The sequence below is a fragment of the Toxorhynchites rutilus genome, chromosome 3 (genome assembly GCF_029784135.1).
Source record: "Toxorhynchites rutilus septentrionalis strain SRP chromosome 3, ASM2978413v1, whole genome shotgun sequence".
In the NCBI taxonomy this organism is placed as follows: domain Eukaryota; kingdom Metazoa; phylum Arthropoda; class Insecta; order Diptera; family Culicidae; genus Toxorhynchites; species Toxorhynchites rutilus.
Window position 1 is genome coordinate 13,728,293 of NC_073746.1, and position 144,179 is coordinate 13,872,471.

The following is a 144,179-nucleotide window of genomic DNA, read 5'->3' on the forward strand; positions in this document are numbered from 1 at the left end:
CCTCCAACTACAAAAGCGACTTCAAAGCTCGTAAAACTGCCGCGGAGACTACAGAGTTTCCCTCGGACTCAGGGGAACCTCATATTTACAATATCAGGTTCTCTATAAAAGAAATGTTGTGGTCCATAAGTAAGTCCAAAGGCAAATCAGCCGGACCAGACGAAATAGAATACAGCATGTTAAAACATTTACCTTTCCACGTCAAAACGTCGCTGCTCCAAATTTATAATAACCTTTGGGCTAGCAAATGTTTCCCCGACTCATGGAAGGAAGGGCTAGTCATCCCCATCCCTAAACCGATGGAGAAAAAACCACTAGCCACTAGTTTTCGTCCCATCACCCTTCTCAATTGCCTAGGTAAGGTCTTCGAGAGAATGATCAAACGGAGATTGATGACGAACCTTGAAGAACGTCATCTCCTGGATCCTCGACAACATGCTTTTCGTCAAGGCAATGGTACCAACACGTATTTCAGCCAACTTGATCAACACCTTCACGTGATCACGCGAGACCACCTCCACGGGGAACTCGCTCTGTTGGACATATCCAAAGCCTACGATACAACCTGGAGATATAATATCTTGGACCAACTCCATCAATGGGGTATCGAAGGTAATTTGTTCGAGATAATTCGCAGTTTTCTACAAAATCGTAGCTTCAAAGTTCTTCTCGAAGGAGTCACCTCCACCAGTAAACTGCAAGAAAATGGAGTGCCACAGGGTTCTGTGCTATCGGTTGCTCTTTTCCTGATAGCGATGCAATCATTATTTGATGCCATACCCCAAAATATTGACGCTTTGCTATACGCAGATGATATTCTGCTAATTTCAAAAAACCCATTCCCAGTACTAGCAAGAAGAAGACTTCAGGAGGGAATCTCGTCTGTTAATAACTGGGCGAATTCCGTGGGATTTAGGATCTCAGCTGAAAAATCTCAAGTTCTTCATTGCTGCAACAATAAGCGTCACAGGAAAAAACTACGTTCTTATCTTCTGAACGGTAGTTCCATTAAACGAGTCAATTCTGCACGAATTCTCGGTGTAATGGTGGACAAAAAACTCACGTTCAATAAACATATAAAGAGTACAATATCGGACATTAAAAACCGCCTTAACTTAGTTAGCGTTATAAGCGGTCGAAGCCGAACAGGATCCCGCAAAACTATCTTCAACATTGGAAGAAGCTTAGTCTATTCCAAACTTACTTACGGTATTGAACTCTTCAGCCGTGCCACCTGGAAAACGCTTGAAGAACTGAGGCCTAGCTATCAAAAGATAATAAGACTAGCTTCAGGGGCCTTTAGAACTAGCCCAAGTAAAGCGTTACTCGCTGAGTCAGGCAATTTACCTTTCAAACTGTTCCTCACGAGATTCTACAGCACGCGCGCGATACGAACGCTCGAGAAACATCCAACATTTGAATCCTCTCTTGTGAGAGTGAATAACTGGTTGCAGGATACATGCCGAACCACTCTTCCAACGATTGCACCAATTCCCATTATTAACCTTCGACCATGGTATAAACGGGAACCTCAGATTGATTGGTCAATTAAAAATTCTGTGCGAGCTGGTGAAAACAGCAGCATAGTTTTGGCCATTTTCAACAACCACATCCACAGTAAATACCTTTTTCACCACAAGATCTTTACAGATGGATCCTTTGATGGTTTACAAGTAGGTATCGGCATTTTTTGCTAATAACCTGCAAGTTAAGTTCCAACTCCCAAATATCTGTTCGGTATTTTCAGCTGAATTAGCGGCACTTCTTATCGCTACATCAAAGTGTGAACACAACAGAAAGACGGTTATTTTCACCGATTCTGCTAGCGCGCTTCTTGCTCTTGAGAGCGGAAGTAGCAAACATCCATGGGTACTCGCAATTGAAGAGAAAACTGCCCAAAATGATATCACCTTCTGCTGGATCCCAGGTCACTGTGGAATCCGCGGTAACGAAGAGGCTGATCGCCTAGCCAAAGAAGGGAGAACATCCGAACTATGGAGCACAAGCGTCCCATCTGATGATATAATCAGATGGGTTAACTCATCTCTGATGACGTGCTGGGAGAACGAATGGAACATCTGCAGAGATACTTTTTTGAGAAAAATTAAAAACACTACCCATCCTTGGATGGATAGAAACCAAAGATCTTTTCAAGTATGTCTATCACGTCTTCGTATTGGACATACTAAATTAACGCACAGGTTCTTGGTTGAAAAAACCGAACCACCCATTTGTAATACCTGTAACGTCAGGCTGACCGTAGAACATTTTCTACTTGTCTGCCCACGTTACAACCTTATGAGAACTAAGTTTCAGATAGCTGACAACCCAAGGACAGCCCTAGCAAGAGATAACTTGGAGGAGGACAAATTACTGCATTTCCTGAAGGAGACGGATCTTTTGGAGCTTATTTAACCATTATACAATTATTTACTATATGTTACAGACTTAACCACATCATTCATACTAACACCTAATGCTTGTGAGCTAATATATGTGTTACCAACGTATTACATATGTTAGGTCACACACATTTTATTTATAAAAAAAAAATTAATAAATATATATAAAAAAAAAACAAAAAACAAAAAAAAAATTAGTTAGATATGTAGTTAGATATCACAAACCAAACACACCCACACACACTTAGACACACACTCACAACAAAATACACAGATTTTGATTTTTTGTAAAAAAAAGGCTCTTTTCCGACATACGAATTCAAATTTTGCGTGGATGGCACACAAGTCAATTAACATCTTTTAATTACCATATAATTCACTTTCAGCTTCCTGGGCTAGACATCATTTCTCATTTTATTTTCTTTCAGCGTGTTTGATATAATTATTTCTTATTTCTACTACCAGGTGACCAAATATGCCTCCCATTACTAACGTACTTCTCTTCCAGCATATGTTATACAATTATTACACTATATACATGATTTACCGGAAACGAGAGCAGAGGAAGCATGCGCGAAATTTGATTTAAAAAAAAAAACCCAAGGCCTTTCTCAAGGCTAGAGGCGAATGAACTGAAAAGTTTAAAGCCTCTTTAATTCAACATCATCATCATCATTTTGCAATTACATGCCTGTCGGGGGTATTTTTTGGTGTTGATTACTTTGTACTCGCTTATCGTTGTGCAGACCAAAATGTTTCCCTAAAACGTACTTTTAAACTGAGAAGCCTGGGAAAATCGTCATTTCAGGTACCAGAGATGAATTAACTTTCACGGTTCGAGAACTACGTAAACATGAGGTGTGCAATAATTTCAGAGGGAAATGTAAAATACAACGATCGTTTGACAATTTTTCCGTTCACATATTTTGTAGTCCTAGGCATCATTTCACACGTACAAGGACGTTCATCAAATTTATTTGTAACAAAGAACATAATCTATTACAAAAATTTCGACGCATTCTAAAATAATATTCGAAGTGGAAAACAAGTGGATTGCATAAAATAATTGCTTAGTTCTACGTCGGAAACATGCGGTCGTGTCCTAGATACAACCCCTTACATTTTTTAATTTTTATTTTTATTATAGTGGGAAATTTGATATTTTTAATTTTGCTGTCGGAAAATCGTTTGGTCGTCAAGGATTAAATGAATTGCTTATCGTTGGTGTTGGACAGGTAAACGATAATGGCTTTAGTGTTTTTAACCTTTCCACAATCATCATCGCCATGTTTCGAGCCATACGAGCAATACAAATTAAAATTGGTAATGATTGCTTAGTGGAATTTCAACATGCTGAAATTGAAACTGCATAGATGATTTTCAATTTTTATCCTAAACTGTTAAATCCTTTCCAAGTACCATGTTTTATGCGTCTTGATTATGAAATGATATTCTCGGTTCACGGTACGTTCATCGGTTCTCCATATTTTCATACCAATTCGTCTAACTTTTCAATTCCATTATCCATAGGTAGCATTAGTTTCTATTCATGTTTTTTAAAAGAAAACTGCTTTATGGCTATTTTTTCGTAATGAAATTTATTCTGAAGTCAATCCTCATCTAACGAGAATAACGAACCGAGGTGGTCTCAAGCCACTACTACAGTGGACCAACTTCTCGACCGGGCCCAACGCCAGGCTGAACTCCGGGTTGGACCGGGTTTTTAATGGTAGAGCAAGACATTTGGAACGCATTTTACATATCAGTGACGGTAAATGTTCTATAAACACGTACTGATCGAAAGTAGTTTCAGCTGATACGCTCGCGTTGACCATCGTTGGATTTCTGCAATATATCATTATGATTTTCAATAACCGCAAAGGGAATAGATTAATACAAACTGAACATACCTCAATTTTCATCCATCATCGGATTCCAACTGTATTCCACTTTTACTTTCGTCACCACTCATCACAATCGTTTCGTTGCATTTATATTGCGCCATGATTTGATTAAACTGCGATAATTTTGTAGACAGCGACTTCATTGTTTACTGCATTTTGACAATTCATCTTCTTGGTTTGGGTTTGAAATTTCGAAATACATCAGGTAACACCAACAGTGTTTACATTCGAATGTGTTTTCGTTCGGCCGGGTTCGAACGAAACCAATGACACCTTCTCCGAACGTATTCGGATCAGAGCGTTCGAACGAAAGCAGATATGGCCGTTAACAGGGTGAATATCTCTTTACTGGTTGAAGGAAGTGTTATGAATACGGTAAGGAAGAGAGAGCTTCACGTAAATCGAAGCTCTCTGACCGGGATAACAGGAAAATAGCAAGAATAACTTCGAATACTTCAAAATCGCTTATGCAAATAAAGCCACAATTCAATTCAAATGTTACTCGGGTGACAATTCGTCATGTTTGGTAAACAAAGTATCATGTTGAAATTCTAACTGTTTGTGTTGCAACGAAATATAATCAGGTAGAAGTTGGACAAAGTGTATCATAATTGTTCAATATGCCAATTATGTTAGGTCTGGCCAATCCTGTTTCTATTTTGCTACAGTGTTGAACAGATGTGCAAAATTTTACACCTCATAATTCATCCGCAGAACATGCACGAAAGAAGCTCTATGCTTGTACTTACCTGAACCTCGGAAGTTATTCCAAACATTCATTCATTGAGCATTGATTCAAATACAACTAGAAACAAATGATTACTAAGCCACTGGTAGTCCTACGTCAACTTTGCGGGTGCATCACAGATAAAACCTACCCCTGGTTCTATAAATCGGGCTTTCGGTGATATCTAATTCCGGTTTCATTCAACTCAATGAAGAACTTGGTTGACAATGCTGTTTTATTCCTATAACGCATCTCATCGCTCACGGGAGTTCGGATAACGGATCGAAGCAATGGTAATTTTTATGTTTTATTCACTTTTGTAAAAATCATACGCATTTTGAAATGTACAAACTAACCTTCGAAATAAAAAATAATAATATTCGAGAAAAAAATCCAAATCGAATAGAATAAATAAAGAAACTTAACTGTAATAAATAGTCAATCTCGTTTCTATAATATTTGTTATTCTCTGCTTAAAAATAAAACCGCGGAAAAGATTTGCATCGTGTAATTTGCCTCGTTTCCATATTTTTTGTTTGTTTGTTTGTTTTTTTTCCTACTTATAAACTTACATTAAGCAACGATTGCCATTGCTATTCTACATAAACAGAATGAGAAGTCGAGGTTTCCTGTTTTCTTGTCGAATCTTACAAAAGATTGCCCGGGTATTTATGATACCGAAAAATGATCCTCTCGGAAACAATATTTGTCGCCTTGCGCTGTTGTTTACACTTTCCCCGAGTTCGCATGTTGCATTTTCCTTCGGAAATTCGACTCGAACCCTTTTTCTTACTTTCGTACTTTTTATGTGGTTTATTTGTTTTTTTTTCATTTCTAATTCTTACTCGATACAAACTAGAAGCTAATGGAATGTCTCCCTCTCTGTGTGTTTTCACTTTCATTTTTCTTTTGTTTCTGTGTTTTATTTTATTTGTTTGTGTTTGCTCTAGAGATAGAGTAAGAGAAAGTGTTTGCTTGTTTGCTTCAGAGAAATAATTGAAATCGGAACAAAAACTATTTACATTGTTTTTTTTGCGTCGTCTTGTGACTCGAGACTACGGTTTTTTTCTTGAGTTTCAGATTTACGTGTGTTCTAGAATTTCGCATTATTTTGGTTGATTTTTTTTTCTGTATTTTGTTTCCCCAAATACTATAGCTTGCGTGGGAGTGTGTGGTTTTGTGTGAGTAGCACTACTTGTCTTACGTTAATAGGGAATTTTGTTGCTGCTGTTTCGATCGTTTCTCCTTTTTTTGGATTTTTCTAGTCATCATTACTGAAACCAGTTTGCACCGCTTGCTCGTACGGCAATCGGTTAGTGTGTGTAAATTTGGTGGAAATGGGACGAGAAAAGAAATGAAGAAAGTGGATGTGTATATCTACTGTAATTAACAATCGAGCGAAAACAATTCCACACAAACCAAAATCAAATGCCTCGTGTGGAACTTTAGTTTTTTGTTCAATTGTGACAGCATGACTTTTGTGGTTGATTTCTGTATTGTTGTGTTGCTTTTTTATTTGTCTGAATGTGTGCTTACTTATTTAGCATTCAATTGTGACAATCTTTCTCATTACCTTCAATCTCAATAAGATTTTGATAAGAATTATAAGATTAATTATAACTACCAACAGGATTTATATACTTATATATTCGAAAATTTGTTCTAGTTTTCTTGTGAACGATTCAAGAAAGTTACTGAACGTGAGTTGTCTGTTAGAAATAGTGAATTTATATATACTAAAACAATCTTTGGAATGTACCTTCGCACACACAATAATAAGAGATTCAATAATCAGACTTTATCTGCGCAGAATAATCTATCTTACAAGATTATATGTACGGAACCGAATATAACTTCCACACTAAAGGAAAAAAATGTATTGTTAATCAAAAATTAACAAGCATAAATGACATTCCAAATGAATGTATATAAACGGAAGATAACAAAAAGAAAACATACTCTTCGTCAATTGTATTTTACAGCGAAACAAAAAAATGCTAATCTCATTGATTTTCGTTTTTTTCTTGTTTTGTTTTCTTCCTTAGATCGTCTATTCTCTACTAGAGTTTACTGCTTTTTCATTTACTTATCAACTACGTCGCTTATGATAAGATCTGATCTCAAGTAAAATAATCATTAAACTATAATTCATTCTTGCGTTATTCCACACAGTGTGAATATTCGCGGTGCGGTTTCTATTTTCTGCACCAGAAAATTACTATACCTAATCACTTCGTTTTTCTTCTTCTTGAATTTTCGTTCTTAGTGTTTATTTCTTTTAGTACTTACTTATAATTTATTAATGTATTCAATATCGAATTTTTGTTTTCTCCTTTTCTTGGGTTCCATGTTTATCTGTTTCGTGCCTTCGCCTAATTTAGAATGAATGTGTTTCACCGCCGATGGAAAGCAGAGAGAGAGAGGGGGATACCATGCTTGATCCGAAGCTGTGCGTTAGTCATTTCAACCAATGGAATCCCTCTCCCAGTCACCCCCCACTCCCACCACTGCGGGAAATTGGTTTGAATTTTATTAAAATTATCTTACTTCTTCAATTATTATTATGTGTTTTTTTCTTTCCTTGTTGTATATATTTGTGTTGTGAATATTGTTGGTTTTCAAGAACATTAAATATTGATATTATGCCTACTTATTTTACGTTTTTTACGTGTTGCTTGTGTTGATCTCGTAAGATTCACTCATTTCAGATTTGATCGCGCTGTTTCTGTTCTGAGGGCGGCGTGTGTGTATGTTTGGTTCTGTGAACAGCGAACGGAGTGCGGAAGAATGAAATTCCGGCAGCCGCAGTGAAGCTGGGTGCCGTGTTTTAGTGATTCCTAGAGACAGAACGTACGAGTCAGGTCCACTGAAAGAGTTCACTTGCTCACTTCCGCCTTAATTCTTGATTCATTTGAGGTTCTGTGTACGGAGAATGGAAGTGACGGAAAGATGTTTCTTGTCGCTTTCGCACGGTGCTCCCTAGATCATCATTTTTGAAAGAAAGCTCCCCTTGAATTCGGTGTGTACCAATCGATTCGTTGAACCATCCTGCAACCCTGGCCGCAATCTCTAAAGGATCGTGGGAACAATTTTTGAATTACGTTCATTCGAAAGTCAACCAATATCAATTGAAATATGTACAAATCGGTTGGTTATCACTTTGCTGCTTTGGCGTGTTTTCGTTCTAAAATGTGAAAGGTGAAAAATCTTCAATTGGAACTGTCTCTGGAGATCACAAACTGAGAATGTCAGAATATATTGGCTCTTTTCAATTCAATAGGGATGTAGCGTCTTTATTTATTGACCTTGGCTCCAAATCTGCTTGAAAATATGAATCTATTTTCCTCATTTTAAATGTCCATTTTAAATTAAGTCAATTTTATACAATCACGGGAATTGAATACATTCATTCGTCTCTTCTCATAAAATCGAGACTATAAACTTGCCCAAACCCCTACTCTTATTTCAAATTCGCCGATCTAAGCAAATGTGCCTATCTGTACTTATTTTACATTATTGTAGATGGGTTTTCAAGAAATGTCCAGATTGATTTGCATATAACAAGTTTTATTAAAAAATCTCCATTTTATAAAACACTAATGGAATAAATAAACAACACTTGACGGGTTTCGGATTTATAGGATGAACATGTTCCGTGATATGATAAATAACACTTCTACGTGATTTAATTCAGTTTTTCAACATTCGAAATGAATTCAGGACATCGCTGAAATAATCGCGATAGATAAACTTCTACGCCTCGCGTATTATTTTACCAGTCCATATTCTTCCCATCATGTGTCCGTTATACCTTCGCCTCAAGAAAAAGCCCAGCTTCTCGGTCTGTTTTCATTTCAGTGAAAAAAATGGAAAACACATTTTTATGAAACCTTTCACCGATTCATTCGAAAAACAGTATATTGAACTGCAAATACTCCAGTTAAGTTTTGAAAAACATAAGTTTTTAATGATATAATCGAAATTTCAAACCTGTCCGTCTTACCCCTACTTCCCCTACCCTTCGCTATTTATTCCGTCTCGAATTCCCTACCGGATCTCATAACGTTAACAGAAAACGTTTGAATTTACAGCTCGTGACTGTCTGCGAATTACCGTTACCATATTGATTTCACTAGTTTTTTTTATAGAAATTTATATACTTAAAACTTTGAAAGAACCTAATTCAAAAAGGTCTTCATTTTTTTCTCAATGTTTTGACCAAAATTGCAAGATGGTCCAATAAATCGACTGGTATACTTATATGTACTGGATAATTTCTGATTGATTGTTTCTATTATAGAGGCTTTAAGCTTCAGTGTTTGGTCGCCTTAATTTTTGGGAAATTACGGTCTGAGTCACGCCATGACTTGCGAACGTTGAAAGAACTTTCCATCAATTTGAGAAGTAAATTACGTGATGGCGAAGGAATTGTGTTGGAGTTATTCTGACGTGGTGATTATTACATGCCGTTCCAACTACGGATTGGAGTGGAATCACTTAGTTGAGATACTTGATTTGTTTTATTTCTATTAATATAATGTCTCCAATTGGCTGATGTTGCGTTTATCCCAGGCAGGAAGAAATTAGTAAACTGCCAAAATGAATCCATTGTTTCTGTCATTATCTTAAGGAGTGAAATAAATTCAGTCGAATCAATCGAATCCCACTGTAGATTCCGACTGTATGGTTACCATTTCAAAAAAATTTCCCACAGAAATTTTAGTAAAAAGTAATCAAACCAAACATACAAAAAAATCGTTATATTTTGCCTTCGAACCAAAAGTAACGTTACTACAGTAATCGAAACGCTACCTGCCGACATCGTAACAATACCTCCATCAATCGGAAAGATCTCTTGTGTCTACTTAGTCTAACGAGGAATGCGTGCGTGAGGCCAAGTACCCTTCCTTATTCTTCCTTCCCCTTCGATTTCCGATAAAACCATGAGAACAGAGTTCCTCCCGTCCTTCCGTCTGGGCTCCCCTCATCAATGTGCTCTCCACCTCTTTTTTTCCAGGTTTTCCATTTTCGTGAGAAACAATTTGCTAAGATTACCGACTTTCAAGTGTGTTTTTTGTGTCTGTGTCTGTTTTACTTTTGCTGCAAGTATTCGATTATGGCGTGCATGATTCATTGTTATTTCCTAGATTGGTTTTTATCATAACGCTGCTTCTTTTACACCAGTTCCTTCCCTTTTTATTTCGCTTCTTACGAAATTCGACCTATCATTCACAGCTATTTTTTTTGTTTTGTTTTGTTTGTTCAATGTCTACTTAAATCACAATCATTCAATTTTTTTTACATAACTATTATAAAATTCTTTAACACGTGTGTTTAATTCTTTGCCTCGAGTCGACCTTTGCGTGCGCGCGTTGCTGCTCTCATCACTGGTAATCGTAATTAATTATAATCTGCGCGCTCTTCCAGGAAATCGCACTCAGTTAATTAGATATTGCTATAGTTATTGGATAAGTCGAGTCTTGTATTTAAGCACACAATCAGCGCGATTGATTTGGGAAATAGGACACCCTAAAATGCCTTTGCGGAGTCCTTCCTCTTATTAACTTACTATGTTCCCCCTCCCCTTCTTGTCAGCAAGAACTTTCCAGCTCGATGATCCTGCCATGATGCTGCTGCTGTCGTTTCCTCCACTCGTAGAATTCCTCCTTCATGGACTGGACCCTTTCGTCGATATTATCGTAACGGGACTGGCCACGCTTTCGACCAACACCACCACCACCCAAAGTCATCGCACCAGGATTGGTTCCTGTTAGCGACAATCCGGCTGCGTTCCACAGTAGATCATTCGAGGTCGATGGAAGTGTCATCAGGAAGTCGTCCCTCATGATTCCCGTCGGTGTAGAAGCCGTCGGAGTGGGTGTCGAAGGATCGAACTCGTAATGACCATCGACGCTGCCCACATCCGCCGCATTATTGATATTGGCCTTCTCCGAGGCGATGTTCAGCCTTGTGATGAGCTCCAACCAGTGGGACATCGAGTAGGGTGGATGATCGAACCGCCCTCCTGCAAATGACAGTGGCGCGGCGTGATGCAAGCTCGGAGGGGGAGGTGGTGGTCGATATGGCGGCAGATAGCGCCATTCTCTCAGCAGATTGTTGCTCACTTGGAAGCTAGTGTTATGCTGGGTGTTGTTGGAAGTGTTTTTACTGCCGAAACCACTGGAACTGGAGTAACTCTGCGGAGAGACTTCCAGTGCTGCGCTCAGAGGGGTTGTACTCAGGTTGAGGTTCAAAATTGGAGATCGTAGTTCTGGTATTGCCCTCGTCAAGCTCCTTGGCATCAGCCGTGGATGGTATCGTGAGAACTTCGGCCTATTGCCGTACGTGTGATTATGAAAAGGTACATTTTGATAAATGTTCTGTTGATAGTGCCTCGAAGAGGGCACGTGAACTGGGATAAAACTGTGCGACAGCTGTCGCGAACTGTTCTGTAAACCACTCAGGATTGGTAGTTCACTGTTATAATGGTAACGGGGCATAGATGCAGCGCTCTGTGGTGTCGGATACGATCGATCCGCTGAACTGAGATGATGTACGGAACTGAGATCACTAAAATAAAGCGGTGACCATGGCGAGTTAACGACTTGTGGGCTTGAGGTTGCTGGTGAGCTGGCTATCACCTTGGAAACTCTAGAAGGAGTCGTATAGAGCGACTGCGTCACCATTGTGGCAGGTACACTGGAACTAATTGTATTGAGATGCAAATTATCCAGCATCGTATTGGTGTATAAAGATTGTGGTGGCTGATGTGGCTCAGCCACTGCGAAACCATCCTCAGTACGTAAACTTAACTGACTTGGGCAGGTCACCAGTGGTTTCCTCCACGACGCTCTCGTCAACGACAACCTCTTCGGTAGAAAACCCCCGTCATCACTACTGCTATAGTATGAAACAATACTATTTCTCAACGATACGATCCCATCGACAGCATCCTGGGGTAGCACAAATCGTCCGTCCGGTGAACGATGGATCTGGTCGAGATTTTTCCCACTGTCTCCGGAAAATTTATTCGAATAGATGCTGTCACAGTTCTGACATCTCCCTGGTGGCCAAATCCAGTGAAGAATGGCAATCAGGATACTCAAGCCGGGTAGTCTGCTAACTTTGCTTTCTCTTTGTAAATATCTGCGGGGGTTTCAGAAATACAAAAATTAGACCACGTTTTATTTAGAGATTTCATTTGTTTCAAAGCAAATAGATGTGTTGTTACCTTTAGCTCTAACTTTTTCAACGAATCATTTGGATTTTTTATTCGAGAGGGAGCATAATAAGAAAAGAGGAATAAATGTTAGCTAGGGCGGTCGAAATGGTTAGTCATACTAGAGAGTAAAATAGCAGTTGGCATCATAGCTAGAAACTCACCTCCTCAAAGGCACCGGCTGGCTTAGGGCATTCCGGTCCGTGATTCGCGCTGTTACCATGTTGAGTTCTGTAATCGGATAATTTCTACACGTTAACGGTGGTGGTAATACCGAGCCATTCTTTTCTCGTTGCGATGAGCGGAAGCCGCATTCGCAACGAGCCAAGATATGATCATTGCTCGCTTCACAAGAGTGGAATCGGTGAGACGGCACTCATCAAGGCGTATACCCATTTTTTGAACTGCGCATGTCAATATTCTTTTTTTGGCGTTTTTGCTTTGGCTTTTGCAATCAAATTTCAATCTTTGGAACTAAATGTGCAGATCGTGGGAATGAACTTACCGGGGTATACGATATGTGAAATGTGATGTGTACAAGATAACATTCAAAGTATAATACAAACTAAGAATAATGAATTCAAGTTAAACTAACAAAACTAATGAGAAATAAAAACTACAATCAAGCGTTAAAATGTTTTGCTCAAAAACGAATAGAAAATAACATTTTTGTTAAAGGGTGTGTTGGGCGATATTTCGCGGTGTATTGTAATAAAAGCACCGAGCATCTTATCCTACGACGGATCAAATCAATCGTTCCTTGATCAACGAAATTTTTAACATCTTTTTCTTAGCGTAAAACAGACTTCCCAAGAAAGTAATAACACTCTTTGAATTCTCTACCTTTCGCATGAAAATATTCGCGCAAAAGGACCAGGGCACCCTAATTTTATCGAAAAATTAGCAAGGTTTTGCCAAACGAAAAATGATTTAGAATCCACTTGGAAGAAAGCATTTATATCTCGCTCGGGTATGTAATAATCTGAAAATCGTTAAACTGTTTTGATTGATTAACGTTTTTAAGATCATTCCATACCCGAGATATAAGTGCTATATATTTTATTGCATTTAAAAAAAATAAAATTATTCTCTTCATTCCTTATACAACTGCGCACTACCCTTATGACCCGCTATGCAACGTTGCACACCTGTACTATCAACTCTTTGGCACCTTTTTCTCAGAATCTGGACATAAATGCAGTGTCCGAGCTATTTTACCAAGAAGACTGGCAAACAACTTTTTTTCTACTGGGCAAAATTAGGGCAATTGCTTAAGTAGTGGAACGATACCACTGAACAACCTCCCGACACGCTTTTCCTGATGCATTCATTTTTGTCGATGGGAATACAAGAACAAATGCCTCAGAAAATGAACCGTTCGTTGTGAAAACCTTGGCAAACCTCATCAGATTACAGTATGTCCCATAAAAAAATCTTTGAACATCATCTGTCAACATACGCTCTATCGGTAAAATGTACGCAAAGAAGAAATGGGGACGAATGACCTTCGAGTTAAAGTCCCTTCAAAATAAGAACTGAACTGCAAAGAGGAAATGGGCTAGTTTGCTTCTCGCGAGAAAATATCCAAAGCAGATCGCGTTGATGGTAAGATGCCATTCGACTACCGTTTAAATCGTGAAACGTTCTCTTTTTGTTGGATCATGTTCACGAAAACCGGGTAGTTATCGACCGAGGTCCGCACGCATTGCAAAAATGGTAAATATCTCCTTCACCATACCGTAGAACTCCGATTATCTACAGAATAGTTCGACAGGGTCACCACGAATAACGAAAATCGCGGATAACACAACAAAGGACTTAAAATGAGGTACAAGCACGAAAAACTAGATATTTCAGCGTGGAGACTATGCAATATCAAAATATGAATCATTAAACCATTCTTCTGTAAGGTCGTGTACACCATTTCTCAGATAATGTGAAAACCAAGACCATAACGAAAGATGCTACCCTTCATTGACAAATTTTGGGATGGTCTACAGCGGTGGTGGCCAGGTATAGGCATAATGCGGGCCGAATCAGATTTTCCATCATAACCGCGGGCCAATTAGAGAAGCAATAAGGAGCGCATGTTTTCATATGAGGTTTGTTCAAAAAGTATCGCAACTTTCGAATTTACGCGGATTACGTATATTCGATTTTAGATTTTTTTTGTGGCATTATGTTGGTACTCATGTCTGTGACTGACTGAGACTGAGACATGAGACATGAGTACCAATATAATGCCACAAAAAATCTAGAATCGAATATACGTAACCAACGTAATTTAGAAAGTCGCGATACTTTTTGAACAGACCTCGTAGTTCTGGAACAAATTTAGAGAAGAAATCCAAAATATCATGGTTATCAAATTTGTCACGCAGTTCTAAATCACACTGCATTTCAATGAGGTTCATCTGCATTTTTTAAGAGGGCATATTCGTCAAGGAAACTGAATGAAATAGAAAAAGTTTGGAGAATTCTGCTTTGTTCTCAAATCTGCTAGAAAAATCACCCTTCATCGCCTGACGTACGTCAACGTATTTTCTAGTTGGCGATACTTAGGAAATTCTCAGTGTCATAAAATGGGCAAAATTAAATTTTTTCATTTGTTGTTCGAACAACATGAGTTTATTTCCATTTTTTTATCTGGTTGAGTTGTGAACTGATTTACCTTGCAGGCCCAAGTTCAAATGGTTCAGATGGCTTGTGATGTACGTTAGGAAAGCTAAATCTGCTATACATTCCACGTTTTTGGAATTCTAACCCGGTTTTGAGTGAAAGATGGAATGTCGCCATACTGTGCGTCCACTTGAACCCTACCTATTGCACAGAAATTCTCCTGAGCAATAACACCTTCGTTCTTTGCTAAGGTACACAGTCAATATTAATATGGAATGTGGAAAGCGAAATCAAAACTAAACTTGCCACACAAATCAGTAGCTCCATCTCAAACTGCACCAAATCTTCTTCAACGGAGGATAGCATTTCTGCTAACGCGGTGCGTTAAGGATATCGGTGCTTTCTGTCATTACTTTCTTAGAAAATTCTTCCTGTTAACTCATTTTTTTCAGCACAGACTCTGCCAAAAGTACTTGTCCATTTTTGACGAATGTTTCGACCCATAATAACGTTCAGATTGAACTCTTCAGGTCGGTAGAAAAAGCAAATTTCGAACCATTTGGTTTTTTCGTCATTGAGTTTTTGTTTTTTGCTAGTGCCGTCTTCCATTTCGCTTCAATAGACAACTGCAAGCAAAACTAGATACGCAACTGCAAGCAAAAAGAAGTAATTGTCAATCGACACTGGAATGGAAATAAATCGGTGAATCACAGGTTTGATTGTGAAAGGCCGCCGCTTCAGATGGCACGATTGCGTCACATCCGCGGCTTGAGACCACCTCGGTTCCTTATCCTCGCCCCATTACTTTGATCTCAGAATAAATTTTGTTACGAAAAACTACAAAAAAAAAGCGCTACAGTGGAGTTAATACGTAAGTACCAACATTGGCAGCAGCTACTGCAGTTACCCGCATGAATTGACGTGGGTGCAGAACAGCACCAAAAGCGTGAAAAAGTGCCTTGAGTACTAAGAAAAACAACTGTCAAGGTGCTCATACACTGTTTGATCGAAGCCAAATATTTGATTGTTTATCTATATATTATATATAAAAATGGATTTCTGTCTGTCTGTCTGATTCTTATGGACTCAGAAACTACTGAACCGATCGACATGAAAATTGGTATGTAGGGGTTTTTGGGGGCCGGGGAAGGTTTTCGTGATATTTTGAGACCCCTCACCCCTCTCTGAGGGGGGGGGGCTGCCATACAAATAAAACACAAATTTCTTCATTGCTCGAGAATTAATCAAGCAATTGAAACCAAATTAGGCATATGGAGGTTTTAGGGTGCAATAAATATTTCTATGGTGGTTAGACACTCCTCCCCTCTCTCTGAGGGGGGGCTGCCATACAAATGAAACACAAATTTCTGTATTACTCGAGAATTAAGCAAGCAAATGCAACCAAATTAGTTATATGGAGGTTTTAGAGTGCAATAAATGGTGGTTAGACACTCCGCCCGTCTCTGTGAGGGGGGCTGCCACACAAATGAAACACGAATTTCTGCATTACTTGAGAATTAATCATGAAAATGAAACCAAATTAGACATATGGATGTTTTAGGGTGCAAAAAAGGTTTCTATGGTGGTTAGACACTCCTCCCCTCTCTCTGAGGGGGGGCTGCCATACAAATGATACACAAATTTCTGCATTACTCAAGAGTTAATCATGAAAATGAAACCAAATTTGGCATGTAGGTGTTTTAGGCTGCAATAAATGTTTCTATGGTGGTTAGACACTCCTCCCCTCTCTCTAAGAGGGGGGGGGGGGCTGCCATACAAATGAAACACAAATTTCTGTATTACTCGAGAATTAAGCAAGCAAATGCAACCAAATTAGTTATATGGAGGTTTTAGAGTGCAATAAATGGTGGTTAGACACTCCGCCCGTCTCTGTGAGGGGGGCTGCCACACAAATGAAACACGAATTTCTGCATTACTTGAGAATTAATCATGAAAATGAAACCAAATTAGACATATGGATGTTTTAGGGTGCAAAAAAGGTTTCTATGGTGGTTAGACACTCCTCCCCTCTCTCTGGGGGGGGGGCTGCCATACAAATGATACACAAATTTCTGCATTACTCAAGAGTTAATCATGAAAATGAAACCAAATTTGGCATGTAGGTGTTTTAGGCTGCAATAAATGTTTCTATGGTGGTTAGACACTCCTCCCCTCTCTCTAAGAGGGGGGGGGGGCTGCCATACAAATGAAACACCAGTTTCTGCATAACTCGAGAACTAATCAAGCACAATTTGGGATGTGAGGGTTATTTGGGTTTGAGTTTGGAAATGTTTCTGTGATGTTATGACACCCCTCCCTCCTCTGGAATGGAGAGGGGGTCCCATAAAAATATTACACATATTTGAACCAAAAATATTCCAATCAAACATGACAATTGAAAATTTTCGAAAAAGTCTGTAGAAAAAAGGCAAAATTCGGAAAATTAAATTCCCATATGTTCTACAATTACATAATGGCATTGTTAGTCCATTTGATGTTTGCGCTAACGAAATATCTTTATCTTCTTCTATCTATACCAATAAAAATGGATTGCCGAATATGTTGATATAAGCAAAACTCGAGGAAGGAATTGTCTGATTTAGGGCTGTCTTTATTCTATCATATTTTCTGTATCAAACATTTATTCCATGTAACGGAGAAACATGTTATTTGCAAGTGGTTGAAAAATTTTTAACGAAAATTGTGTCAGAAAATAATCTGATATTATAATGATAAGTTTTAGTAGAAGTACTAGGAATTTTATAATAAAAGATAAATTCAAAGGGGGTCGACTAGAAGATCAATCAATGAACAGTTTTGCGATTTGACCCATGAACTTGCCCTTAGTAAAAAACATGAATGAAGGTATTGATAACTATAAACAAATTTTGGGCGGGACGAAGTTTGCCGGGTCAGCTAGTGACAGATAAAATTTGCTCAACTTGTACTGATGCAATATATTCAACACAAAAGACGACAAGCAAAAATTCAGTTATTGGATGCCTAAAATATTTCGAACCTGTCGATACATGGTGAGGTTACCCCATGTTTTTTCCAGAGTAGCAAACAAAATAGCGTTTGTATGGATTTTAATCCAAACTTTATCTGTCAAAAAGCGTCAAATATTTGACCTCCAGACAAACAGTGTAGGCCAAAGTGGATCTTTCTGTCACTATCTGGGAAATTCTTCGAACTGTAGGTCCACAATATGTCGTTTTGATCATTATGAGACTGTGGCAAGACAGATAACCTTTCATCCGTGCAATGATAGTAGGAAAGTTGCTCTTTCAAACTGTTTCTTTTTCTAAGCTTTCGAAATTTCATGAACTTTACGTTTCATAAAAATTTGACATCCCAAGTCATGCTTGAGCACATTATGCATTGCTGATTTCGATATATTCAGAACAGCGGCCATTTTACGTACAGAACGTTGTGATTTTCATCGAACTCGATCCCCGAAGTATTGAACACCACTCGCCACTACTTTTTCCATCTTTTGACAATTCACGGATTCCATCGCAAAAAAGTGTTCATCTTTTAAAGCCAAGAAAGAATTCACCCAATTTTTGATATCATCGTCTGAAGTAAAACGAATTCCACTCGCGTTTTTCGTGGATCGAAACAAATGTTGCCCAGAAGGGGCAAAGTATTGGTTATAAGGCGATTAAACCAGAATCTCCATCCGCTATTTTTCAACTCGAACAGCAACATGAGGCAGAGCGTTATCATGATGGAATATTATCGGCTAATGTCTGGTCGCATAATTTGGACGGTTTTCGCCAATAGCTCGCTTTGAACTGATCAACGTCAACTTGCCTGTAGACGCCTCCATTGATCGTTTGATCAGGTTTCAGTAGATCACATTGATCCCAAGAAATGCTCAGTATTTCATTTCTTTGGCGTTATGGACATTCGGCTTCGACGCTGACGTTCCTGGTTGGCCGGGCTTTACATAAGGGGCTGTCCACATACCACGTGGACAATTTTAGGGGGGGTAGGGGGTATGAAAATGTCCACGCTTGTCCACGGAGAGGGGGCAGGGGGTATAGGCTATGTCCACGTGGACACGAAAAATGAATATTTTTTCTAATATAATCACAACTTTCCGCCTAACTTAAGTATTCAGTATTTATGAAGAAACGAATTGAGCTGCCTGAGAGTGCTTCATATATCATTGAACTTCTGTAATATCATTGTAATATCATCCTTCACTGAAATCCATATTCTAAGATAACTCGCGTAAACTGTGAGCGACCGAGATATTGTGTATGATCCTATAACTATTATAGTTGCGGGCTATACATAGACGTTCCTAGCTCAAACCTACAAAAAATAAACGATTCCATAATGGTTAAGTTTCCATGATATTACACATATGGTTTTTTTTTATCAAATACAATTTTCTATAGAGCATGTATAGAGCTCTCGAGAACAATTAGTCTTAGGATAATAATGTCTGTATAGTTTGTCATGCAGAATTTCGTGTAAAATCATTTTTTCTCGAAAAGTTAGAATTTTTCAAAGTACAGCGCGGACTCGATTATATACAGTTTTTGATTTCTTTTCGTATATAATCGAATCCTGTATATAATCGAGTCAAAAAAAAATTGTTTTTATTCGTTTTTTTACGAATGTATTTTTCATTTTTTGAATATTTTTATTCAATTTGGTTTTTGATTCATCTCCTTTTAAGGTAAGTGAAAAACTTAAAAGTAATTTTTATAATTTGTAATATTTTATTATTAATTTCATCGTAAAAATTTATATTGAACTAGATTGTTTCTATCGATTAAATTGAAGCTCTTCAACCACCTTACAATTTTTTCTTTGACACCCAACTTCTATCTTTCTTAATTAGACTGCAATATCGATATAAACTATTCTTGGTGAAAATTCAAGCAAAATCTTCAAAAAACACGATTTTTACCCCACTGTTTACACCACATGTAATAGCCACTTAAATTGCATTTTAACGTTGAAAGGTTACATTTCTTCTTGAAATAAGTCATATTTGAAATATAAAAAAAAATATTTTTTTCCAAACTGTATATAATCAGGTCTATAATTGTATATAATCGAATCACATATAATCGAGTCCGTATATAATCGAGTCTGTATATAATCGAGTCCTACCTGTATTAGAATCCCGTCAATTTCTAGGAATTAATATTTCATTTGCTTGAAACGATCCATGCACCACTAGTCGTCAAACTTGAATCAATTGACCCAGTATTATATTTTTTTCAAAAAATTTCGCACAGATTGCAGTTGTAAAACATTTGAATTGATTGATTGAAGTGCCTTTTAGAAGTCGAAAAATACTTAAAATTTTTCGTTTTTTAAGGGTTTTATTATTTTTTGATGATAAACTCGATTGTTTCTATCAACAAAATTAAAGCTCTCCAATCCTTCTACAATTCCTTCCTCGACACCACAATGTTATTCCTATTGTTATCTTTCACTATTTAAAATGTTTTACAACAGAATATTATGGAAAATTTTCTCATCTTTCAAATGAATTCAATTAAATTTTTTGTTATCTGTATTATAGTGACTTTCAACTCATTTGGCTGGTTCGTCACTTTTACTTCCATTTTTGGAAGAATGTCGGGAGTGAGAATTGATTGTTCTATGTAGCGTACTTTTGAATTGGGATCAATTTCATGCAAAAACTGGTCTCAAGAAATGTTCAACTTTCATAGTTGAGATTTGAGCTCGATTTCATAGTTGGGAATCTATGAATCGTGAGTTTTCTGATGTAATGCTTCCACGCGAGCACTTTGGATGCCATCTAGACACTCAATGCAGAATGGTCTATAAGGATTTGAAAAATAATAAAATATCTTAATACGCTATTAATACCCTCTGAAAATTCTCCGAACTATGGCGGAAAAGATTTTGAATTGCGCTACCGAGTAAAGGTGAATCGGAAATCCAGAGATTAGCAGTGATCGATCATATTCCGGAGTGGGCAAAGATTTTTTTCATCTAAAATTTTGAGTAACACTGTAACTCTGCCATAAAACAATGCAAAACAATGCATCTCTGTAGTAAAATGTTCTACTGGAATTACATGTGAATCAAATGGAAGCAAATTAATCAAGTTGATTGGATTATTACTGGCGTCTATGTGATATCAACGTATTTTTTTTGCAAGTGTTTAGAAAATCGTTTCCATTTATCCATTTATTTTTATTCGATTGGCGATTGGCAATTCAGATGCGAATTGTTCCTCATCTAGTCAACTGTAAATTGCGTGTTTCCGTGTTAGCAAAACCAGATAGCCTTTATATATTCGCTTATAATGGAAAAACAAAAAATATCATATACTCACAAGTATTTCCAAATTAACCTTATATGAAGCATGTGCTTTGTTGTTCTACCCATTTCTCTACCATACAAAAACAATGGGCCACAACTGGTACAGGGTACAACTAGTGAAATTTGAAATAAAAACAACCTAAGGGGGGACCCCGGTCTGGAAAATCAAAAAAATCGAATTTTTGTTTGTTTTTGCATTTTTGGGAAGCTTCTGCCCCTTTTAGATATTTGATTTCGTTGGAAAGTTACAGCTAAATGTATGACCTCACCTGTACGAATTTTGAAACGCGTTTTTCTCGATACCGTGTTTTTTCAACTGGTGGTATCAATATCTTAGCATCTATTCGCCCGATTAAGTTGAAATTTTTTATCAGCCTTTAAAAATGGATTATATAAAGCGTTACATAGCCGTTTTTTGATTTTTTTATCTCATTTTTTCGATTTTTTATGAGCTTCTAAACAACGATTTTTTATAAAAAATAACTCATTTTTAACAAAAATGGCCGCCATTTCGGCAATTTTTCGACTTTTTGAAAAACCCCTATGTAACGCTTTAGGTATTGTCCTAATGTTACAAAATATTCATTGAAATTTGTTCTACGACACCCCGTTGCTTCGGAACCGATACCACCAGCAAGGTACCAATTTTCAGACAGCATCTACGCATCCAGCTGTCAACAGCGTAATAATCATTATTCGTGCACTTAAAAAATGAAAAATACATCTACACATATACCTTAAACAATAACTAAAATACCCGAGCTCTTCACTTTATTCGTAACATTCGAAAAAAATCCAAGAAAATTAATTATTTTCCGACCTTCCAGACAGGAAAAAAATGGAATTTAGGTGCAAATCAGTTCTTTCCTTAATGATTTTGATTATAAAAGGAAAAATGTCCACGTGGACAAAGGGGGGTAGGGGTATGAAAATGTCCACGCTTGTCCACGGAGGGGGAGGGGGGAGTCTAAAACCGTGCTTTTTCTGTCCACGTGGTATGTGGACAGCCCCTAAGATCTTGAGCGTTCTGAATTGTATTGAATTTATTTTTGTCCATTCATTCTCCTCGTTCAAAATAATTCAGTATTCATCGTCAAACTTTTCGATCCGTTGGGCCCTTTATCGTCGAGTCTCTGTTTTGCTATTTTAGATATACTCTAGTATTTTTTTCATCTATCCCTGGTAACGCCACCTTAAGCCACTGTGCTTAAGTTGTGTTTATAATGTGATTTTGTGTTATCATTACTTGATAAGTGAGATGCAAGGTCCAGATCACCCTCGAAATGTTCAGAATATTACCCTGTCGCAATTAGGATTACTGTGGTGACAAATCCATGTGCGTGTGAGTAACTTATCAAACCCCCTTGCCAAAAACTTAATTTTTGTGAATATTTCTTGGATGTACTTTGTGTGATTTTTCGCATTCAAAAATATAATTAAAAGTTATAATTAGTTTCACAAGCTAGGATAAAGATCAACAAAAATATACAAAACGCAATATTAGTACAGAAAACAAACCAATGTGTTAATCAACTGCCACCGAATAGCGAAAGTATACACCCTGACTACGGCACACCAGTAGACGTGGGCACCCAACGCACTCACCTTTTTCCTGTTTTCTGCGCTTGCGCTTATTGCAGATCTTGACGGCGCAGATCGACAGAATGATGGCTACGATGAAGAACAGTATTCCCCCGACGACACCGGCCGTGATGGCTTTATGCTTAACCCGGGCCGGCACGGGGAACTTAATCTCCTCACTCGTTTCGTAGCTCTTGAGCGAATTGGCCAACACCCGGAAGTAGTACGTCCGACCACCGACCAGATTCTTCACCAGGTAGGACGTCTCCTCGGGTCGAATCTGGCCCCGGTTCAGGGTCTTCCACTGGGCGTCCGTGCGGTACTTGATCGTGTAAAACTGCACCAAATGGGCCCGCTCGAGTGGAACCTGCCACTGGATGAGGAAGCCGTTTGAGATCTCCAGCACGGTAACGTTGCGTGGCTGACCAGGCTTTGGGCCTAAGAGCGGGAAAATGGTGTTATCATCATCACATATAAAAGTAGTTTCAGCAACATATACGAAGCACATGCAACAAGCGCGTTTTTGTGAGTGGGTTTAGTTCAAAATAGAGTACGGTGTGCTATGCTGCGTGTATGTGTATGCGTGTTAGATATGATAACAAAAACGTAAAATAAATACCTGTCGGTCTAAAAACAGGAGGAAAAAATGTTGACCCAGATGAATCGGTTGGGAATAAAATATTGTGATAATTTAGAATGTCTGCAAACATAATAAATGAAACAAGCCAAAGATGAATGTGGTGAAATGGATGGATTTGGTATCACGTGTTTTCATAGATGTGTTGAAAGGAAACGGAAACTAAACTCTGAGCTGCAAGCATCGGTATTATCACTTATAGCAAAACAACAACGGGGAGTGACTTCTTACCCAAGTCATCGGAAGCGTGCTTGAATTCTTTTTCGTTAGGTGCAGCAGTCGTAGTTGACGTTTTCTTCGGTTTTTGGACATCTTTTCGATATTAAGTTATAAATTTTCAATTGTCAGAATTTTCACAAGAATTTTACTTTTACTTACCAAGCGTCCGTATCGTTATCACCTTACTCATCATTCCATCACCGAGAGCATTCTTCCCGATCACCTGGAACTCGTACGTCGTCCCCGGCGATAGTCGATTGATCGTTACCTGTGTGCTCCCCGAGGGCGTAACGGGAATCGTGGACCAATCGGAAACACCGGCCTCACGATACCAGATGGTATAATCTTGCTTGTAATCCGGACCTCCGCTGTAGCCTGGCATCCAGGCAAGAGTTACCGAGAACTCTGTCGCCGTTCCAGTGAGATTATACGGAGCATGGGGCTGAGTACCCTCTATCACTAGCTGCGTGGCCGAAACGATTGTGGCTACCTCGTTGGATGCTACACACTGGTAGTAGCCAAAGTCCGACCGTCGGAGGTTCTCTATCGTAATGTTACCGTTCATAATTCGAACCCGGTTCTTCTGCAGAGGTTGACCATCTCGTCGCTGCCAGGTGATGGTTGGCTTGGATGTACCCTCTGCTTCCTGTGCGTCACAGTGCATTTCTACCGACTCACCAACCTTCCGCTGGTACAGCGGATCTGGTTCGATCGTGAATGCTGGCGGTTTCCGTACTAAAACTTCCATCGCGCCGGACGAACCCTGGGTCCCCTGCGCGTTGTACGGCGTACAGGTGTATCGACCCTGATGGTTCTGGTTGACCCGGGTGAACAGTAACGAGCCGTTGTTCATTATAACTATGTCTTTTGTTTGATAAGGTTCCAGTAATCTTTTATCTTTGGTCCATGTTACATATTGTAGAGGAGGATTTGCTTTTATATAGCATTGTACAACACCAGCTAAACGAAACGGTAAGTATTGTATTGTTGGGGTGAAGGTCACTTTGGCAGGATCTGGAAGGAAAGGAAATCATGGTGAAGTGTCCATTTGTTTGCCACACGAAACCGCCAACTTACACTCTATATTTAAAAAAGCCGAAGCACTTTGTGGTTCTCCGATGCCGTTTGACACCTCACACGTGTACATGCCGGAGTCGTCGGCACTGACCGGATTGATGATGAGGGACCCATCCTTTCTGATCGTGACGCGCGTCTCGAGTGCGGCCACCTCCCGTACCGGTGAACCCTCGCGGAACCACCTCACAGTGACGTTCCCGGGCATTGCTTTCGCTTCGCATGTAAACTGCACCTTCTCGCCTTCCAGTTTCGTTTGGTTAGTGGGCGGCACCTGAACGATTAGCGGCGATAACATGTGGGTAGACGCGGGTGCAATTTGTTTCGTTTTTTTGTGAGAGATAAAAAGGGGAAAGTGATCTCGTTAGTGTATTTTTATAATTTCGGTCACAGGAAGGGAATCTGAGCAGCGAAAGTCAGCGAGGAGTTCGGTTGTAATAATATTGCCCAAAAACGGGTATGTGAATTAATGAGTGGGGAGTTTTTTGAAATTTAAATTGCAAATTATCTTTAGGATAGATGTATGGATTATCTAACTGAAAAAGTGATACAGGAAGAAGCAACGTCAGCAGGTTTTCGGTCTTTATAACAACATTAGCGAAGAAAGAGCACATAGCAAAACTAATTGTCTCCGGTTGGACGACTATTGTTTATGTCTCTTGTAGCATTATATCGAAGCTGTTTTTTCATTTTCTTCAATTGTTTATTTTTTACATTTTGCCTTCTAGGGAAGTACATCCAAAGCTACTCGAACAGCAAGGAAGCGGCACCTCTCAGACGAGCCTGGATCGGTGGTCTGATTATCCGTTCCATTGATCGCCTTTATCACAACAAACAGAGAAGTACAACACAATAGATTGTGATTGAGATTGTGTTTAAATCGTAGCGCGCGACGATAATATTAGTTTTTAGTTTATGTTAGTTCTTACAAACCCAAGTTCTATGTATTTGTGTCTTTTTTGTTTTTATTTCATAGACGATTGCGCCTCGTTTGCGCCACAGTGAATACATTTACTGTGGCGAGAATCCTCACCCTTTACAGGAGTTCCCAAGATACAAACAGGACTCTGATAAGGTGAAAACTCTCTTCCCCAGTGGCGTCTCGTGAGTAAATTGACTAGTGCACCTACACGGTGAACGAGAGCAACCCAAAATTTGGTAAATTTCTACTCAAAATTGCCAAAGGGGGGTTAATTAGTGCTCGAATATTGTTTTCTTTATCTAAGAAATTTAATGGATTGACTGAACTATCTCGTGTTTAAAATCGAATTTAAAACATTTCTGAGAGTAATTCTATATTTGAGCCATTTTTCATAGTCGTGCGTAATTGATATATATTGTATATAAATTAAATATAACATTGCATAAATTTAGATGCGTTATGAAATGTGATAAAATGTTTCTTAACTCTCCTGTACTCGCACGCAAAATCGTAACTCGTATACTCACAGACTGTGCGTGTCTCTGTAATATTGCTAGGCGTTATTGGTATTTATTTTAAAAAAGATATAATTGAATGAAAAAACTCTAAAATATATTTTTTCTTTAACTCAATTCAGTTTTAATCGCAAATGAATTCAGCCGCCTCATTGATTCTCGTCCTTCCAGACCTTATGCTCGATATAGAAGGGTTAAACATAATATAAGAGTTATGTTTTCGGGGACAAATTATCTTTTTAATTAAATTTCTTCTGGTGATACAGTAATGAAATTTAAATCGCAAATCGGTCAAATAGGTTTTCCAAAAAAATGCTCCGATGTTGGAACTCAAGAAGCATTTTGTTTTCAATAGCTTTTAATAAAAATAAGCTTTTTCAGTCGCTCCTCTCCCATCGTTGATCTTAAGTAGGTTTCCAGTCTACGAAGAACCAAAAAAACTTTTTTCGATCGATGCTGTGGTTAGAAGAAGCGTTAGCTTTGCGGATACTACCGGTGAGTGTTTTTATAATCTCCGGTATTCTCGGCAAGTTCTGGCTTCGTATAGAACAATCGCAGTTCATTTCCTAATTTAACTTTGTCAAAATTAGAGTTCTAGTTGTTGTAGTGTATGGTACAGAATGTCGGCAAATGAGAAATTTGAAGCGATTGAAAAGAATCGTATCAAAATCCAGCATGTATCCTTACAGCCCTGGTGCGAGTGAAATCGTATCTCCATCCCACTTGGTGTCACCAAGAAATATTTCTCCCAGACAAGTACACATTTCTTTATTATATCTTTCAACTATGTTGATCATCCTTAAGCTGTAGGCCCACTTGACTCTGCAGAAGTTCGGGATCTTCTGCTACATAAATTTCTTCAACTCGTAATCGCACTCTTAATTGGATTAAGAATGATACCATCGAAAAGAGGGAAGAAAAACATTTCCATGTTTTTGAATTATTCATGCAAAATTGCAGAAACCCAATATTGAGAACATGCGCCATACAATGAATGTAATCAGCATTTGAAAACGACTTCTTTGCGATCGCCTGGATTCCTCCTTTATCTCCTGACACCTATCGAGCTCCATCATATATATACACGCAACCAGCTCAGCAGGTGACACGCCAAACTAAACTAACGACATGGTTAGCTAAAGCTATACCGGATTTATCAATACTAACATCTCTCAATGACACAAATCTTTCGAGTTTAATTCATGAAGAATGTCAAAGGGTCATGCCTTTTTGAATTTATATTTAATCATTACTACTCACCGTCGTTCAAGCAATATTGTAGTGTTGTAGCCAACTTAGATTTCCTGAAAACCTTAGTGATTTACGACGATCATAACAGCAACGAAATCAGCTTATTTCACTCCGCGCGCGATCTGCTCTAGCATGGTGGATTCAACAATTTCCACCAACTCATTCTGAATTTATTCTGATGTTTCAGAAAATATTGCCGTGGTATTTATGGAGACGGAAAACGACATATCTCTCGTAGCCGAAAAGTTACACATTTCCTTATACAGGTGAACTTCGATATAACGTACCCTTGACATTTTCAAAGTGTAAAGGAATATTTTTTTGAATATTGTTTTTCTGAAAGAATAATAAATTATCTGTATTTTGATACTAGAACATGTTTGTACCTTTAACCAATCCCCAAATACAACTGGTTTTGTGATTCCGGATTCTAAATGAATCAATCTTTAATCAACACTACGAAAGGAAGCATCATGAGAAAGACTGGCTTCGTCTTCTAGTTGAATTTAATGAGTTAATGACTTACTCAAACAGCAACACAATAAAGTAATATAAGTTACGTTTCTGAGTTGTTTATTATTCTTCGATACAACGTACAACTTCGAAAGTGAAGTGTACGTTATATCGAAGTTACCCAGTAGTTTCCTCTATTTAAAGACGTTATGCTTTCATCGTAACCTCGGAAGCTCAACCCATGTGAACTGAGAAGACAAACTAATTCAATGAGGATTTTCATGCCTTCATGTTCTCAGTTATTCTTTACAATTGAATTATGCTTGTTTCTTACGACTTCATTAGCATGATCTACTGCATCTTCGATGCAAGTTTCCTCAAACGTGCGGCATGTAATGCTGTTGTTGGTGTGCTGTTTGGTAGCTGAATTAACTTTTGATTTGTGATGAGTTACCGCGAATCTCAATCGGTATACCGAATAAACTGGATGACATTTAGTCATCTGGACTGCGAATCTAAAGCGTGGATCTCTCCACGTGCAAAGCAAAATATGCATGATACATACACTAATACATTGGCAATTTACTAGAGCGTGTGAGCGCCGCTCTATCTGTTCACTGAAAAAGTGCACAGAGACTGATGTCGATGACGTGATCAGTGTCTTAGAATATCAAGAAATATTCACGAGTAACGAACATGATTTTATTTCAGTGTAGATGACTTTTTTTCAGCTTGAAACACACTGCCCTCATTATATTGATGACAATAACAAACGAGTTCATTTTGTTCATATCGCTGTTGCTTGAACAAATTTGCTATAATGAATGAATGCGACATTGAGTGGGGTTCATAACTTCGCTGTTATTTATACTTTGGATATCAAAAGCAACAAATTGATATTCATCACATCCGAAACGATATTCGTTCTGGCAGTGAATTTAAGTTCAAAATAAATTTTATTTGGCGGGACGGTAGCAACGACATATGCAGAATGGATACAACGTGTGGTTGTAGCTACCGTCAAGTCATTTGCGACATCGGGAATTTCATAAGGTATTTCCGAATACGGCATCCGGCAGCTGCAAAACCCAACCGCACACAGCAGCCTCAGGTTAGAAGTTAACAACAGCTGATATTCATTTGGTTGAAATGAAATTCAGTTCTGATAAGTTTCGATAATCCAGATGAAAATGACACTGGGTGGAAAAAATAAACATCAAAACATATTGAAGGACAAAAGTTCATTTGCTCATATTCACTGGTTGCACTGGTTGTTTGGAATATATAGGTTTTCGATGCAACCTAGCCACTGCTAAATGACCTTCAAAAGAGTATCTAATTCCAAGGCTAATACTAAAAAACGAATCAGAAGGCTCCTTCTCAGCCAGTTCGTGGCTCCAGTAAGGAATTTACGCCATTACCCAGCCAACATTAAACCGTATAACTTTTGCACATGCTAGGTCGCATATAAATTCGTATCAAATTACAATCGTATAAAATATCATTTTTTTCTATTTAAGAAAGAAAGTGTATTCAAATTTTAGTAACAGTTTATAATAAATATTTAGGGTTCTGTTTGACTAATTACCAGTCCTTTTTTGTATTTTAGTACAGGTCGATATGACATATTGGACGATCCTCATACCGGAGAATTAATGAATTGTGAAACAAATTATTTAAAGAGAGTACAGTGTCTAATCCGCTTTAGGTGACACAGTGTCTGCAGAAGAAGGTGTAGGACGAAATATAATTCTTGCTTTAGGTGATCACACGATTGCATCGCCGCATGTAGAGATAGGTCCAAACTAAACGTTCCACGCTCAGATGTGTAAAAAGCATCGCTAGCGTTTGCTTGAAGAGCGCAGTGGTGAGCATGGATGTCCGAAATCGAAGCAAAGTAATCACGGTACTTTAAGTAAGAGGAAGGTCGACTGATGTCTGGCTTCCTATACTTAGTTGGATATCCTGATTTTTGTTTTTCAAAGCTAATATCTATGTTCATTCCTGGCGGCACAGAGCTCAATAGAATATGGCCAAAAATTTTGAATGTATACTGTTAATGAACTCCGAAAAAATCGAAAAAAAACTCAATGATTACAAACTCCTCCGCCAACGTAGGCACTCCTGACTGTGCTGACTTTCGTTAGCAATGACAATTCGTTGTTGTTCATCGCAACTCAAATTTCCTTGCCTGAAGCACACCCGCACAAGAACTGACTGGCTGGGGCTGTGCCTTGAACATAAGACGGTCCCCACCAATCCCAACTTGGAGTGTGGTGCCTGTGCGTGAGCATATATCGAAATAGGTTGAGCGATACACTTGAAGCAGCGGTAGTACTCCAGATAGTGATTGTTGGGGCTCTCTTTTTTCCTTAAACAATAGCACTCAACACAAAAAAGGCGGTGAGTGGGTGGGTGGGTGTTTCGTTGGATTCACAGTCTTAAATGAGCTATCGCAGAAAAAGGAAACACATACACACATTGGGTATGGGTGAGGAGAGAGAGGGAGAGAAGGGACACACTCTTCCTTTAGGCAGGGGAGCTACCAATTAAATCACGGAGGGATATTTGGATGGAATAATAAAAAACAGAATAAAATAAGCTGACTACAGGAAAACGAGCTGTGAACATGTACCGATAATTTGATACATTTCTATCCTATGTTTGGTTGTTTGTTCTCGGAGCCAATTGTTGAGAGTTGCACACATTTTTCGAATGGTTTACCAGTGAACGGTTCGAGTAAGGGAATGGTTGGAAATCATGCATCTCTAATCAGTAATCTACTGAGAAGGAATAGAGTGAGAAAATGCGTGGAGCGGTTCGGAATTGGATCATAGCTGCACAAGGTTCGTACATATTCACAACGATTTATCTATAATAACTTGGAGAAGGGTTGGTTCTGGTTGGTGAAAAAAGAAACGAAGAAAAACGTAAAAGCTTGTCCATGGTTCTCGTTCCTGATTGGACGGTCAGTCTTTCGTTTTTCACTCATTTATAACCACATTCAATCAGGCACAAGATTAAAATAGGAGGTATGGAAGCGTATCTTTTTATGTGTGTGTGTGTGGGTGTTCGATATTTAGAGAAAAAAACTGAGGCACTGAGTTGAAAAATGATGCGGAAAAATGAAAATTCCTGCTGTCCGATATTTTGTTCCGAAGCTTAATGACACTCTGTGCAGCGTATACCTTTCAAAGGGTGGATTGGTGATATAATTTAAGTTTGTTCGAAAGCTTTGGTGACATGGATGAGAGAGAGGTGGTGAATCGTGAAAATGAGGATAATGATAAAAACGCGTATCAGCGGGACAGCGCACTTTTCTCTAATATAACTTTCCGATATCGGGTTCCTGTTCTCTCTTGATGACAAAAACTGTTTTCCAAAATATCGTGTCACGCTATGTACACTAACAAATCACAACTTTCAATTACGAGACTACTCAAAAAAGTACTGTTTACGAGAATGATATATACAACCCGATAAACAAATCATAATGCGCACAAATACAATAAAGAGTACTTTTCAGTGTTTTTTTTCCTGGGGGATTTACAATGGAAAAAGAGAAAAGATTCGACACTGAGAAGTCCGAGTTTTGAAACTTTTGGTTCTGCTAACGGACATTTTTTTTGTTGGGAATTTTAGAAGTTCTTTAGTTTGATTTGTTTTTAGTCAAAATTTTTACCATGATTACAGCGCCGCCCGCTATTATAACACGGGCAGTATGGGAGACTTGTCCCTCACCATTGCGCGCGATACACGTGTAGTCGCCGATGTCTTCGTGTCGGATCGTGCTAATCCGTAGCTCGGTGCCATCGTTGAAGATGCCAACAGTAGAAGACGGATCCACTGGATTGGCATCCTTGTACCACAGAATCTCTGGTGTTGGGGTGCCATCTGCCTGGCAGTTTAATATGATAGAATCGCCTAGAACGAAACGATGTATGACATGACACAAAAACGCAATGTTCGATAAATGTGTTACCTAAATTAACGTAAATGATGTCCTCCGGCGTAACGCTGAAACGCGGAGGGGCGTGTACGTCCAGATGAAACCAGGTGCCGTTCTTGTGCTGCTTGGGTGGCCGATTCAGGAACACTACTTTACACTCGTACCAGCCCTGGTCGGCTTCACGGATGTTAGTAAGATTGAGTGAAGCCGCGCCAAAGTTTGATTCCGGCGATACTCTCGAAACGCGTCCCTCGTATCCCTCGCCGCTGTGTGTCGGGTAGCTCTCGTACCAGATGTAGATTGGAATTTCCTGACCCTACACAGACCGGGAGGGTGCATAATCAACAGTCGAAGATAGGAGAATACAAGAACAAGAAAAGTTAGATTCGAGCATAAAAAAGATATCGCTGCAATCCTGCAGATTTCCACGCGCTAAATACAGTGGAGCCCTCTAATGGTATGTATAGATACGTTTGTAGAAGAGGAGAACTTACAGAAAATTAGATATAGCAGAGAGTGAGAAAGAAAAAGAAAGACATGCGGCTGCATAGAGTAATTCATATTTAGAAACAGTAAAATAAGAGAAAGAGTATGTATGGAAAACTTCAACGGCTTGGATATTTAAAAACACACTTACAACGAACGAACGATATCTAAATGTTAATATTATCCAACAATATAAGCGTAAATAACGAGATAATAAGATTCGGTCATGCTTCTCAAACGAATTACGACAAAAAGGAATAAAAATCCGCTTGCACCGTAAGCTCATTTATCAATATCTTCGTCGGTAATTAGTTTTTCCGCATTTAACACTTGTGCGGCTTAATATGCCCTACCGCTCTAGACATCCTTCAGTCTTTGCAATTGGTTTTCTCTTTTCCTTCACTTCACCAATCATTGGTCAGAAACTATTTTCGGTTACTAACTCCGCACAACTTACAATCATAATAATATCGGCATTCTCAGCGTGGGTGGCACCGAGCGCCTTTTACCTGATACTTCTCCCCAATAAACACCACACTGTCGTTAATAGACCTTCACGATCCTAATGTGTGGCCCTGGTGGTGGTGGTGGTGGTGGTGTGATAGCATGATGTAACATTCGGCGGGTGCACGTCATGGATCCTCCAGCACCTCCAGCGAGGTGAGGTGTATGTGTATGCGGATCGTGCCAATTTCGCTACCGTTGAACCAAACCTACCAATTTGGCCGATTTGACGAAGAAGCGCGAGGGCGAAATGCCGAAGGAGGTTCGGGAGGTTCGCTTGATTGCTAATAACCCCCGTGTGCGAATTCATTACGACGACGACACACAGAAAAATGTGTGAAATATTTCGAATATTGGCACTTTTGTCCTGACCGCGCTTAATATTGCGATACACAATTTATATATATATATATATATAACCATGCATATGTATGGTACACATTCATGAGCATGGAAATTGTTTCCGACGCAGTGGGTGAGCTTGCCCGAACGCTTGCTGCGAACGAATATTGGGTCCGATGTGTCGTTGGCTTATTTAAATTATCGGTGACATTGAGCGATGAGCTTGTTGGAGGAGGAAGACAGGAGGTGGTGGTGGTGCTGGTAAGCGGAAGGTAATTTAGCGAAAATTTCCTCTCTATTAGTAGCAGGCTCGATTCCATTCGTTCGTGTGATATGGAAATCCCGTGGAGACGCGTGATGTCTTGATAATTTCGCGGGGCAGACACGTGGTGTTTGGAAATTTTTGGTGACCCCGAAAAGGCCAATAGTTTACATGGTTTTGTCGCTAAGAACGCTTTGGAAAAAATAACAACATAAACACAGTATTTTCCGGTTCTCTCCATCAGTGTTGTAATAAAAATCGAAAATAACATTTCTGCATAATCTCGACCTGGGAAATTTAGGTGCAACAACGGATTCTAAGTTGCAAATGTACTTCTTTGTGTTTTTGATGTTATTGTAAGCACAGCTAGTATTGTCCGCTAATCGTTCGATTAATCGATCAATTGAATACTTTCTACATAATCGAATCGAATACATAATTTTATTTTTTATGTTGGTTGTTAAATAAATAATAACTATGTATAAGTGTGTTTGAATGTTTTTACGGTCTACACATACATGAAACGTTCGTTACTCTTGTGTTCATATTTGTGTTTGATATACCGAGGAATAGAGCGCCAACTCGATGACCACCGACAAATTTAAAAAAACACAAACCATTCCTAATATTCCGCTCGCGATGTATTTAATTAACGAATCCGACATGTTTGTTCTCATGAACGTTAAATGTAAAGTGAAAAAGGGATAAATTTTTATCGTAAAGTAGACAAATTAAATAAAGAAAATCAATATAAATTTCGTTGTTGCAAATGAATCTGATGCTTTTCATCGAACCTAACAACTCAACATTAATACACTGCGTTTCACTATAAAACCTCTAGAACCACTCATTTTTTCTAAATTTCTAGAGATATGTAAGAAATCGGTTAAATTGAAGTATATAGCGTATGACATAATAACTATCTTCATTTATAAGACTGGTCATTTGAACTTTATTGTTGTGTTCAGGCGCTAAACATTCAAAAAACTAAAATTCCTGTGTTGCATAACTATAGAACCAAATGGAAAAACTCTCATTCCCTTACAACATTAACGTCAATTCCACATGAATTACAATAACTTTCTAATTCATAGGTCATCGTTAGTTCTCAATCAGTTCCATTCGGGGTGGTTTCGACCAAGATGCAATATGTTGTAGTGTGTATTTCGTTCTACGCAGAGGATACTGCTCGTTTAAGCTCTCCAAATCACTCATACTGCTTACAAGCTGCATCTACTATTGGTACGATAATTCCCCATAAGTTCTGGATAGGGTTTTGATCTGGTAAACAAGCTGACCAGTCCAGAATCTGAAGCCCCTATTCATTAAACCATGCCATGACTTTCCGGATTTTATGAATTGATACCATATTACCCCTTGCATTAGGTTAAGCGTTTCGTAATCCCATTCAAAATTTATCAAACTTGGGAAATCAAGCGTACAGCATGAATAACGTATCGAAATTGTTTTGAATGCTCGATGAAAATCCCTTATAGCACCAATCTTCAAGCTCGTTTTTCTCGAAACAATCAATGTTTAAAATTAAGCTCCAGGAGCAAAAACCAACAGGCATCCTGCAATAGGTAATCAGCAGGCAGGTAATCTCAACTGATTACTAAATCCTCCGGAAACAACTGCTAAGCTTGTTGAGTCGATGCCACAGTTATTGGAGCCAAAGGTGGTCAAACGAAGTGCTAATACTATGTGAGCCAGAGGAGTGGGTATATTTTTTTGCGTTATTTCTTAAGTTTTTTTAACATGTCTCAAATGCAAGAAAATTTGTTTTTGACGTAGAACTACGTCTTTCAGAAAGGGTGCCAAATCAGAAAAATCAGATAAAATTTTTGTCAAATTTTTTTTTGGCGCTGGTGGTTTTTTCCGTTTGACAAATCGATTTTTAACAAAAAAAAATTGTTTTGAGATAACTGTAAATTTCGACGTGTCCTGCAATTTTAAGACATATTGCATAATCTTTTTATTTTTAAAACTACGATTTCCAGTGATTTTTCGGTTTTCAAAAAACTCAAACTTTAACGTTTTAACGACACTAGTAAATGAAGTCTGATTGAGCTAATATTGTGCATTGGGCATTTTATCGTATAAATCAACATTTCGTACGAAGTTCCATAAGAAAAATCGAGATGATCATTTTCATTGGCACCTTAAACCATATTTTTTGCTTCGTATTCCGGAAAAAAGACAAGTCCCAGAGTGTCGTTTTTTGACAGAAATTTGTTTTTTTTAAATGACAGTAGATCTTGACGTATGGGTATTGGATGATTTTTCGATTTTCAAAACAATAAAATTTTGATTTCATTGCGCCACAAATTTTAGGGTCGATTTTTTCCCATACATTCATCGGTACCCTAATGTCTATAGCTAATAGGTAGATCTATAGGGTCGACGTCTGGTAGCGATATCCATTTAGGGCGGCATATTATTCTCTATTAGTTTACCAGGCCCGAAGGCAGATTCAAATTGTTCAAATTTCAAATGTTTTTTTTTTACTACTGAAGAAGTAAAAATAACTAAACAAACTAAAAAGTTATTTCAAAAATTTCCATGCATTCTGAAATAATATTGCACGTGACAACATCCAATATTATTTCAAGTTGATTGAATAATATAATTCCGTAATTCTACGTCGAAAATACGGTCGTGTCTTAGATACAATCTGTTACAATTTGTTATTTTGAACTCGCATGATTTTTACCGTGTTTTAATTTTCTGGTGGGTTTTTTGGAAGAAATATAATTTTTCACTGGTGGTTGATAGTCTTTTTTTTTGCATACTGTATGCCGAAAACACTGGTGTATGAATAGAAATATTCAAAGACGGCCGAGAAGAGATGAGGGATTTGCCACATCATGGACGAGCATCCATTTCTTCAACTGATGAAAACATCGACAATATAAAAAGAATGGTGCTCAAAAATCGTCTTTTATGTCTGAGAGAGATGACATGTGAATTAAATGTCACTCGCGAGACCTTTCGTCATGTTTTGAATGATAATTGGACATGAGGAAAGTCGCAGCACGGCTAGTGCCAGAAGAGCTCGAATTTATTAAAAATTTCATCTCAATCAAGGGTGACGGTGACTTGAACCGTCAAACTCTGATCCCATGTTCATACATGAAGACATAAAAACGAATTCGTTGCTTGAACTGAAGGCAGTTCATGAATACAGCTATAAAACTTGTTTCGATGACTGAATTTCTCGTTAGAAAAACTGTTTTGTTTTAGAAGGATCCTATTTTGAAGGTGATAATATAAATTTAAATAATAAATAACACAGATTCCCGGTATATATTTGACAGAATATATGTTCATTACAATTATATTTTTTCGATAAACGATATTTAAAAATTTGTTATTCAGGTATTCAAATAGCAAAAAGATTTGTTCAGAGTAACGATGTTAATCTGTTTTGACACCACTTAGACAATCAATCGACAGAGATGAACCCAATAATGCGAAAATCTAGGACAAAATCCACACCTCAATATCATTCCGATACTTTCTTATTTGTTTTGTCTGTTCTTGTTCTTCCTTCCATCCCACGAGCGCGCTACAGCAACAATTATCCGCTCGTTATACCTGAGTGGAATTAACAATCGGTCTAACTATCCATAATCCATAATTATCCGATTCTGGAATGATTATTCATAAATTCCTCCTGTCCAACATGCAGCTTAACGTTGCTCACTTCAAAGGTTTCGTTGTTCCGCAAATACCGCGTTTCCTTTGGCCTGCCTCGTGTCAATCCCCGATAGAAAGTCTAGAATTGTCGGAAAACTTTCCTCCGTTCCCACAATCGAGAGTGAGTGAGTGAGCGACTGCAAGCAAAGTATCGTCTTCCGTGCAAATTGATATGCCACACCGCAAGGGCCATCTGCAGAGGGCTGAACCGCACCAAAACGTCACAAGCTCTGTCAGTTTTTGCACACGACGATAACAATGCACTGTTTTTTACTCTTCGTTCCTTCTTCCAGTTATCACCAGTGAAGCATACAAGCAAAATGCCGAGCCATGGAGACCACGTCCGATTTCCTGTATCTGACCTGGAACATATTTTCTTGCGGTTTCGTCTCTTACGTTTATTTCCACCTTTCCTACCGCCGCCACCGCCGTCGCCTTCGAACAATGCTGTTACACGTCCGGAAATCGAACTTTATTCCACATTCTGCTTGTTGAAGTTCTGTCGTTGTTTATGTTGTGCCACCCGTTCCTGTTGTTTATTGAGTTGTATCGAAATACTTTCTTCGATTGTTTGTTACGATAATCGATTCGTTTATCGTGGGATTGGTCTGCCAAAGTATCCGGAATAAAATTCCTTTATGAAATCGGTAACATGTTTCCTAGCAAAATTCGACCATATCTGAGTTTGCTTAGAGGCGAAGATATTGATAAATAAAAGAATACGAGTGAAGCCATAAATTAACACACGCATACGCAATCGATATCGACACATTCAGAGTAATGCCTAAGATCTCGACTTCATAGTAAAGATATATATTGGAACTCAAGCTAATCGATTGCTAAATTCGAAACAGATGATTATAGTATAATATATTAAGATAGTTAAAACAGGAGCAGAAAGCGGTTAACTGTAATACTTAGGCTACAAAACTTTTGAACAAATTTGTCTGTTCGAAGCGTGAATCTTTCAATTTCATTTTATTGCGTTTATGTTTATGCTTTTTTACATTACTCTAAACTAACGCTTTGGGAATTGAACATTTGATCGCAGACTTGGCGCTTGCTGCGCACTTATGCACGAGTGTGTGTATGGTATATCGTATGGAGAAAAAAAACTGGAGAAATTGATTAGGAGTAGAGAGTTGAGTTGATAGCGTACCGTTTCGCTCACCTTCTTCTCCCATTGCAAGACATAGGGAACGGGATGATCGCCGGGGAACTCGACGTGACAGTTGAACACAACGCTCTCGCCAAGAATGGCGGTAATGTGAACAGCATCCTGGGGGGCTGAAAATGAACATAGAGAAAAAATGTTAGAGTATTACAGATACAGGCAAACGAATTGCCCAACATATTATGGAGAACTAAAATCATGAAATAAAAGGTTTCTATTTGAAGCTTAGAAGAGACCCACTGTTTGAAATAATGCGTTAATTTATGCGCCAGTAGTGTCTTCTATACCTCAGAGACGATTACATTTGTTTTACCTGTTTAAAGAAACCCAGGTAGGAGAATGAAATCTTTTGCAACTATCTGTTTAGATTCAAGGATTATTAAAGGGATCAAACGTTCTAAAGCTAAAAGTTCTATCCGACTAGTTATAATTAAAAATTATAACTAGTCAGATAGCCACCAAAAGAATTTTTGGGAAGCAGGCAAATTTTGATATCAGTGAAGATAACCATGGAGGTCAACTGTCATAATGAATGCTAACCTAAAAACTGCAGTTGATCGAAATGCTGACTCAAAACTCATTGTTCAAAAGGTTGGGTCAGTGGTGTTGCCACATGATCGTCCTACTAGCTAATTCAACTTAATTCATTACATTCATCATTGAACGAGTCATGAAACGATCTTTCCCAACACAAAGCTATGAAAGGATTTTTGGACTTTTTAATGAATTCTATCGTTTAGTCCGTCAGAATTCTGTCGCTAAAATGTGTGGATTTGTGGTCAAAATCACCGCAAAATCGACCGTGTTGTTAGGCCATGCGATGTATATATTATCGCCAGATCGAAATCATGGAACTTCCTTTAAACCCAATGTATTACCTCCTTACTTCAAGCAAATATGTTTCTAAATCGAATGCCAGTAATCAGCAATCGTCCCACCCACAATTAATTTTGATTGATTTCTCGAACATTCAAGTTCCCACAGAAATTATTTTTATGTGCGTGATCTATACTCGCGGAATATAATTTCTTTTTTGACAAATAAACCTGACGCAGACTAAGTCGCATCAAACATGATACTGACTGTTTAAATCCGAAGCTCCGTTTTTGAGTTAAATCGTGAAGAGCGTACACCAAATCATGTTTATTTATATAGATTCATTGGATTTTTTTTCGTATAATGGCGGATAAAATATTTTTCAAGAATCCAGAATGGTGTAACCCTTTCCCATTAGGATGCAAAGGATTTAAACTCGGGAACGCTTAGTTTCGAGCCAAAACACATTGAAAAATCATTAACTTATTTAGTTTTCACTAATTGATGTACTGAGAAATCAGAGAAGAAAGAATTGTTGTACAACTTATGTGTTGTCTTCTGGGTTCTTCTACTTATTTCAATTTATTTAAAAAGATTTTTGCAAAATGTGGGCTGAAAACTAAAAATAGATATGATTTGTTATTTCCATTACATCAAGCATTCAATTTGCTCTAGATAGCCTTGGATTATAATTAAGAAATTATTAACGATGAAGAGTTAATAATTAAAATTGTCACATAAAGCGAATTGTTACAAAAATGACGAAAAAAAAAATCAAGGGTATGCAGCAAATTTCGTTCAATTGAAAAAAAATCTTGTTGAATACAGTGTTTGGATTGACCCTAGAAACAACATCGCTTGAGCAATCAAACAGTGGTTTGATGGTGATAAATTGGTCACCGACATGTCTTTCTCGAACTGACAGATAGGGGTATCTAGTAGGGTAAATGATCTTGGTTTGTCCAATTTGGGGTGTTTTTACGCAACTAGTAAATGCAAATCGATTTTTCTTCATGAAAATCACACATAATCGATACGAGTTTGGGTTTGTTGAAAAGCCCCAAGTCTCTAGTTGCTAATACTACCATAAGGTGTTGAAATTATTAAAATTTTTATGTTTTTTTACGATTTTCCTTAAAGAAGAATTATGATTATGGTTTGACCACCTCTGATCATGGTTTGCCCAAAAAAATGATCATGGTTTGTCCGGTTTTAGAAATCTCCATTTTTGAATGAAAACATTCGAATTCACAATTATGATGTTGCATTTATCATTGCTTGAGTTTACTGTCATCATATTGATTCATTCATAATTTAGGCTTTCTTCAGAATATTGCCTTTTCTTGGTCATTTTAGAAGTGTTCACCTCAACACAATCAGCACAGAAAAACCATACTTCTGCTATGCCCGAAGCACACCATAAACAAACATAAACAAACTGCAGCGCGCCAAGCGGTTGCCATAGAAATCATTCGGACAAAACAACATTATTGAATTGGACAACTCATGATCAGAATTGAGTTCATCAAAATGCGTTAATTTAATGGTTTAGCTATGTAAATCCGATACAAATGGTGAGCAAGCATGATATTTACAATATTTATAAGTGTTGTAATCCAGAAAAGGTCTGAATACGTGCCAAATAATCATCTGGTGATCGATTAAAAGTTAGCTCGAATGAGGGGCGCATTGACACAAATAGAAGGTGTATTTTATAATCCTTTAAAACATGTGATTTCGTAAAAATATACTATCAAACTACTATAAATCATGTAAAAGGCAATTTCATGTGTTTTTTCAATATGTTTCGAAACATTCGAAGGCCTTATTTGACACAGGAGCGCTGAATTAGAGCATTCAAAAAAGTGGGCAAACCATGATCATATTTTCGACTGGACAAACCAAAATCATTTACCTTACACCTAGAGAAGCATTTGGCTGATTTGAAGGAACCGCAGAATATGAGAATGCTGCTCCACATCATTGTAAAATGAATTTGTTCCTCTCTCATTTGTAGATTGTGGATGAGTTCACGGTTCGTATTTGGAGTATGTATATATTTTGGGTTCCTGTTGTAGGCTAGAAATATTGTGGCGCGGTATTGTATTTCCAACGAAAATTAACCGTGTATGCCGTCAGACGCTTGCTAAAGCTCGGTCGGACATTACAAAAGGATCGTAACCGTTAATCAGATATTGGTGAAATATTATTCATATTTTTTCTTCTTTCTACATTGACAAGGCTTAAAAACAATAATACGCACGAATGATTCAATAATACACAAACACTCTCCGTATGACGATTTGAAAAGCGATGCGGTGCATTCTTTTCATCGTTTCACCTGGGATTTAAGAAAAAAAAATCAAAAAAGAATCAACATTGCATCTTGCATTCACAGCAAACTATTTATCCTCCATGGCGGTTCCACTCTCAGACTTCACGTCGATCAATTCTTCATCATGTGGATGTTGCCTGCTCGCTTGCTAAACCAAGAACAGAATACAAATGGCGATGTTTTGAATCTCAGAGGATTTACACTTTCCAAGTTCATTTGCCTCTAGCTTTGAGACAAGCCAATTCGGAATGCTAAACATGACGCTAGACCTCGAGAAAAATCATTTGGAAAGCCTCGCTGCGGCTGCCATCTGGTCGTTAGCTGGACAACTGATGAATGAGAATACAAATAGCGGATGGATTTATATTCATACAAAAAGCAAAAGGCGAAGCTTACGTTGCAACTGCGTTCTACAAATATGTCTCAAATAATTGGAGCTACAACATTGTCGAACTATGTTTACCTCTATCTATAAAGATAAGAAAGTTAGATTTTTTATTTCATCGACAATTTTGGTCACCCTGTTTTTGACAACATAAAAACGAGCGCTCTATCATGAGTAACAACTTTGTCTAAGACAGTTTTTGTCGAGATAATAACTGTCAAGCTCTAAATGCTAATTTCCACTTAAATTCATCTCCTGGACCATTGTGCACTGGGTCGATCGCTGCAAAAATAATCATTCGCTTTGGAACTGTTTCATAAGAACGTGACCATTTTTATAATTCGGCACCCTTACGGAAAGACGTAGTTTTACATCAAAATGTTTTGCTTAAGAGTCGAATTTTGATATACAGTTATATATTTTCTAGAAAGTTGATCAAAATATCTTCCATTTACTGATAAAAGATCGAAAATTTAAAAAAATAGACATGCTCGGCCATATCAGCAGCACGAGCAGAAAATCTCAAAAATGAAAACTACATTCTTTTCTGAAATTTTGATATGTTATGTAGAAAAAGTTTCAGCTTTTGAAAGATGTTCTTTTTCTGTATGAGCATTTAACTCCTGCGACCACTGATTTGATCTATTGTGGTGCACTCCAGTTTACTATATATGCGCTGTCAGTTCGTTCCATCACTCGCACAAGGATTTGCATCTCCCCCAAAGAAGGTATTACTTCTTTTATGAAGTTCCTTACCTTTTTTGGTTCAGCGGACTATATCTCGATAGGCAAAAGAATGCCCTTTCCAAGAATCCGCAATTTTTGCTAAATCAATGCCCTGCCTTGACACAGTAAATGTTCCGAAGTTTCAGCATCAAAATTGCAGAAACGACATTTACCATCCGTATTTCCCAGGATTTGAGCTCTGATTTCAGACAGGATGATGATAATCCACAAAATGGCTCAGCTCCGACGATTTTTTTAAAAGTGTTATAAACAGCTAGAAATGTCATGAACAAATAGATGATGATGATGATGATGATGATGGTCCCGCCTCCTTCCCCTACAGAGGTTTGAGCAAGACGAGTTATCTAAAAGATAATTTATTTTTTTTCAACATTGAAATCAGTTTAGCAAACATGAAAAACGAACAGATTTTATTTACAGATATAAGTTCAAAAAATTGCAATGTCCAAAAAAGCCAATACTCAGTCATGTCCGCCACAGAGCCGATACGGTCCCGACGAGGCCCTTGCAGCCAAGTGGTCCACCAGAGCACAAGTCCAACCGCCAGCCTTGTTTTAGATTGACTGTGAATACCCTCATTCAGAGAAATCGAGAAAATTTCCTTTACGAAAAATTCCTAGACCGGCACTTTAAAAAAAACTTTCAAATTAATATCCTTTATATCTGTGTCTCGCGCGCGACGCTCAAACTTTTGTAGACTACTTTTATTTTTTTTTAAACTAATACAACTATAAGAACGACAAAATAAAAGTAAAAATAGTCCATCATCACCAAGATCATGACAGACATAATAGAGATCAATAATAAATTTAAAAAAAGATGATTTAAAAAAAAAAATTAAATAATCTACATAATATAATCCGTTCAAAAAAAAAACTTCGTCAGATTCATTGAAAATATTGAAAACAAACTGCAAAAAATTGTCAACATTAAATTATCCGTTCGTATATAACTTCGTCAGTAAAGATCTTCGTCATAAAAATAAACAAAAACTCGTTCAGCTGTTAAGAGAACACAGCTTTTACATGTGAAATACAGTGCCTCTTAAATTATGTAAGTGTTGTTGCGCATTTAATATGTCTTGGCATCGAGTTGAACACATTTATTCCTTTGAAGTACAACGAATTTTGTGAAGCACATGACAAGAAATTAGGTGTTCTTATTTCATTCGCGTTTCTAGTGTTATAACTATGAAAGTCACTTCCTCTTTCAACTCGATCACACAAATATCGAGGCAGCAAACCGTTGATTACTTTAAAAATGAACACCATAGTTAAATAAACAATTCTTTGCTTCACGGATAACCATTGCAGAGCGTCCAACATTAAAGATGAGGAAGTGAATCTGTTACATTTTAGAATCAACCGCATTATTTTGTTTTGCAAGCGCTGTAATCTTTGTGTGTCATTGGCTAAAAATAAAATGGAAGAGCAAAAGTCTAAATGAGGAGAGATGATTGATTTGTATAGCTGTATTTTGCTGCAAATAGTTAAATCGTTTTTCAATCGACATAAGATTCCATACTTCTTGGCAATTTTCTTGATGACATTGTCAATGTGAGTGTTGAACTTGAGTTTGTCATCAATAATCACGCCAAGATATTTAATGTCCCGAACTCGATCAATAGTCTCATTATCAATAACGATGGAGACGTTTTCATTTAAACGATTTCGCGAGATTACCATATATTTAGTTTTACTTATGTTCAATTTCAATTGCTTATACTTCAACCATCTACTTAAAGAATGTAAATCTCCATTCAAATGTAAAACGACCTGATCTAAATCATTAGCTGCAATGAATAACACAGTATCATCTGCAAAAAGATTGATATCACAAAATCGTAAAACTCTTCGCATGTCATTGATATACATAATAAATAAAAGGGGCCCTAATACACTTCCCTGAGGTACTCCAAGATTATTCCCTAGGGGATTCGAAATTGTATCATTAAAAATAGTCCGTTGAGTTCTGTCATTTAAATAGCTTTCGAACCATTTATATGCAGTACTCGTAAATCCAAAGTGCTTAATCGTGTTCAACAACAAGGGCCTAGAAATTGTTTCGAAAGCGCGTTTTAGATCCAAAAAAACAGCAATGATATTCTTTTTGCACTCTAGTTTCTCTTTCCATTTTGCTAATACCAAGTTCAATGCGGTTTTACAGGAATGACCTTCCCGATATCCCGATTGTTCTGGTATTAGCAAAGCATTGCAATTTAAATATTCCAGCAGCTGGCCTTTAACGACTACTCCTAATATTTTCTCTAGCGTGTGCAACATATTGATGGGACGAAACTCTTCGGCTTTAATCGTTCCAGCAACCTTTTGAATTGGAACTATTGAAGATTCCTTCCACACCTTAGGCACATGCCCAGTTAGCAAAGATTTATTAATAAGGTCCAGCAAGATGTGATCGATGACATGAAAGCAATCTTGAATAACTCTAGCATTGACATTATCCACTCCAGCCGTTTTTCCTAAAGAAAAGCAAATAGTTCTAAGTTCATTTAATGTAATTGGGTGAAAACTTTCAAATCTACAACTACTGTTAACCGGCTGTTTTATTTCATCAGGTTCATCAACCAATTCAATGGACTGATTGATCAATGAAACACTATTGACAAAATAATCGTTAAACTTAGATGCTATAGCCTGTTCAGACTGTTCAAGTGTGCCATTAAAAGTTATGGACCGCGGTTTGCTATTACTAGGTTTTAATAAAATGTTCCATAACTCTTTGCTGTTGCTTTGATGCAGATCAATCTTCCTCTGAATATATTCACAACGAGTTTTCTTAATCGACTGTGAATATATATTGCGCGCGTTTGTGTACATATTCCAATGATTTCCATCATTTGTTCTACAAAATTTCTTGTACCATCTGTCTCTCTCACGTTTAAGGCGTAAAAGATCCAAATTGTACCAGCTGTTCGAGTTTTTCATAGGAACAAATTTTTGCGTAACAAGCCGATTTGTACACTCTTTCAAGGTATTAGTTAGAACAGCTGATGATTCATCTAAATTACCGACCTCGAATGGAAAATCCAGGCTTCTCACTACGAGATTCGAAACAGCATGCTTCGAATATTTCCTCCAGCATTTTAATTTCACAACATCTTCATTTACCACGAGATTATCTACAATATTGATAATTAAAGTCTCATGATCGGTTATTTTCAAATTGGTATCCGTGACTGTGTAAATAGTATCAAAATTGGAATAAATATGATCAATTAAAGTTTTACTGTGCCTGGAAATGCACATAAATGCTTCTTTGGTATCGAAACCTCAAAAGCCACAAAAAACTATTATTTTTAAATGATTTCGTCTACAAGTACAATTTAAGTATGAAAAATTTAGAAAGTTTATTCAAATACCGCAAAAGGTCAGGTGTTTTCACGTCATTGAACAATTGGACTGGCAATAAGCGGATTCAACTGTATAATATTCTTTTTATGCGATGGATAGGGACCGCATAAAAAGTATCCATGAGTAAATATCCCAAATCCTGATGATTCCATTCGTGATCAACGTTTGCTTTCGTTTTGTTTTCCTTCTATACGTTGAGACATGTGCCCTAGGGTGGCAATGGATGTATGGAAAAAAATTCGAATCGAATTTCAAAAACCGACCATGTACATTTTGTTTATTGGCCCAAAAAAAATATCTGTGCAAAGTTTCAGCTCAATCGGACATGATTTAGGAGTGCCTCAAAGCGCTCAAAGTTTTTTTTCGATGCCAAATGACTTAAAAATGCATGAAACGTCGAGATCTGGTGTCATCTCTAAAAAAGAATTTTTGGCTGAAAATCGACTTTTTGGGTCTTAGTCTGAAAGGCAATGAGGGTATGGAAAAAAAATTATCGAATTTAAAGAACCGACCATATACATTTTGTTTATTGGCCCAAAAAAAAAATGACCTGTGCAAAATTTTTGCTTAATTGGACAAGATTTAGGGGTGCATCAAAGCACTCAATGTTTAGATTTTTTCGCCACTCAGGCTAAGTCCCAAAAAGTTGATTTTCGGCCAAAAATTTTGTTTCGAGATAACACCACCTCGACGTTTTATGCGTTTTCAAGTCATTTGGTTTGAATAATATGTTATATAACTTGCTTTGTGAGAAGCATTTGAACTTTTCTCACGGAGATTCGGCAGTAAGTCGGGTCTCTTACATGGGCCTCCCCCAGGGCTCATGTTTAAGCCCCCTTTTGTACAACTTCTATGTTAGCGATATCGACAATTGCCTTACACAAAATCGCAGCCTAAGACAACTTGCAGATGATGGAGTGGTCTCTGTCGTAGGATCAACAGAATCCGACCTACAAGAACCCTTACAAGATACTTTGAACAATTTTTCAACCTGGGCCATTGGGCTAGGGATCGAATTCTCCACGGAGAAAACAGAGATGGTGGTTTTTTCTAGGAAGCATAGACCAGCAAAACCAAAGCTTCAACTTTTGGTTAAACCGATCACTCATGCTATGTCATTCAAGTATCTTGGGGTTTGGTTCGACTCCAAATGTACTTGGGGGGCCCATATTAGGTATCTGAGAAAAAAATGTCAACAAAGAATAAACTTTCTCCGTACAATTACCGGCACCTGGTGGGGAGCCCATCCCGAAGATCTTATAATGTTGTATAGAACAACTATTCTCTCAGTGATGGAGTATGGCAGTTTCTGTTTTCAATCAGCTGCCAAAACACACTTAATTAAACTCGAGCGAATTCAGTATCTTTGTCTCCGTATTGCGTTGGGATGTATGCCCTCAACGCATACCATGAGCCTCGAGGTTTTGGCAGGCGTAGTCCCACTAAAAGATCGCTTCAATTTATTATCTCTTCGGTTCCTCATCCGGTGTAAGGTTATGAACCCATTGGTGATCGGAAATTTTGAGCAGCTGATCGAGCTAAATTCTCACTCTGGATTCATGAGCCCATATCATGAATTCATCTCCATGCAGGTTGATCCTTCTTCGTATATTCCCAACCGTGTTTGTTTTCCTGACTACATCAATTCCTCTGTACATTTTGATCTGTCCATTAAGCAAGATATCTATTAATATTCAGATTATCAACGATCGAGGATCGCTCCAACGATCTTCGATGCAAAGTATGGGGGTATCAATTGTGATAATATGTACTTTACTGATGGGTCCACTATAAACGAGTTCACAGGATTTGGAGTGTTCAACAAAATTTTCAGCACCTCCCATAGTCTTCAGTTTCTTTGCTCAGTGTATATTGCTGAATTGGCAGCGATACACTGGGCGCTGGACAGCGTCGCCTCACGACCTGTTGAACACTATTACATTGTAACGGATAGTCTTAGCTCCGTCGAAGCTATCCGTTCAGTGAGGCCGGAAAAGCACTCGCCGTACTTCCTTGAGAGAATACGAGAAATTTTGAGTGCTTTATCCAGACGCTGTTATGTCATTACCTTTGTGTGGGTCCCTTCTCATTGCTCAATTCCGGGTAATGAGAGGGCTGACTCATTGGCAAAGGTAGGTGCAATTGAAGGCGATATTTATCACCGTCAAATCGCCTTCAATGAATTTTACTCTTTAGTCCGTAAAAATACCATCGCTAACTGGCAACGCAAATGGAACGAAGATGAATTGGGCCGGTGGTTTCACTCGATTATCCCTAAGGTTAGCCTCAAACCATGGTTCAAAAGTCGGGACTTTATTCGCACCTTCTCCCGACTCATGTCCAATCACTGTTCGTTAGACGCGCTACTCTTTCGTTTCAATCTGGCCGGCAGCAATATCTGCGTTTGTGGCCGAGGTTACCACGACATCGAACACGTTGTTTGATCGTGTGAGGTGTATCTTGTTGCCAGATCGAATTTAGAGAATTCCCTTCGGGCTAGAGGAAGGCAGCCCAATGTGCCGGTGAGAGATGTGTTGGCTCGGTTAGACCTTGATTACATGTCCCAAATATATGTTTTCCTTAAATCTATCGATGTTCGGGTGTGATTATCCTTATATCCTTATACCCTCCATCTCTTCCTTTGTGAGTAATTGGTCCGCTTGCTATAAACAGGAGAATGAAATGTAAATTCACAACAGATGTACGAATAGATTTAAGCATTGAGTGTGTGTGATTATCAACATTGTTACAATTTCCTTATACCCCATCCTTTTCCTGAGAAAAATATGTCACCCTTCTAATCTCGAGTTCACCGCGAGTAATCGGTTTCCCACATTACTAACCATAGATTTAAGAAAATTGTTCATATATATAGTTTTAAAAATATATTTAAGATTTCGGCTCCTTTAAACTTATGTAACTGAGCCTGTAAAAATAAACGAATTTATAAAAAAAAAGTCATTTGGCATCGAAAAAAAATATTGATTTTCTAAATTTCCTTTACTCCCCCCCCTTGGAAGATTTTCGAGGATGAAAAAATCAAAACTTTGAGCGCTTTGAGGCACCCTTAAATCATATCCGATTGAGCTGAAATTTTGCAACGAGTCATTTTTTAGGGCCTATAAACAAAATGTATATGGTCGGTTCTTTAAATTCGATTTTTTTTTTTCCATACCCTCATTGCCTCTCAAACTACAACCCAAAAAGTCGATTTTCGGCCAAAATTTTTTTTTCGAGATAACACCAGATCTCGACGTTTTATGCGTTTTTAAGTCATTTGGCATCGAAAAAAAAATTTCGATTTTCCAAATTTCCCCCCTTGGAAGATTTTCGAGGATCAAAAAATCAAAACTTTGAGCGCTTTGAGGCACCGCTAAATCAAGTCCGATTGAGCTGAAACTTTACACAGGTAATTTTTTTGGACCAATAAACAAAATGTACATGGTTGGTTTTTGAAATTTGACATGACCATTTTCGCTGCCACCCTAATGTGCCCTCTTCGTTTTCTAAAGAAAATTGCACATAAAAAAGCGCACAAAAACAGCTTTTGCTGTGCAATGATGAGATAGCTAGAAGTTATTTTTGAATGATAAATAACATTTGCCCATCATAAATCAATAACACGGCTGTTGTCTTTGTTGAATTTTTGAAACGGTTTTATTTTTCCTCCGATAACTTATAATACTATTTCAAAGCGTTTCAGTCGCTAACTAATGTGAAATGATGCGGAGTAATCTGAATATGCGGAGTCTAGGAAAACAAATGATTTCAATTTGTTTATCCGCATAATACATTCCCGTCGTCCCATTTTCATATATACCATCCTAATAAGCTCAGTTATATTTAACTGAGCATGAAAATTTCACAAAAATCACTACTTACCAGGAGGACTAATTGAACTAGTGCATAGAGTAATGCAAAGGAGTAGTACGAACGATGAGATCAGCCAGTTCAACGCTGCCGCACTGCAGCTGTAGTGTTCGTTCAATTTGTTGGTGCTAAGACTAAGGTTTCTCCGTCGTGGCGCTAGGGCCCTCTCGAAATTGCTACTGCTATTCGCTTCTCTAGTGTGTATGCTACTGTAACTGCTACCGTTGCCGCTGCCGCCGCCGCTGCTTCTTCTATTATAACTATTACCGTAGTGGTTCAAGAAGTAATCGTTGCTGCCTGTATTTTCGCTAACTGATTTCCTTTTAGAATCTGTTGGTTGGTTTGTAGTCGCTGCTGATGCCGCCGCCGCTGGTTGCTTCTTCTTGATGAATATTGTTGCGTTTAAACTTCGGCGTACCTTCGCATTGTGGAAACTGGACACATGTCGACAGTTGGTTTGCTGACTGCCGTTGCTACTACTGCTGCTACTGCTGACTGTTGGTACAGGTGCTTCCCTGGCTCTGGTGCCACAGGAAGTGGCTGTGGTTGATGCTGATGCTGCTGGTTGTGTTGTTGTGGTTAGCGATTGCGACCGGCTCAATGCCTGACACCACCGGAAAGCCCCAGGGTCCACGCACATGCCCATGCCTCTGATCCCATAGTCACTATGCTAACGCATCGTCGCCATTGCACTCTCTCTCTGGTTTCGGTGGTCTCAGTGTCACCTGTTGGCGGAAAAAAAGAAGAAATAACAACAGACTGGTTAGCGAGCCAGGAGTGAGAAAAAAGGAAAACTAATTAACACCGTAGTGTTGAGATGATGAAAAGCGCATAAAAAACATCGGTTAATGAGTGTAGTTAGCTTCGCTTTTATGGCCACTAAAACCCTGTCTACGAATGAAGATGGGGAAGGGGGCGAGTTTTTGAGTGGTTAGAAGCCAGTTTAAAGCTTCCGTGGTGTGTACTCAGAGGATAAAAGAAATGTGAAGAAAAAGCGGTTCTTTAACGATCACTTCGCTGTAATTGCAGTTGTAAAAAATTGGCAAGTTCTTCCGAACTTCCTGGAGCGTCGTCGCGGGCACGTTCTGGGCAGAATAATGGTCCATCTACCAGGTAAAAATAATGATCGAGGTGACAAAGATAGCAAAGTTTATGGCATCTTGAAACATTTGTCGCTTCATTTCACTTTTATTCTTTTGTTCTCGAGTTATATCGGTGTCTTAAGGTCCCTTTCGGTCGAGATGTTGATGGTGCTATATTAACAATCGCAAGCAATACACTCCACACCAGATAAGAGGAATCAAACCAATTCTTCTCTCTCTCTTACTTTATTTTTCTCCTAAATTTTATTTTGTGGTGTCAGTTGCCATTAACACATTTAGTCGCCAATTGATTTTCTTATTCGAACTCGAATCCCCGGTGGAAGAGTTACCCCTTATATCTGATCTAGATTCGATGTTTAACGATGCATTGACAAACTCAGAGTTACCAAAGGGAACATAATTTTGCGAGAGATTATTCATTGTTACTCGCAGTTTGTACAGATCGTGATCTGTACGGTTCACGATTAATCAAGCATCGAGTGAAGTTCTTTTAGTTTCCATCCTCGCTCAGTATACTCGATAATCCCAGGCGTTTCAGTAAATGAGGCACTTATTATCCTTTATTTTTCCCCCTCATATTTCAATACATCCACCGAGAAACTCATCCGTCTTACCTTGTATTCAATGACACCATTCGCTTCCAAAAGGACATTAAATCCTCCGGTTCCAGTGGCCTATTTTCCGTGCTTCGATTCACTCTCACTCAACTTGCGGATTTGTATCTCCCCTTGCTTTCACACGCCTAACGAGTTTTATTCTTGGCTGGGATAAAATATATCACACTTATTAAAATCTTATTATGTGAGTTTTGCTTTTCATCTTCCACCTAGCGCTAAACGATGACGCAAGAACTGAAGCCACCCATTACAAACATCCCCCTCTCTCCCTTCCTCAGACCATAACTCACACACCATGTCCCCGTAGCCAGCCATCCGGTTTTCCGCGCTCTTGCAAAATATTCACATATGAACATAAAAATTATTATTCTTTGTCCACACTCGCTCGCATGATAAAGGAACACAAACCCGACGGTCGGGGAGAACTTCCGCTCTCAACTCGCACACTCGTAAATAAGCCTTTCCTCATTAACTTGGACAGATATATGTTATGCTGCACTCTTCAACAAAATAAACATCAAATTCCGCAACAATGGCCTCATTGATGTTTTGATGATCATTGTTTTCTATTGTTTCTCGTTCGTAGGTACTGTCGTACTGTCCCCGTTTTCGTCATTGACGTCACGTGGTTTGCATTTGGAACATTTTTTCTTTTTTTTTTGCGGCTCTCTATTTCTGGTTCGGGTCAAGGAGCTAACCCACTGAACACCGCGCTATGACTCCCATGTGGTGGTGGTGGCAGAAGCATCAGCAAAAATATAACCGAGAGTGTAATGTCACACCAGCCTCAGAAAACATGAACACGGACACAGGGAATACGTGAATATATTGTAAAAACCACCAGGATCTGGTTCGTGTCGGACAGGGATGATATTTTCCTACATGAAAATATATATTCGTATGGTAGTCTAATTTTTATCTCTGTTCTCCCCACTGCCACACCGTATGGCTGCGGGTTTACTCTTTTGCAGACATCCTTTCGCCCATCACCATCGTCACTATCAGTGGAGCAGCAGCAGCAGTTCCCACCACCATAGCTTTGCGCCGCAACCACATAACATATGTTCGAACTTCGGAGTCACTTCAGCAGAAGATGCTCCAGGTTGATGATTAAGGTTTATGACACTCTCCAGCACCTGCATAACAGCACAGGTCGAGGAGCATTAAATGTGGTTTTGGGGCAACCTTTGGATCCCTTCTTATTTTTAGCGTGAGATAAAACCAAAAATTGGACAACCGAATGGATGTTTAAGGTGGTGTTATCTATTTTATATTTGCTGTTCAGCCAAATTCTCTCAAATAATTTTAGAAGGGATCAAAACTGAAATTGTAAGCTTCGAGACTGATGCCGAGATGTAAAAATCGCTAATAAGTGAGATTCTGAAACCGGGAGGGTCAGCCCATGGAACATTCCGACCTGATACTGTAGAGCAATTCCCTGCCAAATTAACCATAACACTAAATTATAATTTTCATTATCATATGTTCGATTTTATTCCCGTATATCATTCGTATCATTTACTCTTTTATCCAAAAATACATATCTCGAAAGACAGATGTCTGATAATATTATAATGTTCAACAATGTTCTTGGAGACTTACAATGTTAAACTTTTTCAAAAATAAAATTTATTATCGAAACATTCGTATGTAAAAACACAATCTCTCACTCGATACTGGAGGTGTTGTCCGCCTCAAATATGATGTTTCGAAAATTAATGAAATTTTATGCATCGCGAAATTGTAGCTTTTTTAAGAAAAATATCACACGGAATCGAATTTTTGAAAAAAACTATGCTGTATGAACAATTATACACTCTGTCCAACTTCTATAAGACCACCCTGATTCTATTTCGTTGCAACGCACACAGTTAGAATTTCCACAAGATACATTCATACAATGCTTAGAATAAAGTATATTTAATGTCAATTCCGTTCCTAAGAGTTGTTTGTTATTTTGCTGTCCAGTTTCTATAAGATCATCTGAATATTCTTAAGTCTTATCAATGAAAAATTCGAAATGATCGGTTGATTTACATATTTATAATTGTCAACCTTGCCATTTCGACTAATAACCTGGAAAATTCGTGTTGGAATACTATTTACCAAATTCTGCTAAACGGATTTCTCGATATTTTTCCATGTTTCGACCTTGAGCTTTTCAATCGTGGTGTACCGTTTTCCCTCAGTGTAGATTCTGCGTACAAGGATCCCCTCTAAGATTTTCAACAGGATTCAAGTCTGGAGAGCGAGCCGGCCAGTCCAAAAAATTAAGTTTTTGGTCCTTAATCCATTGCTTAGTTTTCTTGCTGGTATGAATAATAGCATTGTTTTGCTGGAATGTGAATTTGATGTGACGATATCCACGCAAAAACGGCAAGAGAGAGGATTCCAGAACATGTATGTAATCCTTGAATGATGTGAAAACTATCTTGAGCTTTCCGGTTGCACAGAATCCCGCCCAAACCATACGCGAGCCTCCACCAAAATTCCTGGTTTAGAAAGACTGTTCCTATTTCCGTAAATCAAGCCAATACCCGTTGAAACCACCAGGACCAGCCAAGTTGAGCTTTTTTTCGTCAGTGAAGATAACCTATACATTGAAAAACTTTTCGTTATGGTATACAGCAAAATGTATTCTTTTGGAGAAATTCTTAGTCATAACATACCATGTCCACTGTGGATTCATGTGAGCTTTGACAAAACATAGACGTCTTCCGATGTGAGATGGTGTAAGATGAGGAGCTTGAACCTTTTAAAGCCCTCTTTATGCTAGGATATTTGAACAAAACTTGACGAATTGTCACACGAGTAACTATTGCTTTATTTGCATAAGCGATTTTGAAGTATTCGAAGCTATTCTAGCTATTTTCCGCTTATCCCGGTCAGAGAGCAAACAAAATACAAAAACATTCGTTTACGCTCAGCGCTTGCACACACACACACACACACACACATATGAAAATCACCAATACCTACACACTAGAATATAAATTGAAGCATTGTTTGTTTACAATGACACAAAGCAGCAGGATCATCACCCATCACCAGTTCTCGTAGCAGTTGGACAGAGTGTATGAAGTATACACACAATTATAACAATTTCATGCAACGCAGACATTTTATTATTAAATGGAGACCCCGGTCTGGAAGGTTGAAAAAATCTTTTTTTTTGTTTTGCATTTTTGTGAAGCTTATGCCCTCAAAAATTTTGACCTAAAAAGATTTTTCGATAGTTGATTTCGTTGGAAAGTTACAGCAAAAAGTATGAGGTCCACTCAAGGGATATAGTATTGCCGTACGAATTTTTGAACGCGTTTTTCTCGAAACCATGTTTTTCCAACTGGTGGTATCGATATCTCAGGATCCACTCGACCGAATTGGCTGAAATTTTTTATCAGCATGTAGAAATGAATTATCTGAAGATTTACATAGCTGTTTTTTGATATCTTGTTTTTTCGATGTAGAAGCTCATCGAAAAAACAAGATATCAAAAAACAGCTATGTAAATCTTCAGATAATTCATTTCTACATGCTGATAAAAAATTTCAGCCAATTCGGTCGAGTGGATCCTGAGATATCGATACAGGGATTTTTCACGAAAAATAACCCATTTTTAACAAAAATGGCCGCCAAAACCGTAATGTAAAGCTTCTATATATCCATTGAAATTTGTTCTGCGACATCTCGTTCCTTCAGAACAGATTCCACCAGCGAGGTACCCATTTTCAGACAGCATCTACGTATCCAGCTGTCAACAGTGTAATAATAGTAACTTTGAACTACAGCGGAGCTCCGATTTTCCGCAGGGTTGTGAACGCAGTAAACGAAAATTGCGGATAGAAGGACAAACACGAAAAAATATATTCCATCATGAAAACTATGTTGATATTGAAAAAAAACTTAAACAAGCAGGAGGAAAGCTACTGAAAAATCCCGGAAAAGCCTATAAAACCCGTCAATAGTTTTAAACAATTCACATCATCGAGTATATTGTACTGTTAGCACAACATTAAAAATTGTTTCTCTAAGGATGGCAATTTTTTTTTGTACACGAATAATCGATGCTTCATCAGATGTGCGAGTTGAACTGTCCTCAGAATATCGTTTTTCGAAGCAATCCCCAATCCCCGATTCTTAACATTCCGCCAATAAAACATATTTCGCATCGACGAAAAACATTCGCCAACATCATTTCGATATCTATATCTTCAAAGAAGTGCTGCTCTGCGAGTGCATGTCCCTTTGAAGCAAAAAAGTGATAATATGACGGTATCCGGTCTGGAGAATACGGCGGATGCAACTTCCCAGTTAAGGGTTTTTATTGCATCCTACACAACTTCAGTGGTGTGCGCCGTTGCGTTGTCATGCTATAGTTTAATTTTACCGTGTGTTCTGTATTTACCCTTTCACCTTATTTCAGTAGTTCAAGGTTTACCCGAACCCTTCTGGTCCCCCACAACAGATTTCATTTTATTTCGGCAAACTTTGAATTGCGAAACTATCTTTCACAGGTTTTCACTGCTAAAGCATGTCCGCCATAAGCTTCTACAAGCGAACGATGTGCTTCGAACGCTTTCTTCAAATGAGGAAACAATATTAGCGAATGAGGCAAATGTTCTTTATTTAGAACGAAGCATTTTAAAATACGCTACACAAAGATGTTACTTTGGTTTTTTTTGCAGAACGACACTGACATTTTTTTTGCTTTTATACAGGGTTTTCCATTTCGGGCTTCCGAAAGTATACAGCCCTGCGCTGACAACCGTTTGACATAGCTGTCAACGAAAGTGTCATATCGTTAGTTGAATGTCTGCCATTTTACAATATGGATCGTTTTAGCATCGCACAACGTGTTAATTTTGTTAAATTATACTATAAAAGAGATGAAAAACCGGCAAATGTTTTTCGAGCATTACGGACGGATTTTGGTCGTCATGGACGGCCTACAGAGCACACAATCGCTAATGTAGTGCATAAATTCGAACAAACTGGATCCGTAGCGGATATTGTGAAACCTGTGCATCATCGTAATGTGCGTTCGGCCGAAAATATTGCTACTGTTGCTGCCAGTGTGGAGGATGACCCGAATGTTTCGATTCCACGGCGTGCTCAACAATTGGGCTTGTCAAACACATCATTGTGGCGAATTTTGCATTTGGACTTGCACCTAACTCCATATAAAGTCCAACTGGTACAAAAATTAGAGCGTGGTGACCATGGAAAGCCAAAAGTCACTGTTTGGTGCGCATTATGGTCTGGTGTCATCGGGCCGTATTTTTTTGAAAATGAGGACGGCGAGACGGTAACTGTGAATGGTGAGCGCTATGGCCGCATGTTAACCAATTTTTTTTTTGCTACAAATTGAAGATATGGATACGGATGACATGTGGTTTCAGCAGGACGGCGCCACGTGCCATACAACACGACCGAACATGGTCATATTGCGAACGAAATTTTAGGGACGCATAATTTCGCGTTTTGGTTATGCCAATTGGCCGTCCAGATCATGCGATTTGAACCCGCTAGACTTTTTTTTTGTGGGGTTATGCGAAAGTCCGTGTCTATGCCAACTCTCCGCAAACTCTTGAACATTTGAAAGACAACATTCGTGAAGTTATGACCGAGATACCGCCCCATATGTGCCGAAAAGTCATCGAAAATTACCTGTTCCGGATCAAGGTGTGCGAGGAAGCCCTAGGTGGACATTTGAATGATGTTGTATTCCACACATAACTCAAGTATGGAAAAGTTCATTCGCTCATTTCTCCACACCTGATTATAAATCACTCTTGTATCTGCTTGGAATAATCATGGCGAAAAGAATGCAGCAAACAATCGTGAGATTGAACGATGAATCATTTTACACTCCCCGACCATCTTCATTCGGGACTGATAGAAAACACAACAAAACAGAGAGTGGAAAACAACATTCAATGAATGAATAATCCTTTGGAAGGATAGCACGAAGCAAAATAACAAGTGAGTCAAAATAGATTGGATCTGCGTGTATGTATGATTTTATTTTCCCTTGTAATCAAGTGCATATGAAATCCACTTTCCCGCTCATCAATAACTTGCGTTAATATGGTCTTTTGCGTTGGCTTAGATCGTTTCATACTAGAAACAAAAAAATGTCATTGTAATAGTGCCCAGGAAACAACTCGATTCTAACTATCTACCTATATTTTACTGCCGCGATCGAGGCTAAATGATTGCTATTTGAGTGAAAAACGAATGATTTTACAGAGACACTCGTTGGCTCAAGCAAAAGTTTCCAGTTTGATTCTATTACCATCATCCCGAGAGGCAAATGAGGGAATGCAAAAATTTCTGAGAATAGATGAGGGGAATCTAGACAGTGTTTTTCCGTCCTAATCGAGAATGAACTTTGCGAAGAGGATAGGTGAATGTTTTCTGCCTCAAATAAATTGAGGCATAAACGGAGAATCGAAGAGTGAGTTTTATCTGTGAATGAGTGTTGTTGAACGAATTTCAATGCGATTTTGCCCATACCTGCAGTAACTTACACTCGGACACAGTACTCAGTACTCCCCAAAATTTCAACAGCACTGTCACGTGAAATCATAGTATTTCATGTCAAATTAGCCAAAAACAACATTCATTGATTTTGTTCAAAAAATCGTCATTATTTTTTTTTAGAAATAACATATTAAATACAGCGTTAACCCTTTCATTACGGCAGTGTGCTCCGCCGAATTGCTACCCCTGTACGGAGCACTGCGCCAAAAAGTATACACATCGCGCTGGTGTTTATGTGGCAAAATTATCGAAACTGATGCCAGATGTCGCCTCACCTGCAAGTCAGTTATAACGTCGACAAAGGTGTCGATGTTGGGCTCATCGTCAGGAAACTTGTGCTATGCCTTTAAGAGGCTCTGGACAATGTTTCGTGATTCCAGCAGTTACATATGTCATACTTCATAAGATCGAATGAATGCCAATACAGTGGAGAAAGCATAGCGTAGAACACCAAAAATAACAATTAGGATCATAAAAGTAAGCTGTTTCGTGGGATATGAATTAACCAGGATTTAGGAAAAATAGGAAGCCGATACTTGAGAGAAACGAGTTGGAAATGTAAGAAGCATTGGGTTGGTAATATTTTGCAGGCTTTGTTCATACTGTTGAATTTATGAACGTTGACTAATTTTCCACCTGGAAAGGTTCGAAGAAGCAGAAATTTTTTTTTCAGCATAGAAGCGAGGGTGATTTTACAGCTGACTTTCTTGAACCCATCGGGAACTGTTGGTAGGTTATTGTTCGGTAAATATACAGGAGAGTAGTAGCATAGGCTGTTTCATTCCAGAAGCAGTCATAGAATATTACTCTATGATACTGAACGCTGAAAGAACTGAAAGAACTTCCCTGGGACTTGTGTTTAAATTAACCTAAGTATCCACGGTTCACTAAATCAAAATAAATGATTGAAACGCAAAATTATGGAAAATTCAAATATATGACAATATTGGCGGCAATACATTTGCTACTGTGTTACAAGCAAAAAACTTATAAAGTAGTATTCATTTTTACATAACATACATCAAAGCATAACAGTTCGGCTGAAAAGTTCATTAGATTGACGTCCAGATGGCGCCTCTTGCAGAAATCTACTTGACTATCACAAAGCACCATCTTTCAATGGATACGTATCAAAATTTGACAGCAATCGGTCGATTGGTTCGTGAGTTACAGCATTGAGAGTGAAGCAACTTTTGTTCTTGTGAAAAAATGGAAAAATCACAAATCAATGAAAACGATGGCAAAATTGCATGAATTGGGCTTCGAATTGCTTCCGCATCCACCGTATTCTCCAGATCTGGCCCCCAGCGATTATTTTCTGTTCGCAGACCTGAAGAGAATGCTCGCTGGCAAGAAATGTAATGTAATGTCACTGAGGATAGGATATTTAGCGGACTATGTAGAAATTCGCGTGTATATTCAATTGGAAATAAGTTTTCACTTCTCACAGTATTTTCTCCGTTAACGTGACTCAACAGTCTGTCGGGCGTTTAGTTGTTATCTCACTCTACGACTCGACTATCTCATTTCATTCTTCTCCGTCAAGAGGACTTCATTGCATATTGAAGTGACGCCCTCCAAAATGAATTCGTTTCTCTCTCTCATGTATTACGTATGCATGTATCGATGTTTGCGCTCAACGTGGTTTGACGAGGTGAGCTAGATTTGTTTGTATCGTATACGAAAATTATTCACACATATAAAATAGAGTGCAGTGTTCAGAAACACTGACAAATTTGTGAATTTGTTGATATGAGTCTGTTTTTCTATTTGTTTTTTTTTTCACAAAATTGAACTCGATGACAAAGTAAATTAAAATTTTGCTTAAAATTTATCTCAAACTGCACGCAATTTACTAAGTCTGTCTAAGTTCGTTGGTTCGAGTTCGCGGTGAAGTTCGTTCTGAAAATCCCATTGTAAGAAATCGAAAGAATTTGGCAATTTATAATAACGGAAAGGAAAGGGGCCAAAAAGATCGCACACATTTCTTATTGCGCTAGGTTCCGTTGCCCTTATAATGCAGTTATGAGTTAAAGCTAAGCTTTAACCAGGAGTTGCATGTGGTGAATCACAGATAACGATGGGTAAAGGACTAATATGCAATAGAGGAAGAACGTTTATAGTTTTCTCTTTCTTTCACATTCTAGATTTAAATTTAGGCTAGAATTAAGATTGAATAAAATTGTATAAAAACCCAAGGTTCTCTGAATAAAGCAAGCAGTCTTTGGAATTGTGTCGTTACGAATACATCCGAAACCCCTATTGAATCGACTGACGGGAGTTCTTCAGATTCAAGTCTTCCAACATTCGCCGCAATAGTTGTATAATTTACGTTCAGAGTTTGTGAAGATCTTGTACTCGGTGATCCTCCCGCTTAGTTGATATTCGATAGATTGATCAGCTCCCGTTCGTTACTCGTTCCGTACAGAAGTTATCCTACTCCATTTCTGTAAAGTGTCAATCCAGATTCGCAAGGTTGATTCCTTCGCTCAACCGAGTTTGCGTATTGAGCAACTTTTACAACGATTGAGCCAGTTGCAATGCGTCAAGTGGCAGATATTTGTTGAAGTTGTATTTCATGTTCAATGTAACAGCTCAACAAATCAATCAACAAAATAAAATGTTATTGTCATTCATATCGTCAATTATCGAAGTTTGTTCAAGTTACTTTTTTTCGAACCACGTTTTGTATTAGCCGGGGTCGAGGCAGAATCGCCTGGAGTAATAATTAATATGATATATTGTTGCATATCGACATTACGTGCGGTGTAATGACGTTGTCGAATCATTACAACCTAATCTAGCACAGAACTTCTCACAAATACAACCACCAACAATTGTCTATTGTCTTTCTATGATGTAAAATTACAAAAAAGCAATATATCCTTCTTCCATGTTTGAGCTCTGAATTGTATAGATGTATTTTAATAAAAATTATTCCGGTTTTACTGTTACCATATTTATTTTGAAGTAAAATTTAGTAAATCTGTTTTTTTATCCCTTTTGTTTAATTTAGGCTCATTAGCATTTTAGCTGTTACAGAGCCGGATTTTAATCGTGTACATATCACATGTTTATCATATCTATAATTAGCACATCACACAGTTGCCATTTTTCGGCGTTAGAGTATTCCTTTCTATAACATTGCATATGGTACACATTTACACAGTAGCCATTTAGGCGTAAGAGTTTTCTATGTGGTCTTCCATTGTCCAGTTAAACCGGACAGCGGAGACAGTTGATTGATCATTGTTGAGTTATTTATAGAACAGCAGCCCGATGTGTCTTGCTGAGCAGAGCAGTTGTGTGGATGAATCGATCTAATTTCGACCGTGGATCGATCTCCATCGCTGATGATTGTTGAGTGGACGTAGCTATTCTGTAACAACACAAAGATGGTCAATGAGGGCCCTGAGTTTTGAACTCACGATCGATCGCTTACTAAGCGAACGCGCAACCAATGTGGCTACGGAGACCCCCTAGTAAATCAGTTGTTTGGCTAAACATACATTTTTCTTAAAACACGTAAAACACTCTTCTTATTTTTTTGAGAGAGCTAAGGTTCAATAATTTATGTATCATTGCTAACAATAAATTTTCGATGCTGCAGACACAGATTTATCAATTTCCTTTTTTTTTTTTTTTTTTTTTTATCTGTATTATAGTGATTTTCAACTCATTTCTCTGGTTCGTCACTTTTTACTTCCATTTTTGGAAGAATGTCGGAAGTGAGAATTGAACTCGTGACCTTCAGCGTGAGAGGCATGGATGTTACCACTACGCCAGATCGCCTCCTATCAATTTCATCATTACACTCCTACACTCAAACTAGCGTTGGCAGAAAACATTTCATCTTCGGCAGAAGAAATTTTTTTTGGTGTGATGAAGGGTTAAATAAACAAATAAAAGCACCTTTTTCAAAAACTTTAAAATGTTCGTAAGTATGGGAGCAGACATCTCCTTCTCTCAGACCGAACGTCAGATTGGGATTGTACCAAAAATAAAGTCCAAACGATGTCAACGGGGACCGCCGGCTGGAATGCAAGGCCATTTTTAGCGATCACGCTATCCTCATAGCAACTGATTCTGTTGCATAAATGCGTGATTATATTGCACCTCATTATAAAATGAGGTTGGAATGTATTTTCTAAAAGTAAAAACGATAGCATAAATGTGAATCTATATCTTTTTCTCGATGTGGACCGTGTATGTGGCAAAGTATGCGAAAAGCTTTAATGCGTACTTATTTGCAATGTGTCTCTTGAATCGCTCCCTCATATCGCTCTTATATTTCTATAGCATATATATTATTCAAATGCTATACCAGAATGGGAGAGTAGCAATTTTTCTGTTATTTTTGATGAAATAAATCGGGATGCCAAAAAATGTGCTAACAATTCATTTCGGTTGTAGGCATCTGGCGTAAAACCAGAATAACCACCCACAATTTTGATTTTGTCGTATTAACGTACAAGACTTACAAGTCACTACTAAAGATCGTTCATGTTGTAAAGTGAAAACTAGTTTTTCTATAGCTGAGTGTGAGATCAGAGTGTATATGTAATGCTCATTTTTAGCACCCATGAAAACTTTCAAAATAGTTCATATTCCCATAGTATGGGTCGCAACAGTATGTCGACATGCAGATTAATTCTGATAAAATTGTGTTCTGAGAAGTTATTGTTATGTGAGTTGGTAAACTTCTGGGTCCTCAATTTTGTAACTCTGTGCAGGGTAGGCTGTTCCCATGCAGAAAAGAATGTATTAAAAACAACAATAAACCTAGCTACCTAAAATCACACTACACTTTGTCCAACTTCTATAAGGCCACCCTGATTATAGTTCATTGCAACACAAACAGTTAGAATTTCAACAAGATACATTCATACATTGTCGAATGCTTAAAATAAAGCACATTTAACGTCAATTTCGTTCAAAAGAGTTGTTTGTTTATTTATTGTGCTTAAATATGATAATTTCAGCTGTCCAGTTTCTATAAGACCACTTCAAAATTCAAAAGTATTATCAATGAAAAATTCAAAACGATCGGCGGATTTACATGTCAATAATTGGCAACTTTGCCATTTTGGCCAATAACCTGGAAAATTCGTGTTGGAATACAATTTACCAAATTTTGCTGAACGATTTCGATATTGTTCCCATGTTTCCAAATTGCGACATTGAGCTCTTCAATCGTGGTGTACCGTAGATTCTGAATTTTTTACCAAAACTTTACGAATTGTCACCCGAGTAACATTTGAATTGAAATATTGCTTTATTTGGATAAGCGATTTTGAGGCATTCGAAGCTGTTCTAGCTAATTTCCGCTTATCCCGGTCATAGAGCTTCGTTTTACTTGGAGCTCTCTCTTTCCTTCCGTATCCTTGAGGATTCACCAAATAATTGAGCACTACTTAATGAGATCGTCCAATCCTACGTGCAATTTCTCTGATACGAACATTTTCTTGGTGAAATGCATCGATTTGTCTCCCTTCTCTCTCCGTGAGCATTTTTCCCTTCGGCATTATCCAGATTTATTGATCAAAACAACTGAAACAACGAAAGATGTAATTGGTCTTATAGAAACTTGACACTGATACAAAAACATTCGTTTACGCTCAGCGCTTGCACACACACATATGAAAATCATGCAGTGTATGGTAGTCACCAATATCTATACACTAGAATATAAATTGAAGCATTGTTTGTTTACAATGATACAAAGCAGGAAGATCATCACCTGGTCTTATAGAAGTTGGACAGAGTGTATACTTCCCCATTGTTTTGTTGGGACCATTATGCTGAGCCACTTTGGATCTGCTTAGAATGAAAGTCACATTTACAGAAAAATGAGAAAAAAACTTCAAGATTGATCATCATCCTGAATTGCGACATATCGAATAGATAGTCAAACTTCCAATGAAAATTTCAGGAAAATGTGACGTACGGAGGGGGTTACGATGAAAATTGTGCCTAGCCTAATAAAATATATCTCCTAACTCACCTGACTTCGTCTTCTATACAAGAATTCCTATGTATACAAGCCAAATTTACAAATTTCTTCAGGAATTAACGATTCGAAATGAAAAATTAGTGTCCCCTTTATAAAAAAAATAAAGTCTCCTTAGAACATCAGTAGATTTACGATCACGCTCATACTTGTCCGACAACAGAGGGAAGTTCGGGAACAAAACATTTTAATGTACATATATCAAGTCAACGACTACAAGTAGACCTTTAATACGGGACTTTATGTTCTATCCTCGGGATAATGGAAAAAAGAACCATCCCACCTCTCTCATTTCCTTCTATCAACATCACTCACGAAGGGTCGGCATTGCGGCACAAGTATAGAATATCTCCTGCGGACACCAGTTTTCACACATAACGGTATCCCCCATAAAGTTCAATGTTTTGACAACTAGTCTAACATCGCTTGGTGTCCCGTTGCCACCAACCGGGGGGTGGTGGTAAATATGCTTCAGCCAAGATGAGAATTTCTCGACGCGATATTTCCACATCATCTCCTACATCCCTGCTACGGCTCCTACTGCTGATGGTTGGTGGTGGTTGTTTTTATGGGGGTTCTTTACTGGAGAATTTATCACTCGCTCTCTTTTGGACCACGGCACTGCACGGCACGGCACGGCACATACAACAACAACGAGACCCAGTAAGCGACATCCACCCACAGCCAGTAGTGACTGCCGCCACTATCATCACCCCTCCCGGTCCATCATCATCTCATCTCATGACCACCCATTCGCAGCGGCAGCGGGAGAATCCTGCCGCAACGTCGTCTTCGTTTTCATCCTCTTTTCATTCTTCTCACACGTACAAAACACAACACTATAGCAAAAGCAAGGCGGGTGTGGTCTGACTGCTGGTATTTCAGGCAAAGGAAAATTTTGCCAAATGCAATCACATGCTTTCCACTCAGGGGGCGAAAGGCAGCAGAAGCAGGGCCAATGGATTTGCATTCGTACGATCGAAGAAGAAACAAGGGAAAAGCACTGTCCCGAAACTAGCATAAATCACTACGAAACACAGAATGTGGCAAGGTTCAGAAAACTATTACTATTGCTATTTCAAGGCTTTTTCACGAGACACCATCAATTCACCACATTCGCACTGTTCGGTTCGGCGCTCGGCAGCTTAACTTGTTCAAACTTCAATCGATAAATGTTACATTTATTTTTCTTTCCTCAGTTCATGCTGCTGGTGCAGATTCTTTTCGCATGTCGTGACTGGAGAACTTTCACGAAACGCTCTTCATTTTCAGCGTCGCACAGGGAACGGGACGACTTCGAGAAAATAGCACATTCATGGCACAATAGCTAATTGAACAGCACTTGATCCCAAACTCATTTGAATAATTTCTACTTGGGCAAATTTCATTCAAACGGGACGATTTTCACTGTAATTCCACCCTGATTTTACATACATGGCACTCTGTCCTCTTGCTCGCACAGCTGCAAACGCCCGTTTAGCAGACGGACCGAAAAGTTGCTCCCATCTCTTTCTCACTGCAAAATTCTCAGCTCGCACAGAAAACTCGCACTGCGCTCGCAAAAGGGACTCTAAATTATTCATAGAGATTTTTCCTACAAATTTCCATTAAACTTGCACTTTTCCCAGCTTTGGCAGAACGATTCCACTAATAGTTAGCGCACATGGAAACAACCAACTTTCTTCAAACTATCAGCAATCTAACAAATTTATGGATTTCCTCCCCCGCGCTCAGCGCTAAGAGAAAACCAGTTCAGAAAGATTCTGCAACAAACCCATTCAAAGGCGTGTATGTCCCGAAATACGCAAACATAAACCGACCGCGTCGAGATGTACTGAAAACTGTCCTGGAAAATCGGTCCGTACGAGTATTCCTTGCTCCTGGGGTGGAAAAACCGGGCGAAATTTCTCTCTCTCCTCTCCCACGGCAGCAGCAGCAGTCTACCAAATTCGCCCGCTCTTCGACTTCAAGCGAAGAGATATTACCAGCCGTGCCAACGCTGCCACCACTGCCACTGCTCGGCTCGCACACACATCGGCGGAAAGGGAGGATTCCTGTTTAATGTATTATTCAGCAGTGCCCCCTGTTATTATCTGAACCTAAACACAGGCAGGCACCGCCGAATCATCATCATCATCATCATCCATTGATTGAAACGAGGAAAAAATGCGCTCAAGACACCAAGCGCAACGGAACAATCAACCGCAAGAAAAAATCAAACAAATAGAGTTCCGGTAAATCGCTCTTGATTTAGCGTCAGAACCCCGGATTTCGTGGCAAAGTATAGTTTAAAAGCTCTGGGGAAATTGAAATTTACGAGATATCTTGGCTTCGGGAGGCGTCTCTAATTAACTTAGGGAATTAGAAATTTGTGGTGTGGCGGCTGCTGCTGTAAAACCGTCGGTAAAAAGTGTTGAAATATTATCGCAATCGGAGCGAGCGACGGCTCAACCACGGAACGGAACTTCACCCCATTCGGCGACTACCGGGCGCTTTGTGATGTTGTGTTGCTAGCTAGTATCGCTCCTCCCCCCCCCCACAAGGGACTTACATCACGTGTTTCAGCTATTAGGTGTGATTCTTTATGCTTCTTTGTCCTGCACGGCTGTGGCACCGAATGAGACTTCCTATTGGATTTGATAGAACCGTTTCACTTATCCGCCGTAAAATCTTCAGTGAATTTAGTACCGAAAAATGGAAAACATCAGCACGCCTGAGGGGCCGATTCAAATTTTTCTTTGCGAGGTGAAATTTGCTCTGAAAAATATTTATTCATTAATACTCCTATTTGTGATTAGAATCGTGCAGGTGAAATGCGTAGGATCTGATTGAACATTGTTGAGGATGAATTTTATACAAATTAGACTAGTCATCTAGTCAGACTAGTCAGCATCTTAGATTGCAGTTAAATTTTGTTGTTTTAGAGGCATTGACCATTTAGAAAACTTGCCAAACCATAAAGAATACGTTTTTGAATTTGAAAAAAAAAAGTTTTTGAAAAAGCCGAATTTGAAATTTAAAAATATTTTTTCAGGGTGATTGTTGTTTAAGTTGATGTTTTTAAAGGGAAATTCACACAATTTTCTATATTTCTTTCTTTGATCGACATTTTTTAGGTTTTATGATTTTTAAGTAAGATTTTCTTGTTTGTAAAACAGCTAGAAAAAACTTAGACTCTCTTGATTTTTCGAGGTTGTGTCAAGTAGCTCCTATTATCAATGAGTTCGAACTCCACAAAGTATCATGGCAATCTGAGATACTGCTGTCAACTCTTGAGACGAGTTTGCATCAAATTCATCTGAGGAAGCCTGCATAAGCATTGTTTTACCAAATGGTTTGATCCTCAACTCTAGTCAACATCAAATAATGAAAGTATAGGTTATTATAAAGCAGACTAGCAGACTACGCCAGAGTGCTGGATCAACGGATCGAAGAACAGGGAGAACTAGTAGTAAATATGAATGGGCTGTGGAAATATATCCATTAGAGTGCCAATAGATGTATGGGAAAAAAGTGACCCTCGAATTTTCAAAGCGAACCTGATTAAAAATTTTGATTCCCACGAAAAACTATCCTATGCAAAATATCAGCTCAATCGGACTTCATTTACTAGTGTCGGTCAAAGTTTGAGTTTTTTGAAATTTTTGATTTCAGACAAAAATTTTTTTTCGAGACGACAGTAGATCTCGACGTTTCATGCAATTTGAAGACATTTGGCATAAATTTTTTTTTCGAAAATCCCGATTTCCTTTACTCCCCTCTGGGTGATTTTTCGGTTTTCAAAAAACTCTAACTTTGACCGCTGTGCGACACTAGTAAATGAAGTCCGATTGAGCTGATATATTGCATAGGGTAGTTTTTCGTAGGAATCAACATTATTAATCAAGTTCGCTTTGAAAATTCGAGATGGCCATTTTCATTGGCACCCTGATATCCATAGTGCCATCGAAATGACTGCGAGAGAGGTGGTGACAGACGAGAAGAACCAGGCCAGAAGACGTATGCTCACTATCAGGGCTCGGCAGTCATATTCAGCTGAGGATAGTCAGGGAACTATGAAGAAATTCACCTTCGTATTCAGTTGGAAATGAGTTTTCACTTCTTCCAGCAGTTTCTCCGTCAACATGACTCAACTTTCATTCGGGCCTTTAGTTGCTATCTCACTCTACGACTCGACTATCTCATTTCATTCTTCCCTGTCGAAAGGACTTCATTGCACAATGAAGTGATTCCCCCAAAATGAATTTGTTTCTCTCTCATGTATCACGCATGCATGTATCGATGTTTGAGTTCAACGCCAAATCAGAAAACAGGTTTTTGCTGCGATCGATTTAACGATTTACATACCAATCGAATCGGAAATTTTCTATTTTTTTTTCCAAAATATATTTTTTATTAAGGCACATGTGGCGTTAGCCTGACGGGGCCGGGAGTCCAATATTTTGACAATTTGTGTCTTACAACTATGTTAGTAATATGTAACCGATTACTCGCGGTTGGCTCGAGGTTAGTATTACAAGTGTTCTCATAATTGGTATGTTGCAGTCTTCGATGCTCTATACGTGTGCCCGCCACGGGCTACTTCCTATTGGGATGCAGCTGACCATTAATCAGCAACGCTCCCTAGTCTGTACCCCATATCTAGCGTGGTGCGTCTTTCTCGACTCGAGGAATCCAGGATAGAATGGTCACTAGCCGGCGCAATCATCAGTTCGTGTAGAGTTGTCATGAGCGGTACAACCTTTGGCTCTTGTTGAATGATCAGTGGACTGCACAACCTTTGGCCCGTGCATCTGTAAAGAGTGTGTGTATGTATTGCCGCGACTAAGTAAAAGTTTATCGATCGAATTGGAGGGATATGAAACGGGGGCACAACGAAGGAAACATCATTAAACGTTGACATCGGCGTTTCTGAGGAACAGGTATAGATGAAGCAGAAGATCAGGATCACGGCTACCTAAGATATCCCGGACGGGGATATCCGATTGTCTGCCTTTTGCTCTCAGTGCTCTAGAGAGCTGAGAGCGAGCAGCATGGAACCGGATACACGACCAGACAACATGCTCGATGTCGTGGTAGCCATCGCCACAATCACAAAGATTGTTTGCTGCGAGCCCAATGCGATAGAGATGCGCGTTTAGGTTGTAGTGATTGGACATAAGCCGAGATATCACGCGAATGAAATCACGACCTACATTCAATCCCTTAAACCAAGCACTCGTCGAGACCTTAGGGATAATCGTGTGTAACCAACGACCGAACTCATCTCCACTCCACATGCGCTGCCAACTAACGAGTGTGTCCTGACGAGGAATGTGAAAAAATTCATTATAGGCAATTTGCCTTTCAAAAAGTGTGCCTTCTGAAGCGCCCACCTTAGCTAGCGAGTCCGCTTTCTCATTCCCCGGAATCGAGCAATGAGAGGGAACCCATGCTAAGGTAATCTTGAATAATTTTTCGACCAAAACACTCAATAGATGTCTTATTCTTGTTAGGAAATAAGATGAGCGTTTATCAACTTTCATTGAGCGGATTGCCTCTATTGAGCTGAGACTGTCTGAAAAAATAAAATAATGGTCGATGGGCAGTGTTTCAATGATCCCTAGAGCATAGTATATCGCACCCTGCGACATACACGGAACAAGGATCTTTGAGTTTGAAAGAGGCACTGAAATTTTCATTGAAGATGCCGAAGCCAGTGGACCCGTTTATGTATGAACCGTCAGTAAAGAACATTTTATCAGATCCAACTTTCCCATATTTTTCCGAAAATATCGACGGAATAACATTGGAGCGTAGGTGATCTGGTATTCCATGGATTTTTTGTCGCATGGACAGATCAAAAATGACAGAGGAATTGCAAAAGTATGGGAAGCAAACTTGGTTGGAGATGCCTGGTGAAGGGTGCACGTCGTGGGTAAGGTACTCATGGTATAAAGACATAAAACTTGACTGAGGAGTCAGTTGGAGTAGATTTTCGAAGTTATCAATCACCAATGGATTCATGATCTTGCAACGGATGAGAAATCTGTAGGATAATTCTGTGAACCGAAGAGTAAGCGGGGGTACTCCTGCCAAAACTTCGAGACTCATCGTATGTGTCGAATGCAAACACCCCATGGCTATACGCAAGCAACGATATTGTATTCTCTCCAGCTTGAGAATATGAATCCTGGCAGCTGATCGGAAGCAAAAACTGCCATATTCTAACACTGACAATATCGTTGTTTTGTACAACTGAATGAGGTCTCCTGGATGGGCGCCCCACCATGTTCCGGTTATTGTTTGGAGAAAATTGATTCTTTGCTGGCATTTCTGTTTCAAATACGCAATGTGTCTCCCCCAGGTACATTTAGAATCAAAATATACACCCAGGTATTTGAAAAACATAGAGTGTTGGATCGTTTTGCCGGATAGGTAAAGCTGGAATTGGGCGGGTTCGTGCTTCCTAGAAAAAACGACCATTTCAGTTTTCTCCGTAGAGAATTCGATACCCAGCTTGAGGGCCCACGTTTTCTATGATTAGTTTGATATGCTATACATTACAATCCCATAGTCTGTATATGGTTTAAATTGATAAAAATTGGAGGCATTCCCATTTCCCCATATATTTGTTCTGTCCATTTGTGTGCTTTCCCGAACAGAGCTGTCAATAACGGGCAACTTATGCAGCCACTAGAATAGAAACAACGAAGGGGGATAGCGAAAAAAGAATATTTGCGAAGTAAACTCCACCCTTGCATAGTAAGTAAGCTGTGGCTAGCGTAGAAGTATTGTATCTCCTCTGATGAAAATTCTCAGAATCTTTCGGTGCCAGAAACAACAAAGGTCGCTTGTTCTGCTCATTTTGTGTTTTATGTTTCCCTCGAGCTGTGAACACTAGCGAATATTTCACATGAAGTGTGTCTCGATGTTTCATTTTTATCGCTGCAACTGTGTGCATCGAGGGGGGTCTCCGTAGCCACATTGGTTGCGCGTTCGTTTAGTAAGCGATCGATCGTGAGTTCAAAACTCAGGACCCTCATTGACCATCTTTGTGTTGTTACAGAATAATTACGTCCACGCAACAATCATCAGCGATGGAGATCGATCCACGGTCGAAATAAGATCGATTCATCCATACAACTGCTCTGCTTTGCAAGAAACATCGGACTGCTGCTCTATAAATAACTCAACAATGAACAATCAACTGTCTCCGCTGTCCGGTACAACTGGATAATGGAAGAACATATAGAAAACTCTTACGCCTAAATGGCTACTGTGTGAATGTGTACCATATGCAATGGTATAGAAGAGAAAATTCTAACGCCGAAAAATGGCAACTGTGTAATGTGCTAATTATAGATATGATAAATATGTGAACATGTACACGATTTAAATTCGGCCTTGTTACAGCTAAAATACTAATGAGCCTAAAATAAACAAAAGGGATAAAAAAAACTGTGTGCATCTGTTAGACGCGTGTTTGATGCTTGTCGAACGGCGATGCATGGAAGATGCCTCTCGTTAAATACTCAGTGCAATGCGTGCATTGATATAAAGAAACAAATTGCTGCATATGACCAATTAGTGTATTGTTCTCGCAAAGGCATGAAAGATCGTTGCTTCTCGAAATGATTCTACGAAACTTTTTACTAAAGAGTCATTTATGAAATGTCGACGTATTCGCAAATAATATCCGAAATGATAAACCAACAAATTTCAAACAAAAGATTGCGTAGTCTTACGTCCTAAGCGGTCGTGACTCGAATACAACCCCTAGAATTTTTTTAGTATCGTACTCACACATATGAAATAGTGTGCAGTGTTGTGCTCAGAAACACTGACAAATTTGTGAATTTTGTTGATATAAATACGTTTTTCGGAGACAAAGTGAAATAAAATTTTGTTTGAAATTCCTGCACGATATTTACTAATACTAACGCGAGGACCTTTATATCATCCCTGATAACTGTCTAAGTTTGTTGGTTTGAGTTAACGGTGAGTGAACAATGAAGCCGTCCATTAATGGTGTAACTACATCAGTTTTCATTTCACATATGATTAAAATAAGATTGTGTACGCGGACAACGAGATTCGTGTCAGGGAGAGTAGTAGTGTGGATTGAAGTCAGGTTGAATGAAGAGGCAAATTTGTATTCATTAGTCACGTCAATTAGAATAACCATTTGCTAGAATAGTTCATCGATCATACACGCTCTTAACGCTCGTTAGTTCATTTCTAGTCAATTTAAGGCATGTTGACGCGAATGCCGGAGTAGTCCTAGTCGAAGTGAAGCTACTGAGAGGAGAGTTGACTTTCATTTTTCATCTTCGAAGATTTCGGGCCCTGCTCACTGTGGCTACGCGGCAGAACAGAGAGAGGTACGGGAATGCAAGAGTTGTCGAAAAAAGAGTACACCATCGGGAGAAACGCGAGTAGCTGCTCGCCAGCGTCGAGAACAGCTATGCGAGAAACGACGCGCGGAGGTTCAAGACATGGCTTGTTCCATGTGACAATGATGTGAGCCGTAAAATTGGACGACGAATTGCAACTGGTATCGGAACTTTTTTCATATTACGTAGCCAACTGAAGTCTCGTAGTATGCAAATCAGCACGAAACTAACGCTGTATAGAACGCTGATTTTCCAGGTGGCTCTTTATGGACATGAAGCATGGACGCTGAAGGAAGCTGATGGACGGGCACTTGGTGTTTTGAGCGTAAAATGCTGCATTCAATACTCGGCGGTAAACTGGAAGATGGAATGTGGCGCAGACGGCATGACCCACGAGCTGTATCAAGTCTAAAGAGTCGATGCGTATTAAACATTATTCTATACACTGGATTATTTTTTACGCGATTTTTTCCGTGATTTTATTTTACACGATTCTCTCGAAAAAAAAAAATCAAAGGAGAGGAGATGACTTGGAAGATGGTTACACTCTATTTCTATTAGGTTGAAGAAAAAGTAACTCATTATTTTCGCGGTTGTTGGCTTTAGTGATCAATATCTCGCATAATATCGATCATACAATTTCAAGTTAATGCTCGTTGTAAAGGTTACATTTCACACTGAAAAATGTCTTTTGCTGTTTTTTTGTTTGTTCCATTCAGTTGTGAGTCACAGGGTGTTAACAATAGAAATCAACAAATAGAAAATTCGGTACATTTCACATTTTTTTCTTTTATAAAGGCGAAAATGCAAGCCAGCCAAAATCTTGAATGGTTGTTTTTTGTGGTGCCGATAGTGTAACATTAAATGCGTGCAATTTTTTTTTCTTTAAATTTTTTTAAATTTTACTGGACCGATTGACCAGAAACGTCCGGAATCGAACAACAGAAGAGGTGTTGTGTTCCATCGGGCCATTCATGTCTATAGTGACTCGCCAGAAATTCCGTATAGTCCGGACCTGGTACCATCTTTTTTTCGCATTGCGAAACTTCCTGAGTGATAAGAAATTGGATTCAAGAGAAGATTGTAAAAATCGATTGCTAGAGTTTTTCCCCCAATGAGGACCAAGGCTTGTATGAGAGAGGCATGATGAAGCTACCTTCAGAATGGCAACATATTTTATAACAAAACGGTGTATATTTGACCCGAATCGGATAACACGAAGCATATTAAATGAAGTTTTGAATTTCACGCAAAAATAATGGATTTGTTTTTCCCAAACTTACTATTGGTATATGAAAGATAGAAATGTGAAGAAGATTTTGGAAAGGATTTCGAACAGCTCGGTCCAAGCTACTTGGAAAATAGGAGTATCGCCAGGATTCGTCAAAAAGTCAAAGAATCGTTCAGGATTGAAGTCATAAAAAATCAAAAAAAGCCCCCGACGATAAACAAACAATGTTCGACGTCGGAATCACATGCTCAAAAACATTCGTTTTGCGATAACTTGACAAAGTTTTTATGTGTTGTTATACTGCCCTTCTACGCATAGTTGTCCTTTTTAACAATTTTCATTTTCATAAAACGATGTTCTTATGCCTAGCCTTCCGGAAAAACACAAAAAAAGTTCTAGTTTGTTCCAAGTTTTTAAAAGAACAACATCAAGTTCAATTGTCCCATGTTGATGTTCTAGACATAAATGTCCCACCATGAATTTTTAAGCCAGTAACCAAGATTGGTTGATTCAAATGAGAGGATCTTTTCACATTTCATTTAACAATAGTTCTCTGCTTATAAAAAATCCAGTTCATTGCTAAACCGCTTAAAGCTTCTGGTAGACAAATGTTTGAATGCGTTTTTCTCGGTTGCTGATTTTGGAACATGGGACAACTGTGCGTAGAACGGCAATACAGGTCGGACTCGATTATATACTAGGATTGCGCGATCTTTATAAAAAGATCGGTCTTGTCGAATCGATTTTCCAAACGGCGTAGGGATCGATCCACTGATTAAATCGGTACCAAAGAATCGATCTTTGCCGAATCGATTTTTGAAAAATAAAAAAAAAAAATCCAATTTATTTGCTTATTCGATAGGTGTCGTCTTTTCTTTAGGCAGGGAATACAAATTTCATGTTTATAGTGAAACAACAAAAGCATTTTGATTTGTTCCTTGACATGTAGGCCACAAAAATTTCTAAAGTCCAGACAAAAAAATACAGGACATTCATCTTGTGCTGTCAAGGAGTCATTAAGTAAGACTTTAATTGAAAAAGCATTATTAGAAATACAGCAAATAGTATCTGCCCAGAACTCAACTGATAACGATCTCATAAAAGCCAATCGTGCCATACGTCTGTCATTTTGTCGAAGCCGATCCTTGATTTTCAACTCTGTCAACATTTGTACGGAAGTAAATCGTAGAAGATGTGATCCAAATGTTGACATTATGTTTGAAAAAAATATGGGATGGTCTTTGGTGAGATTGATATCTATGTATACTGAAAAACAAATCTACAAAAAGATCAAAATCTAAGATCGAAAAAATCGAAAGCAAAAGAATCGATTTTCTCGAGTAAAAAAGATCGATCCAAAAAATCGGAAATCGAAATAGAAAAGATCGATCTTCTGAAAATCGATCCGATATCGCCCAATCCTATTATATACAGACTCGATTATATGTGATTCGATTATATACGTTAAGGTGAAGTTTAAGTGGTTATTACATGTACAGTGGGGTAAAAATCGTAATTTTTGAAGATTTTGCATGAATTTTTACCAGGAATTGTTTATGTCGATATTGCAGCCAAATTAAGAAAGATAAAAGTTAGACGTCAAAGAACAAATTGTAGAGCGGTTAAAGAACTTGAATTTAATTGATAGAAACAGTCTAGTTTAATATAAATTTTTGGGATAAAATTAATAATAACACATTAAAAATTATTAACTTTTAGGTTTTTCACTTCCAAAATGTTATTAAAATCCACTAATTTAGTTGTTCCACTACTACATCCTGTACTAAATTTTCTCATCTTTCAAATTAAAGCAACATAATCGTCTTCCGTAGCGTAGTTTTTAAAGTAGAGCCAGTTTGAGGCAACAGTGTCCGAAACAAAAAAACTATATCTCTTTCATTGTTGAAATTCCAACATATGCGTAGAAGGTTTTTTTTTCCATCAAATATGATCGTCTATCACCTCTTGAGAGAATCTGGATAAATTTATTTTTTCATGTGAGAAAGCTGTTTTTTGACTTTAAGTGGATGGATGAAAAATCAAATTCCTCTTTCATTTTCGAAAAACGAAAAATACATGGAAAAAAAACAAATAAAACAATTTTTTTTACTCGATTATATACAGGATTCGATTATATACAGTGAAAAGAAATCAAAAACTGTATATAATCGAGTCCGCGCTGTACCAGGACAATTTCCAGAACAAGATTTTTATACTGCAATGTGCAATGGGCAACGCCTGAATACTTCAGGATGAAAGAGTTGACGAAATTCTCAACAAAATATCTTGTTGTTATCCTGTTTGGCTTTAACAAAATTTTACAGTATAATGGTCTCGCAATAAATTCACTTTTAATCACCAACCAAATCGATTCAAATCATTTTCAAATTATTTTATGTCGACGAAAAGACGAAAGGAATATAAAAGAAAAACAATCTGTCGGATAAGAATGAAACCAACGAACGATCCTAAATCAACAAACTAAACTAGCGGATGCAATAAATCCAAAGCGAGAAGAAGGACACACAAAAAGGATCGTACACATTCCTTATCACACCAGGCTCTTTACCGTTCAGAATGCAGTTGTGAGCTATAGATGAGTACAGTCAACCCTCCCATAAGTCCACTGATGATTCAACAAGAGCCAAAGGTTGTACCGCTCATGACAACTCTACATGAACTGATGATTGCGCCGGTTAGTGACCATTCTATCCTGGATTCCTCGAGTCGAGAAAGACGCACCACGCTAGATATGAGGTACAGACTAGGGGGGCGTTGCTGATCAAGGGTCAGCTGCATCGCAATAGGAAGTATCCCGAGTCGGGCACACGTACAGAGCATTGGAGACAGCAACATCCGAATTACGAAAACACTTGTAATACTAACCTCGAGCCAACCGCGAGTAATCGGTTACATATTACTAACATAGATAATAAGAAAAATTGTCAAAGTATTGAACTCCCGGCCCCGTGAGGCTAACACCATATGAGCCTTGATAAAAATAAAAAAAAACCCTCCCATAACGCGGTACTCCAAGATTCATATAACGCGGAGATGAAATTGCGACAGCCCTCCTATAACGCGGTACTATTACAGCGCGGTTTCTGTTTAACAACGTCCCATCAGTTCTTTCCGTGCACCAAATATAGAGGTATACATATACGTATACAAAATGTATACGTTAATAAAAACATTCAAGCTTATCTCTTAGTCGTTTACGACATCGGTTTCAGTCAAGCCCGGGCTTAGAGGATGTGATTAGCAAGTCAAGATGTGCTGCAAATTTAGCTGTCATTGCCAAACCTATCAAACTGCTCGGTGAGCTCAAGGCAGATCTATGGAACAAGGTGCACCCGTTTGGTTACTAAGCTGGGTTAGGGAAGCGGTAGAAAACAGTACGACAGAAAGCAAAAGGGGGATTGTTTATCTGAAATGTTAAAGGATGAATCACAAAAGCTCTCAATAAATATTAATAGTGTTCCGATTACTGATAGTAATTCTAATTGTGAAGCATTCAATGATCATTTTGCAAATGTTGGACTTAACTTAGCTACGAAAATAGTTACTGGAAGGGGTAATCCGTTACGTTATTTAAACCCTGTATCCGATTCAATTTTCCTACAACCAACATCTTCGAATGAGGTTATACTGCTGATAAACGATATCAAGTTGAAAAAAAGCTCAGGTCCTGACAATATTCCGGCCAAAATTGTTAAAAATAATGTTGTTTCTTTTTCGCGAATTCTCAGTAAATCTTTCAATTTGATTATTCAAACAGGTTCGTATCCAGAATGTCTCAAAACGGCTAAAGTAACCAATATTTAAATCTGGCGACTCAGGCCAAACCGACAATTATCGGCCCATATCGACATTGTCGGTTTTCAACAAAATTTTTGAGAAGTTACTTATGAAACGTATCGTAAATTTTTTGGACAGATTCGAAAAAAATGGTGGGTGCCTTGTTCCTTGATTTATAGAAGGCCTTCGACACTATCAATCATGACATTTTACGAAAGAAATGAGATAAATATGGCATAAGAGGTATTGCTAGCAGCATTATTCGTAGCTTTTTGAAGGACAGAAGTCAATATGTTGCATATGATGAAGAAATTGGCTCTAGAAAGAGAATAAGTATTGGATTTCCACAGGGAAGCAACATTGGCCCTCTACTCTTTCTTCTTTATATAAATAATTTAAGCCAAATAAACCTCACTGGTACCCCAGGCTGTTTGCCGATGACACAACTATATTTTATCCGCATTCAAACTTGAACTTGAATACAATCATATCAAACATGAATCAGGATTTACGATTGCTTCAGGATTATTTCTCAGATTATTTTCTTCTCTCGCTGAACATACAAAAAGCTTCTTACATGATCTTCCGCTCACCGAGAAAAGTACTTCCTCAAGCACCAGTTTTAGCTATGAACGCCGACATAATTGAAAAAGTTGACTCATTCAAATACCTGGGGGTCTATCTAGAATCTACCTTATCTTGGGATGTCCACATAAACAAGGTCGCAAGTAAAGTAGCTTCTATGTGGAATGTGTGGAATTTTAAGACGTGTCAGTACTTTTTTCCCTGGATATGCCATGCTCTTTCCGTATTTTGCCCATATCCCATCAACTTGAGTTATTTGATCGTAACATGGGGTAGTGCTAGTAAATCAAAGCTAAAAAAACTCCAGACTTTACAAAACCGGTCCCTCAAAATTATTTTCAAATTTCCATTTTTATACCCATGGATCGGACTATACTCGGACTCATCCCGCAAAATATTGCCAATCTTAGATTTATGTGAGGAACAAACCCTGATAATGGTTCACAACATTCTACACAACCCAGGAGTGCTACACAATCTAAATATTGATAATTCTCCTCGGATTCAGGCCACCTTGCAAGATCCCGTACGCATTCCAATTTCGGTCAAAAACGGCGACATTCAACAAGTTACGAACATTTTAACTTTGAAAACTAAGATCAACTGTTTTCTGAAAGAACAAATTGCGCAGTTATTATTTTAATACATAATTATGTTTTATCATTACTATTATTCTCATTAAATTTGATGTTGTGTTTGTCTATATTGTTAAGTGTAAACCGTCATTAAACATTTATTTTTTTTATATATTTTACTGTGCTTCTTTCAAAGGGTCTTGATCCACTAGAAGCACATGTACTGTTGTTTTCTCCCTTTATTGCTTTAAATTTCTTTAGTTTAGCTCAACCATTTAATTTCAATTTTATTTTGTTATGACGTTATTTTATTGGTTGAGTTCAGTATGTCAACTACCAGGGGGCTCACTGTAGAGCCTTTTGGTGTGGGGGAGACTGGAGGGTATATATATAAAATAAAAAAAAATTAAAAAAAGTTTGAAAGAATTCTGCACTCTCTCAATGATTTCAGTAGTATTCAGATGCTACTAATACTTTATTCGAAAATGAACATTTTGCGTGTAGAACAAATTAAACGTTTTCAACATGAACTGTTGTATTGAATAGAGTTCACGAACCGTACACAAGTATATTGCGTTTTGTTTACAAAAAAAAAACAGTATGCTTTTAAAATGGTTGCAGAAAGAATTTGCAGATTGAGGATGCGAAGCCACTTCTTCAACATCAGCATCAACAACGTCCGCAGTTCCTATCTAGGTAGGCATCCATCTCACCATTTTAATGTGAAATCAGTATAAGACGCCATTTGAGTTTAATATTATTTCACAAATTGCGAGAACACGTATTACTCTATTACATAGTATGCATATTCGGTACCAAAAAGGTAATTTTCATTCAATTTTTTTTATTTTGAAAGTGTGTAAGAACATTCGTTTTCCAAATGGTGCAACACGAAGTCAGTGCTGTCAAACCAAATAGGAATGACGGAACGCTTGCAGCGTAAAACTTAATGAATGTAATGATATGTATGAATAAGTATCATGATATGTAATAAAGTATCAATATAGTTCACACACTGTGCAGAATCGTATGATTTACTTTCGATTTGCCATTTTTACCCAGTTGGTAGTATACTAAACGCCTTGATTTACACCAATTTGAGAGTTTGACAGTTATTGTAATTTAAAATTTATCTTGTCTTTTGTATTCATTGGTCTCCACATAACGCGGTACGAATGATGTGATTTGTACTTATTCTGAGTTTTTTATAGCGCGGTTTCCATACAACGCGTTACGAATTAGCCTGGTTTGTAAAGTTAAATCCGAGTTACTTATAGCGCGGTTTCCATATAACGCGGTACGCACTCACCGCGTTATAGGAGGGTTGACTGTACTGGCAAAAATTAAGAACGCATGAGCCAGAACAACTACTTAGAGTTTTCTTTTTCTATCAATCGTCGGTTTGAGTAAATAAAAAATATAAAACCTCAAGGATAAACGGATAAATGAAGTAGTCTTAGTATTAATAGAGTTCTCCGATTTTTTTTCTTTATTATAGTGACCGCATTATAGGGATTATAGGGACCGCATAACGCGCAATTTAGAGCATTTGATGGAAGGATGGGAATGATTTGAGAAGTGGATAATTTAGATATAATATGCTTTTTTTTTGCACTGAAATGCATAAAATCTATCAAAAAAAAAAAACATAATGGACGATAACTTCGACAAATATGCTTTTTTCATATACCGCAAAAAAATCACACAAAAAAACGCACAAGAACAGAAAACCGCACAAAAAACAAAACGAAACGAAAAAAATATGTTTTTAGAAAATGTTCGAATCAAGTCGTTCGTACGGAAGTAAAATACGGTTGTAAACAAGAAAAAGGCTGTATATCTTCCTGTCAAACATGTACCTACATAAAACTTTTTTTGTGTAGAATTAGGTATTGATCATTCCTTTTCCTTATTACAATGGGCACAACGTAGTTGTATTTTGTTTGGCTAAAATTGTGTGGTTCAAATATACGTTTTTCGAAAATATTGAGAATACTTTCTTGTCTTAACGTGAATAGAATCTACGCACATATTCCGTATAAATCTATTCATATTTAATTTTATAAGAAGGTAGTTGAAGGCGTACAATTATGACGTGTTTTCGATCACGAAATTTTGAGACATCATAACCTCTCCAAATATTGTAGGAAATGGAATGCGCCCGAGAGAAATGTTGTCAGGAACAAGGCGTGCCAAATATTGTGCACCTTCTACGAGGCAGAAATTTGCGAAATCGAATATAACCCTACGCATTTCCCAAACTCTCAAGTCTTATCGATTCAAGCGGCGGCTTTATCGTCTCCATCATCATCATCACCAGCGTTGTCGCCGCTATATCCATCCTTCAATGAGTAGCCACACTCGATGCAGCCTGCAAGCGCTATTTGCACCCGATCGCCTTCATCACCATCATCGTCATCATCCCCACCGTCATTATAATGGAGCATGTGTGTGGCACATTTCACGGAACCTCGCATCCATCATATGCTGCTGTTGCTGCTGTGGTATAATACCGTGCATCGAGCATCCCTCGGAGGCATCTCCTCGCATCGCTAGGATTGGATCTGGTGGGTGGCCAAACAACCCTTGAATCGGCTTTGTGCATGTGTAATCTCCTCTTCCCTCGTTTCATTTCGTCTTCCTTTCTCTAACACTTGTCGTCCACTTCGCGTCCGTCCCGGTTTGTTGTTTGCCAGCGGTGGGGCTACTCGGTTGATTTGCGAACGAAGAAGAGGAGATGTTTTCAGTGAAAGCATTGTCTTGTAAACAAAAATCTTGTACTCATAGTAGTTTATGGTTGGTTCTTGATGAAGAAAGGAAGAGGCTGCTGCCTTTGCCACAGTTTCCACGCGGTCGTCATCGCTACCGCCGCAGTCAGCAGAAGACGGCGACCGGGGAGAGATTAAGTGGGTTTATAGTGTGTCACTTACTTGTTCGTGTTTTTATCGTACACCACATTCTTCTCGGAACGACCAACGCTTCAAAGTGGAGTAACTATCGTCGGATTTCAAGCACCCTAGTTTTTGCTGGTGGTTTACCCGTAACATATTGGATAAAGAGTCTCGCCCAGTAATGCAGCCACTGCCACAAGTGCAGGGACAGGATATAAGGTACAGCGTCGCCTATGAGGCGGCGGCGGATGGAGTAGACGAGAGGATCTCACTGCGCATGTTCCAGGATAAAATGGAAGCTTGGGGAGTCACAGAGTGTGGTACTCGTTGGCAGCATTCTCCTCCTCGTTTTCGGGGCTGCCGTCAATATGGAGTATTTGTGGAACCAACTGTTTAACTGTGGACTCGGGACCACCAACTGTGTTTAATGAATGAGTTTAAAATATTTATGACTGTGAAAGGGTCTGGTTTCCCTGACAGAGGACACAGAAAGGAGGAGAAAATTCTCTTTATGGTTACGGAACAGTTCCCTAGAATGGAGATAAACGCATAAAGTTGGGCGAAATGTTATAGTTTTAATAGAATGTCAACCCTGTCAACGCGCTTTCACTGCGGCTTGTGCGGTGCGATGATTGCCGACGAGTAGATGCCGATGGGAAGTTGGCTACGGCATGGCAGCTCGTAGATGGTGATTTGCATTGCGATGGGGGGATAACTTTTCGACACAATTGAACTTTGTTCGTTTGTTTATGACGAACCTCGGAATGATGTTGCTTATTTTTGTTGTTGAAAATGTATAAAAAGGGGTGAGTATTTGGATCATTTAAAATATGATTTTAAGTCTTTACATTATGAAAAGTTATACTCATGTAAATTTGTGACACGAACTTATTATATAAATTTTTAACCCTCCTATACTCACGCAAAGGTCTGACGAACAGAGAATCAATGAGGTGGCTAAATTAAATGTCTATTAAAACTGAATGTAGTTAAGGAAAACATATTTTCTGGAGTTTTGGCGTACAACTGCCTATATCTTTTTCTTTAAATAAATGCCAATAACGCCTAAAAGCAACACAATAGCAATATTACAGAGACACGCACAGTCTGAGAGTATACGATTATAGAAGAGTTATTGAGGTCTGATGTTTCGATGAAAAAATGTATTAAATAATCACTGGTTCAAAGAACATCGACATCAACGACAGCCGAGAATTTAAGGCGTCATAACTAATGATATGCAATGCTGGCATCATGTGGGAGTTTTTCATTACTAGTGAATGTCTAGAGACTACAATTATTTGAATGTTTAAACTTTCAATATCATTCAATCATCTATGACCCTTCAGGTTGTAAGAGGCGTTGATAGAATTTAGTTTTCAAATTTCTGGAGCCTAAATGACTACTATGAAGATTTTAAAGGATTTCGGTTTTGGTGGTCGGAATCTATAGCTTCTGAACCGTTCGACTAGTTTTTGATTTCTTTACAACAAATAACAGGTATTTGAATGAACTTTCTATGATAAATTTAAAATTGCGCTCCGAATGTTAACTTTAGGCAAAAAAGGAAGGGTGGTGTCCAAGACTCGACCGTACCATTGACGATTACGAAACGTTAGAAAATGCACGTTAATGTTTTTTACATGAAGAAGAACGCCATCGAACTGTGGTATTAAGCTGGGAAATCAATCCATAAACAGATGTCAAGGATTAAGAGAATTAGGTGTGGTCTTAAATTCGAAACTAACCTTCGTTGATCATTATAATACAATCATACATAGAGCAAAAAATAACTGTTTGACCCCCTATATAGAAATCAAAGACATAGTCCTATGTCAAAACTTGGAATGCGCGAGACGATTTGATAACTGAAAAGCAAATGTCAAAATAAAAAAAGCATCATTCTACGTGTACACACCTACGAAATGAAGGATTCTTCTTCTTAAATGGCACTAACGTTCCTAGAGGAACTTCGCCGTCTCAACGTAGTATTAATTACGTCATTTTTATTAGTACTTAGTTGAGATTTCTATGCCGAATAACACGCCTTGAATGCATTTTGAGGAGCAAGCTCTAGAATACGCGTGACCACAGTGCAGAGGAAATTCCTTTGACGAAAAATTCGTCCGAACAGAACGGAAATCGAACCCGAGCTCCCGGCATGTTAGGTTTGACGCTAACCACTCGTCCACGGGAGTACACAACGAAATAGAGGATACTAAGGTTTTGAAACGCAAGATCAAAGATATATGTAAAATTTAAGTCGACTAAATTTTGATCGTAGCACCCTTTTTGGCAACATAAAGCATCACCTTACGCTTAAACTCATGTAGCTTTCTATATGGAACCTCTAAAATGTGAATAAGAAGAAGAAGATTTGGAATGCATTATTAGTCCAGTACTATCATTGTCACGAGGAAACACATTGCAATACATGACCAGCTTGAGCATCATTATCGCCAGAATGAATCAACCATCCTCAGCTGCTTTTGACGCATTCCATGCCGACTTGTCTAAGGAGTTAGCAGCAAGAGCTCATATTGCAGTGAAACTTTGTGAATATTATGAATCATACAATAACCAGCCTATTTAGAAATATGTCAAGAACATGTCAATCGTTCAAAATGTTACGAGTGAAACATTAGTAGTAATTTTTCAAAGGAAACATGAAAGAGATGTTTTTGAAAAAACACTGTTTAACTGTAAAAATGTTCTTCTTCCGATGTATGAATGACTTTCTGGTTATTGTATGGGTTATTCATACTTGACCATACAAACTAATTAAAAAAAAAGTTTTTGAGAAAAAAGAATTTTTATTTTTTTTCAGTGCAATTTTATTGCAAATTTGTTTGATATTTTTCAATGAAAACTTAAACATTTTTTTTACATTTCAATCTTCGACCAGAATTTTGTAGGTTATGTAGTTTTATAGCTAGAAATTTTTGTTATTTAAGTGTTTCTTTTTCAGCTTTTTATAGAATTCAAAATTCTCCAAAAACTATAAAACCTGAAAAATACGAAATTGCCTAGTGAATTGATAAGATTTTCATTAGAAAAACCAACATAAATTTTTAAAATAATTTACGCTGAAAAAATATTTTAAACTTAGAATTCATTTGTCTCAGATGTTTTTTTTTTAATTTTTCAAAAACATGAAACATAAAACATAAATAATCTATACAATAACCAACTGATCATCCATACATTGGAAAAAAGGCACTTCCACAGGAAAAGAAATTTTGATCATGTGTATTTTTTAAATTTAATTTAATGAAAATTCTAACAATTTCCTATATTTCTAATAGTAGGTCTAATAGTTTTTAAGTCAGACATTTTTATAGAAACTGAAGAAAAAAAACTTATGCTTTTTTCAAAAAATCGGCTAGATATTTTGTTAGATTTAAACGACCATTGTCTTTGAACCCACAATGTTTTAACTCCAATCTTAGATGGCTTAGATGCTAATGACTAGTCGAGTTCGAATGAAATTTCTATTTAGCTAAAACATTCTACTAATTTGTTATACTAGAATAGTAATACTAAAATTTCGATGCTTTCTTAAATAATATCCGAAGCGATAATCAAGCGAATAGAATTGATAAGATCGTTACCCTACGTTAAAAACGCGATCGTATGGATATGATGAGGATATGATGAACAGTAAAAACTGGACAAATTTTCGTTTAGAAATAGTGTACCGTAAACTTTTCCCAATATTCAAAATGGAATGGAGAATAGGAAATATTGAAAAAGAATATAGGAAAAATTAAAAAGGAAAAAAAGATCTGAAATGAGAAATAGGAAATAAGAAATGAGAAATATAAAATTGGAAATTGAAAATTGAAAATAGGAAATGAGAAGTGAGAAATGAGAAATGAGAAATAAAAAATAGGAAATAGGTAATAGGAATAAGCGAAGTTCGAGCTTATAAGAAGTTCATACTTTTGTAGATGAAAGTTAATTGGACCTAAATTGAAAAACATAATGAGAAGGGATGGCTTCTTATCTTCAAATGGGTAGAATTACTAACTAACATGTACTCTAAATAATTATGGTGGCTTCATACTATTCGTTCCAGTTCTCCTTTGTGAGATCCTCGGTTAGTGTTCATTTGATCATCTTTTCCATTACCTTCTCATCACATCTCTAACTTCTTGGTTCTATCAAGTTCTCCCTTTCTCTACCGATCTTGTGCGGAGAACCTGCTTTTCCGCACCATTCAGCATAAGCTTGGATCTAGATTACCAGCGGGCGAGACTAGAGCCACTATCTTGGTGTCAGAAGATTCCTAGGTGATAACGGAAGCTTCGTATCTCGTAAGAGACTCGAGACCTCTGAGCATGGAACTAACGATTGTTCGGTAGTAAGCGGGAACGCAATCAATTTTTCTGAAAATGATCTCAATATTGATAGACAATATTGATCTTTAGTCCTAAAAAAAATATAAAAATCTCGGAATACCCGAAGTTTCATCCAATTCCAAGATGATCGTGTGAATTTTGGTTATTTTTTTGTTTATTCTTGAAAGAATCACTCAAATGATACAACTGAAAAAAACATGAAAAATGACTCCACGGAAGATGATTCCTGAGAGACCGTTTAAACATTAAACAGATGTTTATTCTAAGGACCATCTGGAATCTTGTTTCTCAACTACTTGAAATATGTTCGAAAAACGCTAGCAAATTTGTACCACAAATAAAGGAGATTGAAAACATCCATATACAGAAAATGTTCAATTCACACAATTTAAGATATTGGATATTTACGAAAAAATACAGATGGCTTGGCCTAATAACAAATTTTTACTTCGGTCTATCATTTTCCACGAAATAGCTGTCAGGATATATTTCATGGGTTACAATCAAATCCATCTGAAACTATCTGATACCTTGAGAATAGTCAGTCATGCAATTTAATCACTTTGATAGAATTTCTGATTATATTCTCATGATACAAGACTCGGGCGAAAAGATACGGTGCCGCAACGGAACAAAATAGAACCAAATAAAAAAAAAGTATGTTCCTCGCGTACCGATAAAATACTTTCCCATTCAAACTCAAACATTTTAAAAACAAAGAAAAGTCAACCTATCAATCAACGAGGACAAAATAACGAACCCTTTGCCGAGAAACCGCCGGTACAATACTGCGAAATCAGCCGGATAATCATTACACGCGATCTGGTGTTGGTGGGGTCCGTGCCAAATGTAACTCATTAAAAAAAAAGCTCCACTTCGAGGCGTGACTTTGCGCATTCGATCCCCCCCTGAGCAGCCAAGACGGGAAAAGTATGAGAAAGCGCTTTTCGGCCTTTCAACTCAATTCGATTTGCAGCTGCGATAATCACCACCATCGATTGAGGTTCACCGACCAACGAAACAAAGAGGTGCCAAAATAATAACAAGAACCGTGTGTTTACAGAAGTCAACCCATTTTCACCCACCCGCAATCATCGAGATTAGCTTTTCACGTTTTTCACACTTTCTTCCGAAAATGTAAACAAATGCTCGCTGCTGCTGTTGCTAGTGGTTTGGTAATAAAAGCGAAGAAAAACTCGCTTTCAATGGCCAAACGATTACCATCTGTTTTTAAGTCGCACATCCAAGAGTAATGCTACTATCATTATATATGTATCCCCGCGCATCTTCTTTCCCACAACTATTTGCACCCGCCTCAACCCGCCGCCAGCCATCGGTCGGGTTAACATGCATTTCACAACTCCCGGCGGAAGCTCCACTCTAAAAACATTATTTTGAAGTTACTTTTTTTCCGCCGCGCGTCTGCTACTGGTTGATGGTTGATTGCTCTCTTTTTGCCGCCGAACGCGGCAACATGCGTTTCGTCATCACTTTTTCGCCCCGCGGGGTAATTGAGTGTAAGTTGAAAAATATTGCATTTTTTCCTAACATTTTAACATCAAAGCCATTCCCTTCTGAACTTCTTCGCCTGCGTCCTCTCGTTTTCCTGATGGCGATCGCGCGTGGGAGAATGTGGGGTGTGCGAAGCAAAAAGCGTGGAAATGCTGTTGTTTTCAATGCGAATGGTGTTCTCTTCCGGATGGTTATTTGTGCTGTAAGTTTTGGCAGTGTAAATATTTGGATGATAGTCGCCCTTCTGCGTCATTACGTTCGGTGATTGAAGCAGATAGTTTAATCTCAAAGCCACGAAAACGACATTTTGGGAATCTAGTGCGAGCACGTGTTCTCCGCATTCTTTCCAGTTACCGGCACCAATCAACATCCAAACCAACGTACCATCGCACGTATCAGTTTTCGTCGCATTCTTCAATTCAGATCTAAACCACAGGCCGCGACTGCGTTGCCTCATTCGGTGTGTATATGTTCTTGGTCCTCATTATCGAGCTACTCGCGAAGCATATTAATTATACCCACGCGACAGCAGAAAGGGAGAATCTAGCACACCTGGGAGCACCTCGTACGACTGTCTAGAACCACACACATCCAGCCCACACCAAATTCTCAAAGGCAACCGCGACAAACCACAGCCGCCGCCGCCGCCGCCGCCACCAACGACGACTTCGGTGGCGGCGTCGAAGCGTACTCCGATTCCAGTTCCTCGCTCGGTTCGGTTGACATATCTTGATTCCATATGTGAGGTACACGCTTTGGTCGGCGCCCGATGTGAGGGTTAACATTTCATAGTTCTTCACTTTTTAGACACTTGTGAAGGTCGTGTATTTGGGTTGACAATAAGTTGAACCTGTTTGGCTGTTGTTTGTTTTGAACTCAATTCTGCAGCTCCAAATTGGTAGGTGCTTTCTTAGTGCTATTAGTGTCACGATTTATTTGTTCCGTCGAGACGAGCAAGAGTTTTAAATTTTGATTTCTTATTATATTGGCATGTGACATTTCTAAAAAAAAAGAGGAAGGAGGGGCCTGACCTGTGGAATACATATTATCTTCTGTACTATGTGCCGAATTGAGCTGTTTACTCATCTGGTCGAAAATTGTAAAAAATCCACTTTTACTTAATCAGTGTGCTGTAGTGTTAGGCTGTTGTGCTACTAGTGTATACCTATGACCAGTAGCGACTCGTCCGCATGTTCAAACAGTTCATATGACAGGTAGACAATCTAAAACAGTGTATTATTTCATATATGTAGCATAGATGAGGAATTATCGAAGCTATTTTATTTGTAAATTCCAAATTATCCTCGATATCCACGCAATACAACACTACGAAATAAGCAATAATGACTACCGGGCTCAATCTAAACCGGTCGTTACAAGGCAAACGCAGTCAGCTATGTAGAAAGCGATCACTACTATAAGTACGCCGCTTTGCTTAAGAAGGTCATTTTAAAACAAACGATAAAAACACACACACACCTTGATCGCCGTCAGGGTTCCCGCGTTCCAGGATTCTGTAAACAACAAAGTTTTCAGCAGAACTTTGATGTTGAAACTTGTGTTACAGTCAGAGGTCTTCACGCATTTTACTTTAGTTCAACACTGTATTCTAGCTCAAACTATTTGCGAATATGAATGTTCTTCATACAATTCAGCAAGCAAAGGAATTAGATATAGCAGAATGTGTGCGTAACGTCAAGGCTTGCCTTGTTTCTATAGAGGAGTTAAAAGTGGATCATCATTTTGACAGTACGCTCATAGATGCAATCGATGTATCTGACGAAGCTATGAATGATTCGGGAGGCGATCTGGCGTAGTGGTAACATCCATGCCTCTCACGCTAAAGGTCACGAGTTCAATTCTCACTCCCGACATTCTTCCAAAAATGGAAATAAAAAGTGACGAACCAGCCAAAGAGTTGAAAGTCACTATAATACAGATAAAAAAAAAGCTATGAATGACATTGCTAATACAACGGAAGTCTAAAGAACTTTTTGTGTTCTTCGACGGATCAAGAGTTATTTGCGGTTGAAAGAGGACCAGAAACGGTTATTCAGAGTTATGATGTTGGCTGTGGACAAAGATTTCCTTTATAAGATGATACCGATATCATTATTTTATGAGGAAATTATTGACAAGCTGACCGTAGGATTCCTTTGTTATATGGATAAAAAATGTTCAAATCTCAGGTTTTTTTACGCGGTTTTTTCTACGCGATTTTTCCAATTAACGCGTACAATATCACATCTGGGACTTCCGCTCATCGTCCGTCCAGAACCGGTCGGCGGCCGTCCGGAACTGGGCTTTCTTTCGATGCTCTGATTGTTGTCCAATAGACGTTGTAGATGCCGGAACGGGCGTATCCGGCGTCCACAAAGTGCCACACGATGTCCGTTTTCGACGGGGCGGGGTACCGTTCTTTGAACACGCACACTTCTGAACGGAGTAGCTTCACTGTTTTCGCCACCACGGTTTGAGTTCGACTGATAGAGCTGTCTATTTTTTTCAGCTGACTCATGGGTTACTATGATTGATGCTGCATGAGTAGTTTCGTCAGTGCATGTGAAGGTAAACCCATGAAAAATCTGCAATTTTTTTCCATTTTTTTATGTACACATTACTCCGCTTGCACCGAACGCAGAGCACTGTAATCTCTGTCAGCGGCGCAGACAGCCCGGTATAGCCCTTAGGACACAGTTCACTCGACTCAAGAACTTGTCTCGCAGCTCCTTCTTGATGTCGGAGTGGCGAATATCGGTAAGCTGTCGGAATCCAAGATATTTATGGGATTCGCCACGAACCATGTATTTTATCAACTCGCCATCATAGACCTCGTAACCTCCGGATTCGGTAAGCTGCCCTTTCAACAGATGGACCCAGCGGCACTTGTCGAGGCCGAACTCCGTGAAGATGTCACTGCTTATGTCTTCGACAACCCGGGTAGCCACACCTAGACGCTGACGTGAATCAGCCTTGACGTGACCTTGAGATCATCCGGGTGAAAGGTATAGCCATGACTTTTGAGCGTCTTACTGAGGGCGATCAGAGCTAGACAAAACCAACACCACCTTCCCGTCGTAATTCGGGTTTAGTAACTAACTTTCGAAATCCCTGTGAGAAAAAAAAATCGCGTGAATTTCAAACTTGGTTTCATGTGTTGTATTACCTCAAAAGCTACAATTTTGAACTCTAGAAAAAAAAAATGATAAAAATATTCGAAAAACTATTTTAGTATTCAATTCAATTTTTGAGTAATTTTTTAAAAGTAAATATATTTTATTTTGTCTAGAAAGTTTATTAATTTTCCAACTAACAAACAGCCGGTTTTCAAGCTTTGTTTTTTTTTCAAAAATAGGCCAATGGATCGTGGTACGATTTAAAAAAAAACTCAGTCACTACAAAAATTAGTCGTATGAAAACATTTTTTGTTAGACTAGAACGTATGCATTTAAAAAAAAGCTCCATAGAAATCGGGGGCAGCGGCCGGTTAATTTGAAGTGAAATGACTCTTAATTGTAGGTAGAATTCATTTTACCTTCCACCAAAGAATTCATTGAACTCCGACCTGCCAGGAAATAGCGATGGACCACACAAAAATCTAAATTGGAAATCGATTCCTTCCGCTCCGATTAGTCGAGATTGTTGGCCGATTCGCCCACCAATAATCTCCCCGAGAAAGAAAAAACAAAAGTATAATTATACCCCTTCTCACCGAACCGAACAGATGTTCTCCAGAACCATAATCCATCATAACTGTACGCCATGCAGAGAGACCCTGTAATGGTTTGCTTCCATGTTCATATCGAATTAGGCACTCGACCTTCGCGTTAATGGTCGCAGTAGTGCAGTGCGGATATATTTTTTCCCACCATAGAGCACACACACACACACACACACTTCAAGGAACAGCTTCAATTCTTCATGGCTAGTTGGAGGAATCATCCCAAGAACCAAATGAATAGATTCGTTCCGAAGAAAAACTCTACTCCCTAATAAACGAACTCTTCTTTGGCTCTGCCCAAATTACTTGTGCGCACAAATGGGGAAAATCTTTCTCCCATGGAGTAGAGGCTAGAACCCAGTCGATGATGGGTAAGACGTAAACTTTTATGAAACTTCCTTCTTAACGCCACCGTCGCTGCGGAAGGCAATGTAATGAAGAAATTGGAATTCGCCGTTTCTGAATCGAGCTACGGTTCCCCTGGTTTAAACTCAACATCTCGTAAATTCCCACAGCGCACCCAACAGGCGCGCAGAGGGAGTGAACAAAGTCAATATGTTGACGAGGGAAAAATCGTCGATTTCATTCACCGAAAATGCAAGCGCAGGTAAAACTGCGACCAGGAGAGAGGGCGAAGTGGGACGGATCGAGCCGTAAAGTCGAGAAGTGATAAAACAATACACACGGAAAGCGGAAAGGCGGACAGATCTCCAAAGCGGACCAGCAAAATGCTCTCCGTTTAGGAGAGTGATTCTTGGCGTTGAAAAGTTGTGGATGGGAAAAGTATTCGAATTTGACCACTTCAAGGGCAAGCATCGATGGTGCTATAAAGTAACGGAGAGTGCTTCATTGTTTGTTTAGTGTCCCCTAATTGGAATTGTTGAAAGATCAAACTTAATGCAGCTATTGAGATAATTAGAATATCAGAACTGGAGCCGATTATTGATTGTTCAATTGGTATCATGATTGCCTTTTTGGCTTTGGCTTTTATTGAGTTGAAAAATATAAGTTTATATTTATCAATTCAATAAAAACCTAACCAATCATGTTATCTAATTGTTCAATCTATGATTTATTCGAGTTCGTCACAAACATTTCCTGGATTTTGAATATTATCTTTGAAGCCTATTACGAATAATACAGTATGAGAAATAACCAACGCGCGTTACAATTTAAAATATTCATTCAATAATATTCCAACTTCATTGTTTTCGTTCATTTCGAATTGGAAATTAGATAGGAAGAAATGGTTGTCATCTTTCTAGTTTAGCTCAGTGCTTACAAATAAAATATCAGTGAAAGAAAGGTATGTTGTCATTTTGACGCAATTTCAATACGAGTTTCTTCAGTTGTTATTGAACTTTAATGATTCAGGATGATTACCAAAATGTGTCACCAAGACACATTGAGAATTTTTAGTAATTTGTTTTCAACGATCGCTGCCAGATTCTGTTGAACTATTTGGGGTTTTATGAGAACAATTTATTCACAGAACGGACTCGATTATATACTGTCACCAATTGATTGACGTAGGACTACGTCTTCCAGTACGGGTGCCAAATCAGAAAACAGGTCACATTTTTATTAAAAAAATTAACGTTAATAACGCTATGAACGAATTCTGATGATTCGCATACCAATAAAATCACCGTCAATAACGTGCAACGAATGCATTCGTTTCTGCCCGTTTCTAACATAGCCATCCGCGATTTAAAACACAGTTTCAATCCAGCTAACGAGCAGAGAATACGGGAAGAATGGAAGATATTACAAACAGCAGTGCAATTTTGTGATAAATAATTAATACATTCATGAACGTGAGCAAGAGGTTTCACCTGTTACTGGATTTGCTCGGAACGATTGTTATGCCCAAATTACGACGCTGGAGGCCAACAAATGAGTGTTATTTTAACAGTTCGGCTGAAAAGTTTATAAGGTAACACAGTAAAACTATATTTTTTTTGCAAAATTCAATTTTATTATTCAACATACAGCGATACAGCGATTATAGCGGTCTTGCAACTTTTCAATATCATTTTTATAGTACTTTTTCGGTTTTTCCAAAATAGGCCTCAGTGTCGGTAATCACTTCATCATCGGTCTTAAATTTCTTCAGGTCTGCGAACAGAAAATAGCCAGATCTGGAGAATACGGTGTATGCGGAAGCAATTCGAAGTCCAATTTGCCATGTTTTTCACAATAACAAAAGTTGCTTCACTCTCAATGCTGTAACTCACGAACCAATCGACCGATTGCTGTCAAATTTTGACACGTATCCATTGAAAGATGATGCTTTGTGATAGTAGATTTTTGAAAGAGGGGCCATCTAGACGTCAACCTTATGAACTTTTCAGCTGAACTGTTATGTGAGAGGATTAAATTATTTTCTTCTCAATCATTTGCGTTTTAGTTGCCCAGGAGGAATAATATTTCTTGCATTGTTTGCAAACGGGACGAATATTGAACATACGGGTACCTTTCATGGAAGTATGCTTTCAAATCTCAGCAGGAAAACATTACTATTGCTGAGATTCGATTCCACCCCAATTACAATATAGGAGCAAAAATGTTAATAATTTATTGTCAATAGGTGAGTGAGAAAAAAAAGTATGGTATGTAATTTGTTGTAGAAGATCCGTAGAAGTTCGTTTGTACTGGCAATGAGAGAGGAGAGAGGACATATTGAAATTCAACTCTATTTTCAATGTTATTTTAATATATTGACGATTGGAAATTGTATAATTTGATTGCATAAAATTGCTAGGAAGTGTCCAAATCGATTCATGCAAAAATATCCATCATAAAATCAAGTTTTGAACAATTTTCGCTACGTGACCGATATCTAGCTTTTTAATTTGAACCTCCTGTATTTCCCCGAAAATGAAATCCTACATCAGAGCGTATCGATATTTCTTTTATTATATTTTTTAATTTTCGAAACAAGAACTTTCAAAGCAAAATAAGTTTTTACAACATTATGACCGCACGGTTTAAATTCACATTCACGGTGCTTTACTAAAAATACTATACACTGTTATTTATTTATTGTAATGCGATAACGCAGAATTTTGCATCTTTTCGCCTTAGATCAAATATGAGAAAGGATATATGAATATCAAAAAGAGATGACTGTTTAGACTGATTGAAATGTTATATGAATAAAATAGGTCAGATGGGAAAAAATATTATTGACATCAAGCCATATCCATTGGATAATATTGGATCGTTATTTTAAACAATCTGTAAATTCAGCATAAAACCTAAAAAATCTATAATCAGGTTCTTGGTTTCAAAATGTCTGAAAAATTTGTACAAAGACAGATCATGGTCTTGGTCACCATCCTTTTATTTTTTTTACTGTATGAAATCGCAAACGATTCCCGGAACCGTTTTTGGTTCCATGTTCTTGGGAAATGACATGAGAATCGATGTTGACTATCCACAAATGTTGATAATTGTGATGACTGATGACTGAATGAATAAGCTACGCAATCGTTTGACATTCGTTGTGTCCGAAAAGTTATCTTAAGGTCAATTAAATTGACCCAAATATAACTGGAATAAGTTTCAAAGGGCGAAAAAATACCCGCAGTGCATGTTTTGACTTTGTTATTAACTTTATTGATAAGACATCCCCAGTCTGCATCGAAAATTAATAAAAAAAAATCCACTTTGTATGATTTCACTGACACCAACAACCCCTCAGCCATGCAAGTCGCTGATAACGATTTGTTATTAAATTGTGATTATTCTTATTAAAATTGTATTGTGAATTATTGCTTACATATAATTCCTCACGTCACATAATTGATGGCGGCGAAATATTGATTTTTTCTGAGAAGCTAGTATGGACATGGATGAACTCTTTATTTGTATATTTGTTATTTGTTTTTTGTTTTATTATTGTTTCCAAAAATATGCTATGGATTATTGTTTACAGTAAATTCTTTACGTAAAAGGTAACATTATCGGTTGTGATGAGAAGTTACGTTATTGGAGAAGATTGTTGCAATTTTCATTCATTCAGTCAAAAGATTATTTATCACAGTTTATCACATCATGTCCAAAATAGAGAGAGGTTGAGACGACGACGTTCCTCTAGGGATGTTAGTTACATTAGAAAGAATTAAACAATATCACAAGGATAAACTTCCTAATAGTTGATGTTATCTATTGTATGGCTGACAAAGTTTTTTTTAAATGTTATGTGTTATGTGTGTAAGAATTGTGGTAGAAGAATAGAATAGAATAAAATAAAAAAAAACTACAGCGCGTGAACTACAGCGCGGACTCGATTATATACAGTCTCTGATCTCTTTTCACCGTATATAATCGAATCCTGTAAAAAAAAATATTTTTATTCGTTTTTGATGCATATATTCTACGATTATTGAAAATAAAAGATGAATTTAATTTTTGATTCATCCCCTTAAAAGTCACCTTTCTCACATGAAAAAAATATCTCAGAATCTCTCTCAGAATATGATAGATGATCATATTTGATGAAAAAAATCCTTCTACGCATATACTCGAATTTCAACAATGACAGAGTTATAGAACTTTTTTTTTTGTTTCGGACTCTGTTGCCTTTAATTGGCTCTACACTAAAAAGTACGCAGCGTAAGCCAATTATGTTGCCTTTATTTTAAAGATGAGATAATTTAGTACAGGATATAGTAGTGGAACATCTAAATTAGTGGATTTAAATAACTGTTTTGGAAGTGAAAAGTTCAAAGTTAGTAATTTTCAATTTGTGGTAATTAGATTTATCCCAAAAATTCACATTGAACTTGACTGTTTCTATCAATCAAATTAAATTTCTCAAACCACTCTTAAATTTGTTCTTTGACACCCAACTTTTTTCTTAATTTCACTGCAATATAGATATACAGGGAAACTTCGATATAACGTACCCTCGTTAGAACGTACCCTCGATATAACGTCACTCGATATAACGTACATTTTACCTCGATATAACGTACACATTTCCAAAGTGTAAAGGAATTTTTTTTTCTGAAAGAACAATAAATTATCTGTATTGTGATGCTAAAACAAGTTTTGTACCTTCAATCAATCCCAAAATACAGCTGGTTTTATGATTCCGGATTCTAAATGAATCAAGCTTTACTCAACAGTACGAAGGGAAACATCATGAGAAAGGCTGGGTTCGTTTTCTGATTGAAGCTATTCATTAACTGTACTAAAACAGCAACACAATAATGTATTATAGACTACGATTGTGAGTACTTTATTATGCTTCGATATAACGTACAATTCGATACAACTTACAATTTTGAAAGTGAAATGTACGTTTTATCGAAGTTTACCTGTAAACAATTCATGGTGAAAATTCAAGCATTATCTTCAAAAACCACGATTTTTACCCCACTTTACACCTTAACCACCTTAACGTTCAGAGGTTACATTTTTTCTTGAAACAAGTCATATTTGAAATGTAAACATTTTTTTTTTCAAACTGTGTATAATCGAATCAAATATAATCGAGTCTGTATATAATCAAGTCCGACCTGTATAAGCCAGTGGAAATTATCGCTACGCTACAGTAAGAACATATTTCCTGACGATCAAAAGCAATTATCAAAAAACAGGGATGGGTTATACTTGTGATACAACCGCAAGGTACACGTAGGACTATCGTTGGCTTAGTAATCATTTGTTTGAAGTTGCATATACTGGGATTCCGCTTAAACTCTTTCACGAAACGCTTGTAATCCTGATCACTAATAGAATATCAATTCTGACCGCATTTCTCCTTCCGTTCGATGCTCGGAATTTCATAATAATGTTTAATCACACGACTCACCGTTGACTGCACGATTTCAAGCTGTTTTCTGATGTTACGATGAGAGGATTTTCCAGGTGCTTGCCCAAAATTAATTCGCGACGTTGCTTTCCGGGTGACGCTATTTCTACAATTCTCGAAAAACTGACAGCGATAAAAATACACTGTAAACAATACACTCTAAACTACTTCTACTCAAAATTTCAAGAGAAAATACCCGATGAGTAATGATTAAATAACAGCGTTTTTTTCGTGATGCAGTTTGATGTGGGACACCCTTTAAGTGACATCAGCATTTAGAAATACTGTTTGATACCCAGCTAGCGTGCGTATGTCGATGCCGTTGTTTTATTTTTTTTTATTTCCCCCTGGATGGTTCGATATTGACGGCAATCAAACGTTCGTTTTCTCAGTAGTATTGATTTATTCAAATCGTTTCTTTTCTCTTTTTTTCAACTAGCAATAATCGCACCTCGGATGTACCTCATTGGTTACGATATCGCCACTGCGCAAAGCTTATTTCAAATCGTTGTTACTCTAGTATTTTTTTTTGGTCAGTACGATTTGCGGAGTGAAGTTTGAGCCAATCAAAATGTGGGATTTAGCGCGTTTAGATAATGCTTGACTTTTTACATTTATTTAGCTCTTTCTAGAAAAAATATACATTACCTTTTTTATGATAGATGCGTAGAAATATTTCCAATCAAAACCATCATTCTTACATCTTCATTTTAGATTTTTATTTTACCCCCATATGCTAGACGTAGTCCTATGTCAAAATACAAAAAAAAATATATATATATATTTAAAACATCTTTTCTTTCAAGCAATCCATACTTGACTGGAACAGTTCTCAGAATCTAAGAGAAATTAGGTTCAAGCTCGAGCTTGTCAAAAATGGCATTTAGAGCCGTCAGTCGTTCAGTAGTTCAGTAGTTCCCGAGAACCAAGATGTAGCACAAAGGTTGTCCGACCTCCGAAATGTAACAATCCGTCAAATGGCACCAAAACACTGTATAGTCGTATGGTTTCGCGTCCGCGACCAATTTTGATTTTAATCCCAGGGACCCGCAATTTTCTAGAGGTAAAAGAACTGTGTAGTTTGAACTTTTTACAATAAAAAAACGAACTGAATAATGAACTCGCAATGAGTTCCCTAAGCATTACCGAGTTATCAACATAGTAGGCGAATGGTCGATAAAAAAGTTTTTCGCATCTTGCCCTTGCGGTTCGTATTAAAGTCTGCTTCATTTAATATTGGAACACAAACAATTGCGTGTAGTTCAGTCATTTATTAACGAATAATTTAATTTGTTTTTCATACAAATGTAGCATTTTCTTTACTCTTTCGTAAAAAAAATTAAAAAAATTATTCATTGCAGTTTCGAAGAATTTCTCGTACTTTTCCCGTAATACGGCACATTAGGCGGCGCACACCCTTTTCGTCCACCGTTTTGGCGATTTGATTCCACCAGTTCTTCATTTGAGTCATGTTCCTAACAAGTTTTCCCTTTGCCTTAAGCCTCCGCTTCGTGATTGCCCAGTATTTCTCTATCGGCCGGAACTGGGGGCAGTTTGGGGGGTTGAGGTCCTTCGGTATTACGCTGACCCCGTTCGTTGCGTACCATTCCATAACCGTTTTGCTGTAATGGCAGCTTGCGAGCCAAAACATTACTGGACGGTCGTGGGCACGAATAAACGGCAGAATCCGTTTCTGTAGGCACTCTTTTTTGTAGACTTCTGATGTCATTGTCTTGTCAGTGAGAAAGACTTTGGTTTTCTGTCCACAACTGCATATCCCCTGCCAAATCATGTACTTGCGGGCGAATTTATCCGCAAACACGAACTTAAATTTTGCAGGTACATCCCCCCGAGCCGTCGCCAAATAAAATTTTTGACCTGGGATTTGCCCAAAGTCCGCCTTCACGTAGGTCTCATCGTCCATCAGAATACATCCGTCGAACTTGGTCAGCACTTGGTCGTACAGCTTTCGAGCACGGATTCTGGCCACATTGTTCTGTTTCAGCGTCCGATTTGGCTGTTTGCTGGCTCGGAATGACCTTATTCCTTCCCGGAGACGAATTCGTCGCACCGTACTGTGAGCGGCCTGGAACTTATTGGCCAAATCGCGGTCTGAAAGATTGGGATTCCTCTTGACGGCCTTGATGACTTTCCCACGCAGTTTCCGGTTGACAGTTCCACTCCGACGCTTCGAATGCGGCTTCCGAGCCGTCGTCAGTGTTTCCTTGTACTGCTTGATAACACGCCATACGGTATTTCTGAGCATTTTAAGCTGTTTAGCTAGCTTAGAGGCCGACAACAATGGATTTTCAAGAAAACTGTGCACAATTTTATCTCTCCGTTCGGCTTCCATGGCGGTTGTTTACAAAATGCTATCGTTCGGTGTTATGACATAAATACATGGTGAAAGGTAATGAATTTCCCGACACGTGGGTGAAAAAAGTTTCCAAATCCGTCCACTAGGAGCGCCACAATGAGCAAAAGAATTTGTTCCAATATTAAATGAAGCAGACTTTACAATGATATTACTAAAATAGGTAAATATGAATTGTCAAGTTGTATGTACTCAACAACTTTCAGCTCCTTCATTCGGTGTGCCATTGCGCAAAATCGCACATTCCCTGCTAAGTGATTCCATAGAGAGCGTTGAATGTCTCGTTCCCCACACCCAAACTGCATCGCTCTCATTTCTATTCCTGCTATTCACAATTCGTCCAAGCCGATCGAAAGTCATCTTTTACACCGGTGCGGTGATCACCTCACTCCTACCTCCTCCCCGCTGACTGCTCACTGCACCTTACTCACAGCATGCAACTAGAAAAAGAGAGAGAAAAAAAAGTCTGCCCGATGACGAGAGCAAAGTAGGTGAATTGTGTTCCAGGTTCAGGAAAAAAAACCGCTTATCCCCCTCAGGGCCGGAACCAACAAGAGCAAAAAAAAAACCGAGAGAACTTAAACAAGGGAAGCAAAAAGGTAAAACGTACTGTCCCTAAACGAAAACAGCGCGGACAAGAAGAAAGGAAATAATCAAAAGAAAGATCCTGCACTCAATACACACACTACTTCGTTGAATATCCCGTTCTGTTAAAATGTGAGAGACAAAAGAACGCAATTCGAACTCATCGATGATATCGTTGTTGTTGCTGTAGATATCAACGATGACGGCGGCGGTGGCGACGATAGCAGCGGTCAGCGCAAGTGCATGCTGAAATACAGTCAGCCCAATAGAGGTTAGTTTCCGTTTTTTGTCGACCTCCATTCTGTATTTTGTGGCGCAACACTATGAAAAATAAGAGTATCAGTATATTGCAAACACTCCTTTGAACACAACATCGCGCGATACTTTTCAGAGTGTCCATAAATTTTTGAAAACGATTGCGGATTTTACTCCGTCACTGCGCTTCTTTACTCGTTGGAAACCCTTCGTTGAGCGAAACGCGGTTGCATAATTTGTGCATGCTATTGTTGATCTTTTCGCTGTTACGCTTCGATACGTTCATTCTCGTCGCTCCAAACAACAAACAGACAAAAAAAAATAATAACAAGGGGTCAATTATGATGTTCCTCGACGCGGTCCATTCATTCTCTCCATACCCTTTTTCGTAGGGTCCTTTATATTATATTATCGCCCGCATGATGGAGTGTCACATGGTGTACGCGTTCCGTGATATCGATAGCTGCAGTGACGACGGGATGTGGACACATCCGTAATTAAAAGCCAATTTTTCGACAAGCTATTATTAACGAAAACGATCGATGGCCAATGCAAATTCAGGGCACACAAAATTGGAAAGTTTTTTTTCCATCTTGCGAGTAGCTTAAAATTGTCACAATAATTTCAGCGTGCAAATAAGCGAGGTCAATGCAACACAACCAAATCACACCAAAATGGATTTTTGCAACTCGCGGCTTTTGTTTTGTTTTCTCACAGCAAGTCCAGCCAAGAAGTGATGGCGGAAAATTAGGTAACTAATTCAATTCCCACGTCTGCCGCCGCTAAGCGAAAGCCAGCAGCAGCCAAAATGTAGAGGAGGGAGCCCAGAGCTAGAAATATATTGAAGATGGCGCCATGGGTTTAAAATTGAATGAAATGTATTGGCGCAATCGAACCACAAAATGCCACAAATAGCACAAAAGTATTGTCCCCCAATGTAGGTCCAATTTCGATCGGTAGCAAATTTATGTATAGCTTATCGTAGCTAGTTTTTTTGTGATGAAATAAAACAATGGTTCCATTAATGAACGAAACAAATTTGATCTCGTGTTTTCATTTCCGTTTTCGAGAATAGAAGCTCTCGAGCATCTTTCGATGCATTTGAGCCGCCGAAGTAAACGCTGAGAATGCTAATAAGCCAAATGGTCGGAACAAAAAAGGAGAATGCTTCCATCGTGTTGCGAGAATCAATCTTTATTTTCGAGAAAATTTGTTTTGCTAATGATGAGTGTGCTGATTAGAAACACTAAACTCGAAAGCGGTGTATTGATGCCACTCTTAAAATGTTTTTGGAAAAAGAACATCCGATCCGGCGCCCTTCACGTACACTTGATGATGAGCCGGCGCGAAGTGTTGAATTTTTTTTTCATCTGACGGCGCCTGAGAGTATTTATTATGGCTAACTGATTAGATGAGAAGAATGTGCAAATAACCACGTTCACGTCACTATTATAACTATTTAGTTGTCGGAAGGTTCGTGCCGTCACTGATGATTACCAAATCGAAATGCTTATACAGAAAAACATACGGCATACGACACGTAATTCATTAGAATAGCCATAGATACCTACAACCAGAGATGCCAACTTTCCTGTTTTTTCAGGATTTCCAAGACTTTTTGGCTCGTATCCTGACATCCTGACAAACACTCGATTTCACCAGATTTTTCTGAAATGATCCTGATTTTTTTTTAACGGGTTTATTTTTATTTTATCTCAATGAAAAGGATCCGTAGGATGTATACAGGGATTTCTGTCAAAAAATTACTGGTTGGAAATGAGAGCTGTCAGAATAGCCTACATAAAAACCTCTCTGGTTCTCCCTCGTATAGTGATTGCTCTTTCTTTCGTTTATTATTTATTTTTACGCAATAATGCTTAAAAAACGTAGTGCGTTTAATCCATCAGAAAATCCATTATGTTTTTCGTTTCACAATGACAGAAAATAAAACCGTCTACGCCAATTGAATGAATGAAAATTGAGGATATTTTTGCGAGATTTTTTTCTTTCTCATGTCAAGGAAAAGCCTAAAAACGGACAAGTGAAAGTTTGCTGAGGTGTAAAACAAAGTAATAAAAGTAATAAAACAAAGATTATTAATAGACTGGGTACGGAAATAATGGAAAGAATATTAGCCACTAAGAATTATGTAGAACTGAAAAAACAAAGATAAAGGTTTCCTTATGTTTTCGCAGCAAATTCGGCCGCCGTTGATGGTGAATAAATCGAGACGTTAATCAAAAGTAATCCGCAGTATACGCCAAATGAATTAGCAAATTCAATACAGATATCTAAATCCACCGTTGATGAGCATCTGGTGAAGCTTGTTTACGTATTTCGGGACCCTATGTGGGTTCCACATAGTTGTGCTCCCGTGGCCGAGTGGTTAGCGTCATAACTAACATGCCGGGTGTTCGGGTTCGATTCCCGTTCTGGTCGGGGGAATTTTTCGTCAAAGAAATTTCCTCCGACTTGCACTGTGATCACGCGTATTCTCTAGAGCTTGCCACTCAGAATGCATTCAAGGCGTGTTATTTGGCATAGAAATCTCAACTAAGTACTAATAAAAATGACGCAAGTAATACTACGTTGAGACGGCGAAGTTCCTCTAGGAACGTTAGTGCCATTGAAGAAGAAGAAGAAGATGTGGGTTCCACAAAATTTGAAACAAATCGTCTACGTGATAGACGTCGCCTTTTAATCAGACCAACGCCAAACTGCATGTCTCGATAAATTACACAATAAATTATTTTGGAGTCACGGTAGGAAGTGCTATATCATCAGCTCTCAAACCAACCGGTCATTACACCCTCAGATTATCACAGGTTGAGGTTTATACGAAATTCATTCAAGGGCAAGAACTTCGATTCTTTGGACAGCATAAAAAATACCTTGAACAGTTTTCGACGAGTAAGTGAACATGATCTGGTAAGATAAAATTTTAAAGCTATATGAAACATGGCGAAAGATTGTGGAACATAACTGTGCACATAAAATTGAATAAATGTATGTCTGTCTAAACAATGATGCCTTTGCTCTCCTGAAACTTTCCGGACATACCAAAATGACCTATCCTGATTTATCCTGATTTTTTATTTTCATTTTCCCTGATTTTTGTAAATAACAGTTGGCAACCCTGCCTACAACCACTGTTTATGAGCGTCTGGTGAATTGGGTTGCGTAAATCGCTAAGATGTATGGATTCCGCACAATTTGACGGGAAAGCATTTCATGGATCGCATCTTCATCGGCGACTACGCTTATAAACGAAACGGAAACGCCTTTATTGAAGCAACTCGTGACGGGCGATGAAAAAAAAACTTTAGATTATCGCTTGTTTAGTATTGTTAAAAAAATTGTTAAGGGCAAGGTACAGGGTCTTTCAGACTAAACGCTCACGCAAAAAAATCGAATAGCTCCTTATAAAAAATTTCTTTCGCTTCGTCGATGGTAACTGCATTCCCCGCTTCGGGACAATAATATACGGCTACTCGTTCAGTCTGATCGGATGGTTTTTAGTGTCAAGATGTACAATTTAAAAGAACGTGTGTTTTTAGTGAAACCGTATTACTCGAACAACTAAAGCCTTAATGAAACTTTGTCCTTCAATGGTAAGAATTTCAACATTTCTCGTCGTCGATTACTTCCTCTGGGGGTACGTGAAGGATCGTTGCTATGTTAATAAGCCACAAAATTTGGTGACACTTGAAGAAAAATTTTGTTCACCGCTTAAAACGCGTTATCGAAAAAAGGGATGGTCACATCGAAACTGTCCTAAAATAAGCTTTATTTTCGTTTTTCAAAAATAAAAATCGGTTCACTTTTGTAGAAGTTATTAAAATTTGTTGCGTGAGCGTTGAATCTGAAACACCCTGTATTTTCAAACTAATGAAAGATTGTAGAACAAAACGGAGCATATATAATTGAATAGATGTAGGGGAATGTCGGGAAAGACAGACACTTATGTATGATTGATAAATTTCGTTTTTATTTCTAATTTTACTGATATTCAAACTTTCAATGCAGTCAGTATCAATACCTTTGACACTTGCTGCGTACACCTGGCTGGCAGGTTTGTTAAAATTGTAAAAAAGAGCTGTCTACAAAAAGTAGCTCGATATAAATTTTTGTCTGCATAAAATAAGGTTCTCATTGTTATCGAGTAATTTTTTGGGGTATTTTTCGTTACGTGAGTGTTTTGTCATCACTTCAGAAATATTGATAAAAAAATACTAATCAAGTCACTAACTGCGTTTGCAAGTGCAACTACATATCATGGACGAATCAGCAGAGCGGTTTTTTGAAAACATAGTCAGAATTTGTCATTCCGAATGCCGGAAGCTATTTTAGACATGAAAAAATGAGAAAAATTACAAGCCCTTGAAGGTAACTTAGTGTAGCCTTGTTGGTCGATCATTTTTACGGTCTATTTGAAGACCTCCAAAACTTATTGAGTACATAATTTTGAATTTTCATTTGATTTCCATCTTTCCCGCGAAGTGTCCGTTTTTTGTGAAATTCACGAAAAAAAATTAACGTTTACTTAACCCATTAACGACCAAGCTGTAAAAATTATTTTTTTGACGAAAGCCATTGTTGTATTTTCGATTATTAACGCTAAAGGAACTCCAATGTTCAAGAATTATTTTTTTCCCATCTTCCATTTTCCGGGAAATGACTGTTCGAAAAATCGAACATTGGCCGAAACCCGCACATTTTTTTGCAAGTACAAACATACTGCGAACTAAAAGTCACTTCAAATAGCAAATATACGGTATTCATAAATGCATCAATTTTGGATTCCCGGAAGAACAAGAACAGGAGAATGGAGGTCTCTAAGTATAAATCCAAATTAATCCACCTAAGGTGAGATGTGGCATTTCTTATTTCATGTAATTTTAACTTATTACTGACAGGCTTTTTCTTTTAAACGAAAGCATATGCTGTTATTTTTATTGTTAACTGTGGAAAATGTCAATGCTTAAAAACTAGTCTCTCCAATTATCCATTTCCCGAAAAAATCGAACATTTTCCAAAACCTGCAAAGTACCAGAGTACTGCTAAAAACAATGGCATAGAGGGTTGGGAGGTTATTATTCGGTCCGGCGGAAGAATATTCACACAAACAATCTCATTAGAATCCTCGTTACACGTACTGATCATTTCCTCCAGCTCCCCCACAAAAGAAATTCTACGGGCCGCCATCACCTAAGGTTGTTACGGACAAAAAATCATACAGATTTCCAATAATATTTGCTAAATTAATCGATATTTGCAAACATTCACAACTGAAAATGCAAGAATAAATGAAAAACCTTCCGTCTTCTAAAGTAAACAAACCAAAATGCGCAGCGGAGGTTAGATGTGTTGGTGTTGATTCAGCAGAAAAAAAATGTTCGTTATGGCCAACGTTCGATTTTTCGAACACTCAATTTCCCCGGCTGTTATTTTCATGTATGCGGCTCAATCGAATGATTTTCGCTCTATATCACAATGTATGTTCTTTTATCAAAGCAATACTGTAGAAAACTTCACATATTTTGGTATTTTATTGGGGTTTTTAATTGAAATTGAAAATACCTTCCAAACATACTTGCTTTAAATCGAATTTATTATCCAATAAAGTTACTCAAAATTGAATGAAATCGATATAAGTGGTAGCTAATAAATAAGGCTATCATTTGGTGCAAAAATATTATCATATGTTTCCTGTCAAAAGACATGAAAAATTATCAAAGTTGCTGTTCGATTTTTCGAACGCTTGGCCTAAAATGGGTTAAGGTGTTCGTCTTTACCACCCTTTCCCGTGTATGTTTCTATCGATAAAAATTGTGCTTTTAATTTTTATCTATAGAGTAGTGCGGGATGCGCACATGGCAAAAGCGCGCATTGGCCTTTTTGAAACAAAACGACCATACAAATTCGGCAACAGTGTATTCGTTTGTCACATTATTACACCAGTAGCTCACACATATAAAAAAGATACATTTCATGAAGGTGGTAAAAAATTTTGAGGTAAGAAGAGTTTGTTTTGGTCTATTTTTTTCAATTTTGAGGATGACGATTTAGTTACCTAAAATAACTGGATAGTTCGAAAGTACCGTTTTGTCTCAAATTCCGAACACTTCATTTTTCAATGTAAATTTACTGAACTTTAATATTTCAATAATCTATCTATATATATAAAAAAGGATTTCTGTCTGTCTGTCTGATTCTTATGGACTCGGTTTTTGGGGCCGGGGAAGGTTTTCGTGATAGTTTGAGACCCCTCCACCCTCTCTAAGGGGAGGGCTGCCTTACAAATAAAACACAAATTTCTACATTACTCGGGAATTAATCGAGCAAATGAAACGAAATTTGGCAGATGGAGGTTTTAGGGTGCAATAAATGATTCTATGGTGGTTAGACTCTCCGAACGCAATATGGGATGTGAGGGTTTTTGGGTATGAGAAATGTTTCTATGATTGTATGACACCCCTCCCTCCTCTGGAATTGAGAGGGGGTTCCATAAAAATATTACACATATTTCAACCAAAAATATTCCAACCAAACATGACAATTGAAAATTTTCGGAAAACTCTGAAGGAAAAAGGGAAAATTAAATTTCCGTATGTTTTACGCACGATGAAACGCAATCTTATATCTTCTTCTTTCTATACCAATAAAAAAGTATCGCCGAGTGTGTTGATAGGAGCAGAACTCAAGGAAGGAATTGTCAGATTTAGGGATGTCTTTATTCTATCATATTTTCTGTATCAAACATTTATACCATGTAACGCAGAAACATGTTATTTGCAAGTGGTTGAAAAAGAATTGTGTCTGAAAATAATCTGATGATGAGTTTTGTTAGAAATACTAAGAATTTTATAGTAAAAGGTAAATTCAATGGGGTCGATCAGAAGATCAATCAATGAACAGCTCTGCGATTGGACCCATGAACTTGCTCATAGTAAAAAAACGTGAATGTTTGAAGATATTGATAACATAAAACAAATTTTGGGCGGGACGAAGTTTGCCGGGTCAGTTAGTATATATATAAAAATGGAGTGATGTCTGTCTGTCTTTCTGTCTATCTGATTCTTAAGGGATCGGAAACTACTGAACCGATCGACATGAAAATTGGTATGTAGGGGTTTTTGGGGCCGGAGAAGGTTTTCGTGACAGTTTGAGGGGGGGGGGGGGGGGGTGCGCCATACAAATGAAGCACAAATTTCTGCATAACTCGAGAATTAATCGAACAAATGAAATTAAATTTCACATGTGGAAGTTTTAGGGTGCAATAAATTAATCTATGGTGGTTAGATAATTTTCCCCCCTCTCTTAAGGGGAAAGGGGGGGGGGAGGCTGATTCTGCCATACAAATGAAACACAACAGCGCTTAATAAGAAAACGTGGATGTGATAACGAAAAATAATTTTTGGGCGGGACGAAGTTTGCCGGGTCAGCTAATTGAATAATAAATACCTTGACATTCTTTGCGGTGTAGGCTTCATTTTAACATCATTCACAGGTATCGATACTGTATATAACTTAAAATACTAAGCATTTGCAAAAAAGTGTCTGTGAAAACCAGCGATAAAATGTTTGCGTTAGCAAATTCGGAATTTGAATCAAGCTTCGAAGCACAATATCCAAATTTTCGGGAGTGTTATATTTTTCCAAATAAGAATGGCTGAAAAATTTCTCTATTGAAAGAAAAATTTTAACGCTTTCGCGTGAGTTCTGTTACAATACTAAAAAATTTATTCAAAAGTTTCACAATATATACATGGTTCCTTAAACTAAGATTGACGAGGAACATCTCCTCTCTCTCTCTTGAAAACCGATAACATATCGGTTTCGTTTAGATCATCTACCTTCCTTGTCCCTTCTTCTAGCGTATGGTAACGTGCAGTCTGAGACGGCTGCACTACCCTAAGAAAATACCTTAAGTTTATAGCACCTCGTCGGTGCGCCTATCTTATTCTTGGATTTCCCCTTTCCATCCTTCGCTCTAAATAACATCCTTTTATTTTATTACACCCTGCTGGTGTATCTGGCTGAGCGCAGCTAGGGATGGAAAAGGGTAATAAAAATGCATCCTAAATGATGCATGCATTAAATTGTTTACCGGACGCTATTTAAATATTCGTCCATTCTGAATTTATGACCGGCAATAATTTCGGACTACAAGCGTTTTCTAGCCTAACAAAACACTTGAGCTCTTACATCTTTTAATTGCCTTACATTGGTCCTTTCTAAACGTTTCTATACCTCGCTTGGAGGTCTTTTCTAAATATAATCTCAAATAGTGCTTATCTTATGGATCTCTAACTCGATTCGCGATAAGCCTCAGCTGTCCGTAACATTCCGGACTCCGTAAATCTACTACATAGATTTACCAAATTCTTCAGTATTATCATTCTTTTCTACATTTTAATTTAAATTTTTGATAGTCGTTCTACATGTTCTAAATCATATACATTTGCTTGAACATATTTCCATCTGTAGCTGTATCGCTTTATTCTGTGTTTTATTGTGTGATTTGATTTCACTCACATTATTATCTTTTCCTTACACTTACACTTACAAGTTTATACTAGAAAACATAACTTATTATTTGTTTTATTAATAATAGTATTTTTTGTTTCATTTTTATTCTGCATACAGTTATGCAAACTAATCGTAAACATTCGTAAATTTCGAATAATTGCTCTCACTAGTAATTTGATATAACCGTTAATTATATAAACTAACTTCAAGTTTCTTTTTGGAAAATTATTCATTGAGGTTCAGTGTTATATAATATTTTCCATTAAAGGAAATGCAAATTACATTTTCTTTTCTCTTATAAGATTTTCTTTCATCAAACACAACGTTCCATTTTAATGCTAAGTTATCTCGTTGCCAAGAAAGGAATCTTGAATCCAACATCCCTTTGCTAGCTGTCTTGTTACATTGCTGATATTGTTTTTCTCAAAACATCCTTTTGAAATAATTAGTCAATGTGCTAATCTTTTGGTAGTACAATTACCGTTCCTTCAGCAAGTATTAACATTAAAGTTTGTCTCTGAATACTAAATCCAATTTTAAAGCCTCAGTTCTCATGTAACTGTTCCGACTAATCATATAATACGACTGATCGTAGCTCACATAAACTTTTTCCAGTCGTTTTCTTTATGCATGCAACTCATGCTCTCATAGTGTGATATACTTTGAAATACATTTAAAAATTTCATTCAATTTTTTTCCTGTTACTTGTATTCAAATAACTCATAATGTCATCTATATTGTATAGTTAACCATCTCCAATCTTTCCCTCAGTTAAGACTGGAAGCTATGCTTTTAATATTCATTTGAATAATGCATTGATCATATTCTCAGCAACTCACATGCTGAGCTTCGCAAACCACTTGTTTAAAAAATCTTTCTTCAGCATCTCACATGCTGTATTTCATCAACCGACTTACTGGTGATGTTGTTGCTCTCAGCAATCCACTTGCTGAGTTTTAAGCAATTCACTTGCTTAAAAAAGAAACTTTTGGTTTTGACCCCTTCAGCAAATCACTTGCTGAAGGTTAAGCAATCCACTTGCTAACAAATCAGTCTTCCAAATTCTTCATAGCTGTATTTTTAATTTTTTCTACCATCAACTAATTTACAGTTGATATCGCTCCTTTCAGCAATTCACTTACTGAGCTTTGAGCCAATCATTCGTATAGAAACTGGCTTCAGCATATCACTTGCTGCGCCATAATTTTTTTCTTTAGTGGTCAATGTATATTTTTCAGCAGAATACTTGCTATACTTTTAACCCATCAGAGTAATGTTTTGAGCATTCCAAATGCTTGACGCTTGACCAGACAGTCTCTTCTTTTTTGCTCTAATTGATATTTTGGACCTTACAAGTTATCATTTTATTGGGTCCATTTTATAACGAAACAATTGTATCTTAAATTGTATTAAAGTCTTTCAGCAGCTCACTTGCTGAACTTCAAGCAAATCATTTGCCTAAAAATATTTTCTAATTAATTCAGTTAACAGTTTTGTTAAATTTCCATTTTAAGATTTTCGTCTTTATATTTTATCAAGCTTAAGATTTTCTATACTTTATATAGATATAAAGAATATCAACATATTACAAACGTTGAAAAACAAACTTTCCAACCTCTATATTAGAGAGTTTATAGTTTTGATCTACGGTAATAATTTCCCTATCTGGGCCATAATTTTGCAAATTGCGGAAACATATAATGAAAGAATCCGAACTCATATCTTGCGCTAACTCAAGATGTATTGCTCTCGTTGTCATACAGGTAAATAGACGCCCCTAATACTTAGGAAACAGTCTTCTAAAGATTTGAAAGTTATTCAGAGCCATAATTTTTCAATTATAAGTAGTCCTATTTTATACGAATCTATGGCTTTTAACTATAACGATCGCATTATTTTATATGTGTTGCCCTATGACTAAATATTGTCAACATGTCACAAATTTTGCAAAATAGAATATTCATCATATTTCGTTAATGATGGTACAATAGTGTAACTCGCGGTTACAGAGTGGAAGTCGTTTTTGATACGACGTCGAGGATACTGGTAATCTGGGGTACAGTATTTATCGAGATTTCCAATACTATAATTATCGACTGAATATGATTTTCTATTGTGGGAATTATTTCTCCTTGGAAGAAATGAAGATTCATTTATAAACAATTCCTTTGGTGTTATTTCTGGCGCTACCTTCCTCGGAGGCTCAATAACACAAATCTCTATATTTGTTGAGTTTTCAAATTGTATGTTAGCATCTTGTGATGAATCATCCATCTTGATGATAACACTTTTGGTTTTACATTGGCTCCCAATTTTTGGGATGAACTTTGCACTTCTAAGGAATTTTTTAAAACCTTCACGCCAGGCTTTCGTCTTCAAATAAAATTTTGCTAATATTTTTGTTCTATTTCTGAGGACTACTTCCTCTACTGCTACAGGTGGTTCTATTTCTTCAAACCGTTTTTCAGTTGGGTATTTTATTTTCTGTTCAACAATCAGTGTTGCAACAGAATTCTTAATTAATCCAGTAGCTGGCCTTTCCCATTCTGGATCTTGAAGGTTGATAGATAGTTTTTCTATCTTAAAATTTTTAGCGTTTCCATTATTGGAATCCGCTATTTCTTTATTTGCAGATATCTCATCCGCCCTGACTTCATGCATCACGCATGGTTTTTTCTTTTCCGCCATAATTCCTCTTTCTGTGGAGGTTTTCGTATTTTCTTCTATCACAGCCCATACATCTGTGATGATACCCGTTTTGCCTATTGCGGGCAAACTATTCTCATAATCAGATTCGCGTTTTGCGACTGATATGGTTTTAAATGGCTCTTTCCTCACTGGGAATGAGCAGCCATCTTCACCGCTCTGAGGACTAACATCTCCTAGTTTTTCATTCATTTCAACTTGTATCACTTCAAGTTTGTCTTCATCATCTGAATCTTCTGACTCAGATGAATTGTCATTTTTCCTCCTCATATACCTAGCCAACTTAGGGTTCCACGGAGGAGGTGCAATTAATCTGGTTACTTTAGATGATTCAAATACTTTGTCATCTGAATCATTACCTTTCCTCCTGCAATCAACTAGATCAGGATTCCAAGGAGGAGGCATTTTTAATTGATGGCATTCCTCTGAGTTTCTAAACTCAGATTCAGAATTGCCATTTACTCGCCTATGCAATTCACTAATTACCCTAAATGGAGGCGGCTTGGTTGGCATATCCTCCTTATAATAATTTCCCCACCCACTAGGATATATGCTAGTAGCGAGTATTCCTATTAAGTCACTTATTCGCACTTTCTTCGAATAATTATATTCTAGATCTGTGCATTTGACACAGATCCACCGATCACCCGTTAGAGGGGCTTGCTTTAGATTAGTGCAACTCAAGTGGAACCATCGCTCACACTCGCAACAATAAATCATCTGTTCCTCATCAGACTCGTGACATAGGTGACAGTGACCCTTCACATTACGTGTGAAGTATTTAGTGGTAATCATCTTGTATGTGTTTTCCATATTCCTACTAATTTTATTGTTTATATTTTAATGTTGGCTCACTTGACCGTACGAATTTATTCCTTTATCATTTCTTTGCTCTCTTGGCCCCTATTTTAAAAACTCCCATGGTTGCTATCGCAACCCCTATAATTCTTAATATAGATTAATTCTATACCTGTTTTTCGATTAACTCATCTGGTGCTGGGATACTACTGCTGCTGCTGGTGCCGACTGGTTCTTGAGTGGTCCAAACCTTCTGGCTCGGATTGTTCTTGTCACTTCTGATAGTGCCAATGCTGGTGCTGCTGCATCTAATGCCACCGCTTGCTTCTGGTTCCGCTGGTTGACAGTTCCTGGTATCTCTAGCGATGGTCTCTCCGATTGTGCCGAGGATACTGCTGCTACCTCTTGCTTCTAACTCCACGACCACGTGCTGGTGCGGCAGTTGGTCATATTTATAATAACTGCCTTCTGGTACTTGAATTAACATATATTTATGTGTGTATATAGCATCCACTGCTTTAGTAAAGTTCGCGAAACGAATACACTCTTTAGGCATCCACTGCCTTAGGAAAGTTCGCGAAAAGAATACACTCTTTAGGCATCCACTGCCTTAGGAAAGTTCGCGAAAATAATACACTCTTTAGGCATCCACTGCCTTAGGAAAGTTCGCGAAAATAATACACTCTTTAGGCATCCACTGCCTTAGGAAAATTCGCGAAAATAATACACTCTTTAGGCATCCACTGCCTTAGGAAAGTTCGTGAAAATAATACACTCTTTAGGCATCCACTGCCTTAGGAAAATTCGCGAAAATAATAAACTCTTTAGGCATCCACTGCCTTAGGAAAATTCGCGAAAATAATAAACTCTTTAGGCATCCACTGCCTTAGGAAAATTCGCGAAAATACACTTTTTAGGCATCCACTGCCTTTTGATAAAATTCACGAAAGAAATGCACTTTTTAGGCATCCACTGCCTTTGAGAATTCACAAATTCACACTTCTCGCATTCACTGCTGAGAAGATTTCACGAACATCACCTCTGGCATCCACTGCCGAGAAGAGTTCGCAAATTAACACATTTTGTACTTAAATAAAAGGAAAAACTTGCTCCTCTCTGGAGCCACCATGAAAAATTTCTCTATTGAAAGAAAAATTTTAACGCTTTCGCGTGAGTTCTGTTACAATACTAAAAAATTTATTCAAAAGTTTCACAATATATACATGGTTCCTTAAACTAAGATTGACGAGGAACATCTCCTCTCTCTCTCTTGAAAACCGATAACATATCGGTTTCGTTTAGATCATCTACCTTCCTTGTCCCTTCTTCTAGCGTATGGTAACGTGCAGTCTGAGACGGCTGCACTACCCTAAGAAAATACCTTAAGTTTATAGCACCTCGTCGGTGCGCCTATCTTATTCTTGGATTTCCCCTTTCCATCCTTCGCTCTAAATAACATCCTTTTATTTTATTACACCCTGCTGGTGTATCTGGCTGAGCGCAGCTAGGGATGGAAAAGGGTAATAAAAATGCATCCTAAATGATGCATGCATTAAATTGTTTACCGGACGCTATTTAAATATTCGTCCATTCTGAATTTATGACCGGCAATAATTTCGGACTACAAGCGTTTTCTAGCCTAACAAAACACTTGAGCTCTTACATCTTTTAATTGCCTTACATTGGTCCTTTCTAAACGTTTCTATACCTCGCTTGGAGGTCTTTTCTAAATATAATCTCAAATAGTGCTTATCTTATGGATCTCTAACTCGATTCGCGATAAGCCTCAGCTGTCCGTAACAATGGCTAAATTGGAAATGGCTTTGATTTGATATATCGATCATCTGAATCGGTCTAGTAGCTAAAAAGTTATGATTTTTTTTAAATTGCATTTTTGGGTGTTCGGAATTTGAGACAAATGTAATCAAACATATTTTTAGTTTTTCACCATTAATATGAATTTGTAAATTAATTTTATAATAGCCAAATAAAAGAAAAGGCTCTATTGTATCCAAAAACCACATTAATTTCGCGAAAAAGTACCATTTTGAGTAATGAGACACTGTTTAATGGCCAAAAAAGTGGATAATGGCCATTCTATAGTGGATAATAGTGCGTATTCGTTTATGTGAAAAAGTTCTAGAGCTTTTTTTTGCAATTCGATTAGTTGAAAAATTAGTTGACTTTGACTTGTGTAAAGATTAGCGTTACGTAACATAAGGGGGAGGGGGGTTTGTCTTGCGTTACTTTTTGTTACATAGGGGAGGGGAGAAGGCGGTCAAAAAATCGCATTTTTAGCGTTACGTAATTTGTGCACGACGCCTAAGTGTAGCACTCAGTCAGTAGTAAGTCATTGCCTTCTATACAGACAGCCATCTGCTGTCCGTGGAGCATTTCGAAAGACTGATTTTAGACTTCAAACAGTATTGAGTGAAACACGCAATTTCAATATCAGAATCCGAAAAGATGTTTTGAAATTCAAGATTTGAATCATATCAAGCTTACTGCAATCTCGCGGCGAAAGACTGGAGATTGATTCCCTAGTTGTCACAATTTTATAGTGCTCGACGCATAGTGATAGTGATCACTGACAGTTATCAGTCATCTCTGAGTGACACAGCAGTTAACGACGATCGAAATATGTTACCAGCCAACGGTAGAATTTCCGTAATAATGAAACAAATACAATACTCACTAGAGCAAACTTGTATGAGAGCATCGAAGTTGGCGAAGTGTATGATAATCCATTATCCGATTCCTGTTCCGTTTATACCCATTGAAAAGTGGATTAGGAATAGCAATTAAGTTCATCAATATACCAATTATACATGATCCTAAATGATTCTAAAGAACAGCAAAATATAATTACAGTACCCATTTCAGCAGTATGGTGATACATGATTTTCCATTAAAATCGTACCAATTTCACCGGCAGCTGTGTATGACCACTTTCGATAACTGTTTTGCTATGGAATGTCATCCAAACGGAAGGCTGGCCTGGGAGCCATTGCACAGGGAACACAATCATAATCATGCTTATCCAGTTACGATCCACTCATCTCCCATCGATGTTTTTATCAACCATTAGAACCATTAGCTATAAGGGGAATCGTATGGTGGCACAGCGACAAAACTTTACGGGGATTATATCCGGATCGGAAGACACATCCCGATAGTATTCAGAATGATCCGGTTTGCCTCGTGTGTGTGCGCCGGTATGGGAGGCACATTTCAAGTGAAGTGGAGGGAGGAACAAACAGATGAAGTAACAAATTGAAATTATTTTTCCCAATATTTGCATTTCTCACCGTAACGATGGGAAAATATATTTGGAGAAGATATATGATAAATAGCTTTAGCAAATCTTACGGCAGGATAGGAGGATACGTACCGTCGTAATCTTTTGGGTAAACAGATGAAACGAATTGAGAATCTTTTTTTTTTAATATTGAATATTCGCCATGGGATGATGGGACCACTCATAACATGAGCACCATGGTACATTCAGCCCACAACAATTCCTCCTAATTTCAAGCATACTTCGTTACCTCGACCCACGGATGATATCGACAACCTACGCCAATTACATATTTACGTAATAATCAATACTTAATACATGAATAAATTTAGCAACGTGACCGCTCCCATCCACCCACAACTTGCCTTCGTACCCAAACATCGTGGAACTCCCCAGCTTTAGCTAGTTCATAGGGAAAGGCCACATCGACCCATTGTGACTTACCTTCTCAGTAACGCCCCAGTCGAGTTATGTTTTAGTTACAGCTGCTCCGCATTAAAATCCTGCACTTGCTGCTAGACGCCAAAGCGTGTGAAATTTAAATCCTTTTCCGTTCTTCCTCTCGACTTTCCAGCAAGGGTGTGCAAAAATGTGTGAGAGAGAGAGTGCTCTCGGAATACACGAGCAGCCACTCTTGACACTCCACGAGACTGCGAGGCGATGGCCTGTTACGTTGTTTAATCCTTCTCACCAGGAATGGATCGAACACTAAGAGACCACTACCACTACACCACACAGCACACTACACTACTGTTTCTCACTCGAGCGTCAAGCGAAACGAGGACGAACGTGCGTGAGAGAAAGTGAGCAACAACAAAAAAAAAAAGTGTAATCCTTTCGCACTCCCCGATTGCGTCCTTTCGATGTGTTCGGACCGTTTTCTCTTCTTGCTTCAGACACTCTGCTGGGATTCGCGAACGTATTTGCGTGTGTGAATGTGTGTTGTATTTTCACTCTAGACCTTTTTCATCTCAACAGTTTTCCTTTATTTTTTTTTTCGTTCACTTGATTTTCGATTTTTCACATTTAACTTTTCCACCCACTTCAGCTGGTTTCGCTTTCCATCTTTGATCAGCACTTTTTTCACCGCCTGCTTGAATCGGACACCACTTTTCGGAGAGATTCCCACAATCTGGTTAACCAATCACATTTATTTCACTTTTCTATGATTTCCGTCACTGGACCTTTCCGGAATAGAACATCTGTCCTGAAAAAAAAACCGTCATATCTTTCCTCGGAAGAAAACGCACCTTCGGGAACAGCCCAAATCAACTTGCTTTCATTCGAACGAAGAAAAAATAGAATTACCAGCAGGTGTCGATCGCAGGTTCTTCCTCCTACTCGGTATTCGCTGATTCTGTGTTCTTGGTGGCAGTTCCAGCTAAGAATTGTGCTACGATATACCTTTCCTTTTTTTTGCTTCCCCCCAAAGAGGACGTCACCGTTAATATGTTAACACACCCGTTTTATGTTAGCCAAAAAACCGAATGAGCCACTCTGCGGAGCAGAACCGAAAAGCCGAGAATTCAGCGGAAAAGTAGGCGAACGACTATCGCGAGAGAATCTCCTCGTCGATATGCTGTGGCGGTTTTACAGTAAACAGTGCTTGATTCTCAGGGGGATGCACACCAATGATGGCGAGCGAAGTCGGCCAACATATCGATACTTCATTCTGAAGAACGTACGAGCAAAAGCGGGAGAGATGATGAAAAAGGAAGAGAGTGTGGAGTATAAGCTGAGAATTGTTGAGTTGGTTTAATGGTGTTTGTGACTATATTGCACACCTTGCTGTTGAAGATTCGCAGCGCGTGGAGTGGATTCTGCCGGTGGGTTGAGAGAATGTTGATCTCTTCGAAACTGGAAACACCGACTGATGAAAAAATGTGGATATGCGAAATGAGGGGCTGACTTTTTATTTGAGGGGCTTAGAATGCAAGGGGTGTAAGTGACTTGATCGATTTCTCTTCATCAACTTTTTCTTCAGTTAATAACTCAACTTCAAAAACGTTCCAATTTGAGTTTGCTATAGAATCCGATAGATGAGGCTCTGACCTGTCTTCCGCATTGTCAAATTCAGCTAGGAATGTATTTGCAGCTAAGTTATGACCAAAAGAGAGAGTCGATGTAGAGAAATCGATCAAATCACTTACACCCCTTTCATTCTAAGCCCAAAATATATTGCATTCATTTATTGATTGGAGCTGATAGATCCAGTAAAATTAGTCCAAGACATGTTTGTTGACGTATTGTTGACGCAGGACAAACAAATTATTTCCTTGTTTGGATGTTATGGATATTACTTTGGAATGAAAGGAAACTTTAATTCAAATAAACTTTAAAGTGTAAAGCCTCTATAATACAAAACACTAAGCCTCAATTTTAACCAGTTCATGCTCCCCTTTGGCGCCGATTGTTTGCACCCAAAATATTCACTTTGGCAAGCTCAGTGCAATAAGTGAATTGCCACTAACAAAACAATTGAATCTTTTGTTTGAAAATCCCCATAAGTGCATTTAACGCGCTTGGGTTGTGTGGCAAGCACAACGATATGCTCGCTGCTCAAGGGTTGTCGAACTAATTTCCAATCCGAAAAATACTTTAGACAATGGCGGGATTCGAAGCCCCCCCCCATCCTTCGGCTCGGGAAACCGACCCGCTTGTCATCTGCGCTATTGCCAATTTTTGCCAGATATTGCCCGATTTTACAATCACTTAATTTTTTTTTTTGCAGCTGCTAAAAAAGTGTTATAAGGCATGTAAATATTGTATATTTATAAAATGAAATAAATTTTATTTGCAAGCAAACTTTGGAATGGTTTTATTGGACAATTCATATCATGAATTTTGTTACTTGAAATGGATTATTAACCATGTTCATCTCGGGTTTCTGTGTTATATATGTTACATTCGGAATACAGGCTTTCAAAGGGTTTCTGTGTTTCAAAGTTACTAGCTGACCCGGCAAACTTCGTCCCGCCCAAAATTTGTTTTTTGTTATCAATACCTTAAAACATTCACGTTTTCTTACTAAGCGCAAGTTCATGAGTCCAATCGCAGAACTGTTCATTGATTGATCTTCTAATTGACCCCGTTGAATTTACCTATTACTTAAAAAATGCTAGTATTTCTACCGAAACTCATCATTATAATGTCGGATTATTTTCAGACATAATTCTCGTTCGAGATTTTTCAACCACTTGCAAATAACATGTTTCTGCATTACATGGATTAACCTCAATATACCTAATTTGGTTTCATTTACTTGAATAGTTCTCGAGTAATACAAAAATTTGTTTGCATGGCAGCCTCCCTAAGAGAGGTGGTGGATACTGATGATTGTTGCGTGGACGTAGTTATTCTGTAACAACACAAAGATGGTCAATGGGGGCCCTGAGTTTTGAACTCACGATCGATCGCTTACTAAACGAACGCGCAACCAATGTGGTTACGGAGACACCCAATTATACAATATGATGTAAAAAATTTCAATCAAGTTTTCACATTCGAAAACTGGCCTCGAGTATTGTAATCTGATAGAAATTACACCAACGAGTTTGGGACCCAAATTATGGCCCCTAATTGAAAGTCGGCATCGTACCACTGCCATCGCGAAATGATGGAATTGAGCTTCGTCTACGAGTTTAAGGGAACGTCAAAGATAATAATTGATATTCAGGTGGAATAAACACGTTAATAAAATTTAAATTATGAATGAAAATTAACTTCTCCGTGTCAAATTAGTTTTATGAAAAACACTTTTTAGTAGGTAGTGGAAAAATCTCATACAAAATTTGTTTTTGAAGACAATTTTATATTATAATGAAATGTTTCAGTAAAAATGCCGGAAATACATAGACAAATGGTTACAAAAGAGTCAAGAATACGTGTTTAAAGTAATAAAAATAACATGTGGGTATTTTCAATCAAATTTTAACACGTTTGATTTGTATGTGTGAAGCTAAAAATAATAATTACGACCGAATCGCGTAGAAATACATAACCAATAATACACATAATCACATTGGAGGGTAAAAACATGAATTACTACTACACGATAAAACCACCAATTGAGCACAAATTGATTGGACAACATGCAATATAACATAAAATTAATGCCTATTATCGGTAAATGGAGAATTATTCTTTTTTCGCATCAACTCACATTGTGATCTAACGCCCGAAATTAGGCAAAAATACTGCTCGTTGCGTCGGGGAGGAAGCGAGTGGATAGTGCAATCGAAAGAAAACATACCCAATTAAATCGTCAAATTGTTAACTTTATTTACTGTATTCACTGTTAATTTTTTTTTATCCCATTTATTTATTTATTAGGCTCATTAGCATTTAGCTGTAACAGAGCCGGGTTTATTCGTGTACATGTACATATGTTTATGTTTCCATAAATTGTGAATTACACAGTAGTTAGTAGTAGCCATTTAGGCGTTAAGTTTTCTGTTCCATTACATTATGGTAAATTACACAGTAGTAGCCATTTCGGCGTAAGGGTATTCTTTCTGTTCTTCCATTGTTCAGCAGACCGGACAGCGGAGACAGTTGATATTGATCATTGTTGGGTTATTTATAGAACAGCAGCCCGATGTTTCTTGCAGAGCAGAGCATTTTGTATGGATGAATCGATCTAATTTCGACCGTGGATCGATCTCCATCGCTGATGATGTTTGCGTGGACGTAGTTATTCTATAACAACACAAAGATGGTCAATTGAGGGCCCTGAGTTTGAACTCACGATCGATCGCTTGGTAAGCGAACGCGTAACCAAGTGGCTACGAAGACCCCCCATTCACTGTTCATGTTTCAAGCAAAAAAAAAGAGAAATTTGGATAAATTTCCTTCTAATGATATATAACACAACATATGTCGCAATGACTATTTTGAGTAATATGCGTTTGAAAACACTTAATAAATCGTTACATTTTTCGTAGAGTGATATATAGAAATCAAAGACATAGTCTTATGTCAAAAACTACAGGTATTAAATAATACTTTTCTTTTATTCGATAAAATGGTTAATTTTCTTTTTTTTTATTCTCGGGTCCAGACATCCAGACAGATCCATTTTAAGACAAAAAAAAAGATCACATTTTTTCACAGAATCCGTCTTGAGCGCATTATTTAAGGTAATAGTGTGTTTAAATTTTTCACTTTTATGTTCTGAAATTTTTATCCCCCTGATTTTAAAGGTAGTTCCAGATAGTCGACACTCTGTGATTCAAATTGGTTTAATCTTTTCAGATTGAATATACTAAAAAGATTGGAATTTCAATTAGACACAAACACCACTACCGACGACTTGTGGGCTCACTTATATTGTGGAATGAAATACGAGCACAATATCCAAACGTGCATAAAATTGCTATGCAATTTTTGTGTAATTCAGCTACATTTGCATCCGCAGGGCAGATCATGACTAATCAAAGACCGGTCCAGTTCTAACTTAGACATTGTCTTATTCCTGCAATCGATCGATAAAAGTGTTTGTTTTTCCTGAATTTCTTTAAAGTGTGAGATCACTGAAAAATTGCGGTTTTACGCTGTATCGTTTCAGTGTCTACTGCACAGGAAATGACACCGAAACAGTTGAACGTAAAATCGAACATTATTCACCGTTTTCGCATCTTCTTGCGGAGCTGTGCGATAAATGTATACAGTATATAATAAGAAATGTATATAGTATGTAATGTAAATCAATGTAGAATAGGAGATTTTCACCAACTCTAAAAGGTCCTGTTACCCTATTGTATAAAATGCATTTTCGATGGAAAAGTTAACTTTAATTCATATGTTTCAATAGGAGTTAAGAGTTAACACTGTTTCGAATAAAGTTTGTTACACAATGCTTAGCTTATGTTTTATACGCCCCATTACCATTTTACGCAGCATCACTAGCAACTAGAATGACAAACACAAGTAATTATAACGTTTCGAATATACAACTACAAGTAACTGAAACGGCAAGCAATTTCTAGCGAGTGACAAATATTAGTCTAACTATTTATTTCTCTCAGTGTTACGATTAATCGTTCCGAACAACAAACTGCTGAAAAGTATTCAATTAGTTGATGAACGATTTATTACAAAAATCGGGGATCACTAAATTGACCTGGTTTCGATTTAAGAAGCCAAAAAGTGCATGATTTTTTCCACCGCCAGACTTTAAGTCTTTCGAGTGAGAAAACTTCTTGAACTGCGAAAACTTGGAATGAATTTTCTTGCCATTAGAGGTTTTTCGGTCAGTACACCCAAAATTGATTATTAGCTCATGTTTTGTCATCCCGATTTATGACATTAAATGGGACATAACATAACAGAAAATGTCATGACTCACAAATACTGGTAAGCATTTGTATGATATACAAGGTACAGCAATATAAGTTTAAAGGGTGTGTCACATCAAATTGCATCACGGAAAAAACGCTGTAGAAATTTAATTTTTAGGAATTATATCTTCAGCTTTCGCTTATAATCAGATAAGAGTGTATAGATCACGTTGGCCATGCTTCACTGTCAATTTTTCGTAAATGTCGTCGAACGAAAAAGAGCGTCGTGAATTAATCCTGCGCACTCATTTCGAGAATCCGGAGTTGTCACATCGGGACATCGGTAAGATGCTGGGAATCGTCCAATCCACGGTCAGCAGAGTACTGAAACGATACTTCGAGAACCTAACCATCGACCGGAAGGTGAAGAACGGCAAAAATGGATGCTCCGTCAGTGAAAAAGATCACAAACGCGTAGTTAAGCAGTTTAGACGTGATCCGAGAAGTTCGGTCCGGGATGTCGCCAATAAGCTGAATTTGTCAAGTTCATTCATCCAGCGGACCAAGCAGCGGGAGGGCCTGCGTACATACAAGGTTCAGAAGGCTCCTAACCGCGACGAAAGGCAAAACATGGTGGGGAAGACGCGAGCCCGGAAGCTGTACACCGAAATGCTGACGAAGCCGCATTGCCTGGTAATGGACGACGAAACCTACGTCAAAGCGGACTTTCGTCAGCTGCCGGGCCTTTTGTTCTTCTCCGCAGAGGACAAATTCAGCGTTCCGGAGGAGATTCGCAAGCAGAAACTATCCAAGTTTGCCAAAAAGTACATGGTGTAGCAAGCGATATGCTCTTGCGGAAAGCGGAGCGCCCCCTTCGTGATGACCGGCACGGTAAACGGACAGGTTTACCTTAAGGAGTGCCTACAGAAGCACTTACTACCACTATTGAAGCAGCACGAGGGCCCGACCATCTTCTGGCCGGATCTCGCTTCGTGCCACTATTCGAAGGACGTGTTGGAGTGGTACGAAGCCAACGGGGTCACCTTCGTGCCAAAGGAAATGAACCCGCCCAACGCACCGGAGCTTCGCCTAATAGAGAAATATTGGGCGATTATGAAGCAGGCCCTCCGGAAGAACCCAAAAGTTGTCAAATCGGAGGCGGACTTCAAGAGAAAATGGATTTCTGTTCAAAAAAAAACTACAACCTGACGTTGTACAGAACCTTATGGACGGGGTAAAGAGGAAGGTGCGAGCATACGGGCTTGGGCTCGAAGTATGAATAAAAAGAAAATGCCAAAAGTTGTTTAATAGTTTTTATTTTACTGTCTAAAATTTTCAAAAGGATCGGTCTACTGGGCTAATTTCTACAGCGTTTTTTCAATTTGATGTGACACACCCTTTAATACGAGCAAGCGAAACAAAAGACAAATTAGCTTTCTGCATACTTAGCCACATACACGGCCCAGACCGAGATAGATATTGTTCTCCTTCATGCGCTCCTTTTTTACTCTTAGAAAACACTTCCCAACTTCATTTTATAATCAGGTGCAATAGTATCACGTATTTGCTGAACAATTGCTGAAGCATCATTAGCCATGTAGCATGGTCGTATAAAATATCTTTGCATTCCAGCCGGCCTTGGTTCGATCCCAATTGACGTCGTATGGACTTTTTTTTGGCACAATCCCAAATGAAATGAGAAAAGAAAACAGAAAGAGATGTCTGCACGCATACATACAAACCATGTTTAAGCTTTTAAAACAGCTCATTATTTGCGCATTTGACTCTCCAGCACACGGAATGGCATCATTTCTGCCAACGCTAGTTTCGGTGTGCTTCCTACGAAATAGGTGAGTAGTGGGACACTTTTACGGGAAACAACGAAATGTGTTGTCTAACAAATCAATTACAGTTCTCAGCTTGGGGTTTCCAGGAGATGCTTTGCCTGTCAAACCATTACGATGATGTCGTATCATTTTAACCATAAGTATTTCCTCTAAATGGTTCTCCTAATCCATCCGAGATATTTCTCTTCCGATGAAATTTTATATTGATCAAGTTTCATGTCCGGATCCCAATCCGAATCAGAGAACATTCCGATTAAATTGAGTTGCACATGCTTCTTACGGCTCGGATGTAAACAATGAATGAAATTGCATGTCTATCATAGCGTTGCCTAAGGTGATAATTATAAACTAGACTTATGGAGTTTCTCAAATAAACGAATATTTGCAATCCTGATTGAAGGGGGTTCGTAGAACTCACATTCTTTGAAATTTTGATAATCGATTTAGGTACCCTCAAGGATTCAAAAACTGCGCATGGAATCACAGAACAGAATAGTCTAACGGCATCAAATCGCGTGACCAAGGCGGCCAATTGACTGGGCCATCTCGTGAGATAACACGCTCACCAAACTTGGTTGTTAAATTCGCTGTGTGGATTGTGGCGCCGTCCTGTTGAAACCACATATTGTCCAAGTCCATATCATCCAATTCGGTTATCATTGAGCGGTAGTGATTCTTATTCACAGTAACGTGCCGGTCTTGATCATCACGGAAGAAGTACTGTCCAATGACGCCGCCGGACCATAAACCGCACCAAACCGTAATTTTTTTCGGGATTCAACGTTAACTCATGGAGTACGTGAGTTTGTACGAGTACGGATTGCTGCCTGACCTATAACGCATATTTCGCTTATTGATGAAGCCATTCAGCCAGAAATCAGCCTCATCGTTGAAGATGATTTTTCGATGAAAGTCCGGATCATTTTCAAGTTATTGCTCAGCCCAATCCATGAACATACGACGCTTCAAGCGCTTTCAGTTCTTGCGTTAATTTGATCTTGTAAGGATGTAGGCCAAGATCCCTTTGCCAAATTCGCCACAACTACGTGACAGAGATGCCCAACGCCTGAGAACGACGTGTGAGACTGATTTGGGACTTCCTCAATTGGTACGCTAGCGGCAGCAATATTCTCAACACTACGGGCACTTCTTTGTCTCACTGGCACGGGAACATTTTGTACTGTTGTCAACTGTTGATCTGGCAGGACGATTATGTCGACCATAAATTGGACGTAGCGCTCTTAAAGTTGAGGCCATTGACTCCGAAGTGCGGTAGTAAATTTTAATAATATAGACTCGAAAAATATACATCAGAAAATCGGTATAGTAGACATACCCCAACATTCAAAAACACAGTTTTCAATAGAATGTGAAGCTTTTGGTAGTAGATCTCCCTATTATTTATGACAAAAGATACAATTTCAAGTATAGTAGTCAAAACATTGCTCCGGCAACACTGCAAATATTTACTGTTGATTATGCTACTGCGCTTTGTATCGATTTTATTCTCCTTTTCATCACAAACCACAGTGTTCATGAGAGAGAGCAAACTTCACACAAAAATCGATTTTCAAATCACTCTGCTCCAGCATTCTTCTCATTCTCTATTTTCCGTTGTTCCTGCTGTTCCATAGCTGTCGACCCGCTCCCATCACTGCTTCCTCTGGTAGTTACAGCAAGCCAAACATCGTAAACACAACCAGTAGAACCGGAGCAAAGCAGAGAGCCCACTGGGATCCCAATACCATACGCTCCCCCACACATACGAAAAACGTCTCCAGCGCCCACAAACACACCCGTGCGAAAAGTATGCAAAGATTTTTCTTGTCCCACTGGATACTTCCACAAATTGGAATGAAAATTGGTCGGACTTCTATTGACGATTTTGCGCCAATCACACACCTAAAATTGTTAAATTTCTTCACTGGTTCATTCGTACGACACTTGAACACACTTTGCGCGCACTTTCGGGCCGAATTTCATTCATAAACCACCCAAAATAAGCCACTTCAACGGAGCCAGATGTCGCTGTCACAAGCAGATATTCTACACTCTTCTAGCATCTCAATTCGGTCTGAGATCCAACCAATCCGCGGAGGCTCTCTCGCTCCAGGCTGCAAGTTTAGTCCCGAACGCATCATCATCAACAACATCCATGTATCGTAGCACAAGACCCGACCCTCGAGCGAGGGCTGTTTGGGGCGAAAACTGGTTTTTTGGCTGCGGCGGAAAAGACGGCTGGTTCTTGTTTTTGCGCAATGCAAATGGTGTGATGCTGTGCTGGCATTTGGAAACGGTCTTTAGCTGGTGGTGGTCACCCGCTCTGCTACGCGGTCACCGAAATACCATCATCCCAGCGCGCTTGTCGATCGGGAGAAATTGGGGTAAGCGAGTGCTGCTTTTTACCACCAAACACGCACAGAATGAGAACATGGAGCAGGTCCAGCAGCGTGCGAAGCGCAGTATGCACGCTTTGGCGCTCGGGTACTCATGCCCGTACGAATCGGATGCTGCGCAATCATAGAGTGGAAGAAAGGCTTTCTTTTCTTGAAGAAAGAAACCGTTACTTGCTGCGTATCAATGCTTTTGACATATGGTGAACTGATTATGGGGATAACGGATGCGTGAGGAATACGGTGCGTCTCCACTTTATTATTGCAGATGGATTATTATTTTAATAGTAAAAGTATTCTTATTTTCCACCATTCCAATATACTCGTACTACACCGATAATTTTTTTTTTATAGTTTGAAGTAGAACTACTATCGATGGGGGTGAAATTGGATAACAAATGGAGAAAGTTTCTATTATATCTTGACAAATATTGCGAATATTTTTAAAAGCTTTGAGCCGTTTAATAAGAGACATATTTCCACAACTTCCAATGCATAATTATTATTATTATTTATTATACATTTACTTAAACCTAATCGTAAACTAGACGCGAACACATTAAAAAAGATCTGGATACAAAACAATCAACCCAGCAAACATTAAATCCTATAATTTTGCACGTGCCAAGTCTTACAAGAAATCCGAATAAATCATAATCGCATATAATATCAATCAAAGTATGTGTCGTGTATGTTTGAAATCGCATAAAATGCAAAAACTCGATTTTATATACCATTATCACATTAAGTCGCAATTCGGTATAACAAACATCAGTTTTATGATGTACATTGTCGTAAAATATATTTAATCCGCATCATATGCGTATATTACGCTGATGCAGTTTGTGTGTCGTATAAGCGTATAATTTAAATCGATTCAGTACTGTAGCAAATCGTGTTGCATGCTGAAGAAAATCATGAAACAGTAAATCATATTAGATCCTAATAAAGAACATATTACATCATATTGAAATGTCAATGAAATGCTGATTGTTGGCTTCGCCAACAGGAGTGCAGTTTCCGAAAAACAAATCACCACTATTTTTGCTGGGTATATTAAAATTTCCTATAATTAAATTTTAATTAGTTACATATGATTGTTTCTGGTCTAGTTAGTAAGTCTTACGTTTTAGTGACTCCTGTTGGCTGTTCTATCAGGAAGCCTCCTCAGGTGTATTCAATACGCCTTTTAACTAGCCTATTTATTTTAAGTATAATGTTAGAAATAAGTTAAGGTTTAATTTAAGTAAACTTAAGTGCTTACCCTTTATAGTAGATAAATCACTTAGCAGTAGAATCATTTAACTGAGGCTAGGTGTATGCTTGGTGCTAATCTATGAATGAATTAATTTTTAACTCGAATTCAAAATCAAATAATTTTGTTTCTTTTACCTGATCTAGAATTTCAAATAATTTAATTTTCATTGAAAATCTTCGCACTTCGCTACTCTCTTCTCTAACTATCTCGATTTTCTTTTCAACAATGCCTACTAGATTTTTCCTTCTAACAATGGTTGCTATAGTTTCCTTTTTTCCACTATTTCCATCCATTGAACTCAAAACTCTGAACAAGATTCGAAGAGGCAATTGGATGTTAAGGTACGCTCAGCCTGAGAGGCGTAACAGCTGATGCACTCGAATGTTTCAACCGCTGTTGAATTAAATTTCAGATAGCCGCGCGAGATAGCTGGTGGATGATAATCCAGACGACCGGAGTTCGAACACACATCGGAGCAGTTTTCACCAAACATTAATCTGTGCCATTTTAAACATTCATATTCCACTCCCAACACAAGTCAATCAAATAATTATAATTTCTACAAACAAAAATACTCATATATAAAAATGGCGATTCGTGAGGCTATAATAAACATTACACGAAAATATTTTGCACCATTTGTTTTTTTTTCTATGTCTGTAATAAATCGTATATGAGTATGGCAAAAGTCGCTATTATAGCCGGTCAAAGTTGCATATTCATCCAAACAAATTCGGTAAGCATTTGCCATGTAGGTATATAGCCTCCACTTTTGCATGCATATGCCAGTTAGGCGCATTATATGCCAACCAAATTTTAAGGCATATGATGTTGTATATACGCTTGTTATGCGATTTAATGTTTGCTGGGAATTAATTGAAAGAATACCGTAAAATAAATTCTTAAGCCTAACACGGGACACATTGAAAACGAAACAATTGTAACACTTGTTGAACGCCTTGCACATGCCGGGTATCGGCTCATTTGCACCATAGTTCGTGCGAAAGACTGGGACGTTTAAAAAATAGTAAGAACGTAGATTCACGCGTCTGATGTTCAGTTGTTGCAATAATGCACCACAATCAATATCAGACCGCAACAGATCAGCGATAAATATAGATTTCGAAACGTCGTGGCGACGCTTAGTAACTGTAGGTCCAATAAAATGCATTGGCATTTATAATCTGGAAGATTGAGTCAATTACTCCAAGGTAACCAACGAAGAGCAAACCGTACGAATTTTCGTTGGATAGATTCGATGCGATTCACACCGTTACCGTAAAAAGGAGCCCATACTACCGAGCAGTACTCCAGTGTTAAACGAACCAAGGATGAGTAGAGACCTTTCAAACAAGAAACATTCCTGAATTCTTTGGCGAACCGAAATATGAAACGGAGTTGACTTGACGCCTTGGCGGAAACGTAATCAACCTGATCCTTAAAGGTTAGTTTCGAATCAAGTATGACACCCAAGTCTTTGATGTTTGACTCACGATTGAGAATATGATCCTTCAGGGAATATGCGAAACAGATTGGCGATTGTTCCTGCAGAACGTGATAACTGCATATTTTGAGGCGTTTAGCACCATTCTGTTTTTGTGACACCAATCAGCGAAAACGTGTAACTGCTGCTGCAGAAATAAAGTGTCATCTCGGTCCTTTCCCAGCAAACATTAAATCGTATAATTTTGCACGTGCCAAGTCTTACAAGAAATCCGAATAAATCATAATCGCATATAATATCAATCAAAGTATGTATCGAGTATATTTGAAATCGTATAAAATGTAAAAACTCGATTTTATATACCATTATCATATTAAGTCGCAATTCGGTATAATAAACATCAATTTTATGATGTACATTGTCGTAAAATATATTTAATCCGCATCATATGCGTATATCACGCTGATGCAGTTTGTGTGTCGTATTAGCGTATAATTTTAATCGATTCAGTACTGTAGTAAATCGTGTTGCATGCTGAAGAAGATCATGAAACAGTAAATCATATTAGATCCTAATAAAGAACATATTACATCATATTGAAATGTCAATGAAAGGCTGATGCACTCGAAAGTTTTAACCTGAGACGAGACATGACATGACTTTTTCTGTCAAACTCGGACCACTTGCAACTCGACTCCTGATTGGTTGATGAGACAAACAGTTGACAAAGATAAATATACTAAAATGGAATTTCCAACATTTTCACAGTGTTGCGAAATATATTCAAAATTGACTAATAGTTGCATTCATATTTCAATTTAGCGAAAATTTCTATTATGGATTCTTTGTATATTTTCGTTTCTGCTACGTCCTGTGTTCAGTTCCCGAAGAGAGGGAAACATTGTACAGTACTGTGTTTTTGAACGATGTCAGAGTTGAATTTTAAGGCCTTATTTCCGTATACACTGCACGGTGAAAACGAAATGAAGTGTATCCGCGATGACAACTATACAATGTTGACACCTGGAAACAAAATTAGTTTTTAACAAGGCTTACTACTCTCACCACATCAGATTAGCCGGCCCGAAGGCAGTTTTAAATTTGTCAAAATCTGAATGAAAATTTTTACTTGGCGTTGTTTATTTACTTGAAGCACGACTTTCTTATCATAACTCAACCCATTTTCTATACACTTTCCGATATTCTCATTAAAATTTATTATAATATAAAATTATCTTCAGATACAATTTTTGTGAGAGATTATTTCACCATATGAAGAAAACAAATTTTTCCATTCACATTGAACATTAATTCGATACGGAGAAGTTAATTTTCATTCAATTCATGTATTTCAACATATCATACTCCTGTTATCAAATCTACGTTTTCTATTTCTTTTTGCTTTCTCTGCATTTAAATTTGTTTTGGTTACCAAAATAACAAGAAAAAACTAACTGTTTAAAATATGACACCCGATTTTATAATTAATATGAAAAATTGTACAGCTCAAATAATACATGATACGAAGAACACATGTTTCTCTTATGGGAAAATAATCTTCCGAAATTTTATAACATTTGGCAACCTTCACATCTCGCGTGGCTCGGCTCCCTGTTATCTAGCACTTGGTTGACGAAAATGCAGAAAGAAGAGTAAGAAGCCAGTTGTCACGTCTTGTCTTAGGTTTTAACCGCTGTTGAATCAAATTTCAGATAGCCGCGCGAGATAGCTTGTGGATGATAATCCAGACGACCGGAGTTCGAACCCGCATCGGAGCAGTTTTCACCAAACATCAATCTGTGCCATTTTAAACATTCATATTCCACTCCCAACACAAGTCAATCAAACAATTATTATTTCTACAAACATAAATACTCATATACAAAAATGGCGATTCGTGAGGCTATAATAAATATTTCACGAAAATATTTTGCTTTTTTTTTCTATGTCTGTAATAAATCGTATATGAGTGTGACAAAAGTCGTATTTAGTGCTTTGACAATTCATGAATATACCCAGCAAACATTAAATCGCATAACAAGCGTATATATAACATCATATGCCCTAAAATTTGGTTGGCATATAATGCGCCTAACTGGCATATGCATGCAAAAGTGGAGGCCATATACATACCTGGCAAATGCTTACCGAATTTGTTTGGATGAATATGCAACTTTGACCGGCTATAATAGCGACTTTTACCATACTCATATACGATTTATTACAGACATCGAAAAAAAAAACAAATGGCGCAAAATATTTCCGTGAAATGTTTATTATAGCCTCACGAAACGCCATTTTTATATATGAGTATTTATGTTTGTAGAAATAATAATTGTTTGATTGACTTGTGTTGGGAGTGGAATATGAATGTTTAAAATGACACAGATTGATGTTTGGTGAAAACTATTCCGATATGGGTTCGAACTCCGGTCGTCTGGATTATCATCCACCAGCTATCTCGCGCGGCTATCTGCAATTTAATTCAACAGCGGTTAAAACTTTCGAGTGCATCAGCATTTCATTGACATTTCAATATGATGTAATATGTCCTTTATTATGATCTAATATGATTTACTGTTTCATGATTTTCTTCAGCATGCAACACGATTTTCTACAGCACTGAATCGATTTAAATTATACGCTTATACGACACACAAACTGCATCAGCGTAATATACGCATATGATGCGGATTAAATATATTTTACGACAATGTACATCATAAAATTGATGTTTATTATACCGATATGCGACTTAATTTGATAATGGTATATAAAATCGAGTTTTTACATTTTATGCGATTTCAAATATACACGATACATACTTTGATTGATATTATATGCGATTATGATTTATTCGGATTTCTTGTAAGACTTGGCACGTGCAAAATTATACGATTTAATGTTTGCTGGGTATTCATATTAGATCGCCATTCAGTTCCAACATAATCGCTATTATAGCCGGTCAAAGTGGCATATTCATCCAAACAAATTCGGTAAGCATTTGCCATGTATGTATATGGCCTCCACTTTTGCATGCATATGCCAGTTAGGCGCATTATATGCCAACCAAATTTTAGGGTATATGATGTTATATATACGCTTGTTATGCGATTTAATGTTTGCTGGGTTATAACAGAATACAATTTGAAATCGTCGGCCTAAGACAGCTTCATGCAGCGAATAGAAAAATGAACGTCGTTCAAATAGAGTAAACAGATGAAGGGTCCTAGGTGACTACCCTGAGACACGCCAGAAGATACTGGAAACGATTCGGAAATATGATCACCTATTTTTACTGCCATATACCGACCGGTAAGGTATGAGCGAAGCCAATTAAGAAGAGAACTGTGGAAGCCAAGTAACTTTAATTTGGCAATTGCAATGTCATGATTATTTTTATCAAATGCAGCCGAGAGATCAGTGTAAATAGCATCGACTTGATGTTCCTTAGCCATCTCGCGTATGTATTGTACGAGATTTGTAGCAGTAGATCTCTTCGGCATAAACCCGTGTTGCTCAGAGGCAATGCAGCAGGAACAATTGTACTTCAAATAATCCAGCACCAACAGTTCAAATAGTTTAGAGACTGCACATAAAGCAGCGATACCGCGATAGTTCGTAACCGATTGCTTATAATATAGGAAAAACGAACGAGAACTTCCAGATCTCGGGGAAAATTCCAGAATTCAACGAGAGGTTGAAAATCGATGCTAATGGTGAGAACAAAACTTCAATGCAGTTCTTAATGACGAGCGAAGGTATTCCGTCTGGACCAACGGAGACAGAATTCTTGAGACGGAGGCTAGCCTTCCGTACGTCATCACCCGAATTTGGCGGATGCGGCCTAATAGCCGATATATGGTCTCTAGACAAATGTTCGTTGATGAAAACACTGCTAAACTGCGACCGGAACAGATCAGCAATTCCCACTGTATCCGTTGCCTCTTGATCTGCATTGAACATAGTAGAAGGCAACCCTGACTCTTTCCGTTGATTATTCACGTGTCTCCAGAAACTTTTTGGATTCACTTTAAGCTTGTTCTGTAGTTCACGTTGATGGGCTTGGTGAAGCCGATTGTTTAGTCGCTTACACTGTTTGTTGGCGTTGTTATAATTCCGTTTTGATACGACCGTACGCTATTTGCAAAATTTCTTTAAAGCAGCACGTTTATATGACTTTAGTCGCATCAGTCGAAGATTGGACCAAGGTGGGTTAGCAGGTGGGGACGGAATTTTCTTTGGTACGAACTGATCTATTGCATAAACAAAAATATTCGAAAAAACGGATGAGGCTGCGTTCGCGTCACAATCCCGAAGTTCATCGTACCAGTTGACATAATCAAAAAAAAAGCGATCATTCCCTCGAAGTCAACTTGACGATAATCGTAGGAAACATAATACATAATACTTAACTGAAGTACAAATAGTTATTATTTAATAATTCATCAAAGTTTGATGTGTAATCAGTCAATCAAATCTCATGCCCAGCATTATGCAGAACTACTAAAATTGAAAATATTGGATAGAATTATTCTTTAAAGTCTTGCCAGATAAGTCATTGATTTTGAACATCAAGCTTTTTTTCCATTCGAATTTCAATATTTTCGAAATAATCTCTTATTTACACTGAGTGGGGATGAGAATGGGTCAAGCACTAAATTGAATTCCATGCCAAAACGATATAGTGATTGTCAGATTTTCATGGAAATTAGTAGTTTTATTCCTCATCGTAAAATATTAGACCCGTTTTTTTCATCAGAGTGGCCATTTCCATTTTATGGTGGTCCGAAAAATCAACTTTTCCATCTTTTTTCCAAAAATGACCTTTTTCAATAATTCATAACTTTTGAACTACTGGACCGATTTAAATGATCGATAGATCAAATTAGGCTACTAGGTTAAATAAAAAACAAAGGTTGTCCATGATGATCACGACGATGCGCTTCGTTGTAAATGCCGGATCGGTTATATTCGGCGGACGCGAAGTGCCTCACGATGTCCAACTTGTTCGCTCCGGGGTACGAACAAACCGTCGAACGTAGTTGCTTGAGTGTTTCATCCATAGCTGCTGTAAACTAAATGATGAGAGCGTCGAAGCATACCTTTAGAAGACCCAATAAACGCAAGATTTGATAAAAATTTGTTCCATTTTATTTAGTGCATGCATTCTCGTCAGATATGGGTCTTGTATTGTATATTTCTTCGTGGTCATTTCACTAAAGATCAATTTAATGTATCTGCGATCTGCCAAATCTGCATTGACCTATTTTTGAAGGATTGTTATGAATTTCTACAGATTCTGTACGTTGTCTACAACCTGTTAGTTGTGTAGATGTTAGTTTACTTGAGGCCAAGAAAAAAGTTAACCTACCGAACGAAATCTCTTTCCACGAAGTGGCAACTTCAACTTGGAGAACAAAAAAAGTCGCACTGGGCCATATCAGGTGAATACGGTTTGATTGAGCAAAACAAAATTGAGCTGGGACAGTTTGATAACCAAAATTGCAAATAATATGGATGAATAACATGCGATCCCTAAACTTACAACAGAAGGTTATACTACTGAACACGTTTATCACAGCAAAGGCGTGGTACGTCGTCACATGCACGGTACGTTTAAATTGGATGATGAGACTTACGTCAAAGCGTACTTTCGGCAGCTTCCGGGACTATTGTTCTTCACCGTCCAGCACAAGTTTGATATTCCGGAGGAAGTAAGGAAGCAAAAAGTTTGATGATTGATTTGGCAAGCGGAAGAAGCCAACGGGGTCACTTTCGTACCCAAGGACATGAACTCTCCCAACGCACCGGAACTAAGGCCCATCGAAAAAGGTGATACTGAAGCATCCCAAGGAGGTCAAATCTGAGGAAGACATGAAGTAAAAGTGGGTTTGCGTACAGAAGAAGCTGCAGCCAAATGTTATACAGTACTTTATGAATCTTTCCGTCTGGCCTAAGTCATCCCTGCGGACCGATAGTGTACTATTCTAAAAATTACTTTTTGGTTACGTTATTGCCATTCCTAGTATTCCAAACGAAACGTCCACCGCGAACCAGATGGAACATTCGCTATCCAACTCTTGACGAGTAAAGTTCAGTGTCGGTATTGTGCGTTGCCACTTTTGCTATTGTGCTATTGGTACGAGTGAATCGTGTACGAGTGAAGGTCATTGCTGTCCGCTTTCGACCTGACCTTTTGTGAAGTGGAACGAAGGAACAAAGGAAGCAGCGCTCTTGCAGCGAGCCGGATTGCGGCTGTTGAACTGATTCGGCATAACGGGATCGCCATCGCGTGACTGTCGCAAACGGGATTCATCATCACGTGGCTGCGTAAGCTATTCTTGCGCTATTGTGTTGTCTCCGTAGCGCGTAGCCTCTGTCTCTCCCTGATTAGGGCAGTAGAGCGCATTATTGGAACAACTTATATATTAAGGTACACATATTTATTATTAATATTATTATTCAATTCATTTGTTCATTGTTTGATATTATTATCATAATTTTTTTTTTGCTATTTTTTTTAAGATTATTGTTAAAATCAAAAATAATTTAGAAATTTTTGTAAAATGGAGAATAGTGGAAGATCTCCAGAGATGGAGATCTCCGATAATGAATCTCATACAAGATCTGGGAAAAAACATAAACGAGTCCCTCATAAGGAAGATAATTCTTCTGGGGACGAATCCGCTCATCCTACCAAGCCCCCCTCTAAGAAAATTGCAAGCCTCCCTTCTCAACCCACTGTTACTTCCACTCCCCCTCTCCCATCATCGATTTCGCTTCCCCCATCTGATGCTTCCGATCCAACCCAATCCTCGTCCTCGTCCTCATCCTCATCCTCGTCCTCGTCCTCGTCTGCCCCCTCTGTTGTCTCCGCTCCACGTGTCAGAGTTTATCCAGAAGATGCACCTGGAACTGGCCCTTGGGTTGTTTTCCTCCGGCCAAAACCGAAAGGAAAAAACCTTAACGTGATTCAGATCATGAAAGATCTGGCCAGATACACTTCTGTATCTGAAATTCGCAGGGTTAGACCGAACAAATTGCGAGTTGTCGTGAATGAACGGAAACACGCAAACGAGATTGTTGCTGATCAACATTTCACTCTCGAATATCGAACATTTATACCCTCCCATAACGTAGAAATTGAGGGGGTGATAACTGAAACGGGTCTGACGAGCGAACAAATAAAAGCAGAAGGAAAAGGCAAGTTCAAGAAGCTCCCCTCAATGGAAGTGAAAATCTTGGACTGTCGCCAACTCGGGAAACTTTCCCATGATGGGGACCAAACTAAATTTACGCCGTCCGACTCGTTTCGAGTCACCTTTGCTGGTGCCGCCCTCCCTGACTACGTTATGGTGGACAAATTGAGACTACCTGTGCGACTCTTCGTGCCAAAGCCCATGACTTGCAACAAATGCAAGTCAGTTGGTCACACTTCGGATTATTGTGCCAACAAGGAGCGCTGTGCCACTTGCGGAGAGCAACATGAGGGGAAATCCTGCAGTGCGACTGAGCATAAATGTCCATATTGCGGGGGATCCCCACACGAGCTCTCAGTTTGTGAAAATTACAAGAGTCGCTGGGAGAAACAGAAGCGCTCTTTGAAGGAACGCTCGAAACGCACTTTTGCGGATATTTTAAAGGGCGCTTCTCCACTGGCCCAACAACAACAACCAATCAACACACAAAATGTCTTCGCCACGTTGCCCGTTGACGAAATAGAAGCGGACACAGCTAACGGGGGCACACCGTTCATTTTCCAAGGGAATCCCCGGCGCAAAAATGTGACCACTCCCAAAGTTCAAGGACAAGCCCCTCCGGTGATACCCCCTGTTAGCATGCCTAAAAAATCGAGTGCAGCGGACAAGCAAAATCAGGTTCCTCCTGGTCTCCGTGGGAATAATTCACCTTCGAATGGCCCAGCACTCGAGGGGACATCAAAAACCCCAACTGTCCCTATTTTTCCAGTTCAACTTCCCAATCGGGATTTATAAAGTTGTCTGACCTTTTGGACCAAATCTTCAAGTGTTTTAATGTTTCCGACTCCATCAGAACCCTTGTCATCTCAATGCTTCCAGTATTAAAGACAATTTTGCAACAATTGATGCAAACATGGCCCCTCCTTGCAATGATTATCTCTCTTGATGTCTAATTCAAATAGAGAGGTCGGAGATATCACTGTTTTACAGTGGAATTGTCGTAGTCTTATCCCTAAATTGGATACATTCAAAATTTTAATTCATAACTACAATTGTGATGTTTTTGCTCTGTCCGAAACTTGGCTTTCTTCGCGAGATGATATCTCTTTCCACGATTTTAATATTATACGCTTGGACCGTGATGATAGATACGGAGGGGTGCTATTGGGGATCAATAAGTGCCACTCATTTTTTAGAATTGACCTTCCACCTATTGGAGGGATCGAAGCTGTTGCTTGTCATGCAAACATCAGAGGCAAAGACCTCTGTATTGTCAGCTTGTATTGGCCTCCGAGAGCTGCGGTTAGCCGCAAACAACTTGATGACATGTGCTCACTCCTTCCTGAGCCACGATTGATCTTGGGAGACTTCAACTCTCACGGAACTGCCTGGGGGGAACAGTACGACGACAATCGTTCATTGTTGATATATGACCTTTGTAACAGCTTCAATATGACCGTTTTGAACACTGGGGAAACAACACGTGTACCTAAACCTCCTGCTAACCCAAGTGCTCTTGACCTCTCGCTTTGCTCGAATTCACTATCGTTAGATTGCAAGTGGAATGTAATCCAGGACCCCAACGGTAGTGATCACTTGCCAATCAAAATTTCCATCACCATTGGGTCGAATTCTTCTGAATCTATAAACATGGCATATGACCTCACAAGACACATTGACTGGAAAAAATATGCGGACGCGATTGCTCTAGCCATCAATTCCAGAGATGGTTTACCTCCATTGGAGGAGTATAACTTCCTTTCTCGTTTGATCTATGACAGCGCGGTTCGCGCTCAAACGAAACCCATCCCAGGTTCCACCATTTCCCGAAGGCGTCCCAATCTATGGTGGGATAGCCAATGTTCCAAGCTTTATGTAGAAAAATCGAATGCATTTAAAGCTTTTCGGAAACGTGGAACCCCTGAAAATTTTCAAACGTATTTAGCCCTTGAAGATCAATTTAAAAACTTAATCAAAGGGAAAAAACGTGCTTATTGGCGAAATTTCGTGGGAGGTTTGTCACGAGAAACGTCAATGAAAAAATTATGGAAAGTGGCTCGAAACATGAGAAATCGCTCTTCAACGAATGAAAGCGAAGAATATTCACATCGATGGATTTTTAATTTTGCACGGAAGGTTTGTCCTGATTCCGCTCCTGTGCAAAAAATTGTTCGAGATATACCACAAGGTAGGTGCGATCTTGATTCCGAGTTTTCGATGGTAGAATTCTCTCTTGCTCTGCTTTCATGTAACAATTCTGCTCCGGGATCGGATAGAATTAAGTTCAACTTGCTGAAAAATCTCCCTGATGTGGCGAAACATCGCTTGTTGAACTTATTCAATCGGTTTCTGGAGCATAATATTGTTCCAGATGATTGGAGACAAGTACGAGTTATAGCTATTCAAAAACCCGGAAAACCCGCGTCCGACTTCAATTCGTACCGCCCAATAGCAATGCTGTCTTGTATACGGAAATTGTTGGAGAAAATGATCTTGTTTCGCCTTGATCGATGGGTTGAAACGAATGGCCTACTCTCAGATACACAATATGGGTTCCGCAGGGGCAAGGGGACGAATGATTGTCTTGCGTTGCTTTCTTCAGAAATTCAAATGGCTTACGCCGAAAAAAAAACAAATGGCTTCAGTATTCTTGGACATAAAGGGGGCCTTCGATTCTGTTTCAATAGAGGTTTTGTCGGACAAATTACACTCTCGGGGTCTGCCGCCTCTATTGAATAATATGTTATATAACTTGCTTTGTGAGAAACATTTGAACTTTTCTCACGGAGATTCGGCAGTAAGTCGGGTCTCTTACATGGGCCTCCCTCAGGGCTCATGTTTAAGCCCCCTTTTGTACAACTTCTATGTAAGCGACATCGACAATTGCCTTACACAAAATTGCAGCCTAAGACAACTTGCAGATGATGGAGTGGTGTCTGTCGTAGGATCAAACGAATCCGACCTGCAAGGACCCTTACAAGATACTTTGAACAATTTTTCAGCCTGGGCCATTGGTCTAGGGATCGAATTCTCCACGGAGAAAACAGAGATGATGGTTTTTTCTAGGAAGCATAGACCAGCAAAACCAAAGCTTCAACTTTTGGGTAAACCGATCACTCATGCTATGTCATTCAAGTATCTTGGGGTCTGGTTCGACTCCAAATGTACTTGGGGGGCCCATATTAGGTATCTGAGTAAAAAATGCCAACAAAGAATAAACTTTCTCCGTACAATTACCGGCACCTGGTGGGGAGCCCACCCAGAAGATCTTATAATGTTGTATCGAACAACTATTCTCTCAGTGATGGAGTATGGCAGTTTCTGTTTTCAATCAGCTGCCAAAACACACCTCATTAAACTCGAGCGAATTCAGTATCTTTGTCTCCGTATTGCGTTGGGATGTATGCCCTCAACGCATACCATGAGTCTCGAGGTTTTGGCAGGCCTACTCCCACTAAAAGATCGCTTCAATTTATTATCTCTTCGGTTCTTCATCCGGTGTAAGGTCATGAACCCATTGGTGATCGGAAATTTTGAGCAGCTGATCGAGCTAAATTTTCACTCCGGATTCATGAGTTCATATCATGAATTCATCTCCATGCAGGTTGATCCTTCTTCGTATATTCCCAACCGTGTTTGTTTCCCTGACTACATCAATTCCTCTGTGCATTTTGATCTGTCCATGAAGCAAGATATCCATGGATATTCAGATTACCAACGATCGAGTATCGCTCCAACGATCTTCGATGAAAAGTATGGGGGTATCAATTGTGATAATATGTACTTTACTGATGGGTCCACTATAAACGAGTCCACAGGATATGGAGTGTTCAACGAATTTTTTAGCACCTCACACAGTCTTCAGAATCCTTGCTCAGTGTATATTGCTGAATTGGCAGCGATACACTGGGCGCTGGACAGCGTCGCCTCACGACCTGTTGAACACTATTACATTGTAACGGATAGTCTTAGCTCTGTCGAAGCTATCCGTTCAGTGAGGCCGGAAAAGCACTCGCCGTACTTCCTTGAGAGAATACGAGAAATTTTGAGTGCTTTATCCAGACGCTGTTATGTCATTACCTTTATCTGGGTCCCTTCACATTGCTCCATTCCGGGTAATGAGAGGGCTGACTCATTAGCAAAGGTAGGTGCAATTGAAGGCGATATTTATCAGCGTCAAATCGCCTTCAATGAATTTTATTCTTTAGTCCGCAAAAATACCATCGCTAACTGGCAACGCAAGTGGAATGAAGATGAATTGGGCCGGTGGTTTCACTCGATTATCCCTAAGGTTAGCCTCAAACCGTGGTTCAAAAGTCTGGACTTGAGTCGGGACTTTATTCGCACCTTCTCCCGACTCATGTCCAATCACTGTTCGTTAGATGCACTACTCTTCCGTTTCAATCTTGCCAGCAGCAATCTCTGCGTTTTTGGCCAAGGTTATCACGACATCGAGCACATTGTTTGGTCGTGCGAGGTGTATCTGGTCGCCAGATCGAATTTAAAAAACTCCCTTCGGGCCCGAGGAAGACAGCCCAATGTGCCGGTGAGAGACGTGTTGGCTCGGTTAGACCTTGATTACATGTCCCATATATATGTTTTCCTTAAAGCTATAGATCTTCGTGTGTGATTGTGCCTACATCCTTATACCCTCCTTTCCTTCCTTTGCGGGTAATTCGTCCCCTTGCTATAAATAGTAGAATAAGTTGAAATGTAAATACACTATAGTATACTATAGATATACTAGATATACGAATAGATTTATAAATTGAGTGTTCATCAACATTGTTACAATTTCCTTATATCCCATCCTTCTCCTAAAAATATGTCACCCTCCTAAACTCGAGTACACCGCGAGTAATCGGTTTTCCACCTTACTAACCATAGATGTAAGAAAATTGTTTATATATATAGTTTTAAAATTATATTTAAGAATTCGGCTCCTTTAAACTTAAGTAACTGAGCCTGTAAAAATAAACGAATTTAAAAAAAAAAAACCAGATGGAACATTCAGTGTTCCAGGGACCGACGCGGTGCTCAACGTGTTAAATTAAAACATCCACCGATGCCAATCGTATTTTCTTTAAGTTGATCGAATTGTGCAACATAACAATAGCACACAATTTTTAATGGAAACCATCCCCAATTGAAGGAAATTAATTCGATATAAAAGCAGACCAACAATTCACTGTTAATGCATTTGACATTATTTTTATTTCTTTCATTATATTCTTGGGACATTTTCAATCCATCTGGATTCTATTCCACTTGTATACATGAAAACTTTGTCCCTTGGGACCGGCAGATGGTAACGGCCAGTCAAAGCACAAAACAGCAATAATCGAGACGTCTACTTCAGCTTCTTCTTTGGGCGCAGATTGTTGGTGTGGCCACACTTCTTCTTGCGGCAATTCGTTGCTCTCGGATGCAGACGGGCGTAACACTTGCGGCAGATCATTTTGTCGCAATTGTACTTCTGGGCCAGGATACGCAGAGAGGGTTCAATGATACCACCTCGCAGACGCAGCACCAGATGAAGGGTGGACTCTTTCTGGATATTGTAGTCGGACAGTGTGCGTCCATCTTCCAGCTGCTTTCCGGCAAAGATAAGACGCTGCTGATCTGGTGGGATTCCTTCTTTGTCCTGGATCTTGGCCTTAACGTTCTCGATAGTGTCCGAAGGCTCGACCTCAAGTGTGATGGTCTTGCCCGTGAGGGTCTTGACGAAAATCTGCATATTGGATCAGCCTGCAAGAGATAAAATGTATATTAAAATTATTTTACTAATTCAATATTGCGTGAGAGAAAGTGAGGTTAGAATACACACTGAAAACAAGTCTCAAATTCCGATTGAAGAATATTTGAAATGATCTAATTTCAGAAAAAATATAGTACAAAATCAATCCGCATCAAGACTTTCTAAAATTATTTTGATTTAACTGATAGTTTATTTCGTAAAACCAATCAAATTAAACTTACTCTTTCACAACGTGTCTTAACTGAGAAGTGTTTCGACGAGAAAGAGCTCAATGTTGATTCTGCTGTCAAATCAGCGTTACAGTTCAGTGGAATAGAAATTCCCGCAACTGAAAATTGGTCGGGCTGAAGCGATGGTCACTTTCAAAAACCCAATACAGTAATTTACATTTAATGCGACATTTAGCTAATTGGAAAGACCTGTAATGCGACACGTTTAATTGGACATTTTTTTCTCTAACTGGACATTTTTGTAAACATCGAGTTGGGGCCCAAATTATGGCCCCACATTGAAAGTTGCCACCAGACGTCGACACTGTACCACTCTCATCGCCAATGTCCAATTACAGGTCAAAATCGCCTCCAATGCGACACTGAGTGAAAATGGGTGGAAAGCAAATCTCCGAAATTTGATTGTGCCTGACTTCCAGCGTAGGAATTCTCAAAGGAGCATTGTTGAGTTGTAAGCCGTGGTGCGGTCCAGCTGATCATTCGGAAGCATCATATACTTGGCAGCGTGGCCGAACCAAAACGTTAGACTGATGCAAGAACGGACACGCTTATCATCCGGGAAGTGACGAATACTTACGAACGACCATTTGGGCGATTAACGAAAGGTTGGGCCTGGATCTTTTCAAACGCACCACTCGACGACACTTGGGGGAACGGAACCTAAAGAGCTACTTCGCCAAAAAGCAACCGATGATCAGCAACACCAACAAAAAACAATTTCAGTTTGCGAAGGACCATGTCAATAAGCCTCTGGAGTTCTGGAAGCACGTTATTTGGTCGGACGAGTCCAAGTTCGAGTTGTTTAACAAAAAAAAAAGGTGACACTTAGTGGGGCGGAAGAGCGACGAGGGCCTACAATCGACTATGAAGCTCAGTGTTCGAAGCATCATGGTGTGGGACTGTTTCTCGTGGGCTGGGTTCGAAACTTAGCGCAGGTCAACGGTTTTATGACTGTTGATGATTACATCGACATTTGGTGAGAGAACCTGGAAGAATTCATGCCGAAAATACATTGTCAGTTGATTATCGAAGCCAAAGGGTGTCATATTGACCATTGATTATTTGTTTTTATTATTTTTTTAAATAAATCATGAAGTGGATTTTTTCATGTCATACCCTAAAAGCACCCATTTAGCAACAAAAGTCTTTTTTTTTGTTTTTTTCCGGAAAATAAATCAATGATACTGAAACGGCAAAATGGTCTACTAAATACCTGCTTTTACGTAGTATTGACTGAAATTTCAAAAAGTTTGAAAAAACTTTTAATATTGGAACGCTTTGATTTCTCGCGTATCTCTCGAAAAAGTCCAATGTAACGTTTACGTCAACTCGAAAAAACGGAGCTGAAGACCGGAACATTGTACCGCGAATTATTTTATCGCATCTTTATCAACTAGTTACGCCACTGGCATTCAATAATAACTCTGAACAACCCACCCAAACTGTTGTTCCGCAATTTTAGTTTAAAGTTGAGCTTTAGAGCGAAAAATATTACATTGGACGTTTAGATTGACCGCGTTGGTACGTTATATAAATTACGTTGCACCATAAGAATTTGAAAATAATTACTAAACAAAAATTATTATTATCACTCGTTGAATTGCATTGAATTCGGTAACAAACGATTTAAAGCGACCGAAGTACGATATCGTGTTTTTTTGACTGCTTTGTTATTTCGAACGTTGCTAGCGTCGGATGAAAATTGCGTCCGTACTAACAGTCGAATGCTTAAAATACGAATCTGTACCTTTATTTTTTTTTTGTATAGGTGATAAAAAGATGAAGAGGATAGATACTTTAACGATTGTTCTTGCAATACGTTTAATGATTTATAACTAATAGTGTCAATCCATTAACTCGATTTGTTTACATTTGATACATTGGACCTTTTCAAAAGTTACGGCAGATTCCAAATGGGAGTGAATTTTTTTTTGCGCTTATCAATGTATCTTAGCAGGAAGTTAAATGATATGAAGAAAATATCGAAGTCGACCCTGCAACACTGTCGAACAGTTCAACCCTTTTATTGATAAATAGGGATAAATTTCTTGGAAATGCAGAATACAATTTATATACTGTTGAATTGACGAAACTATGCCAAGCTGTATCAGCTCATGCAACACCTACATTAGTTGCCTATGCTCAGAACCGCAAAAGTGGTGGTGTTTGTGTTTCTACGCGCTTAAAAGCAAAATTCCGTCGTGATTATGTCTATTAATTTCTATTTAAATTCATTTTAACCATTAGACGACGTCAGTAAATGGTAAGAAAGTTACATTTTTGTATATTTA

General features: G+C 38.3%; 2 protein-coding genes and 1 pseudogene across 3 annotated transcripts; all 3 read right to left on the reverse strand.

Annotated features, from left to right (window-relative positions):
- Positions 1–5,327: 5,327 nt before the first annotated feature.
- Positions 5,328–117,105, reverse strand: LOC129779100 (protein turtle). 2 transcript variants are annotated; one of them, XM_055786371.1, is made up of 12 exons: positions 116,787–117,105; positions 115,923–116,685; positions 49,797–50,509; positions 38,246–38,373; positions 31,827–32,109; positions 31,527–31,768; positions 24,707–24,977; positions 23,789–24,643; positions 23,393–23,473; positions 22,798–23,211; positions 12,417–12,483; positions 5,328–12,179 (listed from the first exon to the last, which is right to left on the reverse strand). In XM_055786371.1, the coding sequence occupies exons 3-12, from the start codon at positions 50,428–50,430 to the stop codon at positions 10,625–10,627; spliced, it is 4,530 nt and encodes a 1,509-aa protein (XP_055642346.1). In that variant the 5' UTR covers positions 50,431–50,509; positions 115,923–116,685; positions 116,787–117,105; the 3' UTR covers positions 5,328–10,624. The 2 variants fall into 2 exon arrangements, with proteins under 2 accessions (XP_055642346.1, XP_055642345.1); XM_055786370.1 differs by lacking the exon at positions 23,393–23,473 and adding an exon at positions 23,642–23,722 and having other exon boundaries at positions 116,787–117,103.
- LOC129780697 (U4 spliceosomal RNA) lies at positions 97,306–97,426 on the reverse strand (annotated as a pseudogene).
- A 23,979-nt stretch (positions 117,106–141,084) lies between the features above and the next one.
- On the reverse strand, positions 141,085–141,978 carry LOC129776118 (ubiquitin-60S ribosomal protein L40). Its single transcript, XM_055781535.1, has 2 exons — positions 141,880–141,978; positions 141,085–141,648 (listed from the first exon to the last, which is right to left on the reverse strand). Exon 2 carries the CDS (start codon positions 141,635–141,637, stop codon positions 141,251–141,253), a length of 387 nt encoding a protein of 128 aa, XP_055637510.1. The 5' UTR covers positions 141,638–141,648; positions 141,880–141,978; the 3' UTR covers positions 141,085–141,250.
- Between the last annotated feature and the right edge of the window lie 2,201 nt (positions 141,979–144,179).

Bases quoted from the DNA above. Each gene is read 5' to 3' on its own strand.
- LOC129776118 (XM_055781535.1), bottom strand. From the start codon at position 141,637: ATGCAGATTTTCGTCAAGACCCTCACGGGCAAGACCATCACACTTGAG.
- LOC129779100 (XM_055786371.1), bottom strand. From the start codon at position 50,430: ATGGGCATGTGCGTGGACCCTGGGGCTTTCCGGTGGTGTCAGGCATTG. The intron at 31,769-31,826 runs GTAACACATTTA...GTTTCGTTCTAG, and splicing joins CATCATTTACGTTAATTTAG to GCGATTCTATCATATTAAAC. The intron at 12,180-12,416 runs GTGAGTTTCTAG...AAACCCCCGCAG, and splicing joins CAGCCGGTGCCTTTGAGGAG to ATATTTACAAAGAGAAAGCA.